This window comes from Diospyros lotus, chromosome 15 (assembly GCF_014633365.1).
Source record: "Diospyros lotus cultivar Yz01 chromosome 15, ASM1463336v1, whole genome shotgun sequence".
Lineage (NCBI taxonomy): Eukaryota > Viridiplantae > Streptophyta > Magnoliopsida > Ericales > Ebenaceae > Diospyros > Diospyros lotus.
The window spans coordinates 20,957,826-21,102,004 of record NC_068352.1 but is presented as its reverse complement, the minus strand read 5'-3'; the positions used below and the strand labels follow the sequence as shown (position 1 = coordinate 21,102,004).

Below are 144,179 nucleotides of genomic sequence, written 5' to 3'. Positions count from 1 at the left end.
TCAATACCTTCCGAATTTCCCTACTAACAGACTACAAGCAAGTAGATTGCTGAGAACCCAATTACAATGGGACACTATTTAATTTAGTCAGACAACCCAACATAGAATCAAACATGCCAAAATTCCAGAGCACAGAAAAAAGGATCCCATTATGGCTTTTTGCACCATAAGTTGTCCAGGAGCAGTAGTGATTATTATTTAAATACTCACATAGAAACAATTAACTTCCTACCTCTCTCTGAGTGATGAGCTGGCTAGCATTGTATTGAGCAACAACCGCTTTCAGTGTTTCATGAATAATTGAAGGCAGGACTCTTTCATTATAGTTCTCACCAAGAGTTCGATAGATAGTAGGTAACTGGTCTGGCAGAGGACGGGTAAGTACTCGAAGACCAATTTTTACCTGTTCAGTAACATCAAGAGCATGCTAAGAAAGGAATAAAACTTGGAAGAAGTAGGATTACGTGTATAAGATACCAGTCCCACAAACTTACTAACATAGTTTTAACTACTGTACTAAGTAATGGAAATTACTTAAAACAAACTAATTAAGAAAACTACTTACTCAAGGAAAGGTCTCTTGCAAACTTCAAGCATCAAAATATACCATACTTGATGACAACTCAAGAGGATAACAAAATAAGAAGAATCCAAAATATTTACTCCTCATATTGGCTAAAAGGTAAGGACAGTCCATGTGTACAAGGCTCCCACAGATGCAAGATCTGTAGAGGGACAGCTGTACACAGCATTACCCCTGCATGAGAAGAGAGACTGTTTCCATAATTTGAGCTTACCACACCCAACTAACAACAAGGCCACCTCACCATTGCACCATGCACCAAGATTCATTATCATTGCAGGAAAGTCTTTTTTCTGTTTTACATTTACGGTGAACTAAATAATGGTAATAAAAACCCTCTCCAAGTTGATAGAACTAATGAATATGTGGAACTACTATTAAGGATACCAATTGATCGAGTGTACCCAAAGAAAGTAAAAGGCATACCTAGAGACCAGCACAACACACCGTGAATCACTACACAAGATCACATTACTTGGAGTTTCTAAGCAACTTCTACATCTATATGTACAGAATATCTATATATGTAGTTGTATATCTATATATACGGAAAATAAAAGTGTTATAAATCATATACATGATTAACAATAAACAAACAAATCAATAACAAAGATTATATAAAAGAACTCAAGTTTAATTGACAATAAGTTTTTCTTAAACTCAAGGATTCATTAGAATAGAGTATCAATAATGCTGATGTAGAATCAAGGTTTAAAATACAAGTTCAAATGGATTGCTTTTCAAGAAACTTGGTCAAATAAGAAAAAATGAGGTAAATTTTGAAAGGAAGATACCATCTGGAGATCACGACTTCCTGAAGTACTTTCCACCAAATGTGGGCGAGCACGAACATCATAAATGACAGGCCTTTCAAACCATGGGATCATCAGATGTGTTCCTTCAGGATATACCTACATTCAAGTAAATTTAGTACACAGCATAAAGAAAATAATTCTTAAGAACAAGAGAAGAACTTATCATGCAATGCAATAAAATATAAACTTTTTGTCAATCCAGATTTACACTAATCAAAGAAGAAACAAGCATCTCTAATTATCATCTAACAAATAAGATAAGAGCAAGAAAGAAAATTAACTGCCACAGTAGTGAAAGCCCACCGTTAAAAGTCATGCATGGCAAAAGAACATGTCAATTAAATTAAAATCATCATCATCAACAACTACACCTTATCCTAACCAAGTAGGGGGGTGGTGGCAAGGCATTCACAATGTATAAAATTAAAATTATTCATCAAATTTCCCATGGCCATCCAAAATCAGGTATTATATTAACATTGAAGTTGCAGAAGTTATCCTAAAACATATTAAGGATAAAAGGGGCTAAAGGCAACAAGTTATTTAACTGCAAAAAGCAATCAGAAAGAAAATTATACTCATTTAAGACGTGAAAGAAGTAATCTAATCTTAGATCTCATCTTGAAACAAGTTTTTTATGCAAGTAACAAATACGAAGGGAAAACAAACCTTGTCCTTGATGCCAACTATACGATTGAAGACAATAGCCCGGTGCCCACCTTCAACATTGTAAAGACTGTTAGCAACCCCATACACAGCAAGCCCAGCAATAGTCCCTAACTTGATTAAAGCAGAAGCAGCAGCACCCCCTGGCACCTTTGGAACTTTAACATTGTTGAAATTCATAGTCCAAATTCCTGATAATAGATAAGCAATATATGACTAAGAGGAAATTGAAATGAAGTGTAACTCAACATAAGTCAGTAAGCACTCTGTCAGCCATTGTTAATGGGTACCAACTAGAGATAGAACAGTAAGCCAATATAAGGGGGATGGATGATGAGCAGCAGTATCAGATGGAGATCAAAAACAAACAGCTATGTTGAAATGATAAACAGTGACATGATGACTTTTAATAAAATGACTAAGCAAACAATCAACATTCAGAAGGAACAAACATACAACAACCACAACAACAATCACAAGTCTTAATCCACTAAGTGTGGTCAGCTAATGAATTCTAGATCTTGTCATGTCCCTAGGAGGATTAGAAGGGTAATATTGTGATAGGGATAAAATAAAGGGGTAATATTGTAATAGGCTTATATTAGTTTATTAGGAGATATTTGGTTGTTTGTTAGGAGCACATGGGTGTTGTTAGAAATTAGTTAAGGAGCTACCTATGCCTATAAAAAGGCCCATTGTAAGAAAAGACGAGGATGCTTGAATTGTTAATGAAACTATCATTTTCTCTCTAAGAATTATCTCAAATCTCCCTCTCACTTCTCTCTTCTGCTCTCCCTCAATTGTCTCTAATTTCTCCCCCATTCTTCTTCAATTTTCCCTCTATACATTCTGTTCTTAATCCTAAACCTCTCGGATCCCTCCGAATGCCAATTTCAGCCCATTATGAACCCTAGGTTCATGACAAATGGTATCAGAGCCAATCTTTCATCAGCTGTGATTCCAGCAAACTCATAGCAATTTGGTTGAATGACTACATCCCGACGGTGGTCGAAACTAGGGATTCTCAACTCTTGATAGGTGAGTGCAAGCAGCGATTCTAATCAGATTCCGAGGAATCAAAGGACGAGTCATAACCGAGAGAACAAAACAACTCTCAGTACGAAATTGAGAAGCTAAGCGCAAGACAGTTTCAAAAATCGGGCATCATTCCAGCAAATTCAAGTAGCACCGGAGGCGACATGAATAGTGGAGCATTTGTGATTGGAGTGGGTCAATAGGTGAGCTAACTTGAGGCGACGCAAACAAACAACGTTCGCGATTGGTGTGGGAGTCCGTTGAAGGTGGTGACACGGACAGCCAGGAGGGTCGCGACTGGAGCGAACAGTTGGAATAGTGAATTCTGCAGGTGGATTTGATCAGCAATTCAGTTGCAGATCAAAGACACTCCTGTCCGAATTCTGAAGACATAGACGGCCATTGAATCTTAGAATTGATTCCGAGGCACGAGGAGGTGAGATACGGCCACGATTCTCGGCAACCCAGGCAAATTCAAGGAGCTGCCATCTACTAGTGGTCCTCGGCCCAAAAGGTCGTGACTGGAGTGGGTGACGCAAGTTGGTCGGACGACTATAGTGGGTGACCAAAGGTTGACGCAAATGGCTAGGAAGTTGCAACTGGGGCAGGAATTCCAAGTGATCGCGGTTGTGCAGTGGGTTTCAGGCAATCGTGGTTTGGTCGGTGATTGGGCAGAACCTAAGGAAGGAAGCATTGATGCATCACTGATTGGGTGCGAAGCTTTCCATTAAAGAGTACAAGTCTGACCAAACCCAAGGAACAGTCGCTGAACATCGACGAGTGCGATTCAGTCTAGAGAGATTTCCAACTGAGTTAATCGAGTAGAATCTTGGCCGCCAACTCCTTCTGCTTGATTTAATTGAGTCCAGAATTGAAGGCGAAACAGACCCAGCTCTTGGTGGGTTCCGTTTGAGGCAGATTAAGTCTGGGCGACTTCTTGAAGCAATGAGTGAGGTGGCGCTCATTAGCCGTAAGCCACAAATTTCGTGTGAGAAGTGGATGCTTCTAGCTCATCCAACTCGTTGATTGTTGGTGCTTGAGGCTGTGAGCAAAGGGAAACAAATGTTAATTTTGGCTTTAAATATTGGTTGAAGAAGAGCGGTATGTATAGAACCCCTATCCCTTGGTCTTCCAAGTGTCATGTCTGTGAGATGTCGACCATGGGAAGCAGGGCACAAATGAAACAAAATGGGTCACAATTGCAATCGAATGATGCTACATTTTCAGTGGTTAATTTTCAAGCAAGAGAGCAGCCTCAATTGCAGCAAAACAGTGCTGTATTTTTAGTGGGATGTCTTACTCGAGAGGTTTTGGGAAGTAGTGCCCACGTCAGACAATCAGATCCTCAATGGCAGCAGAAAAATGCTGCATTTTCAGTTGACCAAAAGCATCAAACATGGGGAAAGGATTTTGAGAAGGAGATCAACCAAGGACAAGGAAAAAAGAAGTGGGATTGATGAAGAGTGTGAGGAATTTGGCCTTATAATCCACAAGAAGCTGCAGCAGTTTGCGATGATACGAATCAATAAGTATCGTTACAACTTCCCTGCTAAATACTTCGATGATTATTACGAAAGTTTTAACAAAGACGAATTCCTTAAAATAGAGTCGCTGAAGGAGAAATTGAGGAGGCGAGAAGCAGATTCATTGCTCACCTCCAATGTTGAGCAAAAGAAGTATATCAGTTTAAGCAAAATTGACAAGGAAGATGCCAACTCATTACCCTCGTTGGCTAGTGCATGGGCTAAAGGATTTGGGGGTGTTTCGGATCAGAAGTTTGTGGGAAATGGAATAGCATTGGATCAAGAAAATCTGACTAAAGGACCCTTAATCTACACAGATATTGGGGCTAGAATCCTTCCTCTTATTTTGGACCTACCAAAAGCTAAGGATTCTCTGGCTTGGAGTAAAATGGGCAACGAGGGGGTGGAGAGGGCTGAGGAGTACATGGAAGAAGAGGGTGAGGATGAGGAATCGAAGAATGGCAGTCTCTCAAGCACTCTTACTAGTGTTGAGACACTTGATGCTATTGATTTCTGGAAGCAGCAGAAGAAGGAACCAGAAAAGCCTCTTAACCAAGTACTTGAGGAGAAGGAACAGGGGATTGCACCGGGCACCTTTCTTAGAACATCTCACATATATGTCATTGGCATGGGCACACAAGACAAAGCAAAGGTAACATTGCAGCAAGAAGAGTTGGAGGTAATGTACAGATTTTTACCTATAGAGAGGATTGAAATTCTGTCCATAATTGAAAAGGATGGGGTTGTAGGGCTGACGACACATTTGGAACCATTTTTAACAGCCCTAAGGAAGAGGCGGATGGCTGAAATTGTTGTGGCAGCAAGACATAATGTTGTTGCTGCTGAGGAGAAAGAAAAGAGAAGGCAAAAGAAAAAAGAAAAACAAGATAAGAAGAAAGAAAAGCAAAGAAAAAACCACTAAGTGAAGATGGGCATTGGATAAAGAAGCAACGGCTAGGTGGTAATAAGTTTCTTGGGGACAAAAAACATTTCAAGGGGGGGGGGGGGGGGAAATTGTCATGTCCCTAGGAGGATTAGAAGGATAATATTGTGATAGGGATATAATAAAGGGGTAATATTGTAATAGGCTTGTATTAGTTTATTAGGAGATATTTGATTGTTTGTTAGGAGCACATGGGTGCTGTTAGAAATTAGTTAAGGAGCTACCTATGTCTATAAAAAGGCCCATTGTAAGAGGAGATGAGGATGCTTGAATTGTTAATGAAACTATCATTCTCTCTCTAAGAATTATCTCAAATCTCCCTCTCACTTCTCTCTTCTGCTCTCCCTCAATTCTCTCTAATTTCTCTCCCATTCTTCTTCAATTTTCCCTCTATACATTTTGTTCTTAATCCTAAACCTCTTGGATCCCTCCAAATGCCAATTTCAGCCCATTATGAACCCTAGGTTCATGACAGATCTCAAGTCCTACCCTCTATAGGGTTATTATAGCATATGCTATGTCACATTTAATAGTTTCCAACTAAGCTTTTTTTTTTTTTTTTTTTGTCTTCCTTTACTTCTTTGCTATACTTCCTATATTTCATCCACTTACCTAACAAACATGTCTATTAGTCTTCCTTTGAAATATTCAAACCACCTTGATCATGTTTTGCACATCTTATCTTTAATAGAAATACTCCTTAGGATGTATAATCTCATTTTTAAACAATCCATACACAAAAATGAAGCAAACATGGACATGTTAAAATGCCAAAATGAATTCCAATGACAAACACTAATTTACTAAGGAGCAAAAATACATGCAAAAATATGGAACATGTCCCAATTTGCCTAGATCTCTGATGCTTGTCTTCTTCCTTTCTCTCTGCAAAAGCTCGTGGCCAGCTGCTTATCTTTGTCAAGAACGACAAGCAGTGACAGACAGAGGATGGGATCTGATATAAATTGATGAAGAAGACAACAAGGGGACTATAGATAGAGGTTGCAGCAAATTCTCCAACTTTTAAGAGTTGGTTTTTAAGAAGAGAGTACTAGAGCCGTTACCTGTTCTTCTTAGTCTTCCTCCTTTCTCTATGCAATAGCTCAGGACAAGACAAGCAAATCTTCTTCAAGGAATACAAGCAATGAGGACCAGAGGATGAGATAAGAAAAGACCACAAAGTGACAATAGACAGAGGTTGTACAGATGTAGAGAGTTCTCTGAGGTTGGGTCTTTGGTGGCAGCGGCAAGGAGAAAACGTCTTTCGATGGTCTATAAATGTATTTGATCTATAACCCTAATAAAAATATTTAAAAATGAAATATTTTATAAAAATTATTTAGTGAAATAGCATGAAATATCTATTCTCTAGTCTATTACTAGAAGCCGAGCACATGTGAGGCGTGTTCAACTCATGTATCAATGTATACATATATATATTTGCTCTAAATTTGTTTGGAATCACTTGAAAATTGAACAATTTATTTTTTACACTGTTAATTCATTTCACTACTAAACTTTTCAGAACCCAGCACTCTTATTTGTTTTTTTTTTTTTCTCTTGACTATCTCTCTTTTTGCAGTTTTATTCTTCCTCCTCTCTCTTAATCATCCATTTTTTTTCTACTACAATTTTACCAAACTAAGACATGGTTGCAGAGGAATAAACCAAGTCATTTTTCTTCTCCCAGTTTTTCATTTAATTCTCTAAAGGTTCCTACATCACCTCTCTCTCTCATTCATTTGGGTTCCAACTTTATTAGTAATCACATTTGAATAAAGAGAGTTGAGTGAGAAAGGGAGTTTGAATAAAGAGAAGAGAACATGTGAGAGCTATAATAACAATGGCATTTCACACTGAAACTTGTTAAAAGAATTATTTTTGGTTTTTAGAATTATTGAAGGTATTCTTGGGATTATCAAAGTTTGATAGGGCTTCAAAGGCGGTAATACCAAATGTGGTGTTTGCTTATATAATAGAATAGATAAGATTTCAAATGAAGATTTATTTATGGCAATTGGAAGTTGCAGGTTAATTAGTTTTTGCAGACAAAATTTAAATAAAGATAAGATTTAGTGTAGTGGTAAAATAGGTTTATTTCAAGTTGGATATCATGATTCAAAACTTGTTGATATAATTATTTTTGGTTTTTAGAATTGTTGAAGGGTATTTTTGGGATTATCAAAATTTGACAGGGCTTCAAAAATGGTAACACCAAATGTTGTGTTTGCTTATCTAACAGAATAGATATAAGCAAACAAGGCAATTTGGTGTTATGAGCAAGATTTGAACTCACGATCATTAATTATAATTAACTTAATTTTACCACAACACCAAATCTTATGTTCATTTAAATTTTGACCAAAAAGAGTAAAAATTGAACTGCAACAATTGTCAGCCGTGAATTTTTATTCAAAATCTTTTATTCTTTTACTTGTGTATGCAAAGCACTGGCTACACCTCGCATGTATATATATAACTACAAAGCTTGAGTTATATTAATGGAAAGAATAAAAATTTATTCTATTAAAATAGCATCAAATATAAAACTTAAAGGATTTACCAAAATTCATAGTTATAATGGGAGCAACATAAAAGTTATTTATTGAAACAATATCAAATCTATGTTTATAGATTATGTTCAAAATGGAAAATTAAATTTTATTTTGTCAAAGAAATGAAATAAACTAAAGACTAAGGAGAAAATCATAAACAAGGAAGATCAAACTTAACTCTTCTTCCTTAGGGGAAAAAAAAAATATAAGTTTAGATCCAGATTTGAAATTGTAAAAACAAATAAAGGGAGGAAAAAAGTTTAAAAAGTAAAAGCATACAAAAAGATAATTAATACAAAAAAGAATAAATAGTTATGAAATTGAAAAAGAAAATGGAAAAATTAAGATCTAAATAAAAAATTAAAAAAAAAGAAGACAACTCAGCCAAGAAAAAGGAAAGGGAAAGAAATAAATTTTAATTAAAGGAAAAAAGAAAAGGAAGAAGAATCTTTTTATTCTAAAAAAAGGAATAAAAGAAGATATCTAATACACACACACACACACACACGAAAAGAGCAAATAAAGAAGTTAAAAGGAAGACAAATGAAATTGCTTACCTAAATTATAAATTTGAAATTAAAAGGAAAAAAAGTGTGAATGTTAATGATGAATGTTAATCTTGAATTATGATTATTAACCTTTTGTATTCAGAAAATTTTGTCTCAATTATCTTGCCTGTCTTGTTTGATGTCTTCACTCTTTTCAACCCTAAACTCCTAATCCCAAGTCCATCAAAAACATTAAGAATTTTGGTCCTTATATTGGTTTCTAATTTATATAGTCAAAAGCCAAACAAATTTTTTTGAATATTTATATGTTTTGTTGGCATTCCGCCTTAGTGCACCAAAATGTGCACTGAAATGTACAGTGACTCGAAGAGGAAAATCGAAGAAGCCTGCCCTCTCATGTTGCGTTTTGAGCAAAGTGATGTACCATGTCCCCTACTGTGTTCCACATACCGAGCAATAGCATTCCGCAAACTAGGTAACTATGATCCCAAGATAGTAATCTCTATAAAAATTTGGGAAGGAATGATAGAGAAACATCAATAGATATATAAAGTAAGTAATGTAGTTATGAAAATAAAGAAATTTGCATTTTTATATACACATACATATTAGCTTTATGAGTCACAGGCAGCAGCATAAAGTTTTTGAAATTAGAACACCTAAAAGGGGAGCCACTATTAAATATGATTTTTATTTTATAATTGATTTCCAAACCATTCTTTTCAAATAGTGATGCACGTGAAATTCATTTAAATGACGAAAATAAATGTTCTTACGATGGACATGGGTATCCTCAAATTGTGGAGAAGTGTCCAATAATAGAAAAATTAAGAAATAACAAGCATGGATGTTTAGTGTTTTAAGGAATGGAGAAGTGTCCCATTCCTTAACAGGACCAAACATCTATGGTCATTTCTTAAAGCATGGATGTTAAAACACTAAACATCCATTGCTTAAGATACTACATGGTGCATAAAGGCTTTGAGAGCTGATATCAAGTGTCTGGTAGAGAAGGGTAACACAATCAAAATAAGATTATCAACAGCCACATAAAACAGACCAAATCAGCACAGCTAGATCATTAAGCTATTGGAAATGTAGTATAAAAGGAAGAATTCCAGAAAAGTCTCAAGAAAATTAAGCTGCTCATTCAGACTTCTAAAAATGCCCTCCCATAGAGAATCAAATAAGTTATAGTTCCAAAATTTCTCCTCCACCCCAACCCTAATGAGAAAAGTCCAAGAGTTTTATTAACATACGTACAAATAGATCTTGGGACTTTGGAGATTTTATTTTCTCTCCATGACTTGCAATGTAAACCATCAAAGGCATCAAAAAGGATATTAGAACATTAAAACCATCATCCTCATCCCTAAAGTCTAATTTGTGCGGATATATTATGCTACATCAACTGTATAACAGTTCATAAGACTTGCTTAAAAGCAAGTAAACAAATGAAGAGCCTAGCTAGGTAAATATCCACTTAACTGAACCTAGCAAAATTGAGTCCAATTCTGCATGCTCATTATTTAAATTTCATAAACATACTCTTCAATAAAAAATGCACACACGTTGATGAATCCGAAAATGACGATGAGCACAAGCGCACGGTAATTAAACGAACAGAATATAATCAGGAATCCTGTATAACACATCTCATTGAGCCTCGAGAAAAATATTAGAAAGATTAAGTGCGAAAGCCATTTCCACATGTTAATAACTTCCAGCTTGAGGCGTGGCTCAAAGTGAAATCCAACCACGGATTTAATCCCAAGAAATTGACAATAAGCACCGAATTTTGACAAACACAAAAGACAAATAAAAGCAAACATATTCTGTGACTAAATCGCACTGCTACAGGTAGACATAGAAAGTACCTTATGGAGGCCAGGAACACAGATGCTGAAGCTCGAGAGAGAAAGAGAGAGATAGAAGCGGTGGGGGTGTGGTGGGTTTAGGGCTTATACAGGGTCGAGACTCGAGGCAGAGAGAGACAGGAAGGGTTTAACGATGTAGGGCTTTTGAGGGGTTTTTATTTGGAGTCGAATTTTTGGGAACAAAAGAAAAGGAAACTGTCAGCTTGGGTCGAGAACCAGGAGAGTTGGCCCAGCCGCCCAGGGTCCAACTACTTCTCTCAACAGCCCATTACACTGTATATTTACAATTTCAATCACGTATTTGATACTTCAATAATTTAATGTCAATGTGAAACCTTTGAGATGAAGTGAATAAAGGTGGCGACATGATGTAGTAGCAAAGCATTCGAAGTTTTATACAAAATATTAGGATTTAAATTAGTGTGACAAGTTAGAACAAAATATCAAGATTTAAATCAGTGTGACAAGTTAGAAGACAGAATTATTACTAAAATGTAGTAATAAGATTAGGAGACAAGTTTCACATGAATTGTGTCAAATGTCTAACTTTAAATATATATAGATTTTATCCACATCTCAATTTATCAAAAAAGTGCATTAGAGGAGAAGGTCACTCGCTCTTGAGAATTAATTAAGCGAAATTCAAATACTCCAGATAAATAAATAAAAAAATTGGGTTAATTTTGTACAATTGTTCAATATAAGTTTATTAAGTTGAATCTATGAGAGCTTTCTAAACGCCTTGTCACTGTCATTGTTATGGTGTCATTTTCTGTTTTTTTTATTTTTTTTATTTTGGGTGTGTATGTGATAATATGAGAAGGAATGGCTTTCCATTTGGGTTAGAATTTCTTAATTCAAGTTTCACCCAAAGATGATTTGGTTCCTCTATAAATAACATTAAAATTTCAGAAATCTTTTGAACTTCAATAGCAGACAAGCTCCCACGAGGCGCAGCAACTTTGCTCTTCTTCATTGTCGCTTCCTTCTCAGCTTCTGCAACTTTTCTCTTCGTCCTTGTCAAAATCTGTAGAATAATCTCCATTGTCATCCTCATCCTTAGCCAATTTCTCAAGTGAAAAGGCTTCTGATCAAACCCTTTTTGGAGTAGGGTCCATCATGTGGTTTGAGAGGTCAACATCTACCATATATATAACAACGACAGACTTTTGTATGGCTTTGTTTGGCTACGCGGTTTGACCACTTATAAGCTATTCATTTAATGTATAAGTTGTCAAACTTATTTATTTACCTGTTTGGTATCCTTAATAGCTTAAAAGCTAAACAGCTTAAACTCTTATTTAATAGCGTTTGTAGAAAGCCATCGGCCACCAGCTTTCGTAAAAACGTTGCAGAGAGCTTCTTGAGTTGATCAACACATTTACAATTTTACCCTCCTACATTTCCAATATTTACACCTCCTATCCCTCTTCTCCCATCTTCTCAGTGCCTCCTCCATTACCACCGTGCTAGATCTCCTCATCCATAAACGGTCGTCGTTGCCGCCCAACACCATCGCCTTCGCTGCCCAGCCCAACTTCGCAAGACACCCAGCACTGTTGCCATCGCGGCCTAGCACCGCAAGCCGCCTCGCTGCCTAGTGTTGCCATCGCCACAAGCCGCCCCCGCCCTACTATCAGATCGCCGCAAGCCTCCATCGCTGCCCTACTAGCAGATCGTCGCCATCGCTATCGCCAACGCCCCATCGCGTCGCCGGCCGTCCATCCCCCTCATCTCCTCCGCGTTGCTGCCATAGCCGAACTATATATATATAACAATAATACATAAAATATATTATTATATAACATATATAATACATATAACTTATAATTTATAATCTTAATATATTTTTAATAATTATGTATAATTTATTAATATTTAATGATAAAATTTATATTATTTTTAATAATTTTATATAATATCTCAACATATATATTGAAGATTTTTATGAATTAAATCTAAATTTATACATAAAATATAAAAATTATATATTTTTAAATATTTTATAATTTATTAACATATAATTGTAAGTATTTTAGTTATTGTATATCAATTTAATTTTATTTTTTAAATTGTATTTGTATTATTCAGTGTCATATCCATTTTAGTTTTTTTGCAAGTTTTAATAGCTTATCAGCTTTTACAAACCAAACACATAACTTTACATTAATAGCTTAAAAGTACATTTATCCAAACACGTTATCAGCTTAAACACTACCTAGTTTTAAAGGTAAAAAAAAAAACGCATAGCCAAACTAGCCCTATTTCAAGTTGAAGCAACTAAGCAAGTGATTAGAGGTGTCCTTTTTAGCCTTAAACTATCTTTAACAACCAGTGGTGTACAAATTTGGGTCCAAACCAAAAAGTCGGATTATACTAGATCAGATAGACCAAAAAACTTAGTTTGGTCTAGTCTTTGGTCCAATAAATTTAAAAAATAAATCTTCAATTTGATCCGTTTTTCATGTCAATTTTAGACTAAAGACCAAATAAATTATTATAGGGTAAATTACATAAAACTCCTTTGCAGTTAGCGTCATGTACAATTTATCCCCTTGTATTTTTCATTGCACCTAAAGACTCCATTACATTTTCTAAATGTTAAAATCAGCTACCATATGTTATTATTATACAGAATTTTGTATATTAACGAAATATAGAATTTTGTATTAGTCAACTAACAGATTGCATAAAATTTTGTATAATAATAATAGATGGTGGCTAATCATAATATTTAGAAAGTGTAATGAGATCTTTTAGTGCAATCAAAAGCACAAAGAGATAAATTGCACATGACCCTAAGTACAAAGAGGTTTCATATAATTTACGCATTATTATATATGTTCATTCCAGGCCAAAAGGAGATGATTGGACGGAGGGCTCGAGGCAACAACAATCTGTACAATTAGGGGTGGCTGACATCTGCAAACACTTCGACGTTCAAATAAGTAAGAGTTCAAGGTAAAAGAGTTTTTGTTGATTGAAAAAGAACATACATTAGCCAATGGCCGACTAGCTTATATAGGAGAGTCGTTTGCATGTCGCTAGTTGTTGCAGGTGGGTTAGGAGCCTATGATCTTGAGGTAATTGAGGCCTACCGTGGGCGCAAGTGATTTAGGTATGGCATTGATGGGATGGAGGATGTTGCTGAGCTAACGTTGATGGAATAGGGGATGTTGTTGAGCTAACATTGATGGGATGGGCCCTAGAGACCAAGCCCAGTACCGAGCTATAGGCTTACTAATGGACCATGCCCAATAGGACTAGTACGATCCACAACCCCCCAGGTCAAATGTTTGCAAAGGCGAGCATGGGGCCGATCCCAACAGTTCTACGGGGCGTTTTTCGAGGTACTGACAAGTAGTGCACATGATCTCGAAGCTCGAGGCACCTAGTCCGAAAGATGCGACGTCATGAGCAGACAAAGTGGCATCCTACCTTTTCAACTTAGGGTATTAATGCATGTCAGATGGTGTGATAGGTGGCGCGATCTTTGCGGGTGATGACGTTTGATCTCTGTTTGTTTGATGCATCGTGTGGTGTCAAATCGTCATCAGGGATGGGCTTAGATCACAACCATTGAGTGATATCTATATAAGGACACCTATAAGTCGTTTTCCCACTTATTTCTTTTACATTTGCATATGATTTTTGAACCTTGGTTCCTTTAGAGTTTTTGTGTTCTTCCTTCCTTCGATTACTCGTGTGCTTCTGGCTTGTGCCAAGTTCTCCATTCACTCTTCTTCTTTAGATTTCGCTTTATCCACAGGTAACTCCATGAACCTGATTCTTTTGATTCTTCTCCCTTCCGTTATTTTTGTTATTGGCTGCCAGTTACCGAGTGTTTATGGAAAGTTCGGGAAACGAATCCAATGAGGGGAGTGATTGTCGTGGGAGAGCTTTCGGTGAAAAATTCAGTACCTATGCATAGGACTAGCCATCTGGCTTTGCTGGATGAGCTTAGGGGAGTGATTCAACGTATAGATCAGGGTATTGAAACGTAGTTTTTAGTAGGCATGGGGTATCGACTTTTGACAGTTCTGTTTTCTCTTATTCCCTCGAAGATAGTATAGGTGTTGTATCCATGGTTGGGTCACCTTCAAGTTTGTTTTCTGGTGTGAGTGGAAACTATAGCTGGGTGAGTGAGGATGTAGCCAAGGTTGCGTCGATATACAACTCCCCAGGCAGCATCGTTGTGTTGAGGTCGCGAATCTTTTTGTCGGTAGCGGTGGATGAGGGTATGTTTAAGTGTCAACCATGTGGGGAAGAAAAATGAGTCTTTTTTACCTCGGATTTAGGGTCAGTTTTTGTGTATGAGACATTTTTCACGCGTCTTTATTTTCGACTCCCATTTATCGAATTCCAATGCTCAGTGTTGGCGATCTTGAATGTCACCCCAACCCAGCTGCATCCAAATAGTTGGGCCTTCGTGAGTGCCTTTGAAATGTTGTCGAGCTTTTTAGGTTGGGAAACAATCACATGGGTTTTCTTTTCTTTCTTCCAATTGAAGGGGGTCAACAAAGGTAGTTGGGTTTCTTTGAGTGGGCTCTGGAGGAAGAGATTGCTAAAAGCCTTCGACAGCTCCTACAAGAACTTCAAGGCCAACTACTTCAAAGTGGCTTCTCAGTAAGATGAGCTTGGTTTCTTCGTAGGCATGAACGATCTATAGAAGTACCCTTTGCACTGGAGGAGCAAACCAAGCTCCATTATGGGGCTTAAATACCAGGGCCTCAGCCTGGAGCACCAAGCAATAGTGGATGTGCTTGAGACTTATCTAGTGCTGGAGACATCAGCTCTTATCAAGCTCGGTGATGACTAAGAAGGCTTGGGTAAGTACATGCGTAGGCTCCTACTTTGTCTTTTCTTTTTTCTGGTTATTATTTCTTGTTATTCATACTATTTGTTTCTCGTTTCAGGCTTGATGGCTCCAAAGATGACTCTGGAAGAGGTAAGGAGACGCTTAGAGAAGAAAAAAGCTGAGGCAGTAAACATTGGCTCGACCTCCATCTCCAGGGCCATCAAGAAGGCTCTTGCCAAGGGTCTCATTCTGATTTCTTAGGCTGTCTCCAAAGCCTCCAAGACTAAGGCCCCCACCCCTCTCAGACCGAAGAACAAGCAAACGCCAAGGTGGGTCAACTGGTATGGAGAAGAAAAAGAATTGCTCGGAAAGGGGAGCCAAGGCCATCCGACGTCGCAGGTTCATTTGACGAGCAATTCTTGAGGAGCCTATGGAACAAACAGTTCCACCCTAAGGTTTTTATCGAATATCACCTATCTGACCACATCGGCCATCAAAAGATACTAGCTAAACCTAGAGCAGACTAGGCTTCGTTGTCAAGCTACAAGCCCTCCGACTTGTGAGCGCTTGTCAATCCTTGGAGGTGGAGTGTCAGGGCCGGTAACAAAGTGTTGAGCGAGCCTGCAAAGAAGAGGTCGAGCAAATAATAGGGGAGTTGGGTACGAAGAACGAGAGGCTGCAAAAATGGGTAAACGAAGTGGAGTCGGCAACCCTGGAGATGAACTGGCTCTACGAGAAGCTCAAGGGCCAAAGTGAGAGTGGGACCAACTGAAGGACAAGAATGAGGGGAAGCTAAAGTATGAGTTGGCGACCTCTCTTTTCGAGGCTACTAAAAATGAAGGATGAGGCTGACAAGGCTCGGGCCGAGGCTGAGGGCTTGTTGGACGAGGCCATCGATCAATTTATGGCAGTTATGAGAAGGCCTTGTCCCACACTTGGTTGTTATTTCCTAAGGCCAATTTCTCTACGTTCAATTTTTTCAAGGAGATCGTGGATGGCTAGCTTGTGGATCCGATTATAGTGGACCAAGCTAGCCAAGATGGGAACACAGCGGAGGTGTCGAAGGCCGTAGGAGGTCAACCTATGGAGAAAATAGCCAAGTATGGGACAAGGCCTTCTCATAACCTGCTATAAATTGATTAGCAGCCTCGTCCAACAAGCCCTCAGCCTCGGCTTGAGCCTTGTCAACCCTATCCTTCATTTGGGTGGTCTCAAGTTTCACCTAATCAGCCTCAAAGAAAGAGGTCGCCAACTCAAACTTCAACTTCCATTTCTTCTCATCCTTTAGCTTCAACTCTGCCAGCCTTCAGTTGGGGAGCTGTGTTTTGGTTTTATCAGTTGGGGGCCATGTTGTTCTAGCTTCTGGTTCTGGTCATGGATAACTATTAGGTATGGTTTGGGATGTTTTGATGAGTTTATGAGGCAGACAAGTTTTACCGGGCCCCATAGTGGGTGCTAAATGTTCATTCCAGCCTAAAAGGAGATGATTGAACGAAAGGCTCGAGGTAACGACGATCCATACGGTGGGGAGTGGCTAACACTTACAAGCACTCTAACACTCAAGTAAGTAAGAGTTCAAGGTAACAGAGTTTCTGTAGACTGAAAAATAACATACCTTGGTCAATGGCCAGCTAGTTTATATAAGAAAGGATGAGAGAGTCCCTTGTGTGTCGTCGATTGTTGCAAGTGGGTTAGGAGCCGAGGATCTTAGGGCAGTTGAGGCATATCATGGGCACAGGTGATCTGGGTATGGCATTGATGGGATGGAAGATAATGTCGAATTGACGTTGATAGAATGGGGGATGTTGCTAAGTTGACATTGATGGGATAGGCCCTAGGGACCCGACCTAGTACCGAGCTATGGGCTTACCGTTGAGCTGAGACTAATAGATTAATATGGTTTAATATATATATATATGTGTGTGTGTGTGTGTGGGTGGGTGTGTGTGTAACATTGCCCTACAAGTGTACAATAATACATATATATGCATCTGTTGTAAATAAATACAACAACAACAATGTATTTAGGATTGGCTCGTTTATTATTCTTTTTCATCTTTCTCAACTATCGAACCGACTAATTAATTGGTCAAAAACCAAACTTAGAATTAGTTGGCAAATTTAAACCTGATGGTTATTCTTGTTGTAAAACTTGAATGAAAAAGAATAACATAATACAAGTAGAAAAATAAATTATCTGTGTACAAATTTTTTGATCTCTTGAATGATACAAAATAAGTTGCAAGATAACCCATTTATAATAATTCACACCCTCGAACAATCAATATCAATAGTAATCCTATATTTACATTCAAGATTACCCTTTTGAGCGGTTAGCTATTTTGATAAATATTCACAACACTTCCCCATTGATATATAATCACTCTATGATTCCTCCTTAAAACCTTTCTAAGTAAAAATCAAGTGGAAAAGAACTTGGTAAAGGAAAAAAAAGTACTAATAGATAACTCCCACTTAAAGAAGATTCAATAAGATTTTTAGATATTTTGCATGAGATATCCTTTGAGTCAATATATTTCAATCTTGTGTGCCAACTTCATAAATATTGCAGATGGTAGTTCCTTCGTAAATAAAGCATTGGTGAAATCTCTTCTTACTTGTGTAACACATACATAATTGCTTTCATATAGTGTTGATAAAATATAAGATAATGATTATTTGATATTCTATGTAGTTATGATGAATCAATTTGATCATAATAAAACTAATGAGATAAGTTTCCATCTTATCTATTGAAGGATGTTATTTCTAAGTGAGATAATATTAGAATTAAAATTAGAATTTTGATTGATCTATATATATATATATATATCTTATAATTCTTATTAATTAGGGATTTCTTCCCTATAAAAAGAACTATCCGCATAAGATTTGAGACACAGAAAAAACATAGAGGGTTAGATATAATGTGTAAGTATAATAAGAGAATCGTGAATGATACAAAATATCTTAATTTTTTATTTTAAATGAAATAACCGATCAACTTCTCGAATATTCGAGATCATACTAATTGAAATGATCTTTTTTTTTTGCCAAAATTAGAATTTCAACCAAAATTGGAGAATATGGGATTAGGATTTGGGATGGAGGTTGGCAGTCAAGTGAGGGCTTTTGTTTCATTTCATTATTTATGTTTTTTTAGACTTCATTTCTCATTTCTTCTCTCTACTTCCTTCTTCTCCTTCTCTTTTCTTCTTTTTTATTTTTATTTTTGGCAAGCCTTATCCTTTCCTTCTCTTTTTGGACAATGTCAATCGGTCTTCTTTTCTTTTAGATTTTCAATTTTCTTCTTCCTTTTCTTTTTTGATAGATTTTACTTTCTTTTATTTTTTTGACAATGTTGATCAGTCGGCTTTTCTTTTAGTTTTTATCTTTCTGCTTTCCTCTTATTTTTTAATTGTCGGCCTTAGTTTCTCCTTTCCTCTTCTTTTAGTTAGAGGTCAACCCTAGTTTCAAACTTTTAGTTTTACAATTAGCACTGAACCATCTCTCTCTCTCTCTCTCTCTCTCTCTTTAATCTTATCTACCTAGTTACAATTAGTTTCCCTTCCCATTCCATTTCTTGGAATTACCCCACTTTTGCGTGGTTTCTCGCCACTCGTGTTCTTGATTTCGGCAGAGAAAGTAAATCGTAAACGAGTCTTTGATCCTTGTTTAAACCGAATATCAAATTCGTGACTTACTAATATTAACTCCAACGTATCACTTGTTTGCCGCCACTTGACCTAACTTATGCCACAATTTCATTCAATTTCTTTCTTGGCCGGCAGAAGCTCTAGAGCAACAAAGCCAGAGCATTCTTACCATGTCTGTTGCCGCTCAAATCAGGTGAGAAGCTTTTAATTCCTCTGCTAGAAACTATTTGATAACTTTGATTACATTAAGGGTGCATTTGATTGGAGGGTGGAAAGTGGGATGGAATCTCAATTCCATGGAATTTCAATTCTCACCCTACCCCCTAGGAATTCCAATTCCTTGATTTCAAGAAAAATCTCTACTTTTTGAACTAAAATAGAATTTGAATTCCATGGAAAAAAAAAATTGTTTGATAGAATTTCTTAGAATTTGGGTGGAAAATGAATTCTACTCTCATTTTCCATCCGTATCAAACACACCATAACTGTGAAACTACCATTATAAAATAATTTTTTCTTATATTATTAATAAATTAACTGTTAAGTGCTATATATACATATATATAAGATTAAATATATAATTTCAAAATAAAACGCTAAAATATTCTAGTACCAAAACATCTCATTTATGTGAGAAATCCAAAACGACAATTGATACGAAATTAACAACCTTGTAAGGAATGGCGGGACACTAGATCAAAGGATTAGGTGTAGGAGGGAGAGACGAGTTTAGATCTGCTGTCCTAGGTTGTTATATATCTCTTTAGCTATCTCCTTAATAAAAATAAATTATATTATCAAAATTAATATACATCACTAAATAGTAATTACCCCAAATTAACGGAAGAAAACTGAACGTTCTTCTTTCAAAATCCATTATACAATTAGCATGAAAAAAGTCCATCTCTTCATCTTACTTTCTCTTTCAATTTTAAATGACTATAATTGATTTCAACACAAGATTATAATTAAAAAGAGATACCATTAAAAAAAGAAATAACTCAACAACACAAACTCAAGAGAGTGGGTTTTTTTCCTGTTAATTGTAGAATGGGTTTTTTTCTTGGTATTAAATAAGAAGGAAAGATGAAGAGATGGGTTTTTTTTTCTGTTAATTGCATAATGCATTTTGAAATAAAAAAGTTAAATTTTTTATCATTAATTTGGAATAATCACTATTTAGTGATATCTATTAATTTATTTACGTGACTTATTTTTCTTGTGGAGATAACTAAGGGATTAGGAAATGGGACAACAAATCTAGACTCGGGAGAGAGAAGGGAAAGAGAAATATATTGAGGGTATTATGGGTATTCTAAAAGTTTTAAAAGAGTAAAATATTAATGAGGGGCAAAAAGCAACAAAGTTATATCTAAAGGTTTGTTGCATACTTGCAACTAAAGCAAATTAACTTCCATCAATCACTCTTTAAAAAAAAAACACACTTGTATCTATCCCACACAAAAGGAGAGAAGCAAAATGTACAGTAAATATCATTGTATCATTTCGTGGTTCTACAGTCAAACAATGGATATGATGATATACGTAGCAAAACGAAGAAAAATAAATAAAGAAACAAATACAAAGCAGCAATGGTGAAATCAAAATATTCCCAACAACCCCTCGCGCGATCGTACGTACGTACCATCATTTTACACCACAAAGGAAGGATAAAAAAGGACAAGAACGATAAAGAAATTAAAAACAATTAATTAATCATCATCTCACCTAAGCATCCCCATGCAAAATAATCCAATCCCAGCTGAAACCAAACCCACCTGCAATTGTAATCGTCCGGCGCCATTTCTCGGAGCCGGCTCCGCCGCGCTCGAGTTTGTGGTACTGCCCGGCGTGCTTGAAGTGGTGTTTTTGTTAGCCGGAGCCGGGGCCGGGGCGCCCACTTCATCAAATTCCTTGGGCCTCAACACTTTGTCCACTTCGAAGACGGCCAACGGAAAGTCCTGGCGCAGAGCGTTGTTCACTTGGGTCGCCACAATGCCGGTGGAGACATTCACCTGTGTAGAAGAAACGGGGGGTCAAAACAATAAAATCTAATTTCAAGACGGGATTCAAAGCAATGAAATCTAAACAGTTGATATTGGCAACCTGGTTGCCCTCGCCGGAGAAGAAGAGGCTGAAGGGCTTTCCGTTGTTGCCGCTGGCTTGGGTCTGGACGGGATTGGGGACGGAGAGGAGGTCGGACAAGGAGTAGTATTTGGGGAGGACGTGGTAGAGGTTGAGCTGGACTTGCTGCTGGACGGAGAGGTTGTTGAGGTAGCCGGCGGGGAGGTTGGCGAAGGCGTTGTCGGTGGGGGCGAAGACCGTGAGACCCTGGTTGGAGTTGTTGACCTGATTGTTGATTTGGTTGGCGACTTGGGTGGCAGTGAGGAGGCGGATGAAGGTGGTGTACTGGCCGCCTTTGGCCAGGATGGCGGTGATGTTGATGGGGCCCGCCGGAGATGGGGCCGGAGCCGAGGGGGTTTGGCCCGTGACGAGGAAAAGGAGAGAGGTGAGAGATAAGAGACTGATGGAGAAATGTCTGAAAGCCATGGCCGCAGTGGAAGTGGCGGTGGACGGAGGACGGAGAAGGTAGTGGTGGTGGTGGTGGTGGTGGTGATGGTGATGGGGTTTTATGGGATGAGGGATGGGGTGGGGTGGGGATTTGTTGGAATGAGCTGGCTACAGTTTTGAACGGGGACAGAAGCCATGGAAATTAAAATTAATTAGCTTAAGTCAACCCAAAAACTAGAATGTGCAGTTTTTAATTAATTTATTGGACTCTTAGCCGGTTGGATTAATGTAAAATGTACAATTTACTATGTATCTTTTTTTTTTTTTTTTTGTAAAAAATTTACTATGTATCTTTATATGTATATAATTTTATTTTGTTCAACATGGTTTTGAGAAAACCATGCATGCATTTTAGATAGATTCTTGAACTCTTTCTCGCAAAAACAGAAGGATGGTCATCAGTATGCAAATATAGTTTCTTCTCATTTAATTGCATGATAATCACTTGAAAAATCTCTATTTTGAACCCTCTAAAAGTGTCATCCATTCCTCAATTCTTAAAATTGATAAACCATATAGTAGCCAAACAGCAAGAATAAATTATACTATGAAGTTTATATATATAAGACTGTTAATATGTTAGGTGAATTGACTACTCTTATTTTAAAACTCTCCTATTTCTTCTCTCTTCTTTCTTAAGTGATTTTGTTACAATACTTCTCTTTCTCTCAAGTTTTTGGCAGCCGATAAAGAACCCTAGCTACTAAGGGGTTCATTTTCAAAGATTCCTGGGAAGAGAAGGTTCGATTTGAACCCTAGCATTGGGATTTTTGTAAATAACCCTAACAATGATTTTCTACAAGAACCCTATATATATTGATCTAGGGAAAGAGAAAGAAATTAGGGAAAGAAATTAGGTGTCGGAGATGGAGCATCGTTATCACGTCATTGAAGAAAATCGACAAGGCATTGTTGTCACGCCATCGAGTGTAACTCTCTTTCTCTCATCTCTGCCTTTCTCTCTCTCTCTCTCTCAAGTCATTAATGCCATTTTAGTAGTCAACAAACCAAACCCTACTAGGGTTTTTTTGTAACTTGAGTTCTTTGTGAGGAGATATATAGATATAGGGAGAGAAAAGGAGAAGACATGTTGAAGATGGGGCATCCCCAAGAGGATGGGTACGCTTTCTTTCTATCTCTCTCTCTCATATAGACACATTATCGTTATATAGTTTAGAGCTTTGTAGAGAAATTCAGTGATGCTAGGGTTCTCCAACCCCCCCTCCCCCTCGTTAAGAGAAATTTAGTGACACCGTGATTCTCCAACACCCATAGTAAAGAGTTGGGGGGTGTCAACTTACCATAGCAGTAAATATCCTGAATTTTTGTTTTTGATTTTTTAGTTTTTGTTTTTCAATTTTTTCTATTTAAAGAGAAGCTAAAGAAAAAGGGTATTTTAAAAAATTTTGCTTCTATTTTCTATCTAGGGGAAAGTGATACATAGTTTATAATATTGAAGAAAGTTTGTCACTTTTCAAATGTCAATACTGCCTTGCTTATTTGACAAACTTTGGAAGAGTACTCGATGATCTACTATCTTCTTCATTGGGTATAAAATTAATTCAATTGGGGGAGGTCTGGAGAATAGAGTACCAGTGAATTGAAGTCGAGCTCCCCAAGCAGTCAGATCATGAGCCTGTTCCGCCACTCTGACCATGATGGTTTGTTTATATAATATGCTGCGTCTGGCAGCCTGGCCTAACCTGGAATGTTGGCAACCACCATAAACTCTTTATCATTTCTCCAAATAAATACAGCCAACATTACATATATGAGCTAAGCATGTGCGTACATGTCTACCTTGCCATAATCATTTGGTAGGTCCATTTTCATGGTTTTCTTCGGAATAATAATAAAATAAATCACGAAAAGATAGGTTGAGTGACCAAAAAGACTAAATATTAATTGTGAGTATTAAAATTAACGTAAGGGTAATAGTGCATTCAATATTCCAAATTCATCCCCCGCCAGTATTAACATGTAACAAATTTCAAGATGGAGATGAACAAATAAAAGGACACAACAATAATAATAATAATAAATTAATTAGTCACATTCGTTGAATATTTCATGATCACGTACGTTGATAACAATTCCTCCCAAGTCTAATGCCTAAATTAACTTGTTAAGTACACAAAATAAAAATAAAAAATGTATTTGTTATACCGGAACAATAAATCCACAGCCGGGACAACATGCCATTAGTCAATGATGGGTGCATTCCACTGGCCTTCTGCTAATGGAACTAGAATATTACAAGGCCAACTAGGCCAATTTGATCGGGTATGCAGGAAATTAAAAAAAAAAAATGATTTTTTTAGGATTAGCTTGACTGAGGGTTTTAATTTATTTTTTATTTTTTTTACTTTCTTCTATCTTGATCTAAGATGGATTTGGACCCAAATTTCAATACTTTCAATAATAAAGTATTTAAATAATAAATTTAAAATTCTAAATGACAAATAAAATGGTTAAATGACTTTATCTAAACATACCCTTAGAAAAGGTCTTTTGTTAGGCAACAATGGGGACAAGTGGGAATCAAATAACTTGATAAACTGGGGGATTGGGTTAACTTGGTGCAATGCAAGTCGTCTTCTTCTTGCTCAGAGCAGATCACGACGGTGACGTGGAATCAGTACTCCAGCTTCATTTTTATGTCCTTATCCCAATCAATGGCCAGATTGGTTGATTGGCCCTTTTGTAGGCTACCTAACCAATAAAACAAAGGCAGCTTTGCAGCTCAAAGTCTATTCATCGTGTGCGCCACAACACAACCACTCCCCGCAGAATGCCCATTTTTTAACTGCCGGTTCAGATTGGATCACTGCATAAACACAGCTCATGCTGCCTGCGGCAAAGCATGTAGGAATGGCAATGAGTGGGATAGATTCGAATTTTTCTCGTCTCTATCTCTCAAGTATCATAAAATTAGTAATCAAATAAACAAATCAATAATCAAATACACATATACACAAAATCAATAATCAAATATATACATTTACAAAATTAATAACTAAATACACAATATCACTCATTAAATACACAAATCAATAAATAATTCCTCAAAATCAAATACACAAACTCTATTACTTGAAGTTGTCGTTGTAGCTGTTCCAATCCCACTGTCACGACTGTTCCCCTCCTGCCGTCGCATTTGCTCGTCGTTGTCATCGAGTTTGCTCACAAGAAGGCTAGTAGGGGAATAATATTGTGTTCTCAATCTTGTATGTGGATGATATTTTAATTATGAGTAATAGTGTGAATATGATGATGTCTGCGAAAACCTAACTATCTAAAGTATTCTCCATGAAGGATTTAGGAGATGTTACCTATATTTTGGATATTAGACTTTATAAAGACAGAGACAGGAAATTGATAGGTCTCTCCCAGATCTTGTACATAGAAAAGATGTTAAAGACATTTAACATGTTGAATTTCAAAAAGGGACAATTGTCTGTTCGGGTTGGAGTTTATCTCTCTAAGGAGATGTGTCTTAATACTCCTGAAGAGAGGGATCGTATGAGTAAGGTACCTTATGTTTCGATGGTTGTGAGTCTTATGTATGCGATAATATGTACGAGGTCAGATATTATATACGTTGTGAGTGTTGTAAGCTGATATCAATCCAATCCCAGTAAGAGTCACTGGATCACAATGAAGCATATTCTGAAGTACTTGCGAAAGACTAAAGATATGCTATTAATTTATGAAGGGAGTGATTTCCATGTGGATTGTAAGGCCCCCACCCAAGTCCCCAAAGAACCAGAGCGGGTGCCCTACTAAAATAGAGACAACCTAGACTTGGATGAACCTGTCATGCATGCAATTGATGAATACCAAAAAACCTAATAAAGGAAACTTACCATCTCGGTATGAATATCAAAACCTCAACCTACTATACAACAACTTATCTCTAGGCTTACATAACCCAAGCATGCATAACATACATCATTGACATACCAGCCACAAAATAAAAGATAATCCATACAGACCCAAATAAACTAAATCAAAATGCAATTCGGAAGCGATAAAATGCATAAAAATGAACCCCCAGGCTGACTACTTCTAGGTCTGCATGGCCTTATACATCGCTTAACCAGGAATTCAGGAACCACTAGACTCTCCCACAATTGGGTTCTTGCTTATACCTGAAATGAAGAGAAAATAAGGTGAGTCTAAATGACTCAACAAGCTCATAAAGAAATGAAGAATGGATAGAATAGGTGCTAAGAGTAAATCTATATCTCAAGTGCATAACAAGTTGAAATTCATTCATAACATCCCATGTAATCTTATAAACTGATATATGTACCAACTGTATAAGTAACAATGCACGCATACAGGATCTTGGGGCCCAAATAAGAAATACATTAGCACCCAAGTCCTTATAACAAACCGATTACTACCCTAAAGGCAGATCGCACCTGTACTACGAGTCGAAACTCGCTCAGGTGGGAGCTACCACACCGCTGGCACGCATAAGTGTCCAAGATAAGAACTGGGCATGCTGGGGCATCCCTAAATAACTCGGTTCTGAAAATCAGATATCGTACAGTTGTATCTCAAAATTGGTACCATAACTAGTGCAAATGCAACAAATAAGGGGTGGCGTATTAGATTGGATGGGATACAAAACCCTCATAAGCCAAGCATCTCACCAAGCCTCGCCCAACTAGTAAAACACACACCAAATACAAATGCTTGTGCTTAACAACTAATAAATAAATATCATGGTGGTGTGACAAGCACTCAAGATTAAATAGACCACCCAAAATGCATAAACCTGTCTTGAGCATACAAGACATGCATTTGAAAATACTGTATGTGTTTAATTGGTTGGAATAGGGAAAGTAGGGTTATTAAATTAGTTATTTAAGTGCAACCCAATGCCTGCATCCCACCTAATTTAGTCATTAGCTTTTTAGCGTAGCATTGGTCTCAATGGAAATATCCCTAGCCTCATTCCCCAAAGAAATGGGAAGTGGACAAACTCCCTTAACTATAATAAAAACCAAGAGCTAACCCTCTAGTTCTGCTGCCAGCATTAGATATATATATATATATATATATGAAGGCATGCACACAAAACTTATTCCAATTTTACGGATTGTCAGCACACTTGCTAATTGAAATCTCCATCATTTATTAGGTCATGAAGATGCTAACCTAAAAGGGATGAATCCTTTCAGAACTTTTTGACCAAACAGACTGTAATACCCTTGATGAGCCATGATTAAATTGTCAATTAAGAGAATAATGGTATATAGAAATTTTCATAATTGCCCTTGAATCAAAGAGAAGGCACATAATATATAGGATGCCTTAAGAAGGGCAAAACGGTAATTTAGAGTCCCGTCCCATTAAAGGTAAATTATTTTTGGAGAAAATATTTATATATTGGAGAATTGATTTTGGGAGAATTTAATTCTTGTTTAAATGCATGGGAAAATGAATGGAAAATATGGAATTAAAATGGAAGCCAAGTAAGGTAGATTGATGACACTTGGCAAGATCTCATGAAAGGGATTTAATTAAAATATGAGAATAAGAAATTAGTTGGATTAAGTGTAAGTGGAACACTTGGCATGATCTTGTGAAGCAAGAGTGTGATTAAAAGAAATTCAAAAACAAAAGGAAAATAATCTCTCAAGCATTAAATTAGAGTCATTATGGTGTGAATTAAAGAAATTCTTTATTAAATAGAAATTAGTCATGCATTTATGTGGGAAAATAGTGGATTAAAGCAAATGCAAATTAAAAGGGATTATGTCTTTCAAGAGTGATTTAAATTAAATAGAAAAGAAATAGTTATTAGTCTCCATTAAATGCTTGAAAATCTAGGGGATTTAAATTAAAGGAGAAATGTTGGAAAATAGTCAATCTTGAAATTAGTCAATATTTATTAATTTTGAAATTTGGTTAATTATGGAAATAGGAGCCTTGATCCAATGGTGGAAATTAAATCTTGAAATTTGAAGGAATCCAATGGTTGAGATTTAAGCCTACTAATGGCATGGATTGCCACATGGGTAGGATAATTTCAAGAAGAAAGTTAATGGAGGGTGAGGATTTAACCTCCAAAGAAAATCAAGGGATGAGATTTAAAGATGCTAGGTCTCTTGGATTGTGTTTCTCTAGAGAGTAAAGATTGGTTCCTTTAAAATCAAAGGCTAGGATTGAGTTTAGCAAAAGCACAAGGATTGTGCTTGTATTTGAGGGTTGAGATTGAGTCTCTTAAATCAAAGAAAAACCAAGGGCTAAGATGGAATCTTGAGTTTTGGCATGGATTGAGTAGGAAATCTCTATAAATATGGAGTTGAGATTTTAGTCCAAAGTTTTCCCACTTGTTAAGAAAAATAAAGAAAGAAGAAGATTTGGAGAAGGAAGAAGAAAGACAAGCAAGAAGTAAGCTTTAGACTTCTTTCCCTCTCATGTAGTAGTCTTTAGTTTGTTTATGAGCTAAGGTTATGTTTCTTTTCTTCTAAGGTGGCTTGAACCAAAGAGAGTCTTGGCAAGTGAGGACTTGAAGCTTCAAGGAAATAGAGGTAAGGGATGACCCCAAGTGGTGGGGTTTGCTTGCATTAGTAAGTGTCTTGTATGAGTTGCATGTAATGGTCACATTTGCATTATTTGTGTTCTAGTGTACGTATGGCCATATGGAGGACTAGTGATGTAGGAGGGGTTAGTTGGTGCCTTAACCTATGGAGGTTATGAGGGCATGAAAAACTACCCATTTATTGCATTGCATTTTGCATTACATGTGTTTCTCATTTTTACATTTATTGATGCATAGCACCCTTACTGAGCAATGGCTCATAAGGTCCTTTGACCTCTTTCTAGGTGGGGAATCTTCTAAAGGAAAGAAAGTTTTGGAAGATTGAAGGAAATTGAACAAGAAGAGTGTGTGTGTGATGATGTATTTTGGCTTGTGTAGTGTATGATGATGTATTTATTTAGCTTTTATATATATATGCTTAATGTGGATGGATGAAGGAAAACCTTAATATTTTGGAAGGTATATGAGGTATTTTAGTGTTTTGGAAATTTTGATTTAAAAAAATAATAAATAAAAAAAAAATTAGGGTGGTAGAAAGTTGGGCTCCAGAACGCGCGGATGGGCACGCCTAGGGCGCGGACGCGCGCTGGGGGGCGTGACTGGTGCTGGTGTTGGTGCTGCCCCTTGCTGTTGTTTTAAATTTTTATTATTATTATTTTTGTTTTGTTTATTTATTTTATGAATGTTATGTTGGAAATTCTAAAATAAAAGCATGTTTAAAAAAAAATAAATGAGTATTTAAGCCTCCAAATTAATTATTAAATTAATGTAAATTTTGAGGCATTTGTGAAAAAATTCCTATATTTTGACCCAAAAAAAAGGAGTATTTTCCTTGAATTTTGAAAAATGGATGAGGAAGCTTGATGTTTGAATTTCAAAAATTTACTTCCTAAGGATTGGAAATTTGAGGTATTTTTAAAAAAAATAAAAGGAAAATCAATGGAGATTTGATAAGTAAAATTTTATTAAATTTTTCCAAAGAAATATTAATTCAAATATTTTCTAAAGGATTTGGAAGTGAGAAAAATGGGTTAATAGTTGGGGCAAAGAAAAATTATTTTCTTATAATTAAGGCCTTATGTCATAATTTAAATGAAGCAAGTGTGTTAGCTTATTTTGTCGAATTCTGATAAGTCATCCTTGGCTCTTCAATAAGAGCTTGAGAATGGGTGACACTTTGCGAGGTTTCGGGTTTTATTTCGCGGGGTCGTTTAGATATTTTCCCGAATCCTTGAGTGGAGCGAAGGGAGGGCAAAGCCTAGTTCCCACCTAGGTCGTTTCTCATTGAAATGTAACCCGTCTCTTCATCTTTGCCTTAGGGTGTGAATAATTAGTTAATTATTCATGAGTAACACCCGTAAGTGGGAGTGTGGCATTACACAAACTACCTATACATATATATAAACAAGTATAACCCACGGATTTTATAGCTCACAACCACAGCAATTGGAAATGATCCAACCACAATTCATGACCAAACTTCATGGAAAATCATAGAAGAGCGAAGATGAGAGGAGAAATTGCTTGAAGTAACTTTTCTTCTTCTTTTTCTTCTTCTTCTTCACTTCGTTTCTTCCTCTCAGTTGAACTTTTTGAAAAATCCTCTCTTCTCTCATCTCTCAATTTTATATACATGGAACAAAGGATAATGGAGGAACAGTGCGTGGCAACATCTAGAGAAGGCTTCCTACCACCAACTCCAAGTGCGTTTATCAAAAAGTGGCATCAGACCTTGTTCCAGAAACACACTTTCGTTGGATTAAGAAGATATCCGAATGCCTAGGCCTATATCTAGATAGGAGAGGCTTTAATGAAAAGCTGAGGATTCTGGATAGATTTGACACTGTTTCTAATTTTGGGCATAAATCTCTTGTCCAAGCTCCTATTGAGGTGATTCAAGATGCTATGGAAAGATAAGAGAAAGATCTACAACTTTCATGTTTTAAGTTTTTTGAGATTCAGACTGCATCTAGGTCAAATTGGGGTTGGAATGTGATAACTACAATGCTGAAACATGGGCTATTCGAATAACTATGCTCCTATCCGAATGCACCACACCCTATCCGGATAGATCACTATAGCATTCGAATCACACTCACAAAAACTCAAAACTCATCCGAATTAGCTTCCCAATCTAACATATCTGAATGCTACACCATTTATCCGAATGGATCACACCATAAAGGCTCCAAACTCGAATATAACATTATATATCATTGGATATTCCAAATTTAGACCCAACACTTAATTAAGAATCACCAAAAATAACATATTAAACATCAAGACTAACTAACTCAATTCTCAAAGCATGACACAACATTAAATAATTAAATTTGAGTCATTTCATGGATGGATTCACCGAATTAGATTTTCAATCGGGTGTTGATGATCGCAAATCGACATTTGATTTTGTATATCTCTTGAATAATGGTATTGTGAGCTAGAAAAGTTCCAAGAAAGCAATCATAGTGGATTCAACCACTGAAGCTAAGTATGTTGCGGTATATGATGCTACTAAGGAAGTTGTTTGAATGAGGAAGTTTCTTTGAGAGATTGATGTGGTTTCGGTCATTTTGTCACCAGTACCTTTGTATTGTGTAGGTGAAAGAACCCAGGTCTCATCAAAATTCCAAACACTTTGAGTGCCAGTTTCATTTAATTCGAGAGATTATAGCACGTTGGGACGTGCAGTTGCAGAGAACAGATTCAGCGGATAATGTAGCTGAACCACTCACCAAGGCTATGACTTAATCATAGCCTGGATCAACATCTTGAGAATATGGGTATCTGATTCTTGCAAATGGTGTAGCACTAGATGTACATGTGATGTAAATTAGTGTTAGTGCAAGTGGGAGATTATTAGTGTTTTGTGCCCTGATATTAGATTTAGATGACATCTAGCAGACTTGTTTGTAATGCATTAATTGTATTTTTGTATAAATCTATAACAATAATGTTTTCTTTATTCATATTTTCTCTAATCAATTATATGAATGAGTCCATAAATCTTCTGTGTGAGAATCTTATTCTCAAGATGTTGAGGCTGTGTGACAAGATTCTTTGGTAATAGAACTTCTTAAACTATTCATAGTTCTTAAATTTTTTGGATGGGAACTCCGATTAATCGAGTATAAACTAGCATAGGGGTTACTATCTCGTTCGATATGGAGATACTAATGGAAGGATAATGTGTTACGTGCCATATAACATGAGATGTAGCTAGTAAATTTGTGGGTGGTTGTTGGGGAACGATTAATCGAATGTAACACCGATGACTGACCACATGGCCTGGTGGATAATGGTCATGTCATCAGATTGCGATGATGTGTTAATCCTTAGACTTGAACTAGCACGGTTGTTTTGTATCTTGGTGTGCGAAATTTGCTAATGAGTTGAACCATCCAATTGGGAGGTGGGAACGTTCATCTATGTAGTTTTGTATTGTTGGTATATGAAGATAGGTGTTGGGAATAGGATCTGTCACCCTCATCGGTATTTGATGAGGAAAACATTTTATGTGATCTACTATTAATGTGATGGGATAGTCCCTGTTCAGGGCATATTGAAAGCCAAGAAATGTGTTTCCTGAGGTGTCATCTGGTCACATTAATAAGATCTGACACATAGTTATTGAGTTTGTGAGTTTGTCACTCCATGACTCACGCTTAGTCGAGACATTAAGTGATGGAAGGATTATAGTACACGGTAATCATCAACTGTAATAGGTTCACTTAAAGTAAGGATTCATTTCCACCTATACTATCATAAACCACTACTAGGCGTTATTCAGGAACTCTCAGAACATCATCGAGATTTGGAGAAGTTTCGATGATGAGTCAAGGGGTTGACCGATACTGAAAGCGGTTTCAGTATTATCTGATTGCTAGTGGGTGGTGAACTTAGAAAATCACACACCATATAGTATTGCATTTAATATCAACATTGTGTGTGCAAAATGTCTCGGGAATTGATTGGTTAAAAGTTGACCATTGGCCTCTTGTCAATAATGCATAATGCATAGTTTATAGTGTATAGTAATATGCACAGTATGTAGTGAAATTGCATAGTAATCTATTGAATTATTGAGAGAATAATTGAGGTGGGGGGCGACGAATTTGAAGGACTAATGAAATTGGGAGAAGAAAAAAAGGGGAGGGGATGAAATGATTAAATAAGGTAAAGGTAGGGGCCTTTGCCTTTTCTTAGTCTCTATTTCTCTCTCCCTCACATGTTTTTGCTTCATTTTCTTTTTTTTTCTTCATCTAAAAAATATTCTGTTGCCACAGAATTATTATAAGTGTGGAGGTCACGCGTAAAATTTTGAGACACGGGCACCGATGATACGTAGATCCTTTGTGTTTAGCACACTAAGAGGTGACCAAAATAGTACTGTACTATTATTAGGTATGGATAAACTAGGACCACCACAACGTGAGGTTGATATGATCTCAGTACAAAAAACGTTTCTGTACTCCAACCTTACATCGAGCAGTAGGTTTGCATTTATTTATGCATTCAATTGTTGAATATGCATATCGATTAAATATCCAAACTCTGTATGGCTTGTATATTATATTTCGTTGTGTATATATGTGATACACAGTAAAAAATTTATTTTTTGTTTGTACTATTGTACTAGTGATTCCCTTCACCTTTACCTCACCTACATGTATCTCATTTACTCCATAGTCTACATCATTTCCACTTGACTCATTATCTTTAAATTCAATGTAAATCTTCAGAAAACCAAACTTTACTCCCTCTTCCCGCATCCTAAACACTTCATTATCATTAAAGAGTAAAGTTTGATAGTTCTAGTCTCCCTTATATTTGTAGTACCCTAACTTAGACACTTCACCATAATTTGCCTCCTTACACTTAGCCACATTATTCTTATAAGACATTTCATTACAATCCCTCTACCCACCAACTATATAGGTACCACTAACATATTTCGTCAGTGGACCCTTATTGAAAATTTAACACCAATCTGCACTTCCATAGGGCCACTATTATATCAAAACCAAAAAACAACAATATATACTAATATAAATCCAATTACAAACTATAAAACCAATTACCCATAACAACATTATAACAAATAAAAACTGATCCTAATTACATGCCATCAATTTAAATAACCCTCGTAATGAAACCATAATTAAAAAAATCCCCTAATATAAATCCAATTACAAACTATAAAACCAATTACACACAAATAGCATTATAACAAATAACAACAAACCCTAATTACATTCCATTAATTTAAATAACCCCATTAATGAAATTGTTAAGCTCAAGAGTAGGATAATAAGATTTTGATGATAAAAAAAAAATTATTGAGATAAAAATATATATTTTTTTAATTAGTTCAAAGTGAAAAAGAAATGAATTTCATGTCCTTGTATCTTAGGTCGATTGATAGTTTACCATAAGTTGACTGAAGTTAGGTAGTAAGTTGGTATCTGATCTTGTGTAAGTTCAATTGACCTAAGTTTAATTTAAGTCAACCAAATTTGGCCAGAATCTTGGTCTTTGATCTTAGGTCGAGCGTGCTTCGATCGAAGTTGTGTAGAAGGTTTCTAGACAACTTAAGTCAATTGAAGTCCTATGAGCTTCTCTTATTGTCTTAGTTTTCTAAAATAAATTTGTTGCATGTTCAAAAATAAAATCAAATAGTTGTTTTTCTCTTATTCTTCTTTAAAATCATAATTTGATAAGTTTATCTTTTTCTTATGCAAAAAATAAAATCTCTTTGGGAGAAAAGGTGGTTTGACCTCAAATTTGTTCCCCTTTGCAAATTTTGATGTCTTCTATGATTTTCTTGTCTCTCACTCTTATGAACTTTTTGTCTAAAAAAAGCTTATGTTTAATACTAATCTCAAGTTATCTCCTCATAGCTTTTCTCAGCTTTACCTGATTTATCTCAAAAATTGTTTTGATTCATATATTTTTCTCTTGAACAAAATATATTTCTAATGTTTTTGTAATCAAAGATACCTATAGATGCTGGAATGTATCAAGTTGCAATCTAGAAAAGCTTGAAGATTTTTTGAATTTCAAAATCGCTTTTATCCCTTCTATGTAACATCTAGTTTTTTAGGGATACATATATATAGGGTAAGTTTGGAGGATCAAAAGAGACAGAGAACAAATTGATTGGAAGAGTGAGAAAGTTTAAAGAGTTGGAAGTGTGATAGCTAGTGAAATTCTTAGAATTGGTGACTTGTTTGATTTGTCTCTGTTTGTAAGTTTGTTGTTTTTTACTTTGTAGTGTTTTATGTTTTTGAGTGTTTTGATGATAATTATCTTATGCAAAACTTTAATGTAAGAATTGTTATATGTTAAAGTTGCCTTGAATATGTGTAAGATCAAGGAATCTTGATAGGTTTATGTGTTAGTATGATTTATCTATTAAAACTCTTATATGTGCTAAAATTATTTTAGCTATATGCTTTATTGATATATCTTTTATGATTCTCTTTGGGGTCATCCTAAAAATCATGCATGAGTGTTTTATAGATCTTGTGATATGCTTAGTGCTTTATGTGACAACATTACTCAAGCTTTAGAGTAATGTATTCTATATATGTTGTTTGATGATTAAGTGTTAAACATCAAGTCAACATAAGGTCTTTTGTGTAAAGGATCATATATTCAAGTGAGGATACTTGGGTCTTGATTTGTAGAATTTAAGTTGTTTTAATCCTTCATGGTATAATAACCTTACTATGTTTGTTTGTGATTGATCTTGCTCTGATTTATATGCTTGTTATGTCAATAGGCTGCTCTAGAATTTCAAGGGGTATCCTAAATATCCATTGTATTAGTGTCATGAATAAATATCATATATCTTCATGACACTTAAAGTAAGCTTAAAAATGGGGAATATCTTAAGCACTTTAGTTATGTGAAAGCATCACTTAAGTTTAAAAGTAGTGTGTTTTAGTGTTATTCATCTTTGTTCTAAAGCAAATGAATATATGCATAGGCAAGTAGTTATAAGTTCCAAATCATAAAGGTTAAGTTATCGACTTGATATTTAGTATTAAATTCCTAAAGTTCTCAAGTCCTTATTTTTAAGAAGGATCTCTTGAAGAACTTCTAATATTGAATGCATATTGCTTGATAAGCAAAATCAATCAAGTGATTATAGGTTTGTTGATTTCAAGCAATATTTGATTAAGCTATTGAAATTTCATCTTCTCAAGCTTGTAGTCGAGTGATGGATTAATCACTCAAATAAGAATATAGATGCAATTAAGTAGTATTTGTTGGACCGGGAGATGCTATGGCACACACCAAGATGGGGGTGAATTGGTTATTTTAAAAACTTGATAGAACTTGAAATCTTTTTTACCCAATTGAGGTTTTAGCGATTTAAAACATAGAACATATGAAATAACAAATGTAAAACTCAATGAATGTAAAGCAAAAAGGATAAATGACACAAAGGATTTATAATGGTTCGGCTTAAACCAAACCTAATCCACTACCTTAGCCCCCATTAAGGATTTTAAACCAATTCACTAAAACCTTCTACTTACATAAGTAGGCCCTTTAGCTACACAAGATAGGAAATACAAAAAGTGTAATAAAGAGAAGATCTAAGAGATAAATCTCTTAGTTACAATGTCTCTCAAAATACAAACAAGGTTTAAATGAATATATACAAATTAAGATCAAAGCCTTGAAAAGAGAAAAATAAAGCATAGTCAATGTAAATAGAAATGAGTATAAAATGTAAGGTCAATTCAATTCGTTCACATCTATTAGCCTTCTCTTGCTCATCCTTGAGTTGTATTTATAGGCTTCCAAAAGCTTTACATGAAACTAGTCATTTTTTGGACCGTTGGAGATTGCAAAATTAGCCGTTATGGCTTTCTGTGAAAAGAGTTAGTCGACAGATTCATAAACAAAACAAGACATGGTTGACAGAAGAGATAGGATAGTCGATAGAGTAAAAATATGAAGAAAACTTAGAACATCATACACAAATAGTCGATAGAAGAATTTTCATAGTCGATAGAACATAATAGATAGTCGACAAATACACATCACATAGTCGACAGATGCTAGGCATAGTCAACAGACCAATCATACATAGTCGACTATACTCTTAGAAAAACTTAACACTTAGTCGACAGATGCTATAAAAATGCTTTTAACTTCATTTTCTAAGATAATAAACATCATCAAAATACAATAGTTTTCGTCATCAAAACTATATCAAAAGCAAAACATCAATATTTATTTTTAGAGCATCTAGATATAGCTTGTATGTTTCTTAAAAGAATTTTTATGTTGAATATTTTCCAAAGCAATTCTTCCTAAGTGTTGCTCATATTTAGATTGGATTTTTTGAGTATTAAAACTCTAAAATTTTTATCTTTCAAGAATTACTCAAAGTATGCATTAGTAGAATTTATGTATTATGCTTTAAAGCTTATAATGCTTGTTCAGCCTATATGTGCTCTTGTTTTGATTGATTAATCATAATGATAGAACATCCTTAAGATATACAATGTGTGCTCCTGTTTTGTGAATCATGATACTCAAGATAAAGTATCTTTGTTGTGATTGTTCAGTAACATATTTTGTGCTCAACATATTTGCAATGTTTTATGAGTTTTATTTTTAATCAAAGTAATGGTGAGTTACTTGACTTATGAATATTTCATATGTATATGGCTTGATATAATTAATTTGATTGAAGTTGGAAAATCTTCTTAAAGAAAAATGAGATTTTAATGCTTGTAAGAGAGTTGTTTGGAGCAATAAACAAAATAAGAACAAAAACAAGAATGATATGCGATATATAATGGTTTGACTTAAACCAAATCTAATCCACTACCTTAGCACATTACTAAGAAATTTTCAAACAATCCACTATAATTCTCCTATCACGCCGAATAGGCCCTCTAGCAACAAGTTTGGAAAATATAACCTCTTGCTTAAAACAAGCAAGCCCTCCAGTAACAAGCTATGCAATACAAACCTCTTACTTAAACAAATAAGCCCTCTAACTATAAACTGGGTATCAAAATCCTCCTACAAAAAATGCAGGCCCTCTAGCAAAATAAGCTAGGAAAATACAAAATGATACAAGATAAGAGAGGATCTAAGAGACAATACTCTCAGTTACAAATTCTCTCAAAAATAGAGACAAGACTTGAAAATGAATTTTACAAAATGAATGCAAAGCCTTGGAGAGAAAATAAATGTAACAATGAAGCACAAACTTGAATAGTACTTAAGAGCTTGTAATAATATTACTTGGTTGGTTTGAATCATCTATTTGACGTTTACTTATAGTGCCTTGAGAACCCATTTTATAATCTTATTGTTGGAAGTGGAGGGAACACTTTGAATTAGTGGACAAACTAATCGTTAGTGATTTTTTACACAGAAACGGTCAATATATGCAAGGCATCGGTCGACAGATTAGTTAAGGAATTCAAAATTCGATTGACTGATGCAAGGCATCAGTCGACAATTAGAAGCTTAGAATGTGAAGAGTCCACATGCTTACTTTCTGTCGATCGACAGCCTTATACCAATCGACTGACAAACAAAAACTAAGAAATGTAAAAATGAGAAGACAAGCATACTGTTAGTTAACATATCCAATGGGATTGGTCGATGGATCAAGGTGAAATGCAAGTCTCAATGTTTTAGATGGTTGATAGATGCAATGCAAAATGCATTTTGTCGATCGATATATCAAGAAGTATCGATTAACAACTAAAAGCAAAAATTGCTTGAATGGTCGATACATGCAAGCTTGACTTGGTCCTGTGCTTTTTGTCGGTCGACAAATCCTAGGCAATTGGTCGACTAGCAAAGGCTTGAGACCACAATGGTTGACAGGTGACTTGATTTTTCCTTGAAAAAATTTCTTCCATATTATTTATATAAGATCTTAATTTCAAGGATTTGCCAATACAAATTTGTTTTTCCAATCTCTATTTTGGTGAATATTATATTTTCATATGATATATTAAACATTTGAAAATTTATATTAAATTGATTTTGAAAATTCATGTTTGAACTAAAAATATAACTTTGATTTGTTTGTTATCATCAAAACCACAATACATACACACGAGTAAAATATCACATACATGGGCTTTTGCCTTTGAAATTTTTTTGGTTCATTTATCCAATTGTTCAAAACCAATTTATAAAATTTATTTAGGAGATTCTCTTAAATCTTAATACTTGTTTTTGCAAATCTCCATATGTATAAGAATGTAATTCATTTAGTTTTCATTTTAACAAAGTAGTACTTGATATTGAAATTGATTTTTGTTGAAAAATCATATACTTGAGTTAGGATATAAAACTTTGTTGTTTTTCATTATCAGAATCACACACAACACAATAGTAAAATATCATAAAGTTATCTATAGTATGATGCTCGAGTAAATGCATCTTGATGTTCTATATTTGTGTTTTGATATAATGCGCTCAATATATTTTCTATAATCTATATGTTACATGTTGTCTATTAATGTATGAGCTAATAGAATGATTGTTATTTTAGATCTAAAAAGAAGAATGTTCTTAGTTGAGTATTATATATTGCTACCAAAGCCATGTGCTTGAGATATATCTCTCTTTTCTTCTAAGGCTCTCTATGTAACCAAGTGAGTGTGATTGGAAAGTTAGTGTTAACCAACTTTTACAAATGTTACTTGTGTCTTAAGCACCCCTATGTGTTTGAGGTAATGGTTTATATTTATTTAAATGATGGAAAAATTGAGTCTTATATTTAAGCTCAATGTTTATGATTTTTAGATGTGCATGTTGATGAGAAAAGTGTTTTGATGTTATTCAAAACAATATTTGTTGATTAGTTGATAGTCAATTAATGCATTGAGTATAGTCGAGTATGTTTGAATACGAATCAAATGAATATTCTTTGTAATCGAGTATTTATTGCAAGGCTTTCGGCTATATCAAAAGCAATCAAGTGATCAAAGTGATAGCCAAGTGATTTATCTTGTTAATCGACTTAAGAGTTGTGCATAATTGAGTAAAATCTTGTATTAATCGAGTATCTCTCTTCCTTAGTCGAGTATGCTTGCATGCGAATATTTTAATCTAATATTTTTGTGAGAAATTGAGCATAAGTTGATGGACAATTGACTATTAAAGTGTAATAGTAGAGTATTTTATGTTATCCCTTGGTTGGCAACAAGTTTTGCATATATACTTGAATTGCTGTTGAGTTCACTCGAGTGGTTGAAGGGTATAATAGAGTGTTGTCAAAAGTTCAGTTGATTATATTATGAGTTTAATCAATTGAAAAATTCCATTAGTCGAGTAAGAGTCTGAGTTAGTTGAGTGAATGGTTGTTGAACCTTAAAAATCTAGCCATTTGAGGTCCTTTTAAGGCACAAATTGGACCATTTAGGCATAAATAATTTAGCATGATATTTGAATATTCTAATTATTATTTTATGGAAAAAGAAAGTTGTCTTTGCAGATTTTCATCCTTATGACAGAACTATAAAATGAGATGATGTTGTAGATACAAGGCTGCTGATTCTGAAATTCTTTCTACTTCTTTGAGCCAAAGAATTCTTCAAGTTTACATCCTTGATCACAAAAATGAGAGAAAGAGTGTTTAGATTGTCTATATTCTTTTATCTCTCTTTTCTATTGTGAGATGAAAATCTTTTTACCCATTAAAAGGTTAGATGCATTATCGATGTTTATTGCAATTAGTAGTCGGAATGCTTATTTCGAGGTTGTTATGTGAATGATTGTGCTCCCAACATTAAGAGTTAGCGGGAACTAAATTATCATTACGGATTAAAGGTGGAGGAACATATGATCATAATATTCAGTGTACCCGTATTATATCAAAATGAGGGAAATAATAATAAGACCAAGTAAAATAATAGGGCCAAGTAAGTGGAGGTTGGAAAAGACAAAGTAAGGAAATTGTATGAGGGTTGAAAAGTCAAAATCAAAGAAGCTATTCTTGAGGTTGAAAGTCCAAGTCAAGGAGGTGGAAGTCAAAATCAAGGTAAGAAGGCTGGACATGGGGTTGTCATGTGTTTCTTCTATATATATATATAATGTGTGCAAATATTATATTAGTATCCCTTGTCTTGTTATGCAAAGTCAAAGAAAGTTGATTTATACATACACACACATATATTGGTTGCCCCAAAATCAACAATAGTGGCTGGAAAGTGAGAGAAGGAGATAAAGGAAAAAGGAGGTTGGCAGAGGGTACGATGGCACTTGGAAAAGATGAATTTGGAGGTTTGCCTTCCAAGGCTGTCGGTTTTAGTTGTTGTTTGTATACATATATGTGTATTATATATTTTGTTGAATTAAGAAGCATAAAAATAAGTGGATATATATGTATATATATAGCAGCCCCTAGAAAATTCCAGCACAATTGACTTGTAAAAGTAAGGGAAAAGTGAAAGAAGAAAGAAATGCAGCAGTGTGAGCAGCTGAGGAATCCTTCTGTGCATTCGTTCTTCCTCTCTTTTCTATAAGGAATTCTACTCCATATTCTTCTTCATTTTCTTCCAACTATCCACAAGTTCAACCATGTTTATGTACATGCCTATATAAGAGTAGTAGCACGTTGGATCTTTGGGTTGCTTTCTAGCTTTATTTCTAGTAAAATAAAGAGGTTAAGGTTAGTTATCTTTCCCTTCTCCATTTCATATGCAAGCTCTTTAACCTTCTTTGCAAGCTCCTATATTCCCCTTCTTGTTCTTAATCTTATGATGTCTCTATTCTTGAGATTTGGTTCAAGAAAACCCCATCTGTTTTGATGGGTTCATACTTGATGTTTATGCAAAAAGTAATGTAAATCTTCCTGAATTGCTGTTGGATTTTGTCAAGTCCCATTGAGCCTTCTAATAGGGTCTTGTATCACCCTATATTTCTTTTGGAATGATGCTTTTTCGTGGTTAGGGTTAAGAACATACAAGATTTTGGTGTTACTTGCATGGACGATGTTCTTGTGTATGTTGTATAGGGTTGCAGGTTGTGGAGATTGTCGACCATTTCGCCCAACCTGTTGACCATTCTTGAGGCGGCTTCGTACAAGTGATCGCCCGACCATGCCATGCTGTCGACCATTAGATATATGAGTTATGACTATCAACTATTGTGGCAAGGCTATTGATTGTTGGGTTGAAGAATGCCTAAGCTCTCGATCGGTGGTTGGCAGCTATCGACTTGTAACATCTCGCATTGAGCGATAGGAAGAATCAGATCAACTTACCCTAATGGGCCTATGGGAACTTCCCAGGGGTCACCCATCCTTAACTACCCTAACTCAAGCACGCTTAGTTCAGGAGTTTTTTATCTACATTCAGCCCAAAAGGTATCTAGTTATTATTGTTTCTTTCCTTACTATCCTCGATATATATATTACATTCTCTAAAGTCCCTTCTTGGACTTGACCTTGGGCTCTTGGGGTATTACATTCTCTCCTTCTTGAGCACATAATGTCCTCATTATGTGACCTTATAACTAGTCCAGATCTTTTCCCCTTTAGGGGCTGCCATCCTAAAAGCCTGTCAGGAACCGCTCTTTGTTCAGGTCCTCATGCCCCAGCGCCACTCCCCGCCCTTATCAGACTATCTTCTCTAAGGGTCAGCTCTGATACCACCTGTAACATCCACATCGAGCGATAGGAAGAAGCGAATCAACTTACCTTGATGGGCCTACGTGAACTTCCCAAGGGATATCTATCCTTGAGCTACCCTATTTTTTATCTATATTCAGCCCAAAAGGTATCCAGCTGGTGTTGTTTTATTCTTACTATCCTCGATATATATATTAGCTTCTCTAGAGTCCCTTCTTGGACCTGACTTTGGGCTCTCGGGATATTACACGACCGTTCTGCCTTTGTTGTCAACCACTATTTCTTGTTTTGCTTATATTATTCTACTCCCCAATCCTCATATTATTTATTGTTTAAGTTCCCTCATGGACTATAACCTTGATTGTCATCTTTAGGAGAGGGAAAATACAAAATACATCTAAGAGTATAAGTTGGGCTTTTCCTCAGACCTTGCACAATCTACAAATGCGTGAAGGTTGTTTATGTGTGCATGGCTATGGATAAGTATATGCATAGATGTGTTTTAAAGTGTTAATAAATAGAACCATGTTGAGCATTGGCCTAGGGGATAAGTGTGTGACCATGTGTGTGGATATGTATAATTGTGTTTAAAATGTTTAAGTGTTGCATGGTGATTGATGCGTGTGGCAAATCGTGTCCGCAAGGTATACCCACGATGCTTGCTTGAGGAAAGTCAATGTGTGTGAGCTTCGGATCTAGATGCTCACCTAATGAAAGTCAGTGCGTGTGAGGTTTGGCTTTAGATGCTCATTTGGTGGAAAACAAGTACGTGGAAAGGACATCAGTCCTTATGTTGATAATGTGAATTCATTGATATATGTTGTGGTAAAACATGATGTGGGTTCATGATTGCAGCAAGTATTCACACTCTACTTGGTTTTCTCTTATACATGTCTATGATTCATAATGTCTCATTTAATTAAATTATACTTGTTGAGTCTTGTGGCTTATTCTTGTTTGCATCATTCCATGTGTGAGGGAAGCTATAGATGAGGGAAAGATAGTGTAGCTTGATCTTAGAAGGGTGGTTATCTGTGCAAAGCAATCCCAACCAAAAGATCCATAAGGGTTTGTGTTGAGAGCAAAAAAAGAGGGTTTACTTTTGTATTTAGATTTTGTTGCCCTTTTTATTTGGCGATGTATGGGCGATTAAGCCCTAATGTGAATGTTTAATGAATGGTGATGTAAGTATTTATATCGGCTTCAGCTACTTAATGAAAATATGTTATTGGTTTTATTGAGGGGTGGTAAAAAAAAAAATAGGGGAAAATCTTGGATCGTGATAGTTTCGGTTGAGATTTTAAAAACCAATTGTATTGGTTACTGTAAAGCCTATTAAAAATAGATGTTACAACAACAACTGTGAAAAACTGAGGTTATAGCTAAGCCTGCAAAAGATAAGTGGATTAGATAAATCTTTGATGAGAAGCCAAGGGACTGAAGTAAACTTGTTAGCTGAACTACTATAAAACTTGTTGTGTGCTGCATTCTTTCATTTCTTCTTCATTTTATTTTAGCAAGATATTTTTCTATTTTTGACATTTTCACTTTGCATTTTTAGCAATCCTTTTAATCGTACAAAGCTGAATTTTATTTAAACTATATTTGCGTAAGTATTTGTTAAATTACCAAGAACTTAAGCTTTTAATATATTCTCTTATTTTCATCTTTCAAATATTCTTAAAGGCAAATCAATTCTTTCTTTGCTCAAAAGTCTTTTAATCCAACTTTAAAAAAAAAAAAAAAAACAATTCTCGCCCATCTTAGGTGTCTATTAGTTCTTTCATACTCACTTATCATGTGAGAGGTTTGTATTTACTAGTAATGTGCTAGTGATTCTTGCTTAGACAAGAGATTGTATATCGATTTTAGCTCCAATTAAAAGCTAGTGATATATTTCACCTAGTGAAACCTCAAATACAGTTTTAAGATATAGGGCTAGGCTCTTAGAGCTGAACCTCTATAAAAATTCTTGTGTTATTTGTGGTCGTTTGATATTATTATTGTTCTTATTCCTACTGCAATCACTAATTATCAAGACCACAATTTAAAAGTTTTCAACAAGAGTTAAAATATTAAGTTTTTGAAAAACCCAATTCACTCCCTCTTGAATATTTTTCTAAGCAACATAAACATAATTAAAAGATCCCCCATTTTTTAAACAATAATTACAAAATCCCCAATTTCACAACCCTAATTAATGAATTCCCCATTTTGGAAACCTTAATTACAAAATCCCTAATTTCTAAACCCTAATTATTGTTAACCCAAATTTAAAACCCTAATTATAGAAACCTAAGAATAAAAAATAACCTAAATCCCCATATTATTGTAGTCTATCCTTTAGAAAGAGTTGTCCCAGAGAAGGCTTTTCCTCCAGAGAGCAATTCTCCTGGAAAATGGAGGACTTACAGAGAGAGAAACACTTCTCTTGGATAACTTGGCACAAAAATTCTCCTGAAGAACCATAGCGAGTTCTTCCTAAGAGGCACTTATCGCACATTACAATCCACCCGGTTAAGCCATCCTCTTGAGAAAGTACATAGGAGAACTTTTCCCAAACAATGTTGTCCCCTATTGTCTTACACAATGTGGCCCACCTGATCACAGGTTTTCCTTCCTCTAGGTGACTTTTCCTCTAAGGGGTTTCTCACGAAGGCCTTTTTCCATGCTTAACTCTAAGACAACCGCGTGCGACCGAGACAATATCCATGTTTCCTGCATGTGTATCTATGTCCCAGTCACAGTTAACAATTATAAACACCCTATGACCTTTCACATTCTGGATCTTTTTTTCGACATTTCATCTTCTCTCTAACTCTTGAACCTCTTTTTTTCTAGGCTTCCTCCTCTTAGCACCCGTACAACCACACATCTCCTAGAGAACTAACTTTTCCCGAACCACTTTCATTGCATACTCCACCCGCATCTTCACTCACATCCTTTCTACACTATGACTTCTTTTGACTTAAGTATCAAAAGGCCCGCGCTAGCTAGAGAAATCTTTGCGTGCCTTTTGAGCTACTTCTACCTTGTAGATATCAGTGAAAACATTTAACAAATGGGACCTGAAGCATAAGGATAACTTTTTTTTTTTCTTGTTATGAAATGGACCTATGTTTCCTTTATGTTTCCCTTTCATCATCGAACTTAAATAATGGATTATCTCTCTTTCTTGCGCTTGTGTGGACCATGACGGCATTGTCTCTTTCCAATCGAAGCTTCAATTCCTCCTATCACTATTTCAATGTCTTCCAAGTCATTTTCTCCCTCTTCTAGACAATGCTTTTCACGATTCTCTAGCCAGCCATTCTGAGTTTTTTTATTTAACCATACTTTACCTCTTACAACCCTTGTTAAACCAAGGTCAACTAACCTTAAGACCCAAAATCAAGTTATATATATATTTTTTTATTTATGTGTACATGTGGATTCTATAAATATTATTATTATATGATACCTGACATGCCAAGTTAGTATGAATATAATCTCTCGAAATTGATTTTATATGTTGAATAAAATTACACCCAATTAAGTCAATTGGGAACTAATTGCCGAAATTGAAAGAATTTGATAAAATTGTAAATTCATGAAAAAAAATTGGATTATTTTATATATTATATTTTTAGTTGTAAATTTTAATTTTCAATTTATTTTTAAAATATAATATATTTTTAATTAAAAAATATATGTTTAGAATATGTAGATACATTTTTGTAGTTTTAAATATATTTAGAGGTAATATAAGCATTTAGAAGGCCACCTCAACTAAAATTACTAAGATGGTAGTCACGTTAACTACTTTAATAATCCACATTAGTATTTAATGATTTTTATTAATGGAGTAGCAATGACGGTTCAAAATTGCAAAGTAACCAAAGTTGATTGCTATTATTGAAAAATTTAAAAGTTCTGTCCAAAATTGAAAGAAAACTTAAAAATTCAGTCTAAAATGATTTTAACAATTTTCCCTACTTAAAATTATGCATATAAACTTTAATGTTTTAATGCATTCGCTTGGCAAGTGAACCTCCATTGAGATAAAGGCTAGTCCATGCCAATAGGTAAATCCAACTAACATTAATCAGCATGTCTTGTCCACATGGGCGGATGTAGGGGGGGCTGGCACTGGCTTCAGCCCGTGCCGGCCCCAGCTAAACAGCAGTAATATTATATATATATATATGTGTGTGTGTGTGTGTAAAAATCAGGCAAAACCCCAACTAAATATTAATATAGCCCAGTCCCAGAACTCCCCCTACATCTGCCCCTGCTTGTCTATCAAGGCATATTAACTAGTTGGCTAATCCCATAAAGGAAAATAACATCAAGTATCCTATTGAGATTTGCTTAGCTAAGATATTCACTAAGAAAAGAAAAAGAGGAAGTAGTTAACTCGGTCAATAAAAGATAGAAAAGAAAAAGATGAATTAGTTAATTCAAAGTCATCTCATAAAAAAGGTGAATTGGAGACTCATAAAAGCAATTATCAGAATATGAAAGATCAACATGAGACAAATGATACTCAAGACTCTCAACTTCTTCTCCTTCTTCCAATTTCTCTTTACTATTTTCATTACTTCCTAAAGGCTCATGTGAATGAATGATTGTTGAATGAAACACCATAGAAACCATCTTGAAAGGGCCAATCAGTTTTCTAATTAATGCATATGGATTGCATCTTTAGGAGCCCACTAACCCAACGATCATCCATTTCAACTACATCATGCTCTTACCATGGTTAAGGTCAAACATTCTTGAGTATGCAAAATCTTGCTCCATCAATTATGTAATAACTTTTACATATGCGTGCATGCGCACAACACATAGATACACAAAGCTCTTCGTATAAGAATTGACAAAAAAGATGGTTTGCAAGGATGCGAACTCTATAGTCTTTGTGTATTAAGGCATAGAGATAATATATAAATTAAGTAATGATGCAAGCATTTATACCAGCTAAGAAATATCCCAAATTGATAAAAAGGCCCGAACCAAATGTTGATCACAAGTCTTGCAACCAAAGAAATAAGTAAGACTACCTTGGTAGGTTTCGAGAAAGTCTATTTGTATAAGGTAAAGCCAAGGATAGGTCAAGAGAAAGAGAGAAGAATTAAAGGAATAAATGAAGGGGGATTGATCAAATTGTGTGAGTTTTGCCTTGTGATATTTTATTTTTCATTGTATGTTGTTTACCCACATTCCTAAGTTAAAGTTTGCCTCGTATAGTCTAGCATAGTTTGATTACCCTTTATTGTTTGTGATTTGCCTATGATATGTTCTAAGCCATGTCTACATATATAAAAGACAACTTATTTCATCATAGATTAAGGATTACCTAGCTAGACAAATGGTGGTGACGATAGCCTTTTGATTGACATGGTACTAGATGACTACTTTGCATGTGTATGGCATGTGCAAAGATGTGCCCAAATATGCTTGAGGGTCCACATTAGGGATTGGTTTTTCCACTTCCTACAACTAAAGAGAATGGTTAACTACCTATGGTCTACCTTAGAACAACCATCTAATGCTTAAATTCAATATCTGAAAGCTCAAAATAGGTGAAAAAAGCAATTTGCCCAAAAATAAAGAGTAAGAAAAATGGTGGATAGATGGTTAATGACTTATTTTATTTGAGAGATGGGGTGGTGGGTACTAGTCGATCAATTTATTAACTGTTTGTTCTCTATTTTTTTCTAGGGGTTATATGCTAACAACTTTGCCTTGTGGTTGCCCTTGAGTCATGAAAAGACAATTCCTTTGTTTATTGTGTCATTGTTGCTTGTGGGCTTACCCCAGGCTAGCCTAAAAATAAGACGATTGCTTTAACAACCATATCATAGTTGTGGGTTAACTTGGCTAGAAAAATGACCTAAGATGGTGGTGATGGTTTATTTTCAAGCATTATGACACTAGGTACTAGGACTTTTAAAATAATATTGGTGTAGAGAGGCCTACAACACCCATTCTTAACAATCCACTAGACATTGTCATGTAGGCTTGTAGTACTCCAATTTTTTTTTCACAAATTTTTTATTTTAGAAAATGTATACAAAAAATGTGAGCATGACATAAAGATATAAAATTATATGTATATAATGGCATCTTGATAATTCTTTTAATTTTTAAATCAAAATAAAGCTAAATGAGAGAATTTGCAAAATTAAAGGGTTGCAGTGGAACCTAAAATACTAGTAAGGACTAAAATGCAAAACTAAAGGGACATCAAGTGAATAAATGAAAGAAAGAGAGGTGTCGGGGCATAATTTTGAAAAGTGCATGCGAAGTTCTGTATGTAAATGTTAGAAAACTTGAGGGGGCAAAGTGAGAATTTAGAGAAGTTGAATAATGAATTTTCTTTATCGACCAATGATGACATGAACCTCCATAATGGGCTACAATGAGGGCACTCGAGTACCTTATGACCTCCAATGGATTCCTAGCCTTTCATTGATGGATTTGAGAGGTAGGGCAATCGGAGAAAATGTATATAAAGACACCACTATGGTTAAACAATAAAAGATCTTTAGAGAAAATCAAGTTATTTTTAAGGTGCTTTGGTTGATCTAAAATAGGGTTTTTCCTTGAAGAAACACAAGTAATCGATCGATATCAGAAAGAAGGGTGTTTATGTGAGATTTGAGTGAAAAACTAAAAGATCACCAAAAATTGCAATTTGCCAGAACCAAGAAAATCTTGACCAAATCTACTAGGTTTTGACCATTTTCCAACACATGGAGGACAGAGAAAGGTAAAAAAATGAGAAGGAAAAAGTAAAAAAACTAAAGATACAAACTTTTCTCTTAACCAAACAACGAATAGAAAGAAGAGTAAGATGACTAATGTGTAACAACAGTCTTGGAGCCCCCGATCGTCACTGGTTGAGGGCTTCAAAGGCCCTCGACAACGGCCAGTCGGGGGCCTGTGGGTCATCTCAGATCGCCATCGTCCCCTTGCCAGCCCTCGCAACGCCTCGCCCCAATCGTCGTCTCACCCGTCGACCCTTCTACCATCCGTCGACCCTCCTTTCCCCCCTTCACGCTATCGCACCCACAAATGGCCTAGGTGGATGGGTTTGTGAGAGAAAGAAAGAGAGAGGTAGTGAGTAAGTGAGTGAGCAGGAGAGAGAATGCAACAAAGGGGGAGAGAGAGACAGTGAGTGAGGGAATGAGTGATCATCGCATTTGTTGGCCCCCACCTGTTGTCATCCTTTCTGCCCTTCTTACCGCCATCGCACCAGCTAGCCCCCCTACCCGCCCCTCTCACTACCATCGCACTGGTTGACCCCCCACCCACCATCGACCCTCCCTTCCCTCCACCACCTGTCACACCTGTCAATGGCGTGGGTGAGTGGGTCTGTGAGAAAGAGAGAGAGAGAGGGAGAGAGAGAGAGGCAATGAGTGAGGGAGTGAGTGGTTGTCGCACCTACCGGCCCCCTACCCACAGTTGGCCCTTCCTTCCCCCACCGCCGTTGCACTCGCCGATGGTGTGGGTGAGTGGGTGGGTTTGTGAGAAAGAGAAAGAGAAAGGGATAGAGAGAGACAGTGAGTAAGGGGTGGGTGGGTGGATCTATGAAGGAAAGAAAGACAAAGGGAGACAAAGAGACAGTGAGCGAGGGAGTGAATGGGCAAGAACATCATTCATCTCAGCTAATCTCAACCATTGATATATATTTAAAATTCATCTTAGCCAATGAAGTGTGTCTCTAAGATATTTTATATATTTTAATAACAATAATTTTATTTTTAACATAAAATAGTGACATTTTAAATTTGAAATAAGAAATTATGAGGTTTTTTTTTATATTTAATTTTATCTTTATTTTATGAAAAGACTATTTTTAGTTATTTACAATCGTCCTACATAATAAATTTAATTTTTTATTAAACAGTAAATCATAGTTGAATTCAGTGTCATACACAAAATTTAACTGACAGTTTATGTGATAAATTTTAGTTACATAATAAATTGAATATTTTTTTATTGGGTTAAGTGGGCTTCTCAGCAAATTGGATTTTGATAAATGATTTGTTTGGTTTTGGGCTTGAAGTTTTTAAAGTATACGAAGACAGATAATTACAGAAAAATTTATAGAATATATGATAATGATGTAATAATAATAATAATTTTATTTTTAACATAAAATAATGAAATTTTAAATTTAAAATAAGAAATCAAACAATAGAGAAATCTTCCTACAAAAATAAAAAATAAGACTGTTTTTAATTGTTTATAATCGTCCTACATGATAAGTTTAATTTTTTATTAAACAATAAATCGTAGCTCAACTCAGTGTCATACTCATTCTCTTTGCTTCATCAATAACATATTCTATCATAAAATTTGATTGACAGTTTAAGTGATACATTTAATTAATCTAATAAATATTAACATACACACATACACAAAAAAAGAGTTACATGAAATATACGAAATGGAGTTACACACACAAAGACACATGCGTGTACATATATACATACATACATACACAGAATACATATATAAATATATAGAATACATACACACATACATACACACATGCTACATAAATATACATACATACACATAATACATAAATATACATACAAAAAAAAAAACATATATTCATACACATAATACATTTTTTTCCCAATGTTTTTTAATTTTTTTGATATTTTCTCCATTTTCCCTATTTTTTAGCATTTTTTTTCTTTTTTTTTTCTCGTTTTCCCTTCATCTTCTTCCTCCCGCTTCTTTTTCTTGCAACGCACGGCCACCGCCTGCGCACAGCACTGGCCACCTGCTGGCTGCGGCCAACACTATCTCCATCGATCGTCCTTGGTCGTCGCCCCATAGCCATTATCAGTCGTTTGCCGTCGCAGGGCCACCTCTCGCACCTCTACTTGTGCGTACGAATCGTCATCGCTGTTCAACTCTGCTACTTCTAGCCACCAAGCTTCGCTGCATCCAACCACCATCGATCACGCCTCCGACTATCACACCTAGCCACTGCATCGGCTCTCCATCATGAGCCCACCCTGCTCGCTGCTTTAGGCTCCATTGCTCTCTCTATATATATATATATATGCTTGTGTGTGTGGGTGGGAGGAAGATAGAGAGAAAGAGAAAGAGGCCCTGGAGACAAAGATGAGTGGATGGAAAAGAGAAAGAGAAAATAGAGAAAAATAGAGAGAGACAATGAGATGGCTGCTGTGGGTAGGGAAATTTTTAATTTCAACTATCAAATGTTTAGGAATTGATCTTAACCATTAAAATATTTTTCTTTTAAGATATTTTAAAAAATCTTTATGTCTTATTTTATATATATATATATATATATGATTGGTTAAGAATTCAGAGGACTTACGTTGCAAAGAAGTTTAATGCATACATAGAGTACAACAAGATTAAATTCAATAGGTTAGATTTAGTAATAAATAATTATTAATAATTAATGTAATTGCAAGATATTGAAAATAATAAAAGTAATAAGCGGGTGGCTGCCACGTGGACAACGAATCATCATCAGAAAGGCGACTGCATCCCAGAAATAAAAAGAAAGAATGAAGGAAATCGGCTGGAATGTAGGCTGCACAATCCGTACGGAGACTCCATTTCGATCGGCGATCGTCCGGCCTTTGATCCGACTCTCAAAACATCCTTCTCTCTCCTCCGTTCACGGCGGCGGCGGCGGCGGCGGTGGATGGCAAGTAGCAGGGCCAACAAGTACGCCTCCCTCAACTTCAACGACATCTACGACAAGAAGAAGATCGCCGGCGCCTCCTCCGCCTCTTCCCCCTCTTCTCCTCTCTCCTCTCCCACCTCCAGAACCGTTCTGTCGAATTCCCGCATCCATGGCCACATGCTCGTCCTGAGCCGCCCCTCTCCCAAGCCAATCGCCCAACTCTCCCCTCCTTTGCCATCTTCTCCACGCCAGCAACAACGGGAACGACCTGCCGGGATTCGAGATCAAATCAGGTCCGAGGAGGACACCATATCTCTCCGTCCGCTCGGCCGAACCGGCTCTCCTTTGACATTGCCGAAGCCGGAGAAGGAGTTTTCGGCGTCTCCGTGTCCGTCTCCATCGACGAAGCCGGACCGGTTCGTTCCGCCTCATCTTCGGCCGGGGTTCGCCGGGCGGGAGGAGAAGCCGGGTTTCGAGTTACAGAAGCAACAGGGAGTCCGGTCAAGGGAGATCGGAGGCCACCGGCCGAATCGGCTCGGGGAAGACGGTCGACCTAAGTCTGGAGGTGGTTATGAGAGGGTTCGTCGAGTTGGTGACTCGGATCTGATGGAGATGAATCGGCCTGGTTCGATTGGGACTCGGCCGAGTTCTAGTGGATTATGGTATGGTTGTTGCGAACTTACAGTTTTAGGTTCACATATTCAATGAATCGATTAATTTTGCTTCTATTTATATTTTTTTGATGTTTCATTCAAAATACCTATTTACATCCTGCTGTACGTGGAAGGAAATACTTGGTTTTTTTGACTTTTTCTTTCTTTTAATGGTCCATGTGTTCATGCCATGCAGTTTATTGTTCAACATTTTTTGTGATCAGAGGCCTTAGTCGTAATTAGGATTGGGTATATGAATTTTAACTCTTTAATCATTCATTTCTATCCATGACCATGCCATTTCTGACTACATTTTTCTTTTTAATCTTCCTTTACCTCTCTTGGTGGCAAGTGCAACGATTTCCTTTTTATCTATTCTCCTAACATATGCATCTATTACTTTCTTCTTCCAGGTTGTCTAAAGGATCTTATTCGTGTGTCGTGTATCTTATCTTTAATAGACGTCATTTTCTTTAATAGACGTCAGTTTAATCTTATTACAGATAATATAATTTTTAATTGTCTTTTTTGTATGGCTTCATATGTACCATAATATTCTCTTATTAGTTACGCTTGTATTTTATATATGTTAGTAATTAACTACCCATCATTATGAAGCATACAATAAGGATAGTCTTATAGCCACATGATAGACCTTTTCTTTTATCTGTAAAAGAGATTTTATGATATAAAATGCTGGACATACTTTTTCATTCTAACTATGGTAATATCCTTAGCAATCTTCCTTTTTTTGTATAATCGAACCAAGATATCTAAATTGCCCTTTTTAGGGATAACTTGATCATCAAGTCTTATCGCAACACTATCTATTTTTTTTTTATTTTTATTAAATTTACATTTTATATATTTTGTTTTGATTTGATCAAATTGAAGCCTTTGAATTTTATAAGGTGTCACTCCTTAGTTTGAGTGTAATATTCACACCTACTTTGTCTTATCTGCAAAAACAAGATCATTCTGTAAGTAATATATACCAATGCACATTTTCTTGAATGTGTGTGACTCTATCCATTACAAGAGCAATGAAGAATTTTCCTTGTGTAGATCTTAATGTAATGTAATTATAATTGAAAAACAATATCTCCCTTACAAGTCTTAATCCATATTTCTACTTGATTATACATGTCTTTAATAACTTGTATATAAATAATTTGGATTCCTTGATATTAATGCATTGTGTCCTATTTATATATAGTACTATTATATAGCTATTTTATGATAATATACTATTTATATTGAGAGAGTTACAATTAAGATGATTTGGATATATGAGAAGATGACCAATAGAGGCTCTTGTGCAACAAGTGGATGAAATAGAGGAAATTTGTAGTAAAAGTGGGAGTGAAAGACCAAATAAAACTTAGTTGGAAACTCTTAAACATGATAGAGAATATAATGGCCTCGTTAGGATACAACTATGGATAGACATATGGAGGTCTACAATCTATGTAACCGACCCATATGGTGGGATTAAGGCTTGGTATTGTTGTTGTTGTTGTAAGCACTTTGATTGTTCTCTTGTTTTTGGGATTAAATCTTAATATGTTGTTGTTAAACATTTTATTTTATGTTATGGCATGCATGTAAAGTCTTGTAACAAGTTCTCCTGGTCTTAGGTTTTTTCTTATACCTCGTTACTCTACCACCATGACTTCTTTTGATTCGGAGCTTTTCTCTTTGACTCTCCAAAAATAGTTTTTGTTGTGTTTTGGATAGCAATAACCATCTCAATCCGCATTGGGTTACTTTCACAAACTAATCTCTTTTGCCACACACTTTATTTAATTTTTTATTTTTGGCTAAAGTAAGATTCATACACTTTAAATTTCACCATTTGATTGTTTTTCAAACCATTTTCCCATTTTTTTATATGGACACCAAGGACTATAAGCCTATATTGAGTGCTTAGGTACTCTATTGATATAACTTTGCAATCTTTACAACATAACTACATAAGCAATCTATTGTCTTATAAGAAAGTAATCTATTTGGATAGTTAATAAACCATTTTCCCATTTTTTTATATGGACACCAAGGACTATAAGCCTGTATTGAGTGGTTAGGTACTCTATTGATATAACTTTACAATCGTTACAATATAACTACATAGCAATCTATTGTCTCATAAGAAAGTAATCTACTTGGATAGTTAATAAGCTTTTTTTATATGCGACTAAATGTCCTTCCTGCTTTTAGAACATATTATTATTAAATGTCCTTCCTGCTTTTAGAACATATCATATGGCATGACAGAATTCAAAATAGCTTTTCCTCATTATTTATTTCTTGAAAACTACACCGTGCATATTTCTATGCCTGTTCACTTCTGTACCTACATGACCATTTAAGTCACTTCCTATAATGATCTTCTTTTCTCTAGTTATTCCTTGCAACATTTCTCTAAATCCTCCCAAAATTTTGCATTTGTCTCTTCTCTCAATCCAACTTGTGGTGAATATATACTAAAATATTTAAGTGGATAAATCTATTTTCCAGCCTCTTCACATACACTAATGGCTCAATGATCCTGTTCTTTTGACCAGTTAAAGAACTATGCATAGAAGGAATGTGGGAGGACACATAGTGATAGGGCTAGAGAAGAACTAAGTTGTTGGCTTACAGCTTGTGTTCTGTACGTTAGGGCTAGTTCAAGCTTGCTTATCTTGGAAAAAGTATCAAGCTAAGCCCACAAAAAGTTGTGAACTCGTTTAGCTTGCTGCAAACTTACACATGCTTGGTGTTTAGTGTGTTCTCTAGTATGGCGGTACTTTCAGTAGGGGTCTATTCTGGAATCGTTTGATCATGCTAGCTTAATAAAAGGAGATAATGACCTACTTTGAGGTGCCCAAACCCAACCAATGGAATTTAGTTGCAAATGAAGACAGGTTTAGGCAGTGTAAGAAAATTAAATATACAGAATTAGGATAAGGAATTGAGATAGCTAGCTGCAAACTTGCACATGACAATATATGTGATTCTACCATAAGGCCTGCTTTGATGGGAGAAGGTAATATTACTCATTTCGCTTAACTATTGATTGCATAGACACAATTAAATGTATAATCTATAGATAGAGATTGAAACAAAAGAGGCGATCTCTTCCTATTCACTCAGATGTTCATTCCAGATTTTGTAGGACAACTTTGTACTATTGAGAGTAAAAATAATAATATGAAATATAAAGTTAACCCTTTATCTACCAGTTTAAGATTTAAGATTTTGTAGGACAACTTTGTACTATTGAGAGTAAAAATAATAATACGAAAGATACAATTAATCTTTTATCTACCAGTTTAAGATTTAGATTAGATAGTGGTTAACAATTCAATATTGTGTTAGAGTAGGCAAAGGTCATCAGTTCTTTTCTCACCATTGACCTAATATTTAAATTATTGCACTTGTTTGGGTGAGTTATGTAGTGAAGCTTGAACATATGTGAGGGGGTGTTTTGAGAGCAAAAATAATATTATAAAAGATAAAGTTAACTCTTTATCGACCAATTTAAGTTTTTAGATCAGATGATGATTAACAATTCAATAGTAACCAATTAGCACAAATCCCTCAATAGTCATGTATATAGATTGTAGGGGGTAATTTAATTGATTTACCTACGAATGTAATCAAATTGTTGTCTCATTATGGTACAAGGTGTTAAAGGTGAAGTGCCCTTAAGATGATATGACATTATATTGCTTGAAGTGCTAGGTGCCCAAAAAGGCACTCGCCTTATTGGTATAAGGCACTTAAATTGATAAAACAAAAATATCTAACATGAAAAGATTGTTATATAATGCATATAAGACGTCTAAAATACAAATTCTTTTAATAATGTTCAAAAGAATTAACTTTTGGTTCTTGTAAAAAAATGGATAATGTTCAAACAAACTACTTTGGGATATTGCAAAAACTTATATTTCCAATTTTGGATCTTTTTTTCCCACTTCCACTTAACGAAACACATTTAGAAGCCATTTGTTGTGGCAATAATAATACAACAACAACAACAACAACAACAACATATCCAGCCTTTATCCCATTATGTGGGGTCGACTACATGAATTCTAGACTTTCATGTATTTATGTCTTTTGTCATATCTTCATTTAGGTCCATACACTTCATATCAAACTTTAATGTCTCTCCCAAAGTCTTCTTGGGTTTGCCTCTACCTCTTTTTTTACTAATTGTTCCATTTCATCAACTCTCCTCATAGGAGCGTCTCGTGGTCTCTTTCTCACATGACCAAACCATCTTAGTCTAGTCTCTCTCATCTTCTCTTCGATTGGCACTACTCCTACCTTATTACGAATAACCTCATTTCTAATTTTATCTTTTCTTGTATGGCCGCACATGCATCTTAACATCCTCATCTCCGCTACGCTCGTCTTTTGCTTATGCTGGTATTTGACTGCCCAACATTCTGAGCCATACAACAAGACTGGTCTTATAGCTGTCCTATAGAATTTTCCTTTTAGTTTTAATGGGATTTTACCATCACATAACACCCCCGATGCATTTCTCCATTTTGGCCAACTTGCCTTAATTCTGTGTGTGACATCCTCGTGAATTTCTCCATCTTTTTGAATCATTGATCCCAAATATCGAAAATGGTCTTTTCTTTGTAAGATTTGGTCTTTCAATTTTATTATAACATCCTTCATTTTTGCATTCTTACTAAATTTACATTCCATATATTCTGTTTTCTTTCTACTTAATTTAAATCCCTTAGATTCTAAATTGTTTCTCCACAACTCAAGGTTAGTGTTCACTCCTTCTTTGTTTCATCCACCAACACTATGTCATTTGCAAATAGCATACACCATGGCACCTCTGTCTGAATGTCTTTAGTGAGTTCATCCATTACTAAAGCAAATAAGTATGGACTTAGTGCAGAACCTTGATGCGGTCCCATTATAATTTTAAACGGTTCAGTATCCCCTTTGCATGTTCTGACTCTTGTCTCTGCACCGTGATACATGTCCTTAAGGGCTTGTACATAGGTTATTCGGACTCATTTCTTCTCTAAAACCCTCCATAATACTTATCTAGGGACCCTATCATAGGCCTTTTCTAGATCTATAAACACCATATGTAGGTCCTTCTGATGATCCCGATACCTTTCCATTAGGCGCCTCAATAAGTATATAGCTTCTATTGTTGACCTACCAGGCATGAAATCAAACTGATTTTTCGAGACCTCTGTTTCTTTTCTGAGTCTCTGCTCTATTACTCTCTCCTAGAGTTTCATGGTATGCTCATTAACTTAATTCCTTTGTAATTTTCACAGTTTTGAACATCCCCTTTGTTCTTGTATATAGGAACCAAAGTACTCTTCCTTCATTCATTTGGCATTTTTTTTGATTTAAGGATCGCGTTAAATAATTTCGTTAGCCAGGAGATGCCCTCTTCTTCCATACATTTCCATGCTTCTATTGGTATATTATCCAGTTCTACCGCCTTATGATTTTTCATCTTTTTTAATGCTTACCTTATTTCATTTGAACTTATGCGTCGATAAAATGTATAGCTCACGTTCCTTTCGGAGTTACTAAGATGTCTCAACCTAACTCTTGTGTCGCCACTATCATTGAATAATTTTGTGAAATACTCATTCCATCTCTCCTTAATCGATCCCTCATTCACTAATACATTTAGGTTTTCATCTTTTATGCATTTCACTTGATTTAGATCCCTTGTTTTTCTTTCTCTTGCTTTAGCTAATTTATATATATCCCTTTCTCCGTCTTTTGTATCAAGTCGTTTATATAGATTCTTATATGCTTTTGACCTTACTTCACTAACAGCTCTTTTTGCTGCATTTTTTGCTTCTTTATAATTTTTTAGATTTTCTTCATTATTGCACTGATATACAACCTTATAACAAGTTTTCTTATTTTTAATTTTCAATTGCACCTCATCATTCCACCACCAATACTTCTTAAGGTTAGGGGTTTTACCATTTGTCTCTCCAAGGACTACCTTTGCCGTGCTTCTCAGGACATTAGCCATTTCTCTCTACATTTGGTTTGTCTGTCCTTCTCCATTCCATTCCCTTCTACCCTTTAATTTTTCTTTGAAGATTAGTTGTTTCTCTCCTTTTAAATCCCACCACCTAATTCTTGGATTTTGTTTTATGTGATTTTTTCTCTTCTAATTTCTTACTTGGATGTCAAGTACTAAAAGTTTATGTTGAGTAGTCAAACACTCTCCCGGTATCACCTTACAATCCCTACAACATATCTGATCCTCTTGTCTCATGAGAAAGTAATCTATTTGGGTGCTTGATGTGACATTTTTATATGTGATTAAGTGTTTGTCCTTTTTTTTGAACCTAGTATTGGTTATGATGAGCCCATATGCCATAGCAAAATCTAGAATAGACTTGCTCTCATTATTAATTTCCCCGAATCCATACCCTCCATGTACCTCTCTATAACCGTTTCCGTCTCTACCCACATGACCATTTAAGTCACCTCCCATAATCACTTTCTCTCCTCTTAGTATCATTTATATGAGTCCCTCTAGGTCCTCCTAGAATTTTGCTTTTATCTCCCCACCTAACCCCGCTTGTGGTGCATATGTACTAAAGATATTCATAGTCATTCTTCCTAGACTAACCTTCACCATAATAATCCTATCCCCTATTCTCTTTACATCCACTACCTCATCTACTAAGTTTTTATTCATAATAATCCCCACTCTATTTTTCGTTCGATCATTTTTTGTGTACCATATTTTATATCTAGTTTCTGATAAAGTTTTTGCTTTTTTTCCTATCCATCTCATCTCTTGAAGGCACATAATATTAATTTTTCTCCTAATCATCACATCTACCACTTCCATAGCTTTGTCTGTTAATATTCCTATGTTCCATGACCCAATCCTTAATCTATGATTTTGGGTTTGGCCTTGACTTTGAATTTGATTTTGATTTTGTTTTTGATTTTGATTTTGGACTAACTTCTTTACCCATATCCGTCCAAGCAAATGCGAGGATCCTTGCTCATTTGTTACTACATCCGGGCGGCGATGCAGCGGCCCTAGCTCACTCGACACTACACGCGGGCAGTGTAGCGTGTCGCTATGAAGGGTTACGCCCCAACAGTTTTTCATAATTTGTCTAGAGTTCATGTTTTAGATTTGACTAGGTTTTACGTTGGCTGTTAGCTACCTAACACAACTCTCCTCTTTTATCCGGGCTTGGAACCGACAGTGGATAACATCCCCAAGTGGAGTTTGTGGCAATAATAGCAATACTAAAAAAAAAATAAATTAAAAAACCTAATATAAGGAAAATGAAGAATAAACAAAACTAAACTGCTTTCATAATATTATAACTGTCACTCAATTATAAGCCCAAAGAGAGTAGCAATGCAGCATGTTAGAATTTTAGAGAGAAGAAATATATTGATTGCGTGTTGATTGCATCACTAAGCCATAAATACGAGAATAGAGGGCGAATGAGAGAGAGGGTTAACTAGTAGAGTAGCAACTTAGAAGGCTAACCATGTGTCTTCACGTGCTTTAGCCAATCTATGATAACTTTTCTCTAACTTGCCTTTTCGTGGTCTATGCATGGTAACCTTTCCAACTACAAAAAAAAGGTAAGAGGAGGGAAGAAATTCAAAAGGTAGCTTATTGCGATCACATGAACAATAGCAATAACTCAATAGTATCTCCTTTTATCCCATTTGCTTCTATTTTCCACTTTGTTTTTTATCTAGTACGCGCCTCTTTGCATGCCACTTTTGAGACTGTAGATAATGTTGAGTAGAACTGAACTAGTATTTTCAAATGTGCATTAAGAGTGGAGAGGGGGGATTGTTAGTCATGGAGAAAAGTACTATGAAATTGGTTTCTAGGTCTACCATTATTAGGTTAAATCTTAAGGTAGAGCCAGATCTAAGCCATTTTAGATAACTTGGGTAAACACAACCACCTTACCAGTCATGGAGGAATGTCTTGTTATCTTGTTCCAATTTGATTTGGTGATTATAAGAATGTTCCATTTAAATCATCCTTAGCTTTTTGATCTAACCGTGGAACATTGTCACACAAGCAAAAAAAGAAGTAGAAATCTCTTAGTTTGTAGACTGTGAAGAGAATTTAGGCTAATTTGGATAGCTTGAACCAGTAGGCTTGAGAGTTAAAGTGGGAAACTTCCCTTCCTTTTTATTCAAGATTACTCCCCATTTATACTAGGGGTTCCAACAACTCACAAGATAAAGATTCCAACTGAATGCAGAAATAAAGGAACAAATAATATTTCAACTACAACTAAAAATCCTAGAGTTACGGAAGCTACAGAATGGCATGTTGAACAGGTCAGGTGTGTAGTGGAAATAGCGGAGGGATAAGCAAGTCAGCTTGCTTATGCAGGGTGAAGTATTTGAAGCAGATTTGAAAGGGAAGAAGTTGCACCAGCTATTTCGAAGGAAAATGTCTCAAGTGGCCCAATTATTCTCAGTTGAGGCTAGAGAAGAGTGGGAGACTAGGAGGAAGCAGAGGGGAATGATTCCATAATCGGCCACAAGCACTGAAGGTCTACATGGCAGGTATCTAACTTATTATTGGTTGAATATCAAGACCTATTTGTAGAACCTAAGTCTCTACCACCCGAGAGACCCTTGGACCATTCTATCCCACTTAAACCAAACATTGAACCTGTTAATATCAGATCATATAGATACCCACCTAAACTAAGAATAGAGATTGAGAGATTGGTTAGGGACATGTTGTCTCAATCAATCATCAGACCAAGTCATAGCCCTTTTGCCTCTCCTGTTCTATTGGTCATAAAGAAAGATGGGACATGGCGTTTTTGTGTCGATTATAGACAACTAAATGCCATTACCATCAAAGATAAATTTCCCACACCTATCATTGAAAACCTACCTGATGAACTTAAACATGCCTTAGTTTTTTTCTAAATTAGACCTATGATCCGGTTACCACCAGATAAGAATGAACCCACCTGATATTCCCAAAACTGCTTTTAGAACACACCATGGCCATTATGAATTTATAATCATGCCTTTTGGCCTTACCAATGCCCTTGCTACATTTCAAGCACTCATGAACTGGATTTTTGAACCCTACCTTAGAAAATTTGTCCTAGTTTTATTTGATGATATCTTAATATACAACTCTTCCTTTGAACAGCACCTAGAGCACCTTAGGACTACGTTTAAGGTCTTGCGATTCAATCAGTTGTATCTCAAAAGGTTTAAGTGTGTCTTTGCACAGACTCAAATTGAGTACTTGGGCATGTTATATCTAAGGAAGGAGTGGGGACTGACCCTCAAAAGGTTGAGGCTATTACAGCTTGGCCTAAGCCTACTAACATCAGAGCTTTGAGAGGGTTTTTGGGGCTTACAGGGTACTATAGGAAGTTTGTGAAGAATTATGGTCTAATCAGTAAGCTATTGACTAACCAACTTAAGGAGGAGGGATTTAAATGGGACCAAAAAGTAGATGAGGCATTTGAGCAAACTTAAAAGGGCCATGAATGAAGTACCAGTGCTGGGGCTGCCAAATTTTAGCAAGCCTTTCACACTTAAGATAGATGCCAGTGGGGTGGGAATTGGGGCAATACTATCTTAGGAGGGGAGGCCTTTGGCTTTCCTTAGCTAGGCTTTGAGCCCTAGACACCAAGGCCTCAACATTTATGAAAAGGAACTCCTAGCTATGCTAATGGCGGTGGAGAAGTGGATGCACTACTTGGTAGTGTTATTAAAGGCTCGAGGCTCACTGAGGCGCAAAAGGGTGTTGGAGCCTGAAGTGCGCGCCTATAGATCTAGGCACATGCTTACTAAAAAAAAGAAAAATATATATCCTACTTGAAAAATAAGGTATAAAATAAGTCTTAACTCCTAATGACATATTTACAAGTATGTTATTAAGGAAATTAAAAAATTCAACATATACTAATGAAAAGAATAATAAAAAATGTAATATAAAAGTCTTTAAGTCAACTTAAATTAAATCTTAAAAAAATTTATAGGTCTTAAATTTTAATTAAGATTAACTAATTATGTATTTTAAATAATCTAAAAATCATCTTCATCATTAAGATCAAAGATTTTTATATTTTCATCATTAGAAATATCATCTTTAATATCTTCTTCCACATCATCTACTCTCTTATTGGATGATTTCTATGGTTTAGAAGTGTGATGATAGTTTCATACATTTTTTTGGTAGGTAATATACTAGACTTGAATTTGCATCTTTCTTTGTATAATGAAAACTCAGCCTCTGTGGTGTTTATAAATATTGATCACGCCAATAGAATGTTAATCATTAGATATTGAGTGTAGTTTGACTTTTTATTATTGGAATAATATAATCTTAAGAAAATCGAGACTTGAACAGTTTTAACAAAACATTGTTGAAGTAAATGAAACACAATCAAGGAAGATGGAAAACTAAGGAAAAGCACTATTTAACTTGGGCCTATGAAAATATAATTTTCTTTTTCCCTTTTTGTCCACTTCTTGCATCTAGAGATCATAGGTGATATATAAAAGCCTAAGAAAGATGGTTGCAAGTATGGGGGTGCTATGTTGGTGACTTAATGTTGCATTTTGTTATTGCATGCCTTGAATTTGTTCAATTCTCCTTATCCATCTTCATCTAGTTCAAATTCAATTGGAGCATTTGAAGTAGTAGCCTTTTTACTTGTTGTCAAATTTATAGTTGAAGCAATAAATTTAAACCCTAAATAGTAAAAAAATAAATAAAGTAACAAACAGTGAAATAAAAACCTTGAAAAACAATCCAAGGCGCGCCTTGTCGCGCCTTTTGGTCTGCGCTCGCCTGGAATGCTTTCAGGCGCCCAGGGTGCGCCTTGCGCCTAGGCATGCCTTTAATAACATTGCTGCTTGGAAGGTGAGAGATTCATTATAAAAACAGATCATGAGAGTCACAAATTTTTGTTACAATAGAAATTACATTCCCATTTGTAGAAGAAGGGGATGGCAAAGCTGATGGGATTGGACTATGTGATACAATTTAGAGAGTTACAAATTTCTGTTACAATAGAAATTACATTCCCATTTGTAGAAGAAGGGGATGACAAAGCTGATGGGATTGGACTACGTGATACAATTTAGAAGAGGGAAGGAGAATGTGACTGCCGATGCCTGTCATGCTGTCAGGAAGGATGTGAGTTGGCTGCTATTACCTTGATGGTGCTTGATTGGTTCCAAGAGGTCATTGATAGTTATCAGCAAAGAGCATGGGCCAAGGACTTATTGGAGCAACTAAGTGTTAATGGGAGTTGTAGACCGGGCTATACTCTTACAAATGGGGTGATTAGATACAAGGGCAGATTGGTGGTTGGCGAGAATATGGCATTGAGGAATCATATCTTACACACACTCCATAGCTCCCCTTTGGGAGGTCACTCGGGGATTCAGAATACTTATAGGCAAGTCAGGCTATTTTTTTATTGGCCATAGCTTAAGAAATTCGTAATGGACTATGTAATGAACTGTGATGTATGCAAAAGATGTAAGCACGAGACAATGGCTTGACTTGTCCTACTGCAACCTCTAGCCGTTCTAGAGGAGGCTTGGACTAATGTGACGATGGACTTCATTGAAGGGTTGCCAAGGTCTGAGGGTAGGGATTGCATCCTAGTGGTTGTTGATAGGTTTACCAAATTTAGCCATTTCCTTGGATAATGTGGTGAAAATGTATGGGGTACCTCGGTCCATTGTTTCAGATAGGGACAAGATCTTTACTAGCCTGTTTTGGAAGGAGTTACTAAGGACCCTAGGCACTAAATTACATATGTCCATTGCCCATCATCCAGAGACGGATGGACAATTGGAAAGTGTGAATCGGTGTCTCGAATCATACCTAAGTGCTGGTCAAAGGGTTATCTCTCCATGATGACAACAACACCTGGGAGTACCTACCAGACTAAGGCAATTTCCTAATTCAACAAGCCTGCTGCATATTTCTTGAGAACAATAAATAATTGGAGGGGGGAAGCTATAGTTAATTTCCTAATTCAACAAGCCTGCTGCATATTTCTTGAGAACAATAAATAATTGAAGGAGGGGGGAAGCTATCACGTAACTACGTTGTGGATTCTTATTTTTGCAAATTATATTTGCATTTGTATTTTGGAGGGAATTTGCTTGCTGGAATAATATTCCAGCAATGCAAGTTGTATGCTAGTTGGTGGCAAGTTGCACGGGTTCTAGAAGGGACTTGGCAACTGCTTTGGCGCCATTCCCCCAGTTGAGGCAGTATAAAAGACTGACCTGGCTCATTGTTAGACATGATTTTTCGATAATTGAATTAGTCTATTTTCCCTCCTAAGTCTCTCTCTCTCTCTCAATTCTCCCCTTTCAGTTCTCTATCATTACCTCCTTTCCTCTACATTCCTGTGTAATTCTCTCTCAATTGGAGAGAATTCTCCCTTGTTAGATTTCGGATCTGACAGCCGGGAGGAATGAATTGGCTCTAGGTGGATTAAGAAAGTCATTATCATGTTCCTAGGGTTTGAATAGGAAAATTGAAAGGAATCGAGAAGATAGAATTAGAACAAAGAGAATTGGAGGGAGAATTAGACTAAAAGAGAGGGAGATAACAACAAGAATAGAGGGAGAAATGCAGACAAAACAGAGAAAGAGAGTGAATCAGAGGGATCGGGAGAGAGATCATAGATGTTGAGAGAGAGTAAAAAATTCAATATCATTCAACAACATACATTCTCTACCTACTCTAGCCTATTTATAGGCTGTCTAACTGAAAGGTACAACAAGTAAAGCAACAAGTACAACAAGAAGAAAATACAGTATTAGATAATTCCTAATATTTCTTTGGGTCGTAACAATTCCCCTTTCCTTGGGAGAATTCTTGTTCCCAAGAACTTATGGTGATTGGCCACTGCTATTTTCTTTTTATTTTTAGTTATATATTTAATTAGTGGTTATGTTCTAAAAATTACAGTTATGGAGTAGTGGGGAGGTAGTGGAGTGATTTAAGAGCAATTATTGGTAGTGGAGGAGTGGTAATTGCCACAAATAATTGTTGGTTAGCTTTTTATATAAAGCTGTAACCCCCACAGTGCTGAGATCAATGTATGAATTATGAAGAATTTATTGAAGTCTCTCAGTTCCCCTTATTGTTCTCTCTGATTTTTCCCTCAATTCTTTTAGATTTCTCCCCCATTTATTCCAGTTTTCCCCCTACTTTTTGTTAGTCTCCCACATTTCGGTCTGTCTCTCCTTTATTTCTTCCTATTTCTCCCTCAAATTCCAATGCTATCTTCAAAGAAAACATTAGTTAGGACTAAGGTCCTGACATTTGGTATTGGAGCAACAATTTCTCGGCTGTGATTTAGGGTTCATAGCAGTTGATTCCGATCAAAACAAGGTGGTTATTGTAGCAATGATCCAAAGTGAATTTAGAAGAATTTGGACTGTGCAGATGGCCGAAGGAACTCTTGAGAGAATGTAGACGCTGGAGAGAGTATTCAAGGAAGAAATCAATAAGAATTGGATGAACTCATGATCATGATGGCAAAAATGTATCAGGTTAGTCTTCTAAGAGAATTACTTTCTAAGGAAAATTTTGATCCAATTATTCAACAAAAGAGACCAGTCCCTGTGATAGAGGACTGTCTACTGAAGGAGAATGCTGATCAAATTTTGGAAGGTATTGATGGTGATCCTGCTAACATTACATGTCCTAAGCAATTTGCGGTTGAACACAGCAAGGTGCCAAGTTCAAGCAGTGGCAAAGATGTTTATGATTGGGATTTGAATTTGGTCAAATCATATGACCCTGTCTCTGTCACCAGTTCAATGAACACAGCCAAAGATCCTCCTCTTGTGAAGCATCTCCCTCTACTTTATCATGGAGAAGTTCAGCCATTTGTAGGCATTATTGATTCAGAGGACATTACAGTCCAAGGTGATTCTAGGTTTGTCAAGGAAGGGCAAATTGTTCCAACTAAACCAACTAAAGGTGGAGGAAGTGGATACACCATGGAGTGATCTGGTTTTGACAAAGAGAATCAGAGCAGGTTCCTTTGGGGTTGTTTAGTGTGTTGATTGGAAGAGCTCGGATGTATACAACTTTGGTGTGAGATTATGGAAAATTGCATGGAAAATTGAAGTAGATTAAGAGATGGTAGAAGAAAAAGAAGCTGTAGGGATTGGATGAATAAGGTAGCTAGTGACCATGATTTCTTGGGGACAAGAAATCTTTTAAGAGGGAGGGAATGTCACAACACTTATGAATTAGGAAGATATTTTCTTTTTATTTTCAGTTGTCATATATTTAATTAGCATATTTAATCAGTGGTTATGTTATAGGAATTACAGTTATGTTATAGGAATTACAGTTCTGGAGTAGTGGGGGGGCGGGGCGGTAGTGGAGTGATTTAGGAGCAGTTATTGGCAATGGAGAAATGGTAACTGCCACAAATAACTATTGATTAGCTTTCTATATAAAGCTGTAACCCCACAGTACCGAGATCAATGTATGAATTATGAAGAATTTATTGAAGTCTTTTATTTGCCTCTATTGTTCTCTCTGATTTCCTCCTAAATTCTATTAGATTTCTCCCCCATTTCTTCCGGTTTCCCCCCTATTTTCTGTCAGTCTCCCTCATTTTGGTCTGTCTCTCCCTTATTTCTTTCTATTTCTCCCTCAAATTCCAGTTCTATTTTCAAAGAAAACATTAGTTAGGACTAGGGTCCTGATTGTCATCTTCACAATTAGTGTTAAAAGTTCTCGTCATCTTCCTCATCAGTTCCATCTAATTGACTTCTTCAACAAAAACTGGCCGTGAAGTAGAAGTTGAAGCTGGTGTTCCAGTTTTCCCATTGCCTCTTTTGCTTCTAACATTAAATCTAGACTCTTCAACTCTAGCTATATTAACAACACCCAATATCAAAAAGTCATGACCAAATACTGAATTTTCTCTTCTACAACACTTCAAAATTTTCATATGAGGATACGCAATAACAACTCTTGTTTTTCTTAATACTGTAAAACAATTAAAAATAAAAAAATAACCACCTCTTGCACCTAACAAAAAAGTGTGCACTTTTTGTGCTTAAGCCGAGCTTATCTGTGTGCGTCTCTTGGACAAGAAAAAGCACTAGAACACTTTGCACTTAAGCTTGCTTAAACATGCGTTTAACAGCGCACATCATGAAAAGAAATAAAATACCTTTGTCTTTAGTTACAAGGGTAAGAAAATTTACCTAATACCTATCAAACTAACAAGTAAAGGCCTCCAAATTTCCAACATGAATCATCTTCACCTCCCATCATGGAGCTTGTGAGAGGGATTGTCAAGGAGGTGCTTGTGGGGGTAGTCATTGTTAGTTGGAGAGGTATTCTTATGTCCCTCTTGTTCATGACTATTCTTCTTGCCCTGCCTTATTGTCCAAATATGTAAACTTGTTAAATGTACATCCATGATTTTTATGTTGAGATCAAACAAAAAGTTGCAACGAGTAATGTTGATTATAAACTTGTTTTGCTTTGTAGAGTGAGGGACTGTAATGAAGGTGCTTATGTTGTGGTTTGTATCTGTCTTATAAGATACACCTAACATTCTTTTTAGGATACTACGTGCTTGAGCTAGGGGACCGTTTCATTCCCTACATCACACACACAATGTATATTTGCTTGATTTACCTGATGACATGAATACAACAGAAATCATGAGCCTTAATTAACTAGGTGAGACTTGATGACACGAGTATTAGTCATATTTTTTGCATGAAGGATTTGAGCTTGCTTTCTTTCCTAGCGATGTTCTTGCTGTTTGTCAAGCTCCTAGATTTTTGCTTGTTCCATAACGCAAGGATGTGATTAATGTTGTGCTCAATGATGGGATTATTGCTTCATCCAACGCAGATGCTTTTATTTAGAGGTTCTTAGTCAAGTGGATAGGTTGTCCCAATTCAAATGACACTTCGTTCATTACATCCATTCATCCAACTTTTGATACTTAGATCTAGAGTTGAGCTCCTTAGGGTGGTCCTTGCAGACCAACTCACCAGAGTTGAGTGGTTGTTCTTTTTTTTTTCCCCTAAGCCAGGTAGAATGGTGGAGGACCTAAATCTAAAGATTTGGAATTTTTAGGAAAGTCTGTTCTGATTTTGAAAAATCTAATCAATGCATGAATTAAGAAATTAGCATATTGGTAATTTTGTTGTCTCTTGTACTTAGTCTCTCATTACCTTAATTTTTTTAAATAGGATTCATTAATGCCCTATATAAACATTTCTTATTTAATTCTGAAAGCAGCCTTGGATGGATTGTTAAATTGATATACGGAATTGAGATTTGTTCTCTGTATTTAGGGTTTGAGATTTGCTGTTAATTGCTCTTTCAGTTTTTTGTGTGATTGTATTTTACGTCACTATCCCTTTCTGTCCACATCTGCACATCAACACTGAAAGTAGTCCTCCAAACTTGACGTGTATCTTCTACTAAGCTTAGCTTGCCCATGTGAAAACAAAAATTCCATTGCATATGTTAGCATCACACATTTTACACAAAGAAGGAAGAACAGGCTCTGAATATTGTGACCGACAGGGATCTAAACATTATGACCCACTGCGCAGTGGAGGAGGAGAAGATGATCCACTGCTTCTCCTTCCTTCTTATATATGTAACACCACTCTGTAACTACATGGGGAAATATAGGAGTTGTCGGTTTGCTGAAGATAAAGAAGGAGAAATTATAGGAAGGATAAAGAGATAAAAAGGAGAAGAAGATAAGTCAATTTGAATATGATTAAGTTTTAAATAGTTTAAGTATCTTGTAAATAGAGTAGACTTCTATAGAGAGTAGGTATCTTGTATTCATGTATTTATACACCCTTGCTGAGTGAATGAAGTTAAGTTCTTTTCTTCCAAATATTTTCTACACCACAAGGCTTCACTTTCTCAAATTATCACAAGTCAAAAAAGAATGAAAATAGGTTGTCTGGACAAAAGGGCTACATGGGGAGGGGCTTTTGACTTGGAAGAGAATTTCAAGGAAAAAGCTAGCTCTACCTTTACTTGCAAAGCCACATAAAATGATTGGACTGAAATGGCTCCTTTTGTTGGATACCAAACCCATTTGTCCTCCCTTTGCCTTATACTCGAGTGAGCTGGAAGCATGGAAAAAGAGCAGTAATGGCTTTAATCTCCCAGTCTTGAAAGGTTCACAAGAATTGCAAGGACAAGATCACGGTGCTAGACAAACAAGAGAAGTGGTTACTTAAAAGAAAAACTTCCATATAACGACCTACTCTTACACCATCTATCCACCCAAAGTTTTACAGATGACCCATTCCCAACCTTGGAAGACACTAACCTAACATAATTTTTTCAAAATTTTCATGTTTGCTTTCCAAACGATCTGCCCCATGGGGCCACCTATTTGACCAGTTACTAGCGATCTCACTAAATCATGACTAGCCTCAATGACTTTCCTTTATAATCCAACTGTCTCACATGCAAACCTCCATAACCACTTACTGGAAATGGCCTTGTTGAAAGCCTTCAAGTTTCCATTCCCCATACCTCCCCAGACTGAGGAAGGGAACAACTTAACCCAACTAACTAGGTGATACTTAAGCTCATGACTTATACCTTCTCGAAGAAAATTTGTCTGCAACCTTTTGAACCTAGCCACCATAGAGGTAGGAGCTGAAAACAAGGACAAGAAAACAAAAGGATGCTATATAGGGCCACTCTTAATAAGTTAAACCTTCCCTTCTTAAAAAAAAATTCTCTTTTGGATGAAGCAAGTCTAGACTTGCATTTCTCTATAAGCGCTTATCAAACTGCCTTGCCTTTAGAGGTTGAGCCTAGCAGAAGACCAATAATACTTGGTAAAACTCATAAACACTTTAGAATGCAAGAAAGTGCCTTCAAGGAATTGTAACTTCCTCTTCCTAGCTTTACAAAAGTTAATAGCATCATTCGTGAAACAACATATGAGATTGTTGAATATTTTGTTTCCTTGTACAGTATATGGATTATGTTTCCATTTGTTTATAGTTTCTTAAGAAGTTGTAGTCCTCTTCCCTGATTAATAGGGAATGTAATCCCTTGCACATGGTTAAGTGAATTACAGATTTTTAACCGTTCTTTCGTATTTCCTACATGGTATCAGAGCAAAGCTCCTACGTTTCTTTGGCCTTCATTGTTGTCTGTTTTTTGCAACCAGTTGCTTCTTCGGCCTTCATAGTCGGGTTTTTTGGCCTTTATTTTAGTTGTTGTCCGCCATTTCCAATAGTTGAAGTTGCTGCCGTTGGATTTGCTTTCGACGTTCGGGGGCAGCTGCTATCGCTGTCGATCTGTTGCCAGATTTGGCAGTTGAGTCTGCCGTTGGTTGCATTGTGGCCTTTGTTGCTTTCGTCTTTAGATTTGGGCTTAGGATCTGAGGGTTTTTTTTTCTTTTTCGTCAAGCGCCAGGAGCAAAGAAGACGAAGGGTCTCCCGCCTCCATCGTCGCTGGTTTGCTGCCTTCAGCTCGCGGCCTTTAGATTTCCCATTGACCGTTTCGTGCTCACCTGTGGTCGACCTTTCGTTGTTGCCCACATCCACCGCTGACCAGATCCATCCTTGGCCACGCGCCACCTTTGTCCAGATCTACTTTTGGTCGCCGTCGTCCTCCATTCTTTGGCAGCTGACGCCTAGATCTGCCCCATCGCCGTGCCAAACCAGCCACTATCATCATATCTGACTGTTTTCGTGTCAAATCCGACCCTCGCCGTCCTTAGGCCGTTGTCTCGAGCCATCGATGCCTCTCTATTGGCCGTCATCCCTCAGATCCAGCAATCGCCGCCTTCACATCTTTGATGTCGCACAATGTCCATCTCCGTCTTCTCGATCGCTACCCCTTTCATCGGCCTTCATTGCCACTACCATGTCCTTCGGCCTTCATCGTTGCTGCCACTTCGATCAGTTGTTGTTACTCTTGTTGGCCTCGTTGTTTTTCTGTTGCCCATCTCCGATCTCTAACGTCATTGACCTAAATTGAGGAGGTGCTGCTGTTATTTCTGTCGAGTTGCTGTGACCTCGCTGTGAATCTATTTTTTTTTTTTCAGATCTGTTATGTATTGAAGCGTTCTTACCTCGATGGCTATTAGTATTTTTTTGCTATGATGACTAACAAAATGTAGGGTGTATGGATGAAAACTCAGCAAGGCAGAGATCAGCTTACACTGAATGCAGAAGAAATTAGGAAACTAAAGTCCTTAAGGACTCTTCAAGGTGACTGCTCTTTGGCTCAAACAGGTGTGTGCCTTAATTCTGAGTCCTTTAGTGCCTCATATACAACTAGGAATAATCTTTGGGTCTTAGATTCTGGAGCCACCGATCATATGACATCTAACTTAAAATTCTTTGAGACCTTTGAACCAATATCTAGCACCAGAAAAATTACAGTTGCTAATGGCCAAGCTATCCCTATAGTTAGGCAAGGAAAGGTATGTTTGAACCCATCTCTACCTACCCAACAAGTACCATATGTGCCTAGCCTCTCCACCAATCTACTTTTAGTTCACAAGCTTGCCCAAAGCCTTAATTGCCATGTAATTTTCTCACCTCATGATTCTGTGTTTTAGGACCTAGCCACAGGGGAGATGATTGGTGCTGCTAAGGCACTTAATGGGCTATACTACCTACAAGGGAGCAGTGAGGTCATCTTAGCTTAGGTCACTCCTCTTCTCTACCTACTTCCACTTAGTCCACTATCTGGCTTTAGCATTTTAGATTAGGTCATCGTTCTTTCATTTTGTTAAAATCTATGTTTCCAGACTTGTTTAAAGGGGTAGATATTAGTATGCTTCATTGTGATGTGTGTGAATTGTCCAAACACCATAGGGTGCCTTATGCTATCAACAATAAACTCTCCTTTTCTCATTTTTCTTTAGTGCATTCTGATGTGTGGGGGCCTTCTAGAATCCCTAATTGTTCTGGGTCCAAATGGTTTGTATTCTTTATAGATGACTGCATTAGGATAACATGGGTTTACTTACTCAAAGACAAAGCATCATTCTACCCTTGTTTCATAGAATGATTCTCACTCAATTTGGGGTTTCTATTAAGAAGTTTAGGACTGATAATGCAAGGGACTATTTCAACCATCATCTTAATCATTTTTTTCCAATAAAAGGGGATTGTTCATGAATCCTCGTGTGAAATCTCCTCAGTAGAATGGAGTTGTTGAGAGAAAGATGAGGCATCTCCTAAATGTTGCTAGAGCTCTCTTGCACCATCATTCAGTTCCCAAAACCTTTTGGGGTGAAACAGTGTTGACAACAACTTATTTAATCAATAGGGTTCCCTCAAGAGTCCTAAATCAACTCTCCCCATTTCAGTGTCTCTACTCACTTTCTAGAAATTGGTTTGCATACTTCTCTCCCTCTTAAGATATTTGATTGTGTGGCTTTTGTCCATGTGTCAAACATCACAGGGACAAATTTGATGCCTGAGCCCTTGGGTGTGTATTTCTTGGCTATTCTCCTACTCAAAAGTCTCCCCATTTCAGTGTCTCTACTCACTTTCTAGAAATTGGTTTGCATACTTCTCTCCCTATTAAGATATTTGGTTGTGTGGCTTTTGTCCATGTGTTTAAACATCACAGGGACAAATTTGATGCCCGAGCCCTTAGGTGTGTATTTCTTGGCTATTCTCCTACTCAAAAGGGGTACAAGTGCTATCATCCTCATACTTGAAAGGTCATTGTATCTAAAGATGTAACTTTTGTTGAAAATCAGCCCTTCTTCAAGGTCCCTACTTCTAGTCCTCAGGGGGAGAGTGTTTTTGTTGACCATGATCTTCCTATTCTAGAAGAGTTCTTCTTTGGATCCTAACACTTCTGATTCTCTTATTTATTCTAGTCCTATGATAGTAAGTTCAGGAGACTTGGAACCTTCTTCTGATCCTCCAATCTCTGTTTAGCCAATGATATCTCTTGTGCGATTCAAAGTGTTCAAGAGTTTTGTCTAGAGTATTGAGGCAGCGACATCAGTGTTGTTTATATAAGTTATTATGCGGTTTAGAGAGTAAAGATAGGCAGTGGACTCACTTGTAAATAACTGTCAAGTTGGGGGGTAAAACCGGTAATATCCAGTTGTGTAATAGCCTAGGAACTGTCGCCCAAATATTCTATAAATAGAGGAGGAGGTCTAGGCATAAGAGGTGCATAATTCAGTTGTTTCTCGAGAAAGCTTTGAGAGAGGAAAGGCTGTGTTTTAGAATAGCTTTTGTAATCTTGAGAGAAGGCTTGTAATCGAGGGGTGCAACTGGCGTACTGATATCATTCTTTCTGAATCAAAGAAGGCTGCTCTTGGAGGGTTCTTAAGGCTGGATGTAGGATTGCATATTGCAATCTGAACCAGGATAATCTTGGTGTCTTGTGGATGTTTGGTTTGTGTATTCTTATTCTTTTTAATTCTGTTTCTGTTTATTATTTCTGTTGAATTCATTTAATCTATTCCTAAGATCAAATCCGTGAGTGTGGCAGAATTCCTATCCAAGAAATCAATTCTAGTGACCCTTGGTATAACACAAAGGCTCACCATATGTGTATAAAAGGAAGGAATAACCTAATCCAGGTGCTAAGTAGGATCCATCATCTACCCCTTGGCCAGGTTTGGAACTCATTGAGCATTCTGATTTGCCAAACGCTATAAATTGTTCTAACCTTGAAAACTCAGACATGGATTTGCCTATTGCTGATAGAAAAGGTGTGAGGAGTTGTACACAACACCCTATAGCCAAATTTGTTTCTTATCATAGATTGTCCCTAAAACACAAAAGTTTTCTGCTCGTCCTTGATTCCATAACTATTACTAAGACTGTAGAAGAGGCATTACAGAATCAACATTGGGTATAAGCTATGCAAGATGAAATGAGGGCCTTAGAAAAGAATAATACATTGGAAATGGTGCTTAGACCGAAGGGGGTTCAATTGGTATGGTGAAAATGGGTGTTTAATGCGAAATACAATGCTGATGGTACATTGAAAAGATACAAAGCCCGATTAGTGGCTAAGAGCTGTACTCAAATGTATGACATAGATTACTTGGAGACATTTGCACCCGTGGCAAAAATGACTACAGTACAGGTTCTCTTATCTTTGGCTAGCTATTATGGTTGGGAGTTGATATAGCTAGATGTGAAAAATGCCTTCCTACATGGTGACTTGGAGGAAGAGATATTTATGGACTCCCCACCTGGTTTTTCTAATGAAGTTTTAGGTTATGTTTGTAGATTAAAGAAAGCTCTGTATGGATTAAAGCAATTCCCAAGAGTTTGGTTTGATCGATTCTTAAGGGCTATGAAGGCAATGGGGTATTGGCAATGTAGAGGGGATCACATGTTATTCATAAAGCATTCAAAGAAAGGTGCTCTAACAACCCTATTTGTTTATGTCGATGACAAAATTGTTACTGGCAATGATGAGGATGAGCAGAAATTGTTAAAGGAAAATCTGGCCTGAGAATTTGACATCAAAGACCTTGGTAGGCTCAAGTATTTCTTGGGAATGGAGGTTGCATACTCAAAGGATGGTATATTTCTTTCCCAAAGGAAATATACCATGGACTTATTGGAAGAAACTAGATTGCTAGGTGGAAGGGCAGCAAATACTCCCTTGGATCCTAACCAAAAATTAGGACCAAGTGACAGTCCATTGATTGATAAGGGAAGATACCAGAGGCTAGTCGGAAGGTTGATTTACTTATCTCACATCATGGCTGACATAGCTTTTGCTGTCAGCTTGGTGAGTCAGTTCATGCATAGTCCCATTAAAGAGCATATGCAAGTTGTATGAAAGATTTTGTGCTATATGAAGTTAACACCTGGAAAAGGTCTATTGTTTAAGTTAAGGCAGAAAGTGGAAGTCAAGGATTCATTGATGCTAACTATGGTGGTTCACTTGTTGAGAGGAGGTCTACTATTGGCTATTGTGTACTTTTGGGGGGAAATCTAGTGTCATGGAGAAGCAAAAAACAAGATGTTGTGGTTAGGTCTAGTGCTAAAGCACAGTTTAGGGCAATGGCTCTTGGATTGTGTGATTTATTGTGGCTGAAAATTGTGCTTAGTGATTTGAAAAATACTTGGTCATTTTCCTATGGAGTTAATGTGTGACAACCAATTAGCAATCAACATTGCACACAATCCAGTGCAACATGACTGCACTAAGCATGTTGAGATTGATCGCCATTTCATCAAAGAAAAGCTAGATGCTGGAGAGATTTGTTTGTCTTTTGTTCCCTCAGAAAATCAGCTAGCTGATTTGTTCACTAAAGGTTTACCTCTCAGGCAGTTTGAAGAACTTGTAAGAAAGCTGGGAATGATCGGTATTTATTTACCAACTTGAGGGGGAGTGTTGAATATTTTGTTTCCTTGTACAATATATAGATTATGCTTCCATTTGTTTATAGTTTCTTAAAAAGTTGTAGTACTCTTCTCCATTAATAGGGAATGTAATCCCTTGCACATGGTTAGGTGAATTAGAGATTTTTCACTGTTCTCTCCTGTTTCCTACAGAGATATCTTATATGCAATCAACTTCTCTAGACCTGATCTACAAGCTACACCAAGCTTAAAACTCTTGATTCGAAAGGGGTAATTGGCTATAGAACTGATAACCAAAAATAAATTAGAGGGAGAAGAAAACACCTTGCTTGAGACATTTGGAACTTTGGAATAAACCTTTGGGCAAACTGTTGAAGGATAGAATGTCTTATGGAAAAGATTCAATGCATAATCCATGACATACACTAAGAATTCATGACAAGTGTAATTGTAAGATTTTTTTTAAATATATCTAATTTACTAGTAGGGCCTAAAAGATTATGCTTTCATTGAGAATCTTGGCATTCATTATCTATTGAAGCCATATTGAGAATTAGTCCATTTTTCAAGGAAGCATTCTGAGATTGCTTTCTTAGTAGCTACTCAATCTGCAGGATAGAATTTTAGAAAAGATGTTACACAACCCCTTATGAGGTTACTTTGCTAAAATAAGTAAGTTCCTTGGTTCCGTCCTCAGGAATAAGAACTAGGAAACAGGGATTTAAACTTCTTCAAAGGTGTTATGATTGTTGAATTCCTAAATTGGAGAAAAAACGTCTATTGGCCCACATTCAACAATGTTGGAAGAAAGCCATGGTAAAAGCCATTCAACACAAATAAAAAATAGAAAAAAAAAAAAAACTTGGTAAAAGTTACTTTCGGATATTGTACTAAGGTATGGGATAATCTTGTGACATGGAGAAGCAAGAAGTAAAGTGTGGTGGCTAGAAGTAGTGCTGAAGCAGAATACTGAGCTATAGTTCAATGTATATGTGAAATAATCTGACTTAGGAAGCTTATGGAAGATCTGTAGGTGCCTATAACTATCCCTACAAGGCTATATTGTGATAGCAAACCTAGCTATAAATATAGTGAATAACCCAATCCAACATGATCAGATGAAACGTATAAGAATCGATCAACATTTCATTAAATGGGAAATTGAAGATGGTGGAGTCAATCTTACATATATCCTTATAGGTTTACAAGAAGCTGATGTTCTTACTAAGGCCATGACTAAACAAGAGTTTTAACTTATTAGAGGCAAGCTGGGAATGAGTGACATCTATTCACCAGCTTGAGGGGGGGTGTTAAGGAAGAAATTCTGGCTCGAGAACAGATTGAAATTCCAGATTAAATGATGATAAGAGTAGTTGTTTGAATGAGTGATAAGATGATAAGAAGAGGAGGTTGAAATTAAAAGAAGATAAGAAGTTATAGTTGTTTAATAAAGATAGGAGAAAAAACTACTTTTCAAGTTTAAATCCTATCTTATCTATTGTTGTACTGTATTTTTAAAATTTTTTTTTTGAATTCCTAGATTCTAGGAGAAAGCTGAGGGCAGCTCATGTATATATATATATATATATATGTAGTAGTCGATCAAATGCTAGGTGTGATTGAATTCGTTTCCACTCACCCCATTTTCACTTAGATCATTTCTATCTAAGTGTCTAATTTGTTCAAGAACTTTGGAGAAGATGTTGGGCAGGGTTGAAGGGAAGAAAATCTGTTATAGGATGGCCCAAGATTAGTCTCTTGCTCATGGAATCTTGTCTTGGACTTCAGAAAGTTTGTAGAGTGATTCCCACCTTGCTTGAAACTGGGGCCACAAAAAAAAAAAAAAAAAAAAAAAGGCTACATGGTTTCTATTTGTTATAAGGGTTGACTTTATATCTCCTGGAGCTGGATGAGAATACTTTGCCCCTTTGCAATGGACTCAGTAAATTTGGGTATAAGGGCATTCAACCAAAGCCTTTCCTAACTAAAAGCCTATTTTCCTTAAAAGATGACTTGATCCACTTGAACCCCCTTAAATTTGAGTTCCCAACCGCTTTCCATCTATGCCCCCTTTTTGCCAGCCCCCACCAACTTAATGCATGATCTAGGAGCACAAATCCCTCGACTCCTTTTCTCCCAATTTGAAGATGCATCCAATAAAAATGGTTCACTTTGGCTTGCAGGGTTGCCTCACCTAAGAATTTGTAGTTGTATCCTCTAAACCAAGTGGGTATCTTGAAAATTACTTAGCCTTCTCTGATCTTCACCAAACTCAAAAAGGTTCCTTGCCTCACTAGATAGGATTCTTGCCCATTGGAGGTGCTTTTTAATTGTTGGACCTTCATCAATTAGGATAAATCCTTTGTGGAAGTCTTTTTATGTTGAAGCCTTCATCATTACAAAGATGGTGTGGTAGACCCAAAGCTCTAATCCCAAAGTACCAACATGACTAGTTGAGAGTTGTATGTGATGAGAAATAGGTAGCTAGTATCACAAGGGTTATTCATATCAACTCCTATGGTAAATCCCTATTTCTCATTAAAGGGCATCCCAAGTGTATGAGGCCCCCTGCTTTATGAGGATTGAAAATCAGTCCTGCTTTATGAGGATTGAATTTCTCATTAAAGGGCATCTGAATTTTTTTTCTTTGTTTTACAAAAAGGCTATCTGCACAATTTGAACCTGCATCTTTTTGTTATATCGAAGCAACCTGAGTATTGCTACTAAGGCTTGAGATTTTTGTTGAATGGCTTCACATTTCCAAACCATCTTTATTGCATCTGTTTAAATTTACTCTCTAATGGGTGTTATGCCAACCCTATTTTATATAATCTCATTTCTAATTTTGTGTTTCTTGTATGGTCACACATCCACCATAGTATCCTTATGTTAAGTTACATTCATATTTTGCATAAAGGTAATTGACCCCATCTAGTGGGATTAAGGCTTGTGATTGTTGTCGTAGATATGGATAAAACTCAAATTGCTTTTAGGTCCTCTAGGCCACCCTCTCACTATAACTGACTACCAAGCATTTGGTCATTTTGTGATGCATTATGTTTCATCATGAATGCAATGCTTGTTTAGAAAGTTTACTTTTGCGATTAGATCTCAAAACTATTCGATCTTTGTTTTATGGCTAAGAAGCATGAACACTTAAAATAAAGGCGCCATCCCCGATGTTAGATATCATGTTAGATTTTGACACTTGTTAGATACTTCCTTGCACATCTTGGGTGCTCCTCCATATGCATGTTTTTACTTTGATTTATTTAGAATTATACCCTTTTATGCACTTGGAGGATACTTGTCCATTATGGAGGCACATGCCTCTTACATACACATATGAAGCTCAATGTTAATTTGAAGAACTAAACTTTCTAGGTTTGTATTTCATTTCATTTTGTTGTAAGGGATGTAAAATAAAGAATTTCTATTTGCTTGTGATTAGAGCTATCTAAAGTAGATGGTTCATATTATTATGATGGGTAAATTGCAAAAACCACCCTTGAGGTTTGCATCGATTGCAAAGACACCTTTCAGGTTTTGAAAATAGCAATAATCTCCCCTGCTGTTAAACAATGAGACAAAGTGATCTTTTTACCCTTCATTATATCCTCTCTCCTCTAATTTTACTATTTTTATCTTCAAAAAAATAAAACACTAGTGGTGGTCGGCTACCAATAGTCGGTCTCCATTGGTGCCATCGATTTTTGGGGTTCAATGATCAAACCCCAGCCATCCATGGGGTTTGATTGCAAAACCCCAGCAATTGTTGAGGTTGCCTTCGTTTCCATTGCCAAAAACACACACACACACAGAGATGATGATGATGGATTATCTCTCAAATCGGTTGACAAAACCTTAGAGCATGCTGTAGTGAACCCTTCTCAATTGTACTCCACTGGAGAAGAAGCAACCAAACCCTTCAATGGTTTGATCGAGGTTCAATTAGCAAAGAATTGAACCCCAATATAGTGGAATCCTTTGCAAATCGAACCCAAATAAGGCCAAACTAGCACAAAAGGTGTTTGTGTGTTGTGAGAGAGAGAGGGATTTTTAGAACAAACCCCAACTGATTTTAGGAAGAAAGAGAGATTGAGATAGAGGAGAGAGAGACACACACGCACGCACGCATACATAGAGGAGGCAACCATGGTAGAGATGGGTTTTGCCATGGCAACCCCATCGACTATGTAAGTTAGTCTCGATATGTCTAGGGATCTATGACAAATATGGAAGATCGAAGTTGTTGGTGATGAAAAAACAGTAGGTGGCGGTGATAATGATGCCTTCTATACCTTCTTCGATGAAATCGGTGTCGGAATTTATGACCTCATTAGCGATGGTTTTGTTGCCAAAAACAAAATAGGAGGAGAGGGAGAAAGATATGAGAAGAATAGAAAGATGACAGCCATGTTGTCAGCTGCTCTGTCGAAATTGAGAGAGGGGAGGGAGGGATAGGGACAGGGACAAAGAGAGATGAGAGAGAAGGGGAAAAACTTTTAAAATATGAGGGAATTTTGGTCACTTTTGAATATTTAACTAGGGTTAACCAATAATAGGAGTGAAATTACAGTGTAACGTTAAAATGATAGGGTACTCGTATTTTTCAAATGTGAAAGGTATTATTTGTGCGAATAAAATCATGTGTATTCTACCAAAAAATGTATAATACAAGAGAATATATATATACATACAAGTATTTTAAATTAATTACACTAATACTCCTTACTTATCTTATTTAGCACTTCTCCGTAAGTTGGGGCATATATATTGAGCATGCCTAGGTTGGTACAAATGTAATTCACACGAGAGCCTCTAAGTGACTTGGTGAGTAAATCAGCTAACTGATTGTTAGAATTCACATATGTTGTAACTACATCCCTAGGGAACACCTTTTCTCTAACAAAGTGGCAATCAATTTCAATGTGCTTGGTTCTCTCATGAAACACATGATTAGAAGCAATATGCATTGTAACCTGATTGTCATAAATCAATTGCATAGACTTGATCTGCGTAACTCGTAACTCTTAACTTCTCAATTAATTGTTTTAGCCACATTAGCTCACAATTGTTATGGCCATTGTCCTATATTCTCTGCACTGGATCTAGCGGTAACAGTTTATTTCTTATTTTTCCAAGAGACTAAGTTTCGACCCACAAATACATAGTATCTAGATGTGGATCGCTTGTCACTAGGTGATCTTGCGTAATTAGCATCTGTATATCCCACAATTTGACTGTGTCCATGATTTTGATACAATACACTCCAATTGGGGGCAGTCTTAGTACACCGAAGAATACGAATCACTGCATCTTAGTGACTGTCACAAGGTCAATCCAAGAACTGACTTACCACACTAAGAAAATGAAATATTAGGACGTATAACTGTGAGGTAATTAAGTTTTCCAACTAGTCGATGGTAGTGCCCAGGGAAAGAGGCTATCTTGGTAACAGTTTGATATTCGAATCCATAGGGATATCTGTTGGCTTACATCCAAGCAACCTTGATGACTCTAGCATATCCAAGGCATACTTTATTTGAGAAATATAGATGTATTGCTTTGACCGAGTTACTTCAATACCCAAAAAATATTTTAAGAAACTTAGATCCTTAATTTGAAACTGTTGGTGAAGATGTGCCTTCAATTCAGTGATACCAATATCATCATCCCTTGTAAGTACTATATCATTAACATATACCACTAGAAAATTGTGTGGCTAGACTGAGAGCGATAAAAAATAGAATATTCAGCTAGACTGAGAGCGATAAAAAACAGAATATTCAGCTTCACTACGAGTTAACCCAAACTCAAGAATAGTTGAACTGAATCGACCAAACTAAGCTCGAGGAGACTGTTTTAAACTGTATAAGGATTTTCAAAAGCTACACACCAACCCAGACTCACCCTAAGCAACAAAGTCAGAAGGTTGCTCCATATACACCTCTTCATGTAAATCACTGTGACGACCGGAAATAAATTATTTTTTCCATATGCTGAATAAATTCTTCTTTTCCTACACAATATTCTAATACCAATCTCCTTTCACCAAAACGGAAGCGTAAATAACCATTAATACATATCTCAGGGTAGCACTATACTAAAGCATATTGATAACCATAATAAAACATGAAACCAGCACTCCTATCTCCAACACACCCTCAAGATCTTTTCGGTTGGGAGAGCCCCGTACACATTGATATCGGGAAGGATATGATACCACTAAACTTGACCTCGAACTTTTCTTTCCTTAATCTGGAATGATGTTAAAACAAAGTGAGCCACGAATCTCAGCAAGCATATCTGAAATAAATAGGGCATCATAGGAAATTACATCCCAATAGAATCACACGACTAGCCATAACAAGGATTCCCATATTCATTCCCACGTCATGTCTCAAGTTATTGCATATATTCATTATACTTCACGTCACATGCCTATGTCAAGTTCTACGGGTTTGTATGACACATTCATAATTATGCAGATGGCCATTCGGGCCGAGTTCATATTATATACCGTGCATCGTCATGCATGTTCATGTTCACATTTACTTTTTACATCATATACCCCCTTGAAAGGTTTCATATTATAATGCATCACATGCACATGCTCAACAACATATAAATAGCCCTTAGGCTCACACTTGTTAATATGCTCAACAATATGATATACAACATTCATCAACCATACGTCACCCTTTTTGGCATGGCAGCACATGCCTAACCTGTCCGGACGTCACCGGCACAACAATAGCAGTGCCCTCGCTCAGAGGCCGAGGGGACAATTACCCATCATAACCCTCATTTGATAAACATAAATACAATACCATGCATGATCATATGCAACTCACACCACCATGCGTATGCAAGGGTCTTTACACAGTTATAGGGATATTTGTTTGAATAGTTTGAGGGCAAAAACCCACATGTTCCGTGTTATGTAAAATTGCATCATTGATCCCATATTGGTACGTTTCCGAACACATTTATGGCCTAAGCCATTAGCCCCATATTCGTAAGTCAACACGACGATACTTGATAGGATTCTAACATACAATTATGGGTCCCTCGTATGGGTAAATATTTGCATCACCTCACTTTCAAAATTAGGGACACCGCCCATTGTTACTCACATTATTGACTGCTCTGGCATATTTGATAATATTAAATGTTAGACAGAGGCTGGTCAATTGACCGCCACAATCACATCAAGTCTCCCCTGACTCTCTAAGAACCTTAGCCCACATCGATTTGGCATCATTCCCAAAGAAGTAGGGGTGATACAGGCCTCGTAGTGGTTAAAAATAAATATCACGAGAGGTCACATATATAGTTAAACTCACAGTCCACAAATTCAACAACTCCTCACATATTATAAAATGGTTATCACGCGTATTTACATAATTAATGAGTGGAACCAAATCATGGTAAGGGAGGAAATAAATTATGAAAAGCAATGGAGACTTGCGTAGAGATTTAAGAACATAAAAAGAGGGTTGGAAGCTCGCCTTTATTTGGCCGATTCTTGCCTTTCTCGTGCTCCCGCTGTGAAGTAAAATGTTTTGCAGCAAATATTAAGATTACGACTTCGAAATAATTAGATCTACTGCGTAAACGATGTATTCTACCCATGAAAAGTTTATAATTTAAATATATAACACTTTTAGCAATTTTACCCACTTACTTGAATATTTTATACACTGAATAACCTTAAAAAACACCTTGATTTCTCTTATTTTCTCCTCATTTTCTACCATTTTCTTGTTGGCCACTTCATCTTCTTCCTCCCATTTATTCTCCTGCTTTCCCTCAATTTTCCCTTCCTATTTATAGTGTCCCTAAACCCACGGATTGCACCCCAAGTCCACTGTTTCATGCCCATTGATTAGCTTTGTAATAATTCCCCTCATGTGCAACCTCACCAAATGTTTGGGCACCAAACTATATATTATTTAATTCTTCCTATGTGCTCCCACCTTTCACCCATATTTATACATGAATCATGCTAGATGTACACCAATTTTATACATCTCGGGCTACATAAGGGGGTATTATGACCAAAATACCCTGCGCCTCACGCGCCTCATGAGGGATTTTTTTGTCATAATACTCCCTTATGTAGCCCAAGATGTACAAAATGGGTGTACCAATAGCATTTTCCTTTATACATACATGTAACTTGGGCACTACTCATACATATATATATAATATATTCTTCTCCGTTGCACAGCTTGACCACCACGCACAAAATTTTACATATATCTATGCATTATGTTGTATATTATATAATACTCTTCCAAGTGCACTCACTGATTTCACCCATAGCTTTCTTCCCACAAAAACACGCCTATACATACACATATATATATATATTATATCTTTATATTATATTATGATTTATTATATACTTAAAATTGTAAAAATTACACATAAATCCCTAAATTAGATCCTTAATTTCACTTGAACCATTCTACTTTGCAATTACACCCTCAAATATAAATTTTATTTGGATTAAACTATCAAAACCCAAAATTAATAATCTAAGGTTACTCAATAAGGTCGATTTCGTCCCCAAGTCCTCACAGGACCTTTGTTTTATCTCGAAACTACCTCAGAGTTGTTTCTTTCATAAAACCAGAGCTCCCTCTGGTTTTCATTAACTTTCCAGAAATCCCTTATGATCATTCGATTTTTCAGGCCATATTTTAGCTGCATTGAAAACTGTCTCCATTTTAATTTCTTTCAACGTCATAAATCTTGTCTCGAGACGCTTGTCAATATCATGTCATTCTTCCAAGTATCTAAGTTCTAGGATACTCCCTTCAGTGGATTCGGTTTATTACGCTAACTTCTAGTTCTCTGAACTGTTTCAGTCACTTGAAAATTTTCTAAAAATTTTGAAATTACTTTCTTTTATTTTGGGGTGTTACATTATCTTCCATTATCTTCCATCTTTGCTAGTATTTCATAATTGCTCTCATTGGGGTTTGGCTCCCTCAAGTTAATCCGATTGACCCAATGATCTACTAGAGAACCTGTTCAGGGAAATTTTCAGCCATCCTGACATTTTATCATGAAAATCCATTAGCAATTATATATATAAAAGACCCCAAATCCCATGATTCTATTTTTCCTCAAGCCATCATTAGGTTTCTTACTTAGTTTGCTCTGATACCAACTTGCTACCGCTAGTGGCTTGACTTAGTTCAATTTCAAATAAATTTTCTGGTAGGCGTCCTGGAAGGAGAGTTGAGAACAATTACCGAATGGGTTCAGGAGAACGAAGAGTTTGGCTTATTTTTCTAGTTTTGTGAGAGGATTTGTCACTTGTTGGACGAATTGAATGAGGAAATAGTCGAAGAAGAACCCATGGAGGAATAAGAAGAAGAAGAAGAAGATCCTAGTGAGGATGAGGAAGAAGAGAATGTGGTCGAAATCGAGATTGAAAATGATCCCTCTGAGTTCGAGTATAAAAGTTTTGATGATGAGATGGACTTAGAGGAATCTCATAGTGATCATGAGGGATCTGCTTTCGAGTCTGAAGATGAGGCCGATGCATGGATTTGGAGGTCCGCTAGTCCTAAGGACACCTAGTAGTTGTATTAGTTTTGTGAAATGTTGTATCAATAGTGTTGTATCCTGATATTTTGAGAATCTATGAGAGATATGCTTCACTTAGAAATTAGACCAGAAAATGTCTTAATTTCATACTAATGAATGTGTACAACATCCTCTTTTAAGGAGATGATTATTAGCAAAGAAGGAAGGAAATAAATGACAGCATCCTACTATAATTAATTTTCTATATTTACATATTATTTACATAAAACACTGATCCTAGAATATTCTAGGATCAAGATTAGATCAGCATAATTCCAGCAATAATTCCAGCACTCCCCCTCAAGCTGGTTTGTAGATGTCTTTCATAGCCAGCTTGCCAAAAAGTTTATCAAACTGCTTCTTGTGTAGACCCTTAGTTAGAACATCAGCAATTTGTTCGGTGGTTGGAAGATATGGCATGCATATTATTCCAGCATCGATCTTCTCCTTGATGAAATATTTGTCTACTTCTATATGTTTTGTACGGTCATGCAATACTGGATTATGAGCTATAGAGATGGCAGCCTTGTTGTTACAATAGACTCTTATAGGTACTGAATGAGAAAACTTCAGCTCTTCAAATATTCGTTTGATCCACATTCCCTCACAAATTCCATGGGCAACAGCTCTAAACTCTACTTTTGCACTACTTCTAGCCACCACATTTTGTTTTTTGCTTCGCCAAGTGACTAGGTTTCCCCCAACAAAAGAACAGTAGCCCGAAGTAGATCTTCTATCGTCAATACTTCCTGCCCAATCTGCATTAGTGTAGATCTCAACTTGCAGGTGACTATGTTTCTTGAACATTAATCCTTTGCCAGGTGTCCCTTTAAGATATCCTAGGATTCTGTAGACTACCTCGAAATGCTCTGGCCCTAGTGAGTGCATAAATTGGCTTGCCATACTAATTGCAAAAGTAATATCGGGACGCGTATGAGACAAGTAGATTAACCTGCCCACAAGTCTTTGATATTGTTCCCTGTTCTTCACTTCTTCAGCTTTGACAGCCTGTAATTTCACATTAGGCTCAATTGGAGTCTCTGACACCCTGCAACTGTGTAAACTTGTTTCTCCAAGAAGATCAAGTACATATTTTCTTTGATTGACGAAAATACCTTCTTTGGATCTTGCAAACTCCATTCCCAGAAAGTATTTCAGAATGCCCAAGTCCTTAATTTGGAACTCCTTTGCAAGTTTCTTCTTGAGGGTTGCTAACTCTGTCTCATCATCACCAGTTAAAATAATGTCGTCAACATAAACAATCAAAATTGCAACTTTACCATCTTTTGAGTGTTTATAAAATATAGTGTGATCTGCCTGACTTTGAAAGAAGCCATAACTGGTAACTGCCTTTCCAAAGCGTTCAAACCATGCTCTCGGTGACTGTTTGAAACCGTACAGAGATTTCTTCAATCTACATACTTTGTCACTCCCAAATTTCTTTTCGAATCCTAGAGGCAAACTCATGAAAACCTCATCTTCAAGATCACCATTAAGAAACGCATTTTTGACATCAAGCTGGTGTAGGGGCCAATCTGAATTTACGGCAAAAGACAATAGGACTCTGATAGAGTTTATTTTAGCAACAAGAGCAAAGGTCTCCTGATAATCAATCCCATAAGTGGGTGAAACCTTTAGCCACCAATCTGGCTTTGTGCCTATCAACGTTCCCATCAGCCTTACACTTTATTGTAAACACCTATTTACACTCTACTATTTTCTTACCTTTGGGTAGGTAAACTATCTCCCAAGTGCCACTTTGCCTTAGAGCATTCATCTCCTCTATGACTGCTAATTTCCAATTCGGATCATTCAAAGCTTCCTGTATATTCCTTGGAACAAACAAGTGTGAAATCCTAGATGTGAAAGCTTTATGAGTTTTTGATAGTCTTTGGTAAGAGATATATTTAGCAATAGGATGTTTAGTGCAATTTCTAACACCTTTCCTAATTGCTATAGGAATATCAAGATCAAGAATAGTAGGAGAATAATTGATAATAGTTGAATCAATTGGGGAACTATTGGGTACAATTGAAGGGAGTAAATTAGACGTTGAAATGGGATTTCTTACAGTGCCATTGCTCGAGTTTTTAGACTGGCTTTGTGTAGAGTTGACATTCAGGTCTTTGTTCCTTTGATGAGATCTCTGCCTAGTATAAACCTGAAGCTCATAATTTAGATCGTGATAATCGGTTTGTAGTACTTCTCCCCCTGCACGAGAAACTCCTTTACTTGGCACCAAAGAACTAGAATCTCCTAAGTGACCATTATCAGAAACATGTGGTTCTGGAGTGGGACATATTGCATTTGGAAGTGGGACATAAACATCCCAAAAATTTTCTTCAACTTCATGTGTCTCCCCTTGAAGAGAATTTTGGGTAAAATATGGTTGTTTTTCAAAAAACGAAACATCCATACTGATATGGATTTTGTTTGTGAGAGGATCATAACACTTATAACCTTTTTTATGTGAGGCATAACCCAAAAAAACACATTTGACAGTCCTAGGATCAAGTTTGGAACGAAATTGATTAGGGATATGAACATACACAGTACACCCAAAAACTTTGATAGGAAGATCTGAATGTAATCGTGTTGGGAAAAACTTCTTTCAGGCACTCAAGAGGTGTTTTGTACTTTTAACACTTTAGTGGGCATCCGATTTATCAAATAGGATGCCGTCAAAACAGCTTCACCCCATAAATATTTTGGAATATGTATAGAAAACATTATGGCACGTGCGACTTCGAGTAAATGCTTGTTTTTACGTTCAGCAATACCATTCTGTTGAGGAGTATTCTGACAAGTAGATGTATGGTGAATACCTTTTTCTTTCAAAAAAACCCCCAAGTGCTCGTTAAAATACTCAGTGCCATTATCAGAGTGTAAAATACCAATTTTGGTTTGAAATTGAGTTTCTACCATAGTGTAAAAATTTTTGAATAAGTATTCTACTTCAGATTTTTTGTGCATCAAAGAAATCCAACACAAACGTGTATGATCATCAATAAAGGTAACATACCACCGTTTGCCAGAGAAAGTAGAAATTTTAGATGGTCCCCAAACATCACTATGAATTATACAAAAATGTTTGGATGCTTGGTAGGGTTTTGGTATATATGTAGAACGATGATTTTTTGCCAAGATGCAACTGTCACATTGAAAAAGTGAATAATCCATTCCTTTAAACAATTCAAGAAATAAACGTTTCAAATAGGCAAAACTAGGATGGCCTAGTCTAAGATGTCATAGCATTATTGTGTCTGGAACAAGAATTGAACTAGTACTACTAAAGCCCTGAGCTTTTTTATTACCGACAGAGATATCATCAAAGTAGTAAAAACCTTCAATCATCCTAGCATCCCCAATCGTCATCCCCAAACTCTTGTCCCGAAATTCACAATGAGAGATAAAGAAAATAGCACAACAGTTAGAATCTTTGCATAGTTTATTAACCGACAAAAGATTGCAAGCTAAGTTAGGAACATGAAGGACAGAAGTGAGATTAATATTCTCAATCAGTTTAATAAGTCCTTTGCCTGCAATAGGTGAAAAACTACCACCGGCAATTCTGAATTTTTCATTTCCGGAGCAAGGAGTATAGGTATTAAAGAAATGAGAAGAACTAGTCATATGATCAGAGGCTCTGGAATCTATAACCCATGGAGAGAAATGAAGACAAGAAAGGGCGTTAGGTTTTCTACCTGTGTGTGCCAAGGAAACACTAGGAGTACCAGATGAGGAATTGGATTTTAACAGCTGCAAAAGTTGATCAATTTGCTCTTTGTTGAAGGGACCGGTATCAACCCCATTGGCAGTAGGGTCCCCACGGTGGACTCTCGTCTCCTTGCTTATTGCTTTTCCAATTGGCAAGTTTGCCATGAATTTTCCAACAAGTCTTGCGAGTATGGCGTGGCTTGTTGCAATGGTCACACCAGACCCGAGGTCGCTCATCATTTTTACGATAGTAATTTGCAGCTTTGTAGGCAGTAGCATTAGCAATTAAAGCAGAATTTTCAAGTGTCTAACCAGTGGTCTTTTTTCCTAGCATGACACTCCTGTCGGCTTTCTTCTCTTCTAACTTCGGCCAATACATCACCAATAGAAGGAAGGGGAGACCGGCCAATGATCCATCCTCGCACTTCATTGAACTCGATATTAAGACCAGCAAGGAACTTGTAAATATGGCTGTCTTCAACGAATTTCTTGTGGTGGTTGCAATCATCTGTAGATTTCCACTCATATGTGTTGAAGAGATCAAGATCTTGCCACAATCGCTTCAAAGAATGGAAGTACTTAGTTACTGAATCATCTCCTTGACGGACCTCTCCCAATTTCAGAGTCAATTCAAAAACCCGTGATTGGTTTCTCAGGTCAGAGTACATCTGATTTACATTATCCCACAATTCCTTTGTAGTAGGATAGCACATATAATTGGAGCTGATATCTTCATCCATGGAGTTGACCAACCATGTCATTACCATGGAGTTTTCAGCATCCCAAATGGAATGGGATGGGTCATCTGTTGCAGGTTCCTTTTTGTCTCCGGTAAGATAGCCAATTTTCCCTTGCCCACGAATATACATTCGAACTGATTGAGACCAGCAAAGAAAATTATCACCATTTAAGCGGATAGTGGTGATTTGGACAGAATGGGTTGGCTGGGTTGTTGGTAGTTTGGTTGGGACAATAGCGGTAGAGGGTGCAGTGGTGCCCGAGGTGACTTCAGACATGGCTTAGGAAGAAGAAACTAGTTGACAAAAAACAATTAGAAAAATGGCTACAGTGATGGCGAACAACAATCATGGCACAAAGACCGCGAGCAATTTGGTGTTTGGGAATGCGGTCGGCAGTGTTTGGGGATGGCGCCAGTGGATTTGAGATCGGAAATGCAATCCGATACAGCAGCAAGCAGGTCTGCGGCGCCTTTGTTGATGACTACTGTTGTTCCAGCAGTTGTCTCCGAGGGCTGTTCGTCTTCCTTAGTCGGCGAGAATATTTGGCTTCCAACTTTTGCAGAGGGACGACAGCCGATTGAGAGGCAGAGGTGGCCAACAGATCTTGGGTCGACAATGGCCAACAGATCTTGGGTCAACGACTGGGATTGATGGGCAGTCTAGGGTTTCATAGTGAACGACTGTGATTCAATCCCTAAATTATTGCTTTGATACCAACTTAGAAATTAGACCAGAAAATGTCTTAATTTCATACTAATGAATGTGTACAACATCCTCTTTTAAGGAGATGATTATTAGCAAAGAAGGAAGGAAATAAATGACAGCATCCTACTATAATTAACTTTCTATATTTACATATTATTTACATAAAACACTGATCCTAGAATATTCTAGGATCAAGATTAGATCAGCATAATTCCAGCAATAATTCCAACAGCTTCACTGTTTTGAATTAATGATAAGTTAAGTTTGGGTGAATGAGAAATTTTTAAGATTGATGCGCGATCGAGGATAATATTGGGGAGTATCACAATGGATGTTACATAGTAGATATAGATTGTAGAACATGACATTCAATCCATTTATTCAATACATTTACAAGAGATCTAACCATGAGGTGATACAATTACTCAAAAAGTCGAACCATAGAAACTAATTCACCTACGTTGATAGCTTTGAATGTCGTCGATGCTCAGTGCCGATTATGATTGCCAAACACGACGTGTCCAAGCTCATCGACATCGTCTCGGAGTGGCCATTGGCTACTGCTAGTTTCGGCAGGATAAGGTAGAGAAGTAGCATCTGAAAAACTAGGAAGCGAGACATTTTCTAGGATGATTGGATATTCAGAGCTCCCGATTGAATTTGGATCATCTGTGAGTAATGATCCATGTGAGATAGGTCTAAAAATATCGGCAAAACACGGATCAAGTTCAGGATCAGGATTTGGATCAGGTTGAGGATATGCAAATTCTTGCAATAAAGCTAGATAAGCTTGCTGATTGTTAACATATTGTTGGAGGGAAAAAATGTGGGATACACAGTCATAAACGAGATCTTGAAGTTGAGTTTGAGCTTCAATAAAGTGTGTAACGGCTGCCCCGCACCGGTCACTTACTAGAAGGTGGGCCAAGAGGTTGGAGGCATTTCTGGCACAAAAAACGTGGTGGATGGCAGCAAAATGAGTGGATCCTTCCTCATGGCTAAAGTAAGGGGTAGAGATGCAAAGTAAATGTATTGGATCTCTTGTAAAGTAAGGGTTAAAAATGTGGGTGAATTGTATCACCTCATGGTTGGATCTCTTGTAAATGTATTGAATAAATGGATTGAATGTCATGTTTTATGATCTATATCTACTATGTAACATCCATTGTGATACTCCCCAATATTATCCTCGATTGCACATCAATCTTAAAAATTTCTCATTCACCCAAATTTAACTTATCATTAATTCAAAACAGTGAAGCATATCTTTCATAGATTCTCAAAATATCAGAATACAACACTATTGATACAACATTTCACAAAACTAATACAACTACTAGGTGTCCTTAGGACTGGCGGACCTCCAAATCCATGCATCGGCCTCATCTTTAGACTCGAAAGCAGGTCCCTCACGATCACTATGAGATTCCTCTTAAGTCCATCTCATCATCGAAACTTTTATACTCGAACTTAGGGGGATCATTTTCAATCTCGATTTCGACCACATTCTCTTCTTCCTCATCCTCACTAGGATCTTCTTCTTCTTTTGATTCTTTCATGGGTTCTTCTTCGACTATTTCCTCATTCAATTCGTCCAACAAGTGACGAATCCTCTCACAAAAATAGAAAAATAAGCCAAACTCTTCGTTCTCCCTGAACCCATTCGGCAATTGTTCTCAACTCTCCTTCCAGGACGCCTACCAGAAAATTTATTTGAAATTGAACTAGGTCAAGCCACTGGCGGTAACAAGGTGGTATCAGAGCAAACTAAGTAAGAAATCTAGTGATGACTTGAGGAAAAATAGAATCATGGGATTTGGGGTCTTTTATATATAGAATTGCTAATGGATTTCATGATAAAATGTCAGGATGGCTGAAAATTTCCCTGAACAGGTTCTCTAGTAGATTATTGGGCCAACCAGATTAACTCGAGGGAGCCAAACCCCAATGAGAGCAATTATGAGATACTAGCAAAGATGGAAGATGATGTAACACCCCAAAATAAAAGAAAGTAATTTCAAAATTTTTAGAAAATTTTTAAGTGATTATGAAGCAGTTCAGAGAACTAAAAGTTAGTGTAACAAGCCGAATCCACTGAAGGGAGTACCCCAGAACTTAAATACTTGGAAGAAGGACATGATATTGGCGAGCGTCTCGAGACGAGATTTATGACGTTGAAAGAAATTAAAATGAAGACAGTTTTCGATGCAGCTAAAGTACGGCCTGAAAAACCGAATGATCATAAGGGACTTCTGGAAAGTCAATGAACCCTGAGGGAGCTCTGGTTTTATGTAAGGAACAACTCTGAGGTGGTTTCGGGATGAAACAAAGGTTTTGTGAGGACTCAGGGACGAAATCGACCTTATTGAGTAACTTTAGATTATTAATTTTGGGTTTTGATAGTTTAATCCAAATAAAATTTATATTTGAGGGTGTAATTGCAAAGTAGAATGGTTCAAGTGAGATTAAGGATCTAATTTAGGGATTTATGTGTAATGTTTATAATTTTAAGTATATAATAAATCATAATATAATATAAAGATATAATATATATATATGTGTAAGTATGTATAGGTGTGTATCTGTTGGAAGAAAGCTATGGGTGAAATCAGTGGGTGCACTTGGAAGAGTATTATATAATATACAACATAATGCATAGATATATGTAAAATTTTGTGCCTGGTGGTCAAGTTGTGCAACGGAGAAGAATATATTATATATATATATATGTATGAGTAGTGCTCAAGTTACATGTATCTATAAATATGAGTGAACGGTGGGAGCACATAGGAAGAATTAAATAATATATAGTTTGGTGCCCAAGCATTTGGTGAGGTTGCACATGAGGGGAATTATTACAAAGCTAATCAATGGGCATGAAACAGTGGACTTGGGGTGCAATCCGTGGGTTTAGGGACACTATAAATAGGAAGGGAAAATTGAGGGAAAGTAGGAGAATAAATGGGAGGAAGAAGATGAAGTGGCCAGCAGCAAGAATGGTAGAAAATGAGAGAAATCAGGGTGTTTTTAAGGTTATTTAGTGTATAAAATATTCAGGTAAGCGGGTAAATTTGCTAGAAGTGTTATATATTTAAATTATAAACTTTTCATGGGTAGAATACATTGTTTACGCAGTAGATATAATTATTTCGAAGTCGTAATCTTAATATTTGCTGCAAAACATTTTACTTTACAGCGAGAGCACGAGAAAGGCAAAAATCGGCCAAATAAAGGAAAGCTTCCATCCCTCTTTTTATGTTCTTAAATCTCTACGCAAGTCTCCATTGTTTTTCATAATTTATTTCCTCCCTTACCATGATTCGGTTCCACGCATTAATTATGTAAATATGCGTGGTAACCATTTTATAATATGTGAGGAGTTGTTGAATTTGTGGACGGTGGGTTTAAACTATGTATGTGACCACTCGTGATATTTATTTCTAATCGCTACGGGGCTTGTATCTCCCCTACTTCTTTGGGAATGATGCCAAATCGATGTGCGCTAGGTTCTTAGAGAGTTGGGGAGACTTGATGTGATTGTGGCGGTTAACTGACCAGCCTCCGTCTAACATTTAATATTATCAAATATGCCAGAGCAGTCAATAATGTGAGTAACAATGGGCGGTGTCCCTAATTTTGAAGGTGAGGTGATGCAAATATTTACCCATACGAGGGACCCGTAATTGTATGTTAGAATCCTGTCAAGTATCGTCGTGTTGACTTACGAATATAGGGCTAATGGCTTAGGTCATAAATGTGTTCGGAAACGTACCAATATGGGATCAATGATGCAATTTTACATAACACGGAACATGTGGATTTTTGCTCTCGAACTACTCAAACAAATATCCCCATAACAACTTTGTAAAGACCCTTGCATACGCATGGTGGTGTGAGTTGCATATGATCATGCATGGCATTGTATTTATGTTTATCAAGTGAGGGTTATGATGGGTAATTGTCTCCTCGGCCTCTGAGCGAGGGCATTGCTATTGCTGTGCCGGTGACGTATGGGCACGTTAGGAGTGTGCTGCCATGTCAAAGAGGGTGACGTATGGTTGATTAATGTTGTATATCATATTGTTGAGCATATTGGCAAGTGTGAGCCTAAGGGCTATTTATATGTTGTTGAGCATGTGCATGTGATGCATTATAATATGAAACCTTTCAAGGGGATACATGATGTAAAAAGTAAATGTGAATGTGCATGACGGTGCACAGTATATAATATGAACTCAGCCCGAATGGCCATCTGCATAATTATGAATATGTGTCATACAAACCCGTAGAACTTGACATGGGCATGTGATGTGAAGTATAACGAATATATGTGATAATTTGAGACATGACTTGAGAATGAATATGAGAATTCTCATTATGGCTAGTCGTGTGATTCCATTGGGATGTAATTTCCTATGATGCCCCGTTTATTTCAGATATGCTTGTTGAGCCTCGTGGCTCACTTTGTTTTAACATCATTTCAGGTTAAGAAAGAAAAGTTCGATGTCAAGTTTAGTGGTATCAGATCCTTGCCGATATCGATGTGTACGAGACTCTCCCAACCGAAAAGATCTTGAGGGTGTGTTGGAGATAGGGGTGCTGGTTTCATGTTTTATTATGTTTATCGATATGTTTTAGTATAGTGCTATCTTGAGTTATGTATTAACGGCCATGAAGGAAATCATTTTTGATGTCTAGTTAATGAAGAGGCCAGTGAAACGTAGCAGCAAGGGACAAGAAAAGGCAAATAGGGGAGATCTTAGCAATAAGAGAAAATGTATCGCCATAATTAAGGCCAAAAAGCTGAGTGCATCCTTTGGCAACAAGACGAGCCTTAAGCTGATCAATCTTGCCATCAAGACCAACTTTAATAGTGTAAATCTAGCAACAACCAACAGTAGACTTACCCTTGGGAAGAGATACCAAGTCGTCCTTGTGGAATGTAAAACAAACATTTCTTTAACCATAGTAGCTGACGCCACTATTGTCGGTCACTTTGGGCTGGGGGGATCGACTGGATCTAGGGTTAGGGTTTGTCTAGTGTTCTGATATCACGTGAATAAAATAATGTGTATTCTACTAAAAAGTGTATAATACAAGATAATATATATATATAAGTATTTTAAGTTAATTACATTAATAGCCCTTACATATCTTATTTAACAATTTGCATTTCATCCTCAAGGGTACCAAATGCAATTTTCCCCATTTTGAATAGTTCCCAAGATGAATATTTCTGACAGCTAGACTCTGTAAGTTTGGAAGTTATGCAAGGGAGTGATCTTCAGCAACCTGAGAAAGGGAAGCAGAATGTCTAGATTGTTGACATTAGTTATAGGAAACGGAGATAGGATCAAGGAGTTCCTCCTTTGCACGCATGGGTCTGTCTTGCTGTCAAGACTGGAAAGGACCAAATGGCCTTGGCTGTACTCTTCATTCCAGTTTCCAAACCCCAAGTCCTTGAGGGTTTTGTTGGGAGGAGAATATCCTTTGGGCTCTGCCCTTGACTTGGGATGCTTGTGATGAAACAAGTGAGGTAGATTGCTAAAGGGGCAATCCAGCAGAGGTAGCTTGAGGGGAATTTTTGATAAAGATCCTTTTTGAAGAATTGTCAAAGGTTGCAATGGAGATGATGAAAACTGTTTCGAGGTGATATCTTGAGGGGAATTTTTGATAAAGATCCTTTTTGAAGAATTGTCAAAGGTTGCAATGGAGATGATGAAAACTGTTTCGAGGTGATATTTTGGGGGTGATATGCTGATTAGGCTAGCTCTACAGAGCTGAATAGGCTGTAGCTTAGTTTTAGGCACTTATTGCACTTCTTGGCTGAGGCAATCCCTTTTGATGGGAGACTTGAGGTAGGGGATACAAAAAGTGTATTGCCAGTTACCTTGTTATGTTGACCACTCAAGACAAATAATGAGATTTTGGTACTTTCATGTGGAAGGTTATATACTTTATTTAGAGTTTGTTGTATTATCTTGCGGAGACTTCTTTCATGTATAACATGATGTTGTGGGTACATAATGGCCATACTTCCTTCTTTATTTTTATTTTGAGTTGTGAAAATGGTCTTCTTACAAAAAAGCAGGGGAAGGCTGTGTACAAATACAATCCTTCCCCAGCCTTTGACAAGTGGGGAGCCTGAGGATGTGCCCTTTTGTTGTGTAAGATACATGTATGTGTATTATATGTATGAGAATGCAAATGATTCCTTTTTTAATGCTCTAATATAAACAAATCATTTATAATGTGAAAGGTTGAAGAAATTGTTAGTCATTTTATGCATACTCATAAAAAGTATGTATAAATTTGTCGTCATGTCCTATCTGTTGTGCCTTGAGTTCCTTTCTTATTTTCATTGTCTCCTTCTTTGAAATTTCAGTGCAGGCGTGCATGTTAATATTTTTGTTGTCCGTTGTGCTTGTGCTTTTTAATTATGCAGTATGCTAAAACTATACTATGTATATGTCAAATATGAGAATGCCATTGTATAAGATCTGGAACAAGATCAATGATTTCTAACTTGTAAATGGTTATTTGAAGCCCCTCTTTCTCTTATACTTCTGTTCCTTTAGTGGGTTTCCTATAGAAACCTGCTGGCTAACTCCCTTTTGTGGTTTATTATCTTTACTCGTGAGCATTTTCACATGAAAACACCTTTAACATTCCTTAACTTTCTAGTTGAGAAATTTGTGCAAGAGCATGGTTCGAATAACTGTTCTAATTGGAATAGTTGAAAATTATGGAAGTCACTCATTCTTTGTACAAATGCCTATATGCAGATTTCTTACAAAAAGAGCCGGGCTTGGGGCTCTTGTTCTCGGGACAATGACGGAACTGTTGGACATGCATTCTCACACAGATAGCAGCAGCAACTTCTTCTGGTCCTGGAGCCGGGATTAATTTCAGAAGTTTTTGGTAGATGATCAAATCAGCATGATATCACCAGATGGCGCCTTTTGGGTGCCCAAAAACTGATTGTGATGGACTTATTCAAGCATTCCATTTGAAGGGGAGGCCAATCCTATGGATTGAAGCCTTTTTGGCACAGTTTGGTGGTTGTGTTTTTTTTTTCGGTTAAAAGAAGGGAAGGGGCCAGTGGAATGTATCTGTATCATCTGCTCTACATTTATTTTCTGTTTATTGCATCATTTTCTCAAAGGGAGTATATATTTTCATTCCACTGCCTCTATCTCACTACAATTTACGAATACCTGTGTATCCACTGTCCTCAGCTCTCTTTTATGCTGCTTTGCTTAGTTAATTCTTCTGGAACAAACCAATCACAGCCTCCTTGTTAAAATTGCTGCTGATGGATGAGAAGTTTTATTGGTGAGTTGAATTGGAAACAATATTACCTCCCACCAGTGGAACTTGTTCAGCGGATTCCTGTTTGGTTCTCGTTGACATCGTCAATCGTATCTCATCTCAACTTAGGTCTCGGGTTAGTGGTATAATTTTAATAATATTAACTGACTTATAAAAGTAATGTTAATAATATATATATTTATGCACATTTTCTATGCCAAATGTTCTTTTATGGGCAAGGATAGAGATAAAATTTTAATTTCATCTTTACATGAAAAGGTTTAATGAGATATCTGTCTATGACCATATTCATATTATTATGTGTCTTCCTATCATTTATGAATAAATTATATTGTTAGTTTCTAAATTTTTTATTTTGTGATAAATTGATCATTATATTTTAATTTTTTTTTTCAGTACAATCACTAAATTTTGAATATTTTTACAATTCAGTTTTTATTTTAGTTTGTTGTCATATTAATTTAGGATCCGTTTGGGCGTGAAGGGAGATGCGATGATGAGTTGAGTTTAGTGTGTTGAGGTGACGTGAGTTTAGTGAGATATGTTTGGTTATAAAAAAATATTTGGTAAATTAGTTAAGATGAGATGAGTTTCAAAAGTTAGTGTTTGATAAATATTTAAGTTAAGGTGAATTAAGATAGTAAAATAACTAAAAATGATATAAAATTAATCATAAATATTATATATATACATATAAAAGTTATAATGATTTATGCCAATGTTAATATTAAGTAATTTTAAAATTTATATATATATATATATATTATGTTAGCCCTCGTTAATGTTGATAAAAAATCAAAATAAAGATTTGAGTTATAACAAAGACTACAATATAGTGATTCTAATGGCAAAAGATTAAATACAGTAACTAATTTATTATAAAATACCAAGTTCAGAGGGTAGTAATGTGAGTTAGACTATCATTTAGATTGTAAAATCAACCTATACAATGGTGAAAACAAAAATTGCAGTAAATTTTAGGTTTGGTATTGTGAGAATTATTTCTTTAAAAAGTGTTTTCGGTGGGTGGTTGAACGGCCAATGCAAAGCCGTTGATTTTAAAACTATAGTGATTTTTATTATTAACCCAAAAGAAAAAGGAAAAAAAAAAATCATAGGAGCTTTAAGTACTATTATAATTCAAAAATCAGTATGCATATTGCAAAATATAAGCACAAGCAATACAATCTAAAGAAAATATTAAATACATTTATAATTATTGTTGCTAAAACACTACAATTGAAATTTGTATTGCAGGAGTACTTGGATCATGACAGAGCAAGGCGAAAAACTAACAGATATTCACTTGTAGAAACAAGTTGCGGGTGTTTGAGAGGAAGAGATGGCTCCTCTATCTGGAATAAAAGTAAATAAGTTGGTTGGGAGAAGTCTTATTGTCGGGGAAAATTGCATACAAGGAACAAGATTAGAAGGTGTCAGTATTGTGTGCCCTAATGCTAGATTTGGATGACATCTAGCGGGCGTGTAACTGATCACATTTATTGTATCTTTGTATATATTTAATAAAATGCAAGGTTTCTTTATTCATGAGCTCTCCAATTTAACACATGAATGAGTTCCTAAATTTTTTGCTTGGAAATCCTATTTTCAAGATGTTGAGATTATGCGACAGGATTCTCAGGTAACATGATTTCTTAAACTATCCATAGTCTTTAAATTTTTTAGATGAGGACTTTGATTAGTCAAGTATGGACTAGTACAAGGGTTATTGTCTCGTTCAGTATGAGATACTAATGGGAAGGTGGTGTGTCACACGCCACGTGACATGAGATGTCGCCAATAGACATGTGGGTGGTTGTTGGGGAACAACTAGCTAAATGTGAAGCTGATGATAGACCACATGGCATGGTGGATAATGATTTTGTCGTCAAGCTACGATGATGTATTAATCCTTGGACTTGAACCAGCATGGTTGTTTTGTATATTGGTGTGCGAGATTTGCTAATGAGCTGAACCATTCAGTTGGGAGGCAGAAAGGTTTATCTATGTGATTATCTATTGTTGGTATATGAAAACAGATGTTAGGGATAGGATCCGTCACCCTCGTTGGTATTTGATGGGATGAACGTCCTATGTGATCTACTGTTAGTGTGACATGACAGTCCCTAGTAAGGGTATAAATGAGTTTAGGTGTCATCTAGTCACATTGACAAGAGTTTAAATGAGTTTAATGATCTTGTCGACCGTTTGGTTGAATTTGAGCTATTTGTGAATTTTTGTATTCTGTCAATGGATAGTTTGGATTGAGGTTGTCCATCGTTGCCTCTCAACTATCAATCGATAGGGAGGAAAGGCTTCTGGTGGTTGACAAATGCTTTCTATTAGTCGACTATTGTGCCTTTGTGGTTACCTGAATCTTCCTTTAGTGTTTATGTTTTTGCTCCCAAATCACCATGTTAGCTATTGATAGGCCCCTTTGTCATTTATAGCAATTGGTTGTCATTGGGGGGGAGGGGGGAAGGTTGAGCACGATCTTGAGTACTAAAGAGTGCATAAATTGTGGTATGACATGTTTGTATTAAATGTGTTGGGAATGGCCTATGTATGTGTGTATGATGAAGAGTTGGCATATAACTTTGTTAATTAATGTTTTGGACGATTTGTGGGGTATATATATGTATATATATATATATACATATCCATATTGGTGCAGGTATAGCACAATATTAAACTATTGTGTAACCATGGGTGAATTGATGCTTAGGAAATATTTATGACATATGGTTATATTTGCTATATGGAGTATACTTATGATGCTTGCCCAGTGTAATCTAGTGCATGGGGAGCGTTGGCTCATGATGCTTGCCTAATGTAGTCTAGTGCATAGGGAGTTTCGGCTCTTGATGCTCACCTGGTGTAAATCCAATGCTTGGGAGGATAATGGTCTTTATGATGGTATGATAAAATTGTTGATATATGACGTGACAAGGTATGACAAAGGGTTATGTGAATGTTGTGAGTATTTCTTACTTGTTGTGTTTCCATTGTTCAATTCATGCTTATAATTCATATTACTTTTGGCTTACTTTGAATTATACTTGTTGAGTCTTGTGACTCATCATTGTTTGCGTCATTTTAGGTGAGGAAAATGGCTAAGGGAAGGGCTGGGTCAATTGTGTTGGAGTTTGAGCCTTGGATAGCATGTGTACAAAGACGTTCCAACCAAAGATCCATGGGGGTTTTTGAGGGCACGAGGAAAGAGCTTATATGTATTTAAAATATTGAGCCCTTTTTGTTTTGAAATGTATGGGTACTAAGCCCAAGGAGACTATCATTGTATGTAGAATATTTTAATCAATTTTGTGGCCTTGCCATTGTGCATTAGGAATGCGTGAACGTTTTAATTCAATTTGTATCTGTACCATTTCCTTTGGCAACCTATTTCCCTGATAGCAGGATCTCTGGGAGGTGGACGTCACATTTAGATCGGAAGAAACTGGGAGATCATTATAGTCTCTTGGAGACCGGTCCTAGAAGACTATTATAGTTTGCTGGAGACTATAACCAACTTGTAAATTTTCCTTTTTTGGGGGAAGGTCTTGAATAAAGCGCAAATCGGATAATTCCGACATTCCAAAATCCACTACAAGAAAACAACAATTTAGAGACAATTTTTTTGAGACGGATTTTCTTGTCAAAATTAGAGATAGATTTTGACACTGATTTTTTTGAGACGGAAAAAAATTCATCTCTAATTTGAGACGGATTTATAGACAAAAAATAATTTGTCTTTAATTTGAGAAGGATGTAAAGACGAAAAAAATCCATCTCTAATTTGAGACAACAAATTTTTGTTTAAAAAATCCTTCTCAAATTTGAAACGAATTTTTGAGACGAAAATTTTGTCGTCTCAAATTAGAGACAGATTTTTTTGTCTCAAAATCCGTGTTAATTTGAGATGAATTTTTGGGACAGAAATTAATCCGTCTCAATTTGAGATGTAAATTTTTTTCCATCTCAAATTTATAAAATGTAAAATTAATTTATAAAATGTAAAATTTTGAAATATTAATTTATATAAGGTAAAATTTTTATCTATAGATATTGAAATTAAATTCTAAATATATAAATTAATATATTTTATGTGCACAAAATATAAAATAAAGTATATATACATGTAAACTAATATATATAAGAATTTATAAATTAAAATATATATTAAATGTATAATAATTAATTATTTGTAATAGTTATTAACATTCTTACTCATGGCAAAATTTTAGAATGTATAATTTTTTTTTAAAAATTATATATTAACTCTTTTTTTAATCAATTAATTAATTTAATTTATTTTAATAAATTTATTCTAATTTATTCCATTTTTATTTTATTATTAAAATTTTAATTTAATTTTTTTAACAATTACCCACACATATAGAAACTTGGAGGCCGGATGTTGGGTCTAGGTAGATCTAGACGGACAGATTTGGAGGCTGGATCTGGATAGATTGGCTGGAATAATGAATAACTGGAGAACTGGGAAAATATAGAAACTCATTGTGATCTAGGTGGATCTGGAAGGCGGAGTCGGTGGATCTGGAAGGCCAAGCCAGTGGATCTGGAAGGTGCACGACGACCGTGAGCGACCGATGGATCTGGAAGGTGCACGACGACTAGGAGTGACCGGTAGATTTGAAAGGCGGTAGATCTAGAAGGTGCATGACGACCAGGAGCGTCCAGTGGATCTAGAAGGTGATGCTGGTGGATCTGGAATGCGATAGATCTAGAAGGTGCACGGCAACCGGGAGCGACTGGTGGATCTGGAATGGGAGCCGGTGGATCTGGAAGGGGGTGGATCTGAAAGGAGAGAAGATGCAGGGAAAAAAGAGAGAAGAAGGAGAAGAAAAGGAAGAATTCTAAAAAATTAGAGACGACTTAGAGACGGAAAAAAATCCATCTCAAATTTGAGATAGATTAATTTCTGTCTCAAAATTTTGAGAGTTATGTGAAAATAATAGATATTATTCATAACAATCATAATTCTAGTGGATCTCGAAATACTAAGGATATTTATTACAAAGCCCTATACTCATATATAAATAGATGAGTTTTTATTTTAAAAGAGTACACAATTAATACTGATTCTAATACTATATTCAAATATTCAATGATGTGTAGTATCTAACTTAAGTATTAGAATATGTGTACAAAAACTATTCTACACCTTCTAATCTTTTTATTTTTCTGTAGAGTCTAAATAAATTGACGATGATATTTTTAATAAATAAATTTATTATTACCGATGACAGCATAACATAAAAGAATTCGATGACAACATAACATAAAAGAATTCTGTTAACCCTTTTAAGTTCACAACAACAATTAATGATTAATCAATTATCCTCCGTTATTGGATGTTTATTCAATATGATGATGAATGCCATTAGCTTTCAATTATTATTATTTTTAATTTTCTTTTGAAAGAAGGTCAGATCTTTATTAAAATAACGTCATCTACAACAGAAATGTACACTATCATTATCATTAAAAAATGATTAGTCAACAATCATCAGACATTAGTAGACGGTGACAGCCTACATATAAATTTGTTTGCTTGTTTGTCTGTCTTGACCAGTCTCAAGTTGAACATCGATTTATTTAAAATATATTAGATTAATGTTCGTTGCCCCGTTTATAGGGACGTTAAGCCCAATCATGGTCAGAAGCTCAGCTATTTTGATGAATTTTTGTCAATTTTCCAAATAATTAATCATAATTAGACGCCCTATCATCCCTCAACCAAAAAAAAAAAAAAAAAAATAATAATTAATTTTAGTATGCCAAAACAGTAGACTTTTCACGTTATTTCAGTGACAATATGATTGAAGATACGCATCCCATCACTAATTTTTTTTTTTTTATCTATTTGGTGTTTTCTGGTGAAGAGCTTAACTACAACTTTCAAAGTTGATTTCTATAAGAGTAGTCTCTGCCTCAGGCACAGTTTTTTTTTTTTTCTTTCGATATCATTTGTCTCTTTAATTTGTTTTTAAATTTTTGTTTTCAATGATGATATATGCATGAAGGTATGAATAATTATTTTTAATTTAAGTGATGTATGAACATAAATTAGGAGAATGGAAATATTATATAATAACAACAAGTCATGCTATTATTTTTAATAACAATGGTTATGATATCTACATTTTAGTTTGTTACTTTTAAAATAAAAAATTAAATTACCAAAAAGTTATAAATTTTCAGTTATAGTATATCAATCCCACAACAAATTTTAAAAGTTGATCAATTTTACATTTAGTTTTTAATTTTATATCAATTCTATAATACTATTTAAACTTAAATAATTAATGTTCCTTTTGATGTATTAATTATTGTTTTCATCTTAATTTTTTGGTAATTAATCCAATGAAAATTTATACTTTTACGTAGCTTTAATTAGTTTGTACAGAATATCAATAGAAAAAAATGTATCAATAACATTTTTATAATTAAAATAAAATTTAAATAGATTTTATTTTTAATATATAAATATAAAAGATATGATGGTTGCCTAAGAGTTTCGTATAAGAAACAAGTTTATATACCATTAAAAAAGGGTTGTCCTTCCTTGGGGTCGAGTCTAGTGGTTGGGACCGTACACGGGCATGATCTCCATGCAGAATCTGCGTGTCCCGTGTTCGATTCCAGCCAACTACGCCTCTGGTGATTTAACTCCTTTGCCGGAATCAATAGACTGAGTGATAAGGGCGTAAGTGATAGGACATAATTTAAATATATATATATATATTAATTAAGATGACAAAATTCTATTAGAAAAAATATGGAGTGTCAAGGCAGTAAGATAAGAAAGGTTGAACCCGAGAAATATGGCGCAAACGTAGGATCGAAGAAACGCATGCAAATATGTGTATATATATCCGTGCAGAACAAAGAGTTTAGCATAAAGCACAAATTAATTAACATGGCTATGGCCAATGAATACAAAACTGAAGAGCTAGTTCAAGCTCATGTGCTTTTCCGAAATCAAATCTGGGCCTTCATAAACTCTGGATCATTGAGATGCGCAGTTCAGCTTGGAATACCAGATGTTATTCACAGACATGGAAAACCCATGGCTCTTAGCGAGCTAGTTGCTGCGCTTCCAATCAAGCAATCCAAAGCTCACGGCATTCATCGCCTGATGCGAGTTCTTGTCCATTCTGGCTTCTTTGCTGAGCAAGAAGGCGGCTATGTGCTCACACTCGCTTCAAGGCTCCTCCTAAAAGATGAGCCGTTGAGTGTGAGAGCATACGCCTTGATGGCGTTTCATCCTGCTGTGGTGAAACCCTGGAGCGTCATGAGCGATTGGTTCCAGAATGATGATACTGCGCCCTTTTATACAACTGAACTGAAGAATTTCTGGGAGTATAACGCTGAAGAAACGAGCTTTGGCGATTTGTTTAATGCAGCCATGGCTAATGATTCCAAGTTCATCGTATACTTGATGCTGAAAGAGTGCAAGGCAGCGTTTGAAGGGTTGAGCTCGTTGGTGGATGTTGGCGGCGGCACGGGGACCGTAGCCCGGGCCATTGTTGAATCATTCCCCAACATGAAGTGCACTGTGCTTGATCTCCCACACGTGGTTGCTAACTGCCAGGGGAGTGAAAAGCTAGACTTCGTTGGAGGGAGCATGTTTGAGGCAATTCCTCCCGCAAATGCAATCTTACTCAAGGTCCATTATATCTTTTTCTTTTGGTTCCTTCTTCTCTATGATATTCTTACAAAATTTTTTGTATGGAACATAATATTAGGCTCCTTAATTTCCAATACATTTCTCTTTAAATCATTCAAGTGATGAGTGTACTGATAATTTAGTCAAATATATGCATTTATTGCTTAAATGAATTACCAATACACTCCTTATTAAATCATTTAAACGAAAAATGTATTGGTAATTGATTAATGTGATGTCAACATGAGTGTCAATTTAAATGTGCAAGTAGCATTACTCTTGCCTATAAATAGACAACTCCACCCTTGTGTCTTAAGGTGAGCCACTAATACCATATTGGCTAGTTTTTAGTTTATTCATGCAAATTAAACTACTATATAAATTATCCCTTGATGGTGGGATCATAGATGTAGGTATGGAGGGAAAATCATGTTACACTTATGTGCTCTTCATTTATAATATTTCTATATATATATTTACATGATATAATCCTAAGTGGTATAGAACATTATACCTCCCAACATGTAAAACATTATGGTAATATTAACTATGACTAGATATTGAGCACAGGAAATTCTGCATACTTGGGATGATCAAGCTTGTGTAAAGGTATTAAAGAAATGTAAAGAAGCAATTCCAAGCAAGGAAAAGGGTGGCAAGGTGATCATCATTGATGTTGTGTTGGACAACCAGAAAGAAGATGATGAGTTTTTCCGAGCACAACTCTTTCTTGACACAACGATGTTGGCTCTCGTACCAGGTAAAGAAAGAACCAAGAAAGAATGGGCACAGCTCTTCTATAAAGCTGGCTTCAGTCACCACAGAATCACTCAAGCTTTGGGCATTAAGTCTCTCATTGAGGCTTATCCTTAACTGCAGCATTGGAGCTGCTGGACAACTTTTCCCCCTTCTTTTCTCGAAATCATTTGAGTAATGGACTGTTTCTCAATGCTTTTATGGAATAATGACTTGTGTACCTAACTAGGTACATACTATGCTACAGATTGTATCTTTTTTATGCATCAATATATTTGAGCTTTGCCTATAATAATCACTACAAAAAAAATTAATTTTATCACTACAAAAAAATTAATTTCTTGAGATGATTTTTTTGCGACAGTTTTTTAAAACTAGCACAAAATTCATTAAAAAATTTAATCTTGCGGTCATTTTTTGAAAATGGCCTCTAAATTCAAAAAATAATTTAATAATTAAAAATAAAAAATAAATTTTACAATAATTTTTGAGAAACCGCTGCTAAATTTAAAAAATAATTAAATAATTAAAAAATTAAAAATAATTTAACATTTGCGGTAGTTTTTCAAAACCACCACAAAATTTATTAAAAAAATTAATTTTGCAACGATTTTCAAAAAATTGCCGCTAAATTTAGAAAATAATTTAATAATTAAAAATTAAAAATAATTTAACATTAGTGGCGATTTTGAAAAATTCATTAAAAAATTTAATTTTGTGGTGGTTTCCAAAAATGGTTGCTAAATTCAGAAAATTATTTAATAATTAAAAATTAAAATTAAATAAAATTTGCAACAATTTTGAAAAATCGTTACTAAATTCATTAAAAATTTAATTTAAAAAAATAAAAAATTTAACAAAATTTCAATATATAAAATTTTAATAATTTTTAATTTTTTTTAAAAAAATATAAATTCTTCTTTTATTTTTTAAGAAATTAATTAATTTATTTTAATTCAATTAATTTATTCCATTATTCTTTTAAAAAATAATCAATGAATTTATGTTTTTTAATTTATATTAAAAAAATATAAAATATAATTTTAGAAAATAGTGATTGGATTATTATATAATTTATATGCATGAACATATAATAAGAAGGCTTCATAGGTCAGATGGTTTTGCACACGTGCGCGCGTAGGGGAGGTCTTGGGTTCGAAACCGGGGAAGGGGCATAGCCACGTGGTGTGCAGGGGCTGGAAAAAATTGAAAATTTTTTGAATTTAAAATTCCAAAATATTGAATTTTAGCAACGGTTCGAAGGATGCTAGAAAATTAATTTCCAGCATCGCCACATGGCGCGCATGTGCGTGTGCGGGGGCTGGAAAAAATTGAATTTTTTTTGAAATTTTTGCAGTGATTCTGAAATCGCAGCTAAAATTCAATATTTTGGAATTTTTTGGGACGGTTCCGAAACTGCCGCTAAATATTTTAGAAACCACCGCTAAATCACTTAAAAACCATCGCTAGATCTGACTTTCCAATTACGGGTAGCATTTCCCATTAAGTTCCCATCAAATAAATCATTCCCATGCTATTGCCATTATGCAATTTATGCACCGATTCATTTCTCATGAATATATATATATATATATATAAATCTTCATACTTCACATTGGCTCTCAAGCCCTTTATTCACGTTAGGTCTCAAAGCCATTTATTCACATGCATGGATGCATACATATATATATACAAAATTGATTTGCCACTCATTGGCTCGAGCATTGCCTACCGGGTTTATGGCCACCTCACCCGCATCAGGCCCTCTTTTAGGATATCATTTTCTTTCCCCATTTGCAAAACATAGCCGCCATGCCAAAATAATAGCAATAGGGCATAAATTGTAATGCCATGCAATGTTCATGGAATCTCACATAAGTTAATCATACATGCTCCGTTAACACATCATGAACATCATGCACATTTAAACATGCCAATAAAATATGCACTCATGAGCCCATGCATGCACATAGGGATATATTCAATCACCCCCTAACATTCTGAAGGGTTGAGTGATGCTAGAGAAAGCAATTAACAACAACTTAGGTTAACAATTATGCTTAATTTGGATTAAGGGAAGCCTTGTCCCACTCAAATTATCACCAAAATATATGATATTATATATCAAATTAAATCCCTCGAACTCTAGTTTATGACGCTTCAAATGGATCGCAATTCTAAGTTCTACGTCAAAAGTTATGGCCGAAAAAGTGAAGCATGCGCAGAGTAGTCAAAGCTGCGGCCAAGTCGACTCGATGGAAATCCGAGTCGACTCGCCCAAAATCGAGTCGACTTGACCTCCTGGACGAGTAGACTTGGCTGAGAACGAACAAAAAGGGCCAAAAAACACTCAAAATGTCCACTAAACACCCCAAAACCACCCATGGCTAATCTCCTAACCCCCAAGTTGCCATTCCATGAAATAAATATGGGGAAAACAAGCCCCAAAGAGACCAAGAACAAGACTCAATGAAGCCATTGAAAGAAACCCACATTTTTTGGAAAAGGTTGGAAAAAACCAACTCAACTCAAGCTTCAAAAACACCACTTAAGACATGAACATATAATCTTGCAACAAAGATATAAGAAACAAAGAAGGATGCTTGCACCAAAATAAGAATATGAGTGCAAGAGAAACTTGCCTTTGATGAAGAAATATCCAAGAAGAAGAATGCACCCAGCTACAACTTCACTTCAGGTTTCAATGGATATCAAAAATGGAGAAGAAGAAATAAGGAAAAATGAGAAGAAGAAGGAGAAAGGGAAGCCACGAAAGAGAGAAAGAGAAGAGATTGAGAATGGAGGAAAGAAATAAGCAAATGAAAAGAAACAAGGGATGGCATGCACGCCCATCCCACCTAATCCCATCAACCCATTCTTTCATCTCTTTCCATATTTGCCCCTCACCCTTCACACACAACACACATAAAAATCCAAGGCCTTAATGGTCATTTGCATCACATTTTCTTTTCTTTTCCATTTATTTCCTTCCGCTCATGTAAATACATGTCCCAAGCCCAATTTATTGGCCCAATTAAAAATAATGGCCCATTCTCCACCATAAGCCCTAATGAGCTTTACAACATTACAAAAAAAAAATTAAAATATACAAAATCTCATCTTGGCTCAATTGCAACCCAATTCATTTCATTTACTTAACTAAAATACCACACAACTTGCACTTGGGCTTACCCCAATTTTAGTAGCCCAATCCACTTTAGCCCACTAGGTGGGATTTTCCAAACATTTCCATTTCCTTTATTCTCATTTTTTCATCAATTATGATAATAACATTTATAATTTTATTCACATAATTTACTTACATAAATTTGCCTCATAAAAATTATTTTCCACATTTATTCTAATAGGACAAAATTTCCAATGTTCAAAAATAAAATACCTATAACGTCTAGGCCCACTAACGGGTCGTTACAGTTTCTCCCCCCTTCAAAGAATTTGGTCCTCCAAATTCGAATCTGGTCATGCACCCCACTGGGGTTGGAGATGCCTCATCTCAACTTAACTCCTAGGTAGCCTTGCCTGAATGAAAATGTTGCCACCATACCGATACATACGGAATTAATTGACTCCTCACACTTTCCCTTTTATAACGTTCAATGGCATTTCTCCATACGATACCTCAGCCTTGACCTCCAGGGTCTAATAGTGCATCACGTGCTGAGGATCCAGCACATCCTTCCCTAACGTTACTACATGCAACACTTCGGGTAAACCTGCCAAACCAGGCTAATCTCATACGCCAAAGATCTAACTTACTCTAAAATCTCAAAGAGTCAATGTAGCAAGGACTAAGCTTCCTTGAAATCGTAATTCGGTATACACCTATCTTGGATATCGCCCTCTACCATGAACGATCTTTAACGGTAACTTTAAGTCACGATGACTTCTATTCATGTAATTCCTTTGCTTATCCTATCTGCCTTCATTTAAATCTTAATAACTCTGATCTTTCCTGAAGTCTGCTCAATGATTTTAGGGCCAGATAGTGCCCTATCCCCTATCTCTTTTCAACAAATAGGCGACCTACACGGCCTTCCATATAATGCCTTATAAGGCGGTATTCCAATGTTGGCGTGATAGCTATTGCTGGAGGCAAATTCCACCAATGGAAGGTGGTCATCCCAATTGCCATGAAAATCCAAGACACATGCTCACAACATATCCTCCAATGTCCGTATAGTCTTTTCCGACTACCTATCTAAATGTGAGTGAAATGCGATGCTGAATCTCAACTTTAACCCCAACGCTTCATGTAATGCTTCCCAAAAGCGCGGGTAAATAAGGGATCTCAATCTGATATGATACTCGTTAGAATGCCATGCAAACTAACAATCCCTTTTACATATATTATATCTTCGCCAAACGACTCAAGGGATAGATCTTTTTCATAAACAAGAAGTGGGTCGATTTTGTCAGCCTACCGACTATCACCCAAATAATCTCATTCCCTTGTCACTCCAGGCAACCCTGTTACCAAGTCCATGGAAATGTTACCCTACTTCCACTCCGGAATGGGCAATAACTACAATAGGCCCGTAGGCTTCTGATGTTCCACTTTGTCTTGCTGGCACACCATGCAACTCGAAACAAATTTAGCTACATCTCGCTTCATGCCGTCCCATCGAAACTACTGTTGAAGATTCTGATACATCTTCGTTGTACCAGGATGGATGGGTAATGGGACTCATAGGTTTTGTTGTTGCCAAAATACAACAATTAAAATTTGTGATGTGGGGTCCACTCGAGCTCGGTGTCGGGTGAAGTTAGGTTGTCGTAAGAGATGTCGCCTAAAGGGAAATTGCCGCTAGGATGCTCATCGCAAGGATTCGCTACTAGCTTCGCCACTAGCTTTGCCACAAGCTCTCGCCACTAGCTTTTGCCACAAGGTTTCGCCACAAGCTTTGCCACTAGCTTTGCCACAAGCTCTCGCCGCTAGCTCTTGCCACAAGCTCTCGCCGCTAGCTTTTTTCACAAGCTCTTGCCACAAGCTCTTGCCACTAGCTCTTGCCACAAGCTCTTGCCGCTAGCTTTTGCCACAAGCTCTCGCTGCTAGCTCTTGCCACTAGCTCTTGCCACAAGCTCTCGCCGCTGGCTTTTGCCACAAGTCTTCGCCACAAGCTCTCGTCGCTAGCTCTTGCCACTAGCTCTTGTCGCAAGCTCTCAACCTTGTTGATGCTCAGAAAACGAGTTAGAAGGCTTGCGGGAATCTTCCCCGCAAAGACCCTCCGATGTCAAAGTCAGACCCAAATCCCAATGACTATTCACGAAAATAATAAAAGTGTATTCAAAGTGTCTAGATTTTACTGAAGTTGGTTGTCCTCATTAATGTCCTGTAGCTAAGTATTTATAGGGCACGATTCTCAAGGGTGGCTAGTGTCGACACGTGGTGGTTGCTGAATGGGTTAGAGCCAAACCGAAAAAGTGGGGAGCTTGCTACGACGTAGCCGCGGGCAGCTGGGCCTCGCGGCAGTGTGCTTTGCGGCTAACACTGCCGCAAGGCAGCAGCTCCTCGCGGCAGACAGCCGCGAGGCTGCACCTCGCGGCATGCAGACTCACCCAGAAAAAAGATGAGATTTTCCAAACATTTCCATTTCCTTTCTGCTCATTCTTTCATCAATTATGATAATAACATTTATAATTTTATTCACATAATTTACTTACATAAATTTGCCTTATAAAAATTATTTTCCACATTTATTCTAATAGGGAAAATTTTCCAATGTTTAAAAATAAAATACTCATAACGTCTAGGCCCACTAACGGGTCGTTACACCGTTGCTCTACCAAAGGTGCACCCATACACCTCAGCCTGGTAAGGAGGATGTAAAAATGGGGAGTAGCATTTGGGTGTGGTTGACTCAAACTAGAAATGAATGATGACATTTTTCATTTTGCATTCATGCATGAAATGTGTTTATTATTCCCTTACTTAGATGATTCATGATGAAAAGAACATTTGGGTCTGGAGGTCATCAGGACCAAAATAGACCCACCTCAGAAACCCCCCTAACTATTTACATACAGTGTTGTCTGTAATCTATGGGACTATATAGCATGTACATATAACATTTTGCAGCTGAATGTATAATATCAATAGAAGTAATCGGATGGCAAGATCATGTTCTCTAATCCAGAATGCTATTTTCCTTTCAGATGGTGAATACTCAAAGAAGATTAGCAGTTGGACCTAGGACACCCGTCCCACAAGCTGGTAATACCGAAGGAAACACGAGTAGACACCCAGAAAGCGACTCTAGCCAAGAAACCGGGAGTAGTAGACTGGACCAGATGGAGCGAATCTTAGGAGGTGTGGTGGGTCTCATACACGAGACTCACTCCAGGGATGGTCACGTGGCCAACATGCTTGACTTGTACCGACAGCAGAACCCCCCCGTCTTTCAAGGGAAAATTGGTGCCGACCCCAGTGAAGGGGAATTTTGGATCGAGCAAACAGAGAAGTTGCTGGATCATCTTCACTGCAGCAAAGAAGAGAAGGTTAATTGTGCCACTTTTATGTTGCAAGGAGAGGCAGACAGATGGTGGAGAGGAGTCAAGAGAACAATGACCCCTCGAGTCCGGGCACCTTACATCACTTGGGAAAGATTCAAGGAACTCTTCAACGAGAAGTACTTCCCTCTGAATTTAAGAATGAAGAAAGAAAGAGAGTTCATGGAGCTGAGATAGACCGGAGACATGTCTGTCGCCCAGTACGAGGACGCCTTCAGTCGATTGATCCGATACATGCCGATTTACGAAGGAGACGAAAGGATCAAGACCCAGAAATTTTTGGGAGGACTAAACCTAAAACTTCAGAGGGCATTGAGTAGTGCAAGTACCCAAACCTATTCAGAAGCGGTACTGCAAGCCTAAACCACCGAGGTTAACCTGAACCGGATTGACGCTATCCAAGGAGAAATTCAGCAGGGGAGCAGTCATAGAGCTGGCAAGAAGCTAGAGCCCCAGAAGCGGAAATTCAAGCCTGGTACCCCATGCGCAAAATGCCAGAAGCAGCACCCAGGAAGGCCGTGCCGGCTAGGGACTAAGGGTTGTTACAATTGTGGGGAAATAGGGCATCTCAACCAGAACTGCCCAAAGAAAGGAATTACTTGTTTCAACTGCCAACAGACGGGCCATTTCGCAAAGGACTGTCCCAAGCCGCGACTGATAAGTCAACCCCAGGGGACGTCCGGGAATGCTAGAGCACATCAAGGAAGAGTGTTTCATCTAACATGGCAGGATGCGGCAGAGGATCCAACAGTAATTGAAGGTACTATGTTTCTATCTGGTATCCCCATGCATGCATTAATAGATTCAGGTGCAAGTCACTCATTCATTTCGCATGCATTTGCTAAAATAGTAGGGGATAAACCAGAAAATTTGAATTGTCGAATGATTGTCTCAACCCCAATGGGGAAGTCTCTAGAAACTTCATCAGGGTACAAAGATAGAAAGATTCAAATAGGAGAAGTTGAGTTCCCAGTGAATCTGATTCTTCTGGAATTTCGAGATTTTGATGTGATTCTAGGAATGCACTTCCTAACTAAGTATAACGCCACGGTGGACTGTAAAGCTAAGACGGTCTGCCTTAAGAGCGGCGACTTGAACGTCAAGTTTCGAGGGCATAGGAGGGTAAGTGAACAGAAGTGGATCTCAACTTTGAAGGCTGAAAGACTGTTGCGTCAAGGGGCACAGGGATACTTGGCTTGTGTTCAAGAGGAAAGCAATGAGCCCTTAAAGATCGAAGAAGTTCGACTCGTTAAAGAATTCGGGGATGTGTTTCCCGAAGAATTACCTGGACTGCCACCCCAGCGAGAGATCGAGTTCTCGATAGAGATCATACCAGGAGTAGGTCCAGTTTCGATACCCCCGTATAAAATGGCTCCTGCAGAATTGAGGGAATTAAAAACCCAACTTCAAGAATTGCTAGACAAGGGATTTATCAGACCTAGTATGTCACCATGGGGAGCACCAGTACTTTTTGTCAAGAAAAAGGACGGAAGTCTGAGGATGTGTATCGATTATCGACAGCTCAACAGGATAACGGTCAAGAATAAGTACCCACTCCCCAGAATCGAGGAGTTGTTCGATCAACTGCAAGGGGCCAAGGTCTTCTCGAAGATTGACCTAAGATCGGGATATTATCAATTAAGGATCAAGGCCGAAGACGTGCCTAAGACAGCGTTTCGTTCTCGATATGGGCACTATGAATTTTTGGTGATGCCATTCGGACTAACCAACGCCCCAGCGGCTTTTATGGACACCATGAATCGAATCTTCAAGCCGTTTTTGGACAAATTCGTGATCGTGTTTATAGATGACATACTAATATATTCGCCCTCGGAAGAAGAACACGAATCACATTTAAGGATAATATTGCAAACATTGCGAGAACATAAGTTGTATGCCAAGTTCTCAAAATGTGAATTTTGGTTGTACCAGGTGTCATTTTTAGGACATGTTATATCGGCCGAAGGGATATCGGTTGACCCGGTCAAGATAGCAGCTGTGACAAATTGGAAGCAACCCCAGTCAGTTACCGAGGTTAAGAGTTTCTTGGGACTGGCAGGGTACTATAGAAAGTTCGTGGAAGGGTTTTCAAAAATTGCGACACCTCTCACCAAGTTAACTCAGAAGGGGGTAAGGTTCGACTGGAAAGAACGGTGCGAAGAAAGTTTTCAGACACTTAAGGCTAAGCTGTCAACCGCTCCAGTCCTGGCTACGCCAAACGGATCAGGAGGTTTTAAGGTCTACACTGACGCCTCGAGAAACGGTTTAGGATGTGTGCTGATGCAGCACGGGAGAGTCATTGCTTATGGATCTCGACAACTAAAAAACCATGAAAGAAACTACCCGACCCATGATTTGGAATTGGCCGCAGTGGTATTTGCTCTAAAGATTTGGAGACATTATTTGTACGGTGAGAAGTTCAAAATTTTTACTGATCATAAGAGCCTACAGTACGTCTTCTCACAGAAAGAATTAAACATGAGGCAACGGAGATGGATGGAGCTGTTAAAAGATTACGATTGTACTATTCAATACCATCCCGGTAAAGCTAACGTTGTGGCAGATGCCCTAAGCAGGAAAGAAACTGCTTGTGTGGCTGAAATGATGGTGGCGGAATGGAAGCTAGTAGAAGCATTTAGCCTGATGACAGTAAAAGTAGTTTCCCGAGGAAACTCGGCCTACGTAGCTAGTCTTACAGTATAGCCAGAGTTAATGGATCAAATACGACAAACCTACCCCGAAGACCCCCGAATAAAAATGTGGGTCGATGAGTATAGGCAAGCAAAGAAACTAGAATTTGAGGTAAGAGAAAACATCTTTCGGTTTCAAGGAAGAATATATGTGCCTTGTGTGAGGGAATTGCGACAAATAATTTTGGGAGAAGCCCATCGATCCAGATACTCGATCCACCCCGGAGCCACCAAGATGTACCAAGACTTGAAGGCTGTGTACTGGTGGCCAGGAATGAAGAAAAGCGTGGCCAGGTACGTTAGTCAATGTGACACCTGCCAGAGAATTAAGATTGAACACCAAAAGCCTGGTGGGAGCTTACAACCATTGGAAGTTCCAGAGTGGAAATGGGAACACATCACGATGGATTTCGTGACTGGACTGCCAAGGAGTCCTAAGGGAAACGATGCTATTTGGGTGATAGTCGACAGACTATCTAAGTCTGCTCATTTCTTAGCCATAAGGGTAAGTCAACCAATCAGCAAATTAGCTCAACAGTATGTGAATGAGATTGTCAGATTACACGGAGTGCCAGTAAGCATTGTGTCAGACCGTGACCCAAGATTCACTTCTAGGTTTTAGGGAAGTCTTCAAGAGAGTTTGGGTACTCAGCTTAGGCTAAGCACGGCCTATCATCCCCAGACAGATGGTCAATCAGAAAGGACCATTCAAACCCTAGAAGATATGCTGCGAGCTTGCGCGATTGATTTTCCAGGTAGCTGGGAAGAGCATTTACCATTAGTAGAATTCGCTTACAATAACAGCTACCACAGTAGCATTGGAATGGCTCCCTATGAAGCCTTGTATGGCCGAAAATGTAGATCCCCGGTATGCTGGACTGAAGTAGGTGAACGAGAAATCTTGGGACCCGAGATAGTTCAGAAAACGACAGAAAAGATAAAAATCATTCAAGAAAGAATTAAGGAAGCTCAGAATCGCCAGAAGTCCTATGCAGATACAAGAAGAAGGAAATTAGAGTTTCAAGTAAGCGACAAAGTATACCTGAAGATATCTCCACTAAGGATGGTGACTAGAAGCAACAAGAAAAAGGGGAAGTTAAACCCTCGATATATAGGGCCATATGATATAGTGGAAAGAATTGGACCAGTCGCTTATCGACTCGCTCTACCCTTGGCTCTATCAAACATCCATGACGTGTTTCACGTATCGCAACTGCGAAAGCATGAGCCAGATTCTTCCCAGATAATGCCAACTGAAGCTATCGAGATTCAAGAAAATCTCTCGTATGTAGAAAAATCGGTCAGTATTTTAGATCGCAGGGATCAAGTCCTAAGGAACAAATCAATTCCTCTGGTACAAGTTTTGTGGAGAAACCCCGTAAGCGAAGAAATAACTTGGGAACGAGAGGAAGATATGAAACTCAACTATCCAAACCTGTTTGAAGACCCTATAGTTAGTATGAGTGAGGAATGATCAAATTTCGAGGACGAAATTTTTGTAAGGATGGGAGAATGTAATACCCTAAGTTTTATAAATAAATTTAATTAAGTGATCTATTAGGTGCATGTAATTAATTAAGTTAATTTTACCTAAAGTGTGCTTATGAAAAATATAAATATACACATATGATTTAAGATTAAAAAAAAAAAGAAAAAGAATTAAATGAAATCATAATATGATTTAAAATTAAAGAAAATCATAATTTTTCTTTCGTACGTATGTCGTGTATATATGTAAATATGTATATATGTATTAAAAAAAAAAAATCCGAAAATCGGATTTTGCAGAGCAGTGCGCGGCCAGAGCATGGCCGCGCCTGCAAATTGTTTCTTGAGGGCAAAGGAGGAGATTTAAATGCTGATATGACCAAGGAATGGCCTCTGGGACGCGTGGCCGTCGATAGGGAAGCAAAGCACGTCGAAAATGGGCTATAAATAGCCAAGTTCGCGCTGCCCAACCCATCCGAAAATTTCGAGGCTTAGATCAGTCGATTGGGAGTGATTTTGTGAGTTTAGAGAGTGAGGTTCTGATCTTCAAGTTGTGGGCGTCGTTTCTGGAGAATTTGGAGGCCAACGGAGCAAATGAGAAGGCGAATCGAAGCTTCGCCGGAAAGCACGCGACTCGCCGGAGCCGAGGGATATTCGGTCGATTCGAGGTAAGTTCGATCCTAATTTTTTGTAATTTTTGTATCAATGTGTTCGTAATGTCGAGATCTAGAGATTAGGAGTAGAAAAATCGAGTTTAGAGGTTAAATGGCCGGCCGGCGGCGAAGCTCTCACCGGAGAAGAAGAACCAGTCGGGCGCGTGAGCTGCACGCGCCCGCGAGTGGGAAGAAGGTGCGTGCGGTTCACGCGCCCGCCAGAAAAAAAAAAAAAAAAAAAAGAGTAAAATTTTGAAATTTTTTTTATTAAATTTGAAATGTTGTTTCTGGTTTATTGGTAAAACAATTTTCTGAAATTATGGTATATTGGAAAAGCAATTCTCTGAAAATGCCAAAATTATTAATTATTTAAGTGAATTTTTCTATTATAGAAATAAAGAAAAATAGAATTTTGATTCTGAAAATTTCAAGAAAAATTTCAGAATGTTATAAGTGATATTTAAGGAATATTAGTGAAAAGAAATTAATAAATGGAAAGATTAGGTAATTATTATGTGATAATTACATATTTAGCTATTATAAAATAAGAGAAAATAGGAATGAAAGTTAGAAAATTACAAGAAAAATTCCAAAATACTAAGAATATTATTTAAGGAATATTGGTAAAAAGAAAGTAAAATTTTATGAAGCATAGAAAATTATTATGTAATTTTGGAAGAGATAGAGCTTAGGAATAAAAGAAAAAGGAAGAAATTATGAAAAAATTTACAATTGGTATTCTAAAAATAAATCTATGTTGTAGGGATCCTCGTGAGCAAGGAAATTAAGGAATAGCCATTGGGCACGTAGTTCGAGACAAATTAGCTGTAAGTATGCTGCTTGAATCTAATACGGTAAATGCTTTTATCATATTGGCATGCTATGATATGAAATCATCATGTAGACTGCATCCATGGCATGACTATGAAATGCATACATGCACAATGATACTGTTGATCACATGCATATGAGGCCATAGGGAGTACGAACTGACACCGCTGGCCTATCAAGGGTGCACCCATACACCCCGGCTTCGAAGAGGTGGCCGCTAAAATGATAGGCAGCATGAGGGGTGTAGTAGACACCTACGATGAAAGACATTGCATACACTTATAGCATTGCATTTGGTATTCTTACTTAGATGATTCATCATCTAACATGGGTTCGCCCCTGGAACATTCAACGTTCCAGCTGGGACTTGCAGAGATGATTCAGAGAGTGGTGATGTGTAGTGACACGAGACATCAAGATGCGAGTGAATGTACCATATTATAATATGATTAGTTTAAGATTTATGTATATTGTCCCATCATCAAACGCTTTATGTATTAACTTGTATTAGTTTAAGATTTATGTATATTGTTCCATCATCAAACGCTTTATGTATTAACTTGTATTCGATGCCATATACGATTATTAAATTATGCATGAGCAGGTTCGATTCAGCTTCCGCTTTACATTTATTTCTAGTCTAGTTATTTCATCTGGCACTAGATACGGTCTTAGGGAATTTTAAAATAATGTTCAAAAAAAAATTTAACCAAATTTCCTAAGGCTTAACATGCCCAAGAAGGCGGGCTGTTACAATTAATGTGCTATGTACGCGTGCGTGATGGCCCTGCCTGCAAAATCTTCATGGCCATGCCTCTGCAAATCTTCTGCAAGTGGGATGCAAGATTGGTGGAATGCAAGAGTGAGGGCCAAGGTAATTGCGCCTATAAATAGATGGAGAATTCGGAGCAATTGAAGCAAGGGAGAAAGGAGCAGAATTTGGCCATAGTAGCCTCAAGATGCTGTGGCAATGGCCGCAAGCAAGTAGTAGAGAGCAAGCCGAGGGCCGAGAGATGTGAGAAAGAGGGAGAGAGATCGAGCTTGGGCTGAGAAATTCGAGAGAGAGAGAGAGGTGGGCCGAAGTTGACCATGTGGCTGTCTGCGAAGCAAGCTCGAGCGGAGCAGCTGGAATTGTCGGAGGCGGTGGCAGCAGGCTGAGGCAGCGGCCATGGATGTGCGGGTGGGCTCGGTGGAGGCCGGAGCAACAGCCGACGAGGTTGAATACGGCCAAAGCTGGTCGCACAGTTGTAGGCGGCCATGGCTGCGAGCTCCGTTGCCTGATGCAAGGAAGGGGAGGCTGCCACGATGGGGAGCATGGTGCGGCCGGTGCAGCGGCCGACAAAGACTCCAACGGCCGGCGAGGGAGGCGGCAGCACACGGGCGGCGGCGGGCATGGCGGGAGTTGCAGGAGCGGGAAGAGGAAGAAGAAGAAGGAGGGAAGAAAAAAAAAGGAAAAAAAAAAAAGAAAAAGAAAAGAAAAGGAAGAAAAGAAAAGAAAATGAAGAAAAATTGGAAAAATTTCCTGAAAAATCTCGAAAATAGGAAGTGGATATTTATTAATATTTCGAAGATTTTTGGCGAGAAATGGTTCGGGTACACGTTTCGAGGATATAACACGCATACCGAGAAAGCCAAAGAAACTAAGTTAAGCTAAGTAAAATTCCCTAAAAAATTTTAAAAATTCAGGAATATTATTTTATGAATTTTGATAGTGAAATATTCGAGAAAATAATTGAAAAATATTTAGTTTGGATTTATTGAGAAAAAATAGGAAGAAATAGGGAGAAAAATAAAGAAAATGCAAAATATTATGAAAAATAGGTTTTGGATACTTATTTAAATAAATATGGTGATTAGGATGCTTTGAGGCTTAAGTTGAAGTGACTTATGTAAATTTTGAGGTTGGCACGTAAATCGAGGCAATAACGAATTTTGAGGCAATGCGCGAATATCGAGGTAGCCCGATAAGCGTGAAAAGGTAAGTGGTACTCCCAAACTGGAATTTAGTTTTATGAAAAATGCTTGAATAAGTGATTTATGTTTAAAAACCCGATCCTCGAGAATGTTTCATCATATTGACATGCCCTGATATATATCCATCACGTAGATTGCATACATGACATGACTATGAAATGCATATGTACACATTGATATCATTGATCCCACGTATTGTGGCCATAAGGAGTACGAATTGGCACCGCTGCTTTACCAAGGGTGCCCCCATACACCCTAGCTTCAAAAGAGGTGGTCGCAAAAATGTTGAGTAACATGAAGGGTGCATTTGACCCTTACGATGAGTAAGACATTGCATTCATGCACAAAATATGTTTTATGTACCCTTACTTAGATAATTCATCATCTAAGTTGGGCTTTGCCCTAGACTATTCAAACGTTCTAGATGAATATTGTAGTGGATACGAGGATGAATGAGGCATGAAATGGTACTTAGCAATATGCATGATAAATGAAATGTATGTTATGTAGCATATGTATTTAAGTTCTGCTACTTTGAATTATGAACGTTTTAAGGAATGATGATGTATAATCTTATTTAGGGTTAATGTTAGTTGAGAACTTAAGCTATGTATTAAGTTATGTTGAGGAACAATGATTTGAATTTTGATTAATGTTAAGGTATCAGATTCGATCATTGCTTCCGCATTTGATGTGTATGATAATTCTCTTTCGAGAGAAATGAATGGGAATTCTGGGACAGATTCGAGGAATTATGTGGTTTAGCATTAGTTTGAAAGAAAAAAAAAATTATTATCCCAAAATTGTCCGAAGTTATAACGCGCCCGAGAAAACGAAGCGTTACACAGTACATCCTAAAAAATTGAGTTAGACTATCATATAAAAATGATTAATTTAAAGAAAAATAAAAAGATAGGGTTTATTTGAGAAGTAAACTTGGTATAAAATTGATAACATTTTTGAAAAAACAAATTCTCGTTCAACCAATTTTCTTCATGTTTTAGTAATTTCCTTCATTACTTTTCATCATATTTTGTTTCTCTTTCCCTTTTTAATCTTTGGTTAATTTAAGTCTCCAAATAGGTACGGTGTAAAATAAAAAAAACCCATATATCCTTCATGTTTGGGGGTACTCTTAATAAGTTGCTTTTATTAATAGCCTTTTTAATCTTTATATTTATAAAAAATACTCATTTATATCTTTTTATCAATAAATTTCTTAAGATTAACAATTTTTAAAAAAAAATCAAAATAACTGACTATTTTCTATTTTTTATCATTACCTTAAAATAATTTCCTTCATGATTGGGTACTCTTAATGTTAAAGGACTCTGTTAACATTAAGAGTACTACCCAATAACATTAAGAGTACCCAATAATTATAAAAAATCAAAATAACGTTTAAAAAAAAAGCAGGGTTGCTTTTATTTTAAACGTTAAAGGACTCTGTTAACACTTTTAAGTTCAAAACAACAATTAATGATTAATCAACATATGAATTTGTTTGTTTGTTTCTCTTGACCAGTCTCAAGTTGAACATCGACTTATCTACTAAAATATATTAGATTTAATGTTGGTTGCCCTGTTTATTGGGACGTTAAGCCCAGTCATGGTCAGAAGCCCAGTTATTTTGATGAATGCTTTGTTAATTTGCCATATAATTAATCATAATTAGACCACCTATCATCCCTCAACAAAAAAATTAATCTTAGCATATGCCAAAACCGTAGACTTTTCATGTTATTTCAGTGACGATATGATTGAACATATGCATCACATCACTAATAAAAATTATCTGTTTGGTGTTTTCTGGTGAAGTGCTTAACTACAACTTTCAAAGTTGATTTCTATAAGAATAGTCTATGCCTCAACAATTTTTTTTTTTCTTTTGATAACATTTATCTCTTTAATTTGTTTTTAAATTTTTGTTTTCAGTGATGATATATGCTTGAAGGTATAAATAATTATTTTTAATTTAAGTGATGTATGAAAAATAAATTAGGAGAATCCAAATATTACATAATAATAACAAGTCTTATTATTATTTTTAATAACAATGGTATGATATCTACATTTTAGTTTGTTACTTTTAAAATAAAGAAGTTAATTACCAAAAAGTTATCAATTTTTGGTTAGTATATCAATCCTACAACAAATTTTAAAAGTTTATCAATTTTACATTTAAATTTTTAATTTTATATCAATTCTATAATACTATTTAAACTTAAATAATTAATGTTCCCTTTGATGTATTAATTATTGTTTTCATCTTAATTTTTTAAATTTGATCATGAACATAATTAGAGTTTGCCACTATGTGAATAGTTAATTTTTTAAAATAAGAATAGTTGACACATTAAAAGGGTATTAATTATGTAAGTTCTACCGGCATTGTAAAATTAATACAAAATTAATAATTCAAATGTAACTTGATAGGTTTTAAAGTTTATTGTAGAATTGATACACAGTCCAAAATTTATATAATTTTATATAAGAAACAAGTTAATATACCACTAATTAACATTAGAAAAAATATACAATTCCGGTGTCCCATTCTTAATTAAGATGACAATTCCATTAGAAAAAATATAGTGTCAAGGCAGTGAGATAAGAAGGTTGAAACTAGGCCCAAACGTTGAATCGAAGGAACGCATACAAATATGTGATATATATCTATGCAGAACAAAGAGTTTAGCATAAGGCACAAACTAATTAACATGGCTATGGCCAATGAATACAACACTGAAGAGCTAGTTCAAGCTCATGTCCTTCTCCGAAATCAAATCTTCGCCTTCATAAACTCTGGATCATTGAGATGCGCAGTTCAGCTTGGAATACCAGATGTTATTCACAGCCATGGAAAACCCATGGCTCTTAGCGAGCTAGTTGCTGCGCTTCCAATCAAGCAATCCAAAGCTCACGGCATTCATCGCCTCATGCGAGTTCTTGTCCATTCTGGCTTCTTTGCTGAGCAAGAAGAAGGCTATGTGCTCACACTCGCTTCAAGGCTCCTCCTAAAAGATGAGCCGTTGAGTGTGAGAGCATACGCCTTGATGGCTTTTCATCCTGCTATGGTGAAACCCTGGAGCGTCATGAGCGATTGGTTCCAGAATGATGATACTGCGCCCTTTTATACAGCTGAACTGAAGAATTTCTGGGAGTATAACGCTGAAGAAACAAGCTTTGGCGATTTGTTTAATGCAGCCATGGCTAATGACTCCAAGTTCATCGTATACTTGATGATGAAAGAGTGCAAGGCAGCGTTTGAAGGGTTGAGTTCATTGGTGGATGTTGGCGGCGGCACGGGGACCGTAGCCCGGACCATTGTTGAATCATTCCCCAACATGAAGTGCACTGTGCTTGATCTCCCACACGTGGTTGCTAACTGCCAGGGGAGTGAAAAGCTAGACTTCATTGGAGGGAGCATGTTTGAGGCAATTCCTCCCGCAAATGCAATCTTACTCAAGGTCCATTATTCTTACAAAATTCTTTTGTATGAAACATAATGTTAGGCTCCTTCATTTCCAAGTCATTCGCACTTGGGATATTGCTTATAAATAGGCAACTCCACCCTTGTGTCTTAAGGTGAGACATTTGGTACTATATGAGTGTCAAGGTGTCAGGTCATCTGTATATTGGCTAGTTTTTAGTTTAGTCATACAAATTAAACTACTCACTTAAGTGGTGTTTATTAAAATGAGTAAAATAAGACTCTGTCAATATAATTTATCTATAAAATTCAATATAATTTATTCGAAAAGGAGAAGGAATAAATTTATCTTGAAAGTTCAAGATAAGAAATTATGTGACTTCTTTTCAGAAAATTTAACAAACACAATGGAATGTATTTTTGTCTGAAATACTTTCCATATCTCACCTTTTCTAATCCGTATCTTGGTTATAATAGATGCTATCTTAGTAGATTATCCCCTAATCATGGGATCGTAGATGTAGATATTGAGGTCAAACCATGTTAAACTTATGTGCTTCTATATATATTTCTGTATATATTTTACATGATATAATCCTAAGTGGTATAGGACATTATGCCTCCCAACATGTAAAACATTATGGTAATATTAACTATGACTAGATATTGGGCACAGGAAATTCTGCATGATTGGGATGATGAAACTTGTATAAAGATACTGAAGAAATGTAAAGAAGCAATTCCAAGCAAGGAAAAGGGTGGCAAGGTGATCATCATTGATGTTGTGTTGGACAACCAGAAAGAAGATGATGGGTTTGTCCGAGCACAACTCTTTCTTGACACAATGATGTTGGCTGTCTTAACAGGTAAAGAAAGAACCAGGAAAGAATGGGCACAACTCTTCTATGAAGCTGGTTTCAGTCACCACAAAATCACTCGAGCTTTGGGAATTAAGTCTGTCATTGAGGCTTATCCTTGACTATGGCATTGGAGTTGCTAGACAACTTTCCTCTTTCTTTTCTCAAAATCATTTGAATAATGGACTACTATTCTATGCTTAATGACTTGTATACCTGGCTAGTTACAAACTGTATGCTATAGATTGTATCTTTTTTATGCATCAACATATTTGAGCTTTGCCTATAATAATGTACCATTTCTACTTGATTGTTGATAGCTAGATGCAAAATAATCAAATAAATACCAATATAAATAACTTCTAGGCAATCTAACGCTAAATCAATCTAATATTTCACAGCTATTTTATATTCTAATTTGTCTCAACTTGAATATATTCATCTTATCATGCTTATACTCTACGGCTGTAAATACCCAACAACCAGTGGCGGATTTAGGGGCAGTCTTAGCCCTCCCCTAGATCTACCTTGCGAATCTAGCCCATTTGGAAGGTGGGGGCTAAAATGACCTATGAATCTAGGGGTTAGCCCTCTCCTAGATCTATCCCTGCCAACAATATAGTTTTTATTTTTCTTTTACCATAAACATTCATTATAGAACAATGTTTTTGAGAATATAAAGTACAAAAAAAAAAATGCCATTTCTTGCACCAATGGAAGCAAATCTAAAATATAATAGGAGGTGATTTTTCCACCACCTTTGTAACACCATGCTTTTCCCAGTGTGCATTAACTCGAGATTTCAGGGATATTTTTTTTTTCCACAATCATTCAACATAGGCACAGCGTAAATTTAACCCTGACAATCTCGATCTACCATCTTAGAAAATTAATTTAAAATAATAAGCTATAATTAGTAATTTCATTTAGATAAGCGGAAACAAGATCGAAACCTCAATGATATATAACCGACAATTTCCTTTTATAGTCAATTAACCAAATCAATATTTCACGTGAAAATATCAAAATATAACATAACCTCTGAACATCGTAATCATAAACAAAGACCTACAAAAACTAAACATAACGGCTACATCTCAGTCACGTCTTTTCCTTTAGCGTCACTGCTTTCACCTAGAACGTTTGAATATTCCAGGGACATAGTCCAAAATTAGATGCTGAATCATCTAAGTGAGAGTTCAAAAATATTTTCATGATATATGCAAGACCATGAACAAAACCGACATATCTCGACACACCCCAGTTCAAGAGAATCCTATACAGTGTTTAACCCATACCATGGGGAAAGAGCAAATTTCTCTAAAGGCAACTCGACTACATCGGCATAACCCAATCTTAGCTTAAGAGGGGCAACATCAATGCGTGAACTCGGAAATCACCTCGTCATCATTATGTTTCCACTCAAAGGCATTCCGGGTCTCATCAACACAAACCATGGCCACCAGATGATCAACACTATCCCTGGGAATCCACATTCACCTTGGAAACAATGCTGTTGCTCAAAAGAACCTAGGATGGTATCCACTCTCAGTTCCGCCACTTAAGCCGATCTAGGGTAGTGTACACTCTCAGCCCCGCTACTATTGACTCGCAAGGGTGGTGTCCACTCTCAACCCCCATCATAGATGGGAATTGATCGTTGGCACGTTTCCTTAGTGCTATCACTCAAGTGCCGTAACACAGGTTGACATCTCAACATCTCACATGAATAACACAAAAGATATGCCAATGCCATAACCACAACATATATAAATGAATTACGAACAACAACATTTCAATGCGTGAATTCCAATGCACATAAAAAAATATTTTGGACGAACCATCCACATGAAATCAACCTATCATGTGTCAACCATTTGTATGCAACAAAAATCGAGTATAGGGTCGCACCACCCACAATAAATCAAAAGTGATCAAAAGTGACTAGAATATGCACAAGAATTGGATTGAACAACTCACAACAAACCATTCACATGCCACAAAACAAGTTTTTTTGGTAGAACCACTCACCTTGGGGCTAAGTTCAAGATTCCTCAAAAATGCGTGCCCGCCCTCGATTCTCCTGCCAGGCGCACTATAGTTCAACCTTGAACCTCAACGATACCCTAAACATCATATGTATTTAAAGGAAAATCAATATTTATTTTCTCAATTTTTCATAATTTTTCTCTAATTTTTTCCTATTTTTCTCTCGATAATTCCAAATAAATACCTCTTCAAGCATTGTTTTTCAAATTTTTCTCCACAATAATTCATAAAACAATATTTATAAGCCTCTAGAATTTTCTGGAAATTTTCCAGTTTTTTCTCCTATTTTCTCCAATTTCCATAATTACTTTTCCTTGAGAAAATTTATTTCTCCTTGATTTCCTTCGAACCTCCTCCATGAAAAATCACCAAAAATTATAAAATAAATTTATTGTCCTTCTGGATTTTTCTCAGAATCTTATAAAAATATTTCATATTTATTTTCCATTTACATTTCCTTTCAAAAATCCAAAATAATTATCTCCTCAATAAAATTTCAATATAAAAATTCATCAAAATAAAATAGTCCTTTTTGTTGAATTTCTGGACATTTTTACAGAATTTTATTTCCTTTAATTCTATTGTTTCTCGAATTTCATATATTTTTAGTATTTAAAAAATATAGAAATTACCTCCGGTCATCTTCTCCGGCGTAGGCACACCGAAAAATTAAACCGACAACACTAGGCTACTCCTCTCCCTTTGTCGATCCCAATGATATCCCTCTAGATCGGAAAAAATCACCGGAAGCCCTCCGATTTGGCCAAAAATAGTTCGTCTAAGTCGCCTGCCACCAAACTCCGGCAAATCAAATTAACCTCCGATTTGAACTTCGATTGACACAAAACTTTCCAGACTAGTTGCCCATAGCCTCGCGACCAAAAACCCCTTATTAGATCATTCGATCGTTCACTCTACAAGCCGATTTAAACTCTCACTTAATATGTATATATATATAGGTGGCCAAATATATAATTGCGAAAACACCCCCTATACCATTCCAAAATCTCTCAAAATCTCCAGAATTGTTTCTCATGACCTGGGGAACAAAAGCCCCTTATCAAAACGTTCCAACTCCTTCCCAAACTCTCAATTTAGGCCTATGAACTTTGATGGAAATCTTCGACCAAAACTCCCCTATTTATAACCAAATTTAAGCCTCTCTCAATCAATCACAGAGGTAATGTGAGCTAGAGACCACCCCCACGTCCATGCCAAGTTCAGCCATGCCCTGGTCGTTGATTTGACGGCGACGGTGCCAGTTGTGGGGCCATACCTCATGTTGCAATTCTTTTTTTTTTTTTTAAACAACTATAATCTATACCAGACATTCTCGGGACACTCGTTAATAGTATATATTTTCTTTTAAACATCTACGTTCCGAGGCGTTCCTTGTCGACAATTCAGTTTTTTAGCCCGAATCGAAGCTGTATCAAAAACTAACTCTGATCCAATTTGTTTCGCTACTAAAAATCCTATCTCGGGATGTTTAACAACGACATACCATTTTCTTTTGAAATCTCAGTCTTGAGACATTCCCTACAGCTGATTTGGTGATTTATTTTACTATCAAACTCACTTTTCGGTATTTTAAACTCATCCAAATTATATGGTGACCTCACACAAATATGGGGTATTACAACCTTATCTAGCTAGATCCCACAAAAGTGGATGGTTGATGAAGCTCTTAGACCTTTTCAATATTTTGAAAATAAATGTTGATTATCCAAAGATGCGAGCTAGGGACTTAATTAATAAGTGAAATGCAAAAATTGTATGAGAATTGTTTAAAACCTAGGGAAGATAGTATGGGTGCATTTAGATAGGGAAAATCAAAAGGAACTCTAAAACAAAAAATCAACAAAGGCACCTACTAAAATAACAATTGGTGCATTTAAGGAATTAGATTTTTATTTAAATAGGGAGATGGTTTCTCCGAAGATGAAATTAATAATCTTAATCTTTTGCCTCGTTGCTGTTGAAACCAATATACATATTCAGTTTTGGTTTTCATGGTCAGCAAGTACTAATCCTTTTAGTGTCCATTATATCATTGGAGTTTGTTTTTCTCTGCATGTGACACAGTGTTGGATCCAAAAAGGCAAGATTGTCAGCAAAAACACTATAAAAATGTGGTTTTCCTTTTGGCTTGATTTGGAATTCGAACAACAAATGATTGAGTTAGTAGATGAATCAAGTAAAGATAAACTTAACGACTAAAGGAAGTGTTGCTACAATTGCAAAGCCAATATTGTGCATTCTTTTTTGTACTCAATAATAAAAAAGGTGTAGAATTTTTATTTATTGTTGTATTAACTCAGGTTTAAGGTAGGGATCTTGCTGTGACAAAGGATTCATAAAAGTTTTATAACTCTTGTAAAAAGCTAAAGTTACGAGAATCATTTTTAATGAACTTCTTCAAGTGCATCTTACTTTCTTGCATTTGGTTGTTTAATTATTAACATAACATATAAAATTATCAATGACTTAGTGTGTTTAAAATTTAAATTACCTAGTAGTAATATATACATTTATTTTAACTATTCAATAATATATATATATATATATATAGAGAGAGAGAGAGAGAGAGAGAGAGAGAGAGAGAGAGAGAGAGAGAGAGAGAGAATTCCCAACTTCACATTTTGAATTTCCACAAAAAATTCATATCTTGTAATTACCTTAAAAAATCTAAATACATAAAATTTTTCAAAACTTTTTTATTTTCCACAAAAAATGAGAATTCCCATTTGGCTTAACCTGTGCCTTGGGTTTGGCCTAGCAACACAATGTGAGCTCATGGGCCAAGCCTAGCCTTAGCTTTCGCTAACGAACCGAGCACAACTCAACTCAACAACTAGCTAGTATGGTCCAATTAATTCTCCCCCTCCACCTTCCTCTCCCCAATACACATGCACCTTTAAAGATCCAATCGAGATTCCAACGAACTTAACATGCACTTGAACCTCATTATGGGGTTTGGCATTGGAAAAACTCCACTGGGGTTCATTGCATTCCTTCCCCCCCTCCCCCTTTCTATCTATTTCTCTTATATAGGTTTAATTGTAGTGGGTAATTGGTGATAGCGGTTAATTGCTACCAATAATTTTTTGTTTTGTCCTTTTTCTTTGTAAAATGTGATGAGTACTTTTTGTAATTTGGGAAAACTCAAGAATAGTTATTGTAATTTATTCTTTAATTAGTAATTGATTAAAAAATATAAAATGTTTAAATTGTTTAAAGGTTTAATTAAGGGTATGAGAATACCATTTATAGGCATGATATAAAGACATTAAATTCTATGTAAGGAGTAAAATATCATAAGGGACATAATTAATTTTCTCTCTCTTTTTTTTTTTTTTTTTTTTTTCTCAACTTAGGTTTTATAGCCAAGGAGTAGATAAACGTTTTTTTGTCGATGACTCTAGCAATCTATTTTTCTCCCACTCCTTGCTTGATTGGCTCTCCCCTCTTCCATTTCAACCCCCATTGTTTAGCCTCTTATTTCTTCTTATCACCCTTTCTCATTGATCAAACCTGTGATAACTTTGACTTGGAATTCAAATTTGATTGTGATTGATATATTTACAATTGAAAATTATCTTCATAACTCATTAAGGTTTATCTTTTTTCGTGACACATCTTCTTATTAGAATATGAATTTGTTTAGAAATTTTTTTACCACATCTATAGATTAATAGGTAAATTTATAAATGGGTAACTAATACCTTAGAATTATTGTAGTAATATTATCATATATAGTGATATTTTGTTATTTCTACTTGTGATTTTTTTCAATTTGGATTTTTTATGTAAATCTAATTTTGTGTTCTTTTGTATGATTAATGGTTTCATTGTGCTTTGTTTTCAATCCTAAATTCTTATAGAACTTTCTTGTGCGTCTTCACTTATTATCTTCTCCCTTTCTCTCTCTCTCCCCAGATCACAACCTTATCACATCTATATTTCTCGACTCCTTTCTAAGTCTTAGTTGATGGTTGAATGATCTTGCAGGAGATGACTATAGCAATGGATGTGCCAGTATCTAGAATATTAATTAAAATATATATATATATTAATTGGTTTTTCCTTTATTGTTGTTTGTTTGATTTTTAGTGTGGGTTGATCTAGTGTGGGTTTGATTTCGACGTCTTTGGAGCCTTCTGTGTTGATTGTTGACTTCTTGTTTATTGTGTTTAGTTGACAGTCTTGTTGATCTTCAGGCGTTGTTTTGTTTTTGGTTTTTCTTGGAGGTTGATGTTTCCCTACGTACGTACCCTGGTTTATAGGCTCTTGGAAGTTTCACTCGCTTGAGCTTTATCTCCGTGCATTCATCATATTCTAATGTTTTCAATAAGAATTTTCAAACTAAATGGCATAGTATTTCATCCGTAACAGTGAAATCAAATTAGATCGGTAAAAATAGTTCTATTTATGTTGTGTAGTTATTTAAATTATTTTTTATAAACATCTATAGATGAGTGGTAGATTTATAAATTATATTTTATATTTTTTAATATAAATTAAAAATTAAAAAATTAAATTAAATTAAAACTATATTTTTTAAAAGAATAATAGAATAAATTAAAAATAAAATAATTGAATTAAATTAAATTAATTAATTGATTAAAAAATAAAAATAAGAGTTAACATATATTTTTAAAGGTTTTTTTTATAAATTATCAAAATTTAATATATTTTTAATATGAATATTAGATTAATTTTTAAAATTTTGCGACGGTTCTTTAAAATTGCGGCAAATGTTAATTTAATTTAATTTTTTAATAAATAAATTAATAAATTTTATAAAATCATCATAAATGTTAATTTAATTTAATTTTTTTAATGATTAAATTAATAAATTTTGCAGCAATTCTTAATGGTCACAAATGTTAATTTAATTTTATTTTTTAATTATTAAATTATCTCAAAATTTAATTTTTTAATAATCAAATTTGTCAGTATATCCGAACTTCAAATTAAATTTAGAAGTTCAGATAAATTTAATTTAATTTTTAATAATTTATAAATTTATTTAAATTATTTTTTATATACATCTATAGATGAGTGGTAAATTTATAAATAGGTGATCAATACTCTTAAATTATTGTAGTAATATTATCATAGTGATATTTGATGGTTTAATCATGATTTATTTTCCATTCTAAATTCTTTATTTGCAATCTATTACTCGAGTACCAACCGTGCTACGCTGCTTCCATCCTAAATTTCTATAGGACCTTCTTGTGTGTCTTCACTTATTCTCTCTCTCTCTTTTTGGCTCCCTCTCTCTCCAGCTCACAACCTTATCACATCTCTATTTCTCGACTCCTTTCCAAGTCTTAGTTGATGGTTGAATGATCTTGCAGAAGATGACTACAGCGATGGATGTGCCAGTATCTAGAATATTAATTGGTTTTTCCTTTTTTGTTGTTTGTTTGATTTTTAGGCTCTCTAGTGTGGGTTTGATTTCGATGTCTTTGGAGCCTTCTGTATTGATTGTTGACTTCTTGTTTATTGTGTTTAGTTGACAGTCTTGTTCTTCAGGCGTTGTTTTGTTTCTGGTTTTTCTTGGAGGTTTACAGGCTCTTGGAAGTTTCATTCTCTCTCATGGTATGGTGGGGCAGCCTTGTGCCATGTTTCCTTGGTGTCCTGAACTGTCTCCAAAAAAAAAGAAGTAAAACATCATTCATCATATTCTAATGTTTTCAATATAAGCATTTTCAAACTAAATGGCATAGCATTTCATCCATAACAGTGAAATCAAATTAGATCGGTAAAAATAGTTCTATTACGTTGGCAAATAAGATTTTGGCGGTCATCACCCGTTCAAGTCTTCTGTTATTTTTAATTACTATTACGTACGTTTACATACATTGAATTATACGTACATTTACTAATATATTAATTAAGAATTCTAAGGTAAACAGTGTCTTTGAACTCCCTACAATCTCAGTCGCTAATTAATTTTGTTCTAAGCACGTGCCATTACTTTCTATTATTGTGTAAATTGTTTGACAATTTCGATAATTATTCGTAATTTTAGCAGCACAGAATAAAGATGAATATTATCTCCTATTGACTAAAAGATTAATATTATCTTTAGTATACTAAATATTAAGAAGTAATTAATAGCAATAAATATAAATATGCCTTGTTTTGTGTCACTAGATAGAAACAGTACTATTGCATGTTTTATTAATTAGGGTTAGGGGTGAGCATTCGGTTATAATCGAACTGAATCGCTCGATTTTAGCTAATTGAACTAAACCGAACTTAAGGGTATAACTGAACTGAACCGACTTGATACACTAACCAAAATAACTGAAACTGAATTAACCGATTTGGACTTTAAACTAACTGAACCAAAAATCGAACTAAAAACATAGCCCAATAACCGAATCGAACCAGATCAAATATAAACAAAAAAATCGATTTAACCGACACACATCTTCCAAATCAATTTAACCAAACTGCATCATGAGATTTTTGGGTGAAAAAAAGATATTCGTTGTCACTAGACTCAATACTCCATCAAAAACTAATATTAAACTAAAAAAAAATCTAATTGACATAAAACATTCATTCAATTCAGTACAGCACTGGAACTTCAACACCCATTCAAACCATCAACAAGTATACTTTTAATTTTAACCAATCTTCAACAGAAACCCAGGGCACACATCTAAAAATGATAGAAATGCCTTCAATCTAGGAGTACATAGAACTGAAAAATGGAGAAAACTAAAAAATATTATAACTAATAAACAAAAATTCAGATCCCATGTACAATTCATGCTTTCATTTATTATAAAAATGATAGAAATACCTTCAATGTAGGAGTGCATAGAACATCCATTAAACAATAAGTTAATAACAACACAATTCATGCTTTCATTTTGTTCTCATTTTACCACAAGTGAAGTAAATTAGGTTTCTAGAAAACCCAACCCAACAAAAGACCAAAATCATAGTTGCAAAAACCCAAAAAAGACCAAAATCAGGCAATCCTTATAGTCATAAGTCTTAAGATCACCAAAAAAGCTACCATTAGGCATTCACTCAGTTAAACTTAAAGAAAATAAGCAATACCAATTAACATAAAAGAGCATTGCATGTTTAAAACAAGAATCTATACCAATAATTCAGACCATAATTCCAAGATATAGTGCTAGAACTGGAAGCCCATGCCGCTCATAGCAATTGCCTCCCCTGTTGAAGGATGTGAACAAACTTTAGATATTCTGATCAAATCAAACAAGTGATTGGAGATGCAGGTTTGAGATAAAAATGGAAAAGAACATAAACAATAGCTGAAAACATAAACAACTAGATAGTAGAAAACATATATACTTACAAGTGGGGTGGGGGGAAAGCCGACGGCAAAGGCGAGGTGAGGGCTAGCCGGTGACCTAGGGTTAAATGCTTCGACTGGTGGGGGGTGACTCTCGGGCTATCGGGTGCAGAAGGGATGGGTGTTGGGAGAAGTCGACGTTGAGGTGAAGGTTGAGGACGAGAGGGGGGTGAGGCGGTCTCGGCTCAGGCTATCAGGTGTGCTGCGCAAGAAGAAAAAAGCAATGAATGGACAGACAATGGACTTGAACTTGGGTTTGGGTAGCGCAGGTCGGTTGGTTTGGTTTTGCCGTTATTTTTTCCCAAATATTCGAACTGAACTGACTACTTGAAATATTTACAAAATGCTAATCAAACCAGAACTGCCCACCATGAATAACTGAATTGAACTAAACGAATCGGTTGATTTGATTCAATTAAATCGATTAGACCAATTTTATGCACATCCCTAATTAGGATAATGCTAACTATTACTTTAAAAATAACTTACCAAAAATTAAAAACGTTTTTAATTTTTAAAAATTATAAATACTTTTATATAGCAATAACTGTGTATTTTTTAAAATCTATAAACACTTTTTATACATAACAAAAATATTTATAATTTTTAAAACGTAATTATAAAAAGTGTTATTATTTTTTTCAAAATATAATTACAATCTTATATATATCCAACTAGCTAGCTCTGGATTTTGGTGCCCGATGTTGGAAAGATAGGGACCTGAGCTGTTCATTTCTTGAAAACATCCTATATATAAATGCACGTGTTGAACGGAAATTAAAAAAAAAAAAAAAACCCTTGAAAATGTTATATGATGTAATGAATGGCGGATGGTCAGCTTGCCCTACGGACTCTCCCTCTCTCACCTCGGACTCCTCTTTTTTTCCCAAGTCAAAGATGCTGAAACAGACAATTTAACCAATGGCTTTACAAAAACTCAAATCCTTCGGGTTACCATTCAAAGGATCTAACCAATAAGTGGAAAGAATATATAACCGGCAACATCAACTGACTAAAAACAAAATCAATAAGATAGATAAATGAATGAAAAGATCTCGAACCAAACAAGCACCCAAATTGGACTACAAAAATCTTTACTTGATCTTGATAATATTTTGATGATGTATATCTTAACACAAAATTTTAATAAAGTATTGATGATATTAGAGTATGTTTGATTGTATATATTTATCATGGAAAATATGTAATTATTACACTTTTTCTATGAAAAACAAGCATTTAAAGTTTATTTCTATGGAATTCATTTTCTAAGGGGGTGAGGTGGTTTTTATTTTCTAAACAATATTATCTAGAATTAAATTCTAGGTAATGTAATCAAACACACCTTTAGACTTAAAAGATTTTTGATATGTTGTAATAAGTGTTTTGAACTTCAAGATTTTGATCTTAAATGGTTTGTGAATTTTTGAAAGTGGTTTGTGAAATTGTCTTTTTAAATCAACAAAATCTTATGGATCCTAAAATAATGTTAAGCTTTTAGAAGTCAAATAAAATAGCTTGAAAATGAAAAAAAAAAATCAATTAAACATTAAATCTGGTGAAAAACTATCGACCCATTTTTCATGACTATCGACTACGAGTTTCTAAACTGTAAATTTCTTTTTTGAAACTGTTAACTGGTTCTTTAGAACTGATTTTTAAAACAACTCAACTAACTTAATGCATACATTCTAGATTAATGTTCTAAATTTAAACATTCAATTGATTTTTATTCTCACAAAAATTCTCAACTGGTTTTTCAATATTTGGAGTTGTTTTGGCTTTGATGATGAAAAACTTTATATATTTGATATTTGAAAATAAATTTTATTTTATCTTTCAAAATAGAAAATGATCAATTCAATCAATGCTAAGGGATATATATCCTTTTAATGTTTACAAAATCTTCTATATTTATTTTGAAATCAATCTTTTGTATTTGTTTTGAAATGAAATGTGTCAAGAGTATCAAAATATTTTTCATCTCAAGAAACAATTTATTTGAAGCCAAAATTGTCAACCATGTTAGTGGAACTATTAACCATTTTGGCCCTTTGTATCTTGGGTTGTTGAAACAAGACAAAACTGTCAACCGATTTATTGAAACTATTCACTGTTTTAAGGCTTTTAGTAAAAACGATCGACAATCTTTAAGAATTATCAACAGGTTTTTTTCAAACTCTCGGTTGTTTGATTGTGAGTTCAAAAACAGTCAACAATAACTATATAATGTCGACTGTCTCTCAAAACTGTCAACTATTTGTCAAAGAAGTTGATCCCTTTTATAAAAGAGTCGACCGTTTGTCCAAAGCCAATACATGCTACAATTTTTTTGAAGAAAACTATTGTTTATTTCCAAAACTGACATTCTATAATGGCTAGTTTTTGCAGGCTCTTTATTTCCCCAACAGCTCTAAACAACTAGCTTTCTTCATATATGGGAGAAGCCTATAAATATAGCCCAATGAAGCACTAGAGAATACTAATGGATAGAAATAAAGTGATTGGAGAGCTTATAATTGTATTCATTCTTCTTACTAATGATTAAACTTTCATTTTTCTCTGAAAAAGGCTACACATATCATTTGTATTATCTTGTTAAGCCTTTATGTATTTATTTGAGATATATTGTACTTGAGAGTTGATACTCAATCTTCGTTTTGTATTCATTATTGTAATTTCTAAAGGTTGTGCTAAAGTGCCTACTTGTGTATAAGTAGAAAGTTGTATTTCCTAACTGTTTTGGTAGAATGCCTACTTGATTAAGTAAGAAGTAATAGTGAATTTTGAAATATCTAGTGTAGAGGTAAAGTAGTAGAATAGAATAAGTTTAACCAAATCACTCTAAACTTCTTATGCATCTAGTAATTTTTTTTATTTACTTATACATCATTGTTTTACTATCTATCTTTAAAAACCTCTATAAGTTATTTTAAAATCATCATGAACACCTAATTCAACCCCCCTTGGGTGTGTGGTGCCATATTTATAAATGGGTGATCAGTACTCTAAAATTACTGTAATAATATTATTATAGTAATATTTTGTTCTTTCTACTTGCAATTTTTTTTAATTTGAATTTTTTACATAAGTGTTTTATGTTCTTTTGTATGTTTAATAATTTCATTGTGCTTTGTTTTATATCCTAAATTCTTATAGGACTTTCTTGTGCGTCTTCACTTACTCTCTCTCTCTCTCTCTCTCTCTCTCTCTCTCTCTCGTGCGCACACGCGCGCGCGTTCACAACCATTGAATTAGTATCAAACATTCTTTCTAATGGAGATTTATTTCAGAATTTAGAAAATCAATAAATCAGTTCAAAGTTTTGTACTGAAAATAATTATTCTAAGAATTAAGCTGAATCGCTATTATTAATGAAGCAAAAAGTAAATCACAAATTTGGAGCAATTTATATGCCTAACGGATAAAATATATTTCCTGCAAGAATTATAAATTAAGATTGGTGTATTTAGAACAAGCAACTAACGTCAATTTTCCTCGGTATGAGTTACAGTGTATGATTTTTTCATCTAAGGTATAATTGTAGTCATTATTATTGTTGTTTTTAACTTCTTATTGGTTAAGCCAATTGTATATTCTCTTAAAACCTATATAAAGGACAAATTAGACCCCAAAAAAAAAAAAAAATGATCCTGCTCATTGTCAATCTCGTGTAGATGTACACAATCATGCAGGTGTAGGATTTGGACAAAAACACATTTATAATTATGCAAATATATTGGTCATAATGTAGAGCTCCCCATTCCCAATCTTAATTAATTAGTACAAATCCATGACATGATCAAGAGTTACATATAAATAGAACTTAAAACATTTGCCTATTTAGTGAAACAACTATATATGTTGACTTCATCAAGGGCATGCCTCAATGATCATCTAACTTAGATGAATGAACTATAACAAGCTTATACACTTATTTAACGTGAATAGTAAATAGAAAATGTTGATTTATTAAGGGTATGCCTCAATGAGGGACCTTAATCCTAAAATCGGATGGATCTTGTAGTCACTAAAACCAGCTTTGCAGAACAGCTCTGCCCATTCTTTCTTATTTCTCTCTTTTCCTGCAACATTAATCATCATTAGCATGTCATAGAAGAACTGTGTCTGGACCGATTCTTCTGCTCCTTTGGAGATCCCCGTCACCATGTCTATGATAATCACCTTTCCTCCATTTTCTTTGCTTGGGATTACCTGCTTGCATTTCTTCAACAATGTGATGCAGTCTTCGTCGCCCAAGAAGTGCAAGATCCACTGTTTGTCAATTTTAGATTATATAAGTAAGAGTTCAGCTGTAAAAGTAAAGATATATATATATATATGTATATACATTGGCAAAAACGAAGATAATATGTATATATACATCGTCGAAAGTGAAGATAATAAAGAAATATAATATGTATAAATATATATATAAAGATAATTTACACACAAAAACATATTACATAAAGAAATATAATATGTATAAATATATATATAAAGGTATTTTAAGGTATATATCTTAAAATACCTTGAGTAGAATTGCATCCGCAGCTGGGAAGACATCATGTATGCTCCCTCCAACGAAGCTCAAGTTCTTACGCCCCTGCAAATTAGCAACTACATGTGGCTGATCAAACACTGTGCACTTCAAGTGCGGGAAGGCCTCGACAATGGCGGTGGCCATCGTTCCGGTCCCGCCGCCGACATCCACCACCGAACTTAGCCCCTCAAACACTTCCTTACACTCCTTAATCATCACACTCGCTACCAACCTCGAATCAGCCGACATTCCGTCGTTAAACCGGAAGTTCAGAGTCGGCTTATGGCCGGCGTAATCCCAAAACGACGTCCCATTGGCTGTGTTAAACGCCGTCGGATCGTCATTCTGGAGCCAAGCCGTCAGGTATTGCCACGAGTTTATTAAACTCGGGTCGAGCATGGCCAGCAAGAACGGCGAAAGAGTGAAGGGATTCTCGGTTAAGAGAAGCCGGCATGCGGGGGTGAGAGTGTACTCAGTTTCTAGGAGTTCATTTTCTCGGGCTATTTTCTCGAGAAAGAAGCCGGAAAGAGCCAGGCTGCGCATGAGGCGGCCGATGCACTGGCCTTTTGATGGGTTGATGGGAAGGGCAGCGACGAGGTCGGAAAGTTTCATGGGCTTGCCGTGGTTGTGGATGATGTCAGGGATTCCCAGTTCAACTGCGGTTTTCAAGTTGAAAGAGTTCATGAAACCGAACATTTGGTTCCAAATGTAGGCTTCGGCTCCGAGGAGATCGCCATTGTTAACATCACAGACTCCATTGTCGTAAGCCATTACTAATTATTGATATTTTAATTTGTTGGCTTTGTGATCGAAGCTGATCTCTACTTGTGGGTGAGATGTTGGAGTTGGCATGCATTTACGTGTATATATATATGATTTTGGGAGGAGAATCTTTCCGTTGCAGCCAAAAACTCACCAAAACGGTATAAACTGTTATTTTACAGAGAAGTCATTGATTTCTTCATGGCATTCGCTCATCTTTTGGAAGACGTGTTTGGACCAAAATCAATTTTGATAAAATATTTATGAAAAATGTGGTATCACGTCATTATATAAATAAATAAATATATATATATATATCTTAGGTTTTTCCAATAAATTTATTTCTTCCTCTCTTTGGATAACTTAATTTGAACTTTACAAATAAGTTTTTTTGATAGAATCTTATCTGACTCATTTTAACATCTACTTCAATTATTGGGAAATTTGCAAAAATAGGACTACCAACGAAGAATTTTTTAAAAATGGGACTCTTAATTTTTTTTTTACAAAACTATGATTTTTGAGAGTTGAATGGACTAAAATGCTCCCGATTTAAATCAGCTTACGATCCCCTTCATCTTCTTCCTCTTGCACGTACATCCCCAATCGCCCTGCCGACCAGAACATCTTTCTCACTCGTCCTCTGTTCCAAGCATCTAAGGTTGTTGCTTCTTCGTCGGTCTTCGTCTTCATAGCCATTGCAGGTAATTTAAGAATATCTGATATTTGTTAAAGATATCTGTTAAGGATATCGGTTAACAGATTAACAGATATCGGTTACCGATATCTGTTTACCGATATCTGTTTACCGATATCTGTTAAGGACGTTAACCGATATCTGTTAACCGATATCCTTAACAAAACCGATATCCTTAACAGATATTTTTAACAAATATCAAATATCCTTAACATATATTTTTAACACTTATCTATTAAAGATATCTGTCATGACCACGATAAGAAACTAAAACAGTTGCAGTGAATATATCAGTCACGACCGCAATCAACGATGTCATGGCCCTACTGCAATCGTTTTTCTCATTTTCTTGTACATGGCCGCCATTTGTCTCTTTTCCTCTCCCATCAACGCAAATACACACAGTACATGTATAATATATGATACATAATGGAGAGAGAATGAGAGAGACCCATATCTCTTGAATCATAAACAATATATACACATATATTTAGGTTATAGAGAATGGTAAAAAAACAAAAAAATGATAGATGGATATATATATATATGTACCTTATATATATAGAGTAATAGAGAGAGAAGGAAAAAGATCTATTGAAAAAGAAGAAGACGAAGGGGATCGTAGGCTGATTTAAATCGGGGGCATTTTAGTCCATTCAACTCTCAAAAGTCTTAGTTTTGCAAAAAAAAATTAAGAGTCCTATTTTTGCAAAGTTCTTTGCCGGCTGTCCTACTTTTGCAAATTTCCCTCAAATATTGGATCTCCTGTCTCAATTAAGAAGGGTCATGGAAAGAACAGGTTCAAAATCACGATAAGAAATTATGTGACTTTTTTTTAAATTTTTTTTTTAACAAATACAATAAAAAATACTTTTATTTGAAATGTTTTTTATATTCCATATTTTTTTGTCTATATTTTGATTAACAAACACTACACTACCTTAAAAGCTCAAATATTAAACTTTATTTTTTAGTTTATATGGAAATTTAAATTATTTAGGATTAAAGTTTTATTAGATTCTTTTATTTACATTTTTTTTTTTACAATTAAGTAGTTGAGAGAACATGCAATTTCAAAGAAATCCGCAAAAAGAAAAAAAGCCATAATCAACACTTCCCCTTGAGAAATAAGATAAAGTAGAACTAATTATGATTCACAAAAACAAACAAAAACATGTTAGTTGATTAGTCCCAGGCGCCAAGTGTATGAGCTTACCAAATTGACCATAAATCCATTGTATTTTAATGTCATTATATATATATATATATATAAATCATTATATTTCCCCACTGACTTACTAGCACCCACGTGAGAAATTATGTTGCTAGGTATCCAAAATTCATATCTTTCCTTTATTTAATAGAAAGCAAATTACAACTGGTCACAAATTTATTTCGACACAATGACATCTTGATACTACCAAGAATAGGGAAAACAAATTTTAAATATTTCTAAATGATAGACTTAGATTTTTTTTAACACCATATGTACATGTATGTATATACTATTCCTAAATAAGCATATGCCCATAGTAGTATTATAGTGAAGATAATGAATGATTTAGCCAACCAAACGAAATGTCTATTTTTGAAGTTTTGCTTAAGTTTTGTTCATGGGAAAATAATTTTTTTTTTGTACCGTGTTACTTGTACTAATAGGATGACAGGGCTAATGACCGAATCAAACTTTATCCTATGATGAAGTCTAATCATTTAGCCGCCACAGACGAGAGATGCTCCGACTTGCTCCAAAGACGACAATTGTAGTGACAGTCGGCGAGGTGGTAAGGCAAAGGCGGCAAGGAAACGCAAGACAGCGATGAGGCGAGGCAGAGGCGGCCATGGTAGCGGAGAGATGAGACAGTCAGGGATAAAGGTGGTGAATCTGTAAATTGAGTGGGAGTATTTTTATTATTTAATATTTTTAATTATCATATCAGTATTCAATTATTTATATAAGTAGTATTTTTCTTTTTCTTTCTTTTTACAAAACGCAATCAAGACTTCAGTCAAGTCTCCCTCTGTGTCTTATCAATCCCTGCGCAGTCACCAAGGCTTTTCAAACATTGTTCTATACATTTCTTTCTAAACGCGTGAACACGTGCCAAACATTCACTGCTGTAGTCACCATGGCTTTCCAAAACATTCTTCTATACATTTCTTTATGAACACGTGACAAATTAATTAAGGAAGATCTAGAAGAATATCTTCATAATTTTCAGGAAGTGAAAATCTGTTGCCCGCTTATTAGATATCTAATATACAAAGGTTATGAATTATCATAATTCCAGTTAAATTTGATATTCAATTAAATCTTCTTGATACTCGATTATAATATGACATTACTTGAGTACAAGAAATCTCTTAATTTAATAATAAAACAATTGCACAAACTTGCTCTCGCTCTCTATCTAACATATTATGCTTGACCAAGGCATAAATTTATTCAACTAAGATAAGGGTTACTCGATTAAGCCTAACTACTTAGTCTATTAATGTTCAAATATAGAGATTTGATATTTTTCACCTAATTAATTATTAAATAAGAAATTTAATTTCTCGACTAAAAAGATGGAATATTTGATGACTATTTTCTTTTAATCAATTAACAACACATATCTAGAAACTTGCCAATTTAACCTTAATTTTTACTCGATTACACTGACATAATTACTCGACTAGTATCACAATTAGTCAAAAATCATTTAGAACACTCGATTAAAGTTCTTCAGTGCAATACTCGAGTATAACAAGCATATACTCAATTCAACCTTAGAGTATTCACTTATTGCTCGATTACACTAATAAGTTAATCGAGTATAACTTTATTACTCAACTAATTCTTTCCTTACTCGATTAATCTTAAACTCATAGCTTGTCTTTCTTGATTAACAATATTAAGTACTTGAGTATAGTTTTGAAAGTTGGTTAAAACTCTCTCCTAAACACTTATACTTGATTGATTGTAGAAAAGTTTACTCAAGTAATGTGTTACTCGATTAATAGTATCTCATTAAAATTATTAAAGTTTTGCTTGAATTTCATCATCAAAACATAACTCAACAATCTCTTATTTTTTTTCACGATGACAAAACTTTAATACACACAAAAGTTTTTAACAATATTCTTATTCTCCCTTTTTATCATAATTGAGAGTGACAATCCAAAAAAATTACAAAATTAAAATTATGTCATTGCAAAATTAAATTTAATGTGACTAACTTATAAGAACACTACAATATGACATTTTATTTGATAAAAGATTTATATGCCAAATTTTCTCAACTAATTTTTGTAATTTTTTAATCAGCGAATTTTGCATATATACATGACAAAACTGTAAACACTATAAGTGTTGTTTTTATTTTTTCAATAGGACAAAACTGTAAACACTCAAATTTTGCATATATATGACAAAGGAAAATAAATTTCAATGGGGTCACTTGGCCCCCACTCGATACCAGTTGGCTCCAATTAATATTGATTTTTTTTATATTGTTAACAGTCTAATATTATTATTAGTAAATTTTAAAATTCACATTCTTACAATTTATACTGATACTAATAGAAACACAATTAATATTGATTTTTTTAAAATGGGGAAAATATTGAAAAATCACGTTTGCCTAAGCTGAAAATTATTCAGGAAAATTTAGAAATTAAACAACTTCGAGTAGTTTTCTAACTTCAGTTCATATTTGGAAAATTTAAAACCAAAATTTTCTGTATTCAATTTAGGAGATTTTTGAATTTTAACATCTTTTTTCTAATTTTTTTTATTTTCTATAGATTAGTTTTCTAAAAAAAAAAATAAGACTGCTTTCCACGATTGAATACACAAAAAGAAACTAGATATAGTCTAAATAGATGAGTCATCACTAGATATTTTTATTTTCAATCCCATGGAATAATTTATTCTTCATTATCTTTGAATAAAGAATTTAACCCTTTAATATAGAACTACCATATAGAATGCACCTAGATAAAAAATTGTCAAATTGAGGAAAAAAAAATATTCAAATAAGATTGTTTCCATTCTAAATATCATTGCAAGGTTTCGCCTTTGCTCATTTTCACGACTTCCGCCATTGTGTTTCCATTAATGCTTTTTTGTTGTCTGAATCTAATTTTAGATGTTACTGATTCTCTTACTATCTAGGTAGCTGCATAAGGGTCATGCCCATTTCAATTTTTAGATTTTAAATTAATTAAAAAATAAAATTAATTAAAAACAGTAAATTTAAAAATTGAAGAGACGTTAAGGGGTCATGCTCATTTCAAGTAATTGTAAATTTTTAATTAATCTCAGTCTCCCACATTCTTTTATTAATAATCAATCTCATTCTCATGTGCCTGGCAATGTCACCCATCCC

At 35.9% G+C, this 144,179-nt stretch overlaps 7 protein-coding genes across 7 annotated transcripts in view; 4 read left to right on the top strand and 3 right to left on the bottom strand.

Moving 5' to 3' along the window:
• Positions 1 to 10,674, bottom strand: part of LOC127792505 (prohibitin-1, mitochondrial-like) — a 12,703-nt gene extending 2,029 nt beyond the window's left edge. The window contains exons 1-5 of the mRNA XM_052323012.1: positions 10,507 to 10,674; positions 2,068 to 2,255; positions 1,378 to 1,494; positions 233 to 403; positions 1 to 31 (exon numbers count right to left, since the gene is read on the bottom strand). The exon at positions 1 to 31 is cut by the window's left edge and continues 182 nt beyond it. Of these exons, the coding sequence (XP_052178972.1) occupies positions 1 to 31; positions 233 to 403; positions 1,378 to 1,494; positions 2,068 to 2,244 (496 nt within the window). The 5' untranslated portion in view covers positions 2,245 to 2,255; positions 10,507 to 10,674. The remainder of the gene's footprint in view (positions 32 to 232; positions 404 to 1,377; positions 1,495 to 2,067; positions 2,256 to 10,506) is intronic.
• Positions 10,675 to 20,431: 9,757 nt separating this feature from the next.
• Positions 20,432 to 21,620, bottom strand: LOC127792240 (fasciclin-like arabinogalactan protein 9). Its single transcript, XM_052322687.1, has 2 exons — positions 21,067 to 21,620; positions 20,432 to 20,975 (listed from the first exon to the last, which is right to left on the bottom strand). Exons 1-2 carry the CDS (start codon positions 21,508 to 21,510, stop codon positions 20,685 to 20,687), a joined length of 735 nt encoding a protein of 244 aa, XP_052178647.1. The 5' UTR covers positions 21,511 to 21,620; the 3' UTR covers positions 20,432 to 20,684.
• A 29,583-nt stretch (positions 21,621 to 51,203) lies between these two features.
• On the top strand, positions 51,204 to 97,388 carry LOC127791959 (uncharacterized). Its single transcript, XM_052322195.1, has 2 exons — positions 51,204 to 52,046; positions 96,958 to 97,388. Coding segments are annotated over exons 1-2 (645 nt in total). The 5' UTR covers positions 51,204 to 51,402; the 3' UTR covers positions 96,959 to 97,388.
• Positions 97,389 to 104,418: 7,030 nt separating this feature from the next.
• On the top strand, positions 104,419 to 106,248 carry LOC127792241 (trans-resveratrol di-O-methyltransferase-like). The gene is made up of 2 exons (XM_052322688.1): positions 104,419 to 105,197; positions 105,768 to 106,248. The coding sequence occupies exons 1-2, from the start codon at positions 104,448 to 104,450 to the stop codon at positions 106,068 to 106,070; spliced, it is 1,053 nt and encodes a 350-aa protein (XP_052178648.1). The 5' UTR covers positions 104,419 to 104,447; the 3' UTR covers positions 106,071 to 106,248.
• A 6,419-nt stretch (positions 106,249 to 112,667) lies between these two features.
• Positions 112,668 to 113,868, top strand: LOC127791631 (uncharacterized). The gene is made up of 3 exons (XM_052321614.1): positions 112,668 to 112,829; positions 112,899 to 113,819; positions 113,863 to 113,868. The coding sequence occupies exons 1-3, from the start codon at positions 112,668 to 112,670 to the stop codon at positions 113,866 to 113,868; spliced, it is 1,089 nt and encodes a 362-aa protein (XP_052177574.1).
• Positions 113,869 to 122,787: 8,919 nt separating this feature from the next.
• Positions 122,788 to 124,742, top strand: LOC127792251 (probable O-methyltransferase 3). The gene is made up of 2 exons (XM_052322698.1): positions 122,788 to 123,584; positions 124,224 to 124,742. Exons 1-2 carry the CDS (start codon positions 122,793 to 122,795, stop codon positions 124,524 to 124,526), a joined length of 1,095 nt encoding a protein of 364 aa, XP_052178658.1. The 5' UTR covers positions 122,788 to 122,792; the 3' UTR covers positions 124,527 to 124,742.
• A 12,751-nt stretch (positions 124,743 to 137,493) lies between these two features.
• Positions 137,494 to 139,157, bottom strand: LOC127792670 (trans-resveratrol di-O-methyltransferase-like). Its single transcript, XM_052323283.1, has 2 exons — positions 138,336 to 139,157; positions 137,494 to 138,079 (listed from the first exon to the last, which is right to left on the bottom strand). Exons 1-2 carry the CDS (start codon positions 139,116 to 139,118, stop codon positions 137,777 to 137,779), a joined length of 1,086 nt encoding a protein of 361 aa, XP_052179243.1. The 5' UTR covers positions 139,119 to 139,157; the 3' UTR covers positions 137,494 to 137,776.
• Between the last annotated feature and the right edge of the window lie 5,022 nt (positions 139,158 to 144,179).

What these genes read in the sequence shown, in the direction of transcription:
- LOC127791631 (XM_052321614.1), top strand. Translation starts at nt 112,668, where the DNA reads ATGTCTGTCGCCCAGTACGAGGACGCCTTCAGTCGATTGATCCGATAC. An exon ending in CCCAAACCTATTCAGAAGCG is followed by an intron (nt 112,830 to 112,898) that starts GTACTGCAAGCC and finishes GAAATTCAGCAG; the next exon opens with GGGAGCAGTCATAGAGCTGG.
- LOC127792240 (XM_052322687.1), bottom strand. Translation starts at nt 21,510, where the DNA reads ATGGCTTTCAGACATTTCTCCATCAGTCTCTTATCTCTCACCTCTCTC. An exon ending in TCTCCGGCGAGGGCAACCAG is followed by an intron (nt 20,976 to 21,066) that starts GTTGCCAATATC and finishes TCTTCTACACAG; the next exon opens with GTGAATGTCTCCACCGGCAT.
- LOC127792670 (XM_052323283.1), bottom strand. Translation starts at nt 139,118, where the DNA reads ATGGCTTACGACAATGGAGTCTGTGATGTTAACAATGGCGATCTCCTC. An exon ending in CGGATGCAATTCTACTCAAG is followed by an intron (nt 138,080 to 138,335) that starts GTATTTTAAGAT and finishes ATTGACAAACAG; the next exon opens with TGGATCTTGCACTTCTTGGG.
- LOC127792251 (XM_052322698.1), top strand. Translation starts at nt 122,793, where the DNA reads ATGCAGAACAAAGAGTTTAGCATAAGGCACAAACTAATTAACATGGCT. An exon ending in CAAATGCAATCTTACTCAAG is followed by an intron (nt 123,585 to 124,223) that starts GTCCATTATTCT and finishes TATTGGGCACAG; the next exon opens with GAAATTCTGCATGATTGGGA.
- LOC127791959 (XM_052322195.1), top strand. Translation starts at nt 51,403, where the DNA reads ATGGCAAGTAGCAGGGCCAACAAGTACGCCTCCCTCAACTTCAACGAC.
- LOC127792241 (XM_052322688.1), top strand. Translation starts at nt 104,448, where the DNA reads ATGGCTATGGCCAATGAATACAAAACTGAAGAGCTAGTTCAAGCTCAT. An exon ending in CAAATGCAATCTTACTCAAG is followed by an intron (nt 105,198 to 105,767) that starts GTCCATTATATC and finishes TATTGAGCACAG; the next exon opens with GAAATTCTGCATACTTGGGA.